Source organism: Homo sapiens, chromosome 13 (genome assembly GCF_000001405.40).
Source record: "Homo sapiens chromosome 13, GRCh38.p14 Primary Assembly".
Lineage (NCBI taxonomy): Eukaryota > Metazoa > Chordata > Mammalia > Primates > Hominidae > Homo > Homo sapiens.
In genome coordinates this window covers 105,384,162-105,522,020 of record NC_000013.11, presented here as the reverse complement: position 1 = coordinate 105,522,020, position 137,859 = coordinate 105,384,162, and the positions used below count along the sequence as shown (strand labels likewise).

Sequence of the window (137,859 nt, the reverse complement as noted above, 5' to 3'; positions counted from 1 at the left end):
CTAACACAGTGAAACCCCGTCTCTACTAAAAAACACAAAAAAATTAGCCGGGCGTGGTGGCAGGCGCCTGTAGTCCCAGCTACGCGGGAGGCTGAGGCAGGAGAATGGCGTGAACCCGGGAGGCGGAGCTTGCAGTGAGCCGAGATCGCGCCACTGCACTCCAGCCTGGGCGACAGAGCGAGACTCCGTCTCAAAAAAAAAAAAAAAAAAAAAAAAAAAAACTTACAAGACAGGAGAAACCCAGAGATTTTGTCCAAGTCAATCCTGATTAAATTAAACCCAAAATAGGAGTAGAGAAATAAGAACTTAGAGAGGACTAAAATGGAAGTGGGGAGTTGAGAGCAAAAATCTGTTTACATGGGTAAATAAAAATCAAAATAATACAAAAATAATCATTTATCTTGGGATAAAACAAAACTAAACAAGATAGACTAAATTATGCCATATCGATACAATATAGCCTGGGGAAAATGTGAAGATAAATTTCCTAAATTCCCTGTATTGTTTAGGGAGAATTACCAGTTTTTAAATTATTTTTAAACTTAGGTAAGTTAACTGTAATAAAAAAATTCCTTGGGTAACCGAGTAGTTTTTAAGGAACTGAATATAATGAAAATACAACATATAATTCCCAAAAAAGTAATCACAAATTAATGAGAAAAATAATCAACCATCTGAATCTATAAGTAAGAACATCATATAAAGGTGGGATAAATAGCAATAAAAACTAATATTCTAAAAATAAGTTTAGTATGTGAATAATTAGAATATGTATAAATTAAATAAATACTCCAGGTAAGAAATCATCGATATACAGCCTCCAGGGTCTTAGAAGGAAACAAACAGCACACTTAACTAGGACAACCTGGTGACAGTACAATAGAGAAAATATTTTTAAAAGTATAGATATACCCTGTTTTATAACAATAAGAAGATTCTCAGGGGAGGGTATACAAAATATACCACATGCACTGCCAATGAAAGTGTAAACTGTGTAAACTTTCTGAAAACAATACACCCCAAGAACCTGAAAAACGTAATACCCTTAGGTCCTAAGAAAAGTGACACTAAGAAAATATGTATCTATAGACATGCTTATTATTCCATGATTTATAATTAGCATAAATGTAGCAACTACTTAAATTTCCAACAACAGGAAAATAGTATTTAAAAAATTCATTAATAGCATGGGGCAATACTCATTTCATAAGGCATATGAATCAAGAATAAAATTCAAAGAACTCCAACTGATTAAATAGACTCCCCTTGGCCAAGAGTATCTCAAGGAAACCCAAAAAACTAGTTCAGACCACAATAGGAAGGGGGGTTAAACATGCCTCCTTATACCCTTCCCTTTGGAGTTCAGGCATACAACTGACTGACATTAATATTAAAATAGAGATCAGAAGACTGACAACACAGACTTTTTGTAACAAGAAGATACCAAATTCTAACCTGAGTCTGGTATAGCATCACATGACAGATAGCAGCAGGCTTTGAAGGAAATCAAGGTATATATAGTATATCAAATGTATTTCTTTGACATATTTTGAAATGACCCTGAAAAGCTGTTTTTTGTAGAGGAAATTTGCAGCCCGTAAATAATCTCCTTCCCTTACTAGATATTTTCTAGAGTCTGATATCCTTTAAGGTATGATAGGAAATACATATGATCTATTGTCTCTGAAGCCTGCTACCTGGAGACTTCATCCACATAACAAGAACCTTGGTTTCCATAATCCCCCTTATCTTAACTCAATTGTTTCTTTCTTTTCTTTTCTTTTTTGAATTTCAGGCTAAGTTTATTTTTTATTTTTTTTTTATTCCAATAGGTTTTTGGGGAACAGCTGGTGTATGGTTACATGAATAAGTTCTTTAGAGGTGATTTCTGAGATTTTGGTACACCTATCACCTGAGCAGTGTACACTGTACCCAGTGTGTAGTCTTTTATCCCTCACCACCCCCTATTCTTTCCCCCAAGTCCCCAAAGTCCAATGTATCATTCTTATGCTTTTGCATCCTCATAGCTTAGCTCTGACACATGAGTGAGAACATATGATATTTGTTTGGTTTTCTATGACTGAATTACTTCACTTAGAATAATAGTCTCAAATTCCATCCAAGTTGTTGTGAATGCCATTATTTCATTCTTTTTTATGGCTGAGTAGTATATATGCCACAAATATATACATATACTAAATATACGTACTATATATGTATATAAATATAGTATATAAATATATCTAAATATAGTATATAAATATATAAATATAATATATAAATACATACTATATATTATATATACAAACATATATACACATATAGTATAATATATATACTATATATATTATATATATACACACATATATATATACACACCACATTTTCTTTATCCACTTGTTCATTGATGGGCATTCGGGCTGGTTCCATATTTTTGCAATTGTGAATTGTGCTGCTAGAAACATGCATGTGCAAGTATCTTTTTTGTATAATGACTTATTTTCTTCTGGGTATATACATAGTAGTGGGATTGCTGGATCAAATGGTAGTTCTACTTTTAGTTGTGTAAGGAATCTCCATAATGGTTGTACTAGTTTACATTCCCACCAACACTGTTCCCTTTTCACTGCATCCACGCCAACATCTATTATGTTTCAATTTTTTGGTTATGGCCATTCTTGCAGGAGTGAGGTGGTATCGCATTGTGGGTTTGATTTGCAGTTCCCTGATAATTAGATGTTGAGCATTTTTCCGTATGCTTGTGGGCCATTTTTATATTTTCTTTAGAGAATTGTCTATACCTCCCCTTAGGCTCCACTTCCAATATTGGGGGTCACATTTCAACATGAAATTTGGAGTTTGGAAACATGAAGTTTGGAAATATCCAAACTATATAAGCAGGATTATATAGATACAATAAAGTTCAATGTATTTTTCAAGGCACTCATTATTTATATATATAATATATATATTATATATATAATAATATATTATATATATAATATATAATATATAATATAATAATAATAAATATTATTTATATATAAATTTATATATATAAATTTAATATGCTATATAAATATAAATATATAAATAAAGTATACTCCACAATTGCCTAATACAGATTTCTTTTACAAATCCATAGGACACCTATAAAATTGACAGATATAAAATGTGTTTCCATGGTATTTAAAAGATTTATGTTATGCAGATAACTGCCTCTGAAAGCAGAAACATTAATTTGCAAATAAATAACAAAAGGACAACTAGTTTACAGATCAATGAATGCCCTCTTAAAAAAGTCTTGGGTCAAAGAAGAACCCAAAATAGATATTAGAAAATATTTTTAAAAAATAGATAATGAAAATATATATTAAGCCTAGTAACTTACAGTCAGACAGAAATGGATTTAATGCAGATATTAGAAAAGAAAATACTAAAATGAATAAGCTTGGCATGTATTGAAGAAGTTATAACAAGACAAGGAAGAAAACCCAAAGACAGAAGTAAATCTCATGGTGAACTGTAGTTCCCATAATCCCCACAACTAGTGGGAGGGACCTGGTGGGAATTGAATCATGGGGGCAATTACCTCCTTGCTGTTCTCATGATAGTGAGTGAGTTCTTGTGGGATCTGATGGTTTTATAACCTTTGCTCTGCACTTCTCTTTGCTGCTGCCATGTGAAGAAGGACATTTTTGTTTCCTCCTCCTCCATGATCGTAAGTTTCCTGAGGCCTCCTCAGTCATGCTGAACTGTGAGTCAGTTAAACCTCAGCCTCAGGAATGCCTTTACTAGCAGCGTGCGAATGCACTAATACATCCCATATCTCCTTAAAATGTACAAAACCAAGCTTTGCGCTGACTACCTTGGGCACATGTCATCAGGACCTCCTGAGGCTGTGTCATGGGTACATCCTTAACCTTTGCAAAATAAACTTTCTAAATTGATTGAGACTTGTCTCAGATTCTTTCTGTTTTACAAATTACCTTTTGTTCTAGACCACTCACAAGAGTGACCATGCAAAATGGAAGTGTGCCACTTACTCAGCTAGAAACGCTCCTTAGCTTTTCCTCTCACTGGGAATGAAAGTCAATATTCTTACCTTGACCTGTCAGGCCCTGTACTTAAGAAAAGAACAGCATGCTTTGACCTAAAATTACCTCTGAATGGTCTTTGTCTGTAAAATGGAAGAGACATGGAGCGGCGCCGGCACCCGAGGTGCTTTCTAAAATAAGGGGTGCCTTAAAAGTCGTGTTGAAGTTTGTCTTCCTGGAATAGGAAGTGGGTGGAATATTTTAATTAGGGAGGTGATGTGATTGAATTTGTTTATAAAATTATTTTTGGTTAAATGTAATAGAGAAGGAATTTGATACAGTGGGTAATAATGGAGAGGAAACAATTTTAGGAATATTAAAATATCCCAGGCTTGAATGAACGTAGAGATGGAGAAATGTGTAAAGACTGAAGAGGCTGTTGAGAGTTAGATGGAAAAGACAAGTGGACGGATTAGTGTTGGGATAAGAAAGGAAGAAAGGAGTCATTGATGGGGCCATGTTTCAGAAGGTTTAGGGGTGAAGGCTGCTGCAATTCATTGAGACCAGAGCCTTTGAAAGATAGATAAGCATGCTTGGGTGCAGTGGTTCACATGTGAAATGTCCTACGAAACATAAAAGTGAAAGGAGGAGACAAATATAATAAAAAATATATATTCTTGATGTCAAAACTAAAATATAAATATTTTGGAGACTTTTGTGTGTATTTAGATGCTATTCTCATGCTCTTTTTTCTGGAAAAAATAATACAAAACAAAAATTGTTTCACGAGTTCTCAATTTTTGTCCTTCTGTTTTTATCAGATAAATGCTAATAACTTTCATATCTTTCTTCTCCTGCAGTTTCCCATGTCTTCCAAATTTATTTCACATCATTATCTTACTTTTCCTCAAGGCCGTTTTTTCTCTTGACTACAGCAATGCAGATTTCAATTCTGCCATTGAATTCCCAGACATATTCGTCATCCCCATTTTCATCCCCCACCACCCTGCCATTTTCTTCGTGTTAACTTGTTTTCCTGACTCACAGAAATCACCTTTTCCTGTATACATTTTTAGGATGTCAGACTTTATTCTAATGATTTCTCCTAGTTGCCCCCCAAAATTGTATTCTACGGTGTGATTTTAAAGCTGAATTTTCAAGATGATATTTCATATCTATATTTTCACAAGCTTTTCTTCTATGAATGTTATTGTCAGCTGTCAGGGTGTGAGATGGTACTTGATACTACATTCTTTCCAAGCTGTTGCCTGAATCGGTTTAAGACAAAGTCATTACTAGGCTGTAAACTGTTGCTCTGCAAAATTGAGCAGCACGTATTTAACCACTCATACTTCTTAGCTCTCCAACACTTTGAGTCAATGGAGTATACAAACACCTGTAATTTCCAGTGAGCACAGCTCCCAGGCTCTCTCTCTGTCTCTCTCTCTCTCTTTTGTTTTTTTTTTTTGCCTCAGCCTCTCGGGCTTTATTTGTGGGATTTGCACCTTCACCTTCTGCATGCAGTGTGCCATGGCTAGTTCCCCTTACATTTTTGTCATGATTTTGGTAGAGGCAATGATTTCCTGGTTGTAGAAAAAAGGGCAGCAATATAGGATTACAAAAGTATTGCTAAGAAATTGCAACAAGCTACTTGCAGTTTATGTATGATTACTCACAGTTTTTGGATGGTGCAACCCTTAATTTCTGAACCAGCAGGTGAAAGATGAGAGAAGAATAAGAGACCTTTCTATAGATCTTCAGGCAGACAGGCTTGTTGGCTTCCTAATATTTCGGTGGGATACTGGGATGGGTTGGAGGCAACATACTGTTTAAATAAGTAGACAGTTTTTTTAAAATAATGAATTGTGTCTCTAAGATATATTTTTACCAGAATGATACTATATAGGAATATGCGTAAACCCCTGGACTTTGATCTCAAGCAAAACCTTTTCCCTATTATCCCTCCCTCTTAAGTGCATGAGTTTGGTAAAGTACTACAGAAATTTGTTCTCTCACAGTTCTGGAAACTAGAAGTCTGCAGTCAATGTGTTGGTGGGGTTGGTTCCCTCTGGAGAATCTGTTCTGTGCTCCTGCCTTAACTTTAGGGCATTGCCGGCAACCCTTGACTTGTAGATGCATCACTTCAATCTCTGCCTGCTCCACAAGGTGTTGTCCACTGTGTCTGTGTCCAGTGTCTTTGTCCAGTGTCTGCTTTTTCTTCTAATAAGGACATTAGCTATATGCACTCACCCTAATTAAGTATGATCTCATTATAACTTGATTGTATCTGCAAACACCCCATTTCCAAATAAAGTCACTTTTCCTAGGGTTAGGATTTTTTTTTTTTTTTTTTTTGGTGGAGGGAGAAAGGAAGGAAGTGGGCACAGTTCAATTCATAATGAACCAACTAAATATAAATGCCACTGTGGTAAGATCAGCTTGACCATGTAGATTTTTAAATGGTGGTTTTCTTTGTTTCTATTGCGTTTTTTGCTCATCTTATCAGAAAATTTGATAACTTTAGATAATAAATATGAAGGAGTAAATCATTAAAAATTTAAAGTGAAGGCCAGGCGCGGCGGCTCACACCTGTATTCACAGCACTTTGGGAGGCCGAGGCGGGCGGATCACCTGAGATCAGGAGTTTGAGACCAGCCTGGCCAACACGATGAAACTCTATCTCTACTAAAAATACAAAAATTAGCCGGGTGTGGTGACAGGCACCTGTAATACCAGCTACTCGGGAGGCTGAGGCAGGAGAATCACTTGAACCTGGGAGATGGAGGTTGCAGTGAGCCGAGATCATGCCACTGTACTTCAGCCTGGACAACAAAGCAAGACTCTGTGTCAAAAAAATAAAAATAAAAATAAAAAAATAAAGTGAATCCCACAGATTTGCTTATATTCTTTATAACTAGATTGAGTGTCTACAACAGGGCTCTTTTTGACTAACTTTATGGGGATATACAACAGGTGCCAACCACTCCACATTCCAAAAGAAGGCAAAGACTTGCTTTGCAGGACTTGCAAAGAGGTGTCCAAAATGTTTTCCTGGCCTTAGGCTCAGCATCCCCCCGAAGGTTATGAAGGAAGAGCTGTGGTCTCCCCTTGGAGAGATTGGATGGATGCTGAGTGCTCATCTTCTTCCCCTTCCCTGACAGACAACTTGATGTGCATCCCTGGACTTACAGGGACAAAGAAGTGTCCGATTTATTCCAGAAAATATTTAAAGGATGAGAGGCTTGCAAAGAGGCCCAGAGCAAAATCAAAGAAGGCTATAGCCTGAAAATAATTTTATTCCCCCGATAGCAGGCCAGATTGCATCTTTCTTATCACTCTCTGGTGGACATTGTGAGACAGAGCTTAGCCAGGGATTATCTTAGATCTTGTCAAAGAAGGCCCTGGCCAATGAGGCGATCTCTGCAGAAAGCAGCTGGAAGTGCATCATCCCAGATCCCAGGTTGAGAGACCAGCCTCAGGAGAACAGCTGAGGTTGAGGGATTCATTCTACCTGGGAAAACTGCATGTGATGGATAACCATTCGTGGGCAGGGATCTCAAAGAACCCCCAAGTATGCCCTGAAGAATTCAGCACCCAACCTCCTATTACTTTCAAAGGAATCAAACAACGGTTTCCAAGGGGGCATGCCAATAACTTTACTAGTGCCGTGCTCTCCCTTTCTCTGTAACACCTCTCACTTCAGTCCTCCGTGAGCCATAGTGTTTCAAGGGTGTGTGATGAAGCGATGGAAGCCTCAGGTCTGGAAATAGGAAGAAAGTTTACTACAAGCGGCCTGCTGATTAAAGTGGGCCCAAACTTGTGAAGAAAACTTGGATCAAAGTTGGCATCTTGATTCTTATGGAGTACACAGAATTGCAACCAATAAAAGAGACAATTCTTGAGAGGAAGGGTGATTAGAGGACATTTTGTTACCTGGGAGTGAACAGATACTTTATGAGAAATGCTCTATATTTGATTAAGTAACAGGGATTTGCCTCTCAAAGTGGGGGTGGTTTTAAGTAGGCAGTCTGTGGGGGCGGGGTAAGAAAATGGATTTCTGATTTTATCTTTGCTCATTTTCCAGGTTACGTAAATATTAAGAACATTGTTAATTTACTTTAATAAAGAAGTTCATAAATAGTCCAATATTAAAAGTTGATTAAATAATACTTTTGGAAATACATGAATTTTACTGAATGCCCTCTAGCCTTACTACAAAAAGAATGCTTTGCAAATAATAAAAGCTAAATAAAAATAAGCCAGCTCCAGCCACTTTAAGTGACGGAACACACTCTGTAACTTGGGGATGGGGACAGGGCAGGAAATGAAGAAATTAAAGGCAAGGGCGCCTCACTGAGGTATATCAAATCCTATTAGACCAGGTCATTTCCTTGGCTGGCAACTGGACAGGGCTCCTATTGTCTTGTCTACTTTGGCTGAAATCTTTTATTTATCCTCCACATTTGTTTCATTTGCAGGTAATTCTATTCCTGTTTCTACATTTACCATGCTGGATCAGTTTTTTCCCTGATTTTATTTTTAAGTTACTATGATATTCGTACTAAATATGTAAATGTTTATTATTGGGTTTTAGCTGTTTCTATAATAAAGAGTTGTAGTTATTGTAAGTTGCATCGCACTAAGCTTTAAAAATGTATTTCTCCACTGTAGAGAAGTATGTTCCATTGAAATTTGATTGCACACAAAGCTTGACATGAGGTTTATTCTCTTTGTGAAATAAACCATTCAATCTGGACTGCATCCACATTCATCTGAAACTTGAAGGAAATAAGTCATCTTTCACTTATGTTTTAATATGCCATATTTCTATTAAATTAATGGAAGGTTAGACCTAAAGCTCAATGATTGGACACTTATTATTAATGATTCTTTGCACATAGAGTGCATGGATAGCTCACAAGAAAATTTCACCAAAGTCATCTTATATATTTCTCATAATAATCCTAAGAGGTAGGGTTGATAGACATTAGCATTCTGACATCAGAATTGGAGACAGATTCTTCTGTCTCATTTAAGGGATTTGCCCCCAATTAATCAGTCCATGGTAAAGCCAGCTCTATAATATTACTCTAAAGAATATTCAAAAGGTCCCGGGCACAGTGGCTCACGCCTGGGAGGCCGAGGCAGGTGGATCATCTGAGGTCAGGAGTTCAAGACCAGCCTAGCCAAAATGGTGAAACCTCGTCTCTACTAAAAATACAAAAAAAAAAAAAAAAATAGCTAGGAGTTGTGGTGGGTGCCTGTAATTCCAGCTACTAGGGAGGCTGAGGCAGGAGAATCGCTTGAACCCGGGAGGCGGAGGTTGCAGCGAGCCAAGATTGCACCACTGCACTCCAGCCTGGGCGACAGAGCGAGACTCTGTATCAAAACAAAAACAAACAAAAAGAATATTCAAAAAGGTGCATGGGGCAAGGAGAGGTCATTTCACATCCTCTTGAGGAACACAGGTGACTCCAGACCACAATTCTCCTAGATGGCCGGGGGCCCCTGCTCCCCTCCTTTTGGTTCTAGGGACTTGATTCCTGAAGAGGGGTCATGCGCCAACATCTAGTTTAGAGTTTTTCTATTACACCACCTGGTCTCTTATTTTAATTTGTTTCCCTGATTTTTTTTTTTAATCTCCTGGATCACAATATAATCGTTTGAATTTTTGTTGTTGTGTATACAAGGGCTCCCAAGAAATGTGTAATAAAAGTGTTTGGTGGGAAAATCTTGCTAACAGAATCCAGTAGATTAATAACTAAGAAAATAAGGCACACACAACAAAAGGTTGTGCATGGCTGCAAGTTCAAGAGTGGGAACTGATTAGAGTGGTAGAATAAATACATGTGCATGTGTTCTGAATCGATTAGACATATAAAAAGATATCTAGATTCTTTGAAAAATTAATAAGAAACTTTTTTTCTAAGCATAAATATGAAGTTCAAGTATAAACTTACCAAACAACAGAGAAGTGATAAAGTGCTAGCATAAAAAATTAGCATCATGATTATTCTGTATTGTTTACATAGATCTATCAAGTCAAATGTTGGGTCAGAGCCATTCTTTATTCAGTTATCAAAATGGTAGAGCCATTTGGATGAGTTCAGAGACTTCTGCTTTATGATAAAAAAGATAATTGTAAATCAAAAAAGAGTTTAAAGGCTATACTAATTAAACAGCTAATTGGAAATTGGAAGATTTGTTTCTCCAAACTTCTACTATTTTTTATTTTCTTTTCTGTTTGTGGAAGTTTTGGAAAGCAACATTTTATTCTGTGATTAGCATCAAAGAGTTTCAGGCATGGGTTATAGGACTGGACCATGCATACTTGAAGTGTACTTCAAACCATAACATTCTATGAGATTTCGTGAGCAACTACCTCTTATTGATAAAAAGAATTGCTGTTTAAACCCTATTTTAAAGTACTTACTTTTTGCTTTCTCAAATATAAGGATGATGTACTATGGATTTGTAATATCATTACCTATGGAAACAAAAGATATAAAAATTTACTGTTCACTCACTTCTCCTTAATTTCCAAGAACATTAATCTTGAATTTAAGCTTAAACTTACTTTAAACATTATCTTTATTATCTTATTTTCTATGAAGAAAATAATCCAACCTATCTACTAGTATGCCACTTTAAAAACATTAAAAGCCAGTGGATAACTGCAAAAGAAGGGCTTTTAATTTTATATAAAATAATAAAATAATTTATTCTATTGATAATTCCAAACTCTCAAATAATATCTTGCTGCAGTGCTAAGGAAATGGACAAAGGAAGAAAAAACAGCTTTTCATGCCTTTCCTGAAACAATTGCAGGAAATTTTTGTCACGCTACAATTATTCTTTGATCATGAAAAATTCTTTTAAAGACACGATAGCCACAACCATTTTATCTTCTGACTTACTAAGCAGTCTGAGGGTGAATAGAGAGTTTCGATTCCAGGTTATGGTTATAATTACTAACTGCAAAAATCCTATTGCCTTTCATTAAGTAGTTAAAATATTTAATTGAGACTACAGTGTGTCTGCACACAGCGTTGTACCATGCATAATTATCCCTACACATACAGGAACACTGAGGGTACTTTTAACAATAAAACAGATCATCAAAAAATTACATTTTTAATTTAAGTTTTGACTTTAATCTTCTCCGTGATTAAATACCTATCTCTGCATTTTTTCTGCAAATGAGGACATTAAGCTAAAACAAATGAACCATAAAGTGACGGGAAAAAAAACTTTGCACTGTTAATATAAATGGATAAATCTTTAATATGTATTAACCATTGCACTATGTCTTTATTTTCTAACAGCTTGTATGAGAAAGAAGAACTGGTGATGCAGAAAGTCAAATACCGCCAGCTTAGCGGGTCAGCATCCTCTCCTCCCACATAAGCAGAGATCGGAGCATGAGATAAAATACCTGGATGCCCTTTGCTCCAGCCTCGTGCTCCCACAACTTTGCTTCTGACAGAGTACTTATCTCTCTGACCACTGGGAAACTGCTAAAAGAGAGAAACTTGAAAAGGATTGGACTTTTCTGTGCAAATCTCTTTGAAAATTGCCACCTCCCAGGTTAGCTTTTAAGAGAAGCCCAATATATTAGGAACCTGAAAATAAAGGAAAGTTTGCACATTGAAACATCACTTGCTAATAGTTCTATTATTGGAAACGGAAATATGGAATTCTAGAAAAAGAAATGTCATTATGGGGTTAGGAATTAACCACTTGCTACTTATGTTAATGTGACGTGGTTTAAAAAAGCTGCAGGAAGTTCCTGAAATTATTGAAACAAAAATAAAGTATTTTCCCCTGGAATCTAAGTAATGTAAGTGAAAGTCTTTAAACATTCTCTTCAACTTTATATTTCAAAATTGCTTCACAGTAATTTCTTATGTTATCCATCACTTGTCTAACTGGAAGGCAAGCATTTTTATTGTTTTAGTTACTATTTAGCTTTATGAACAGCATTCTTGCTTTGTTGCAATTACAAACATTTATTTCCATAGGGATGGAAAGATTATGCTTTGCTCTCTCTGCCAGGTACCAATTGTCAATAGAAAATAGAGCCAACTAGAGTAACTTTAGCTCTTCAATCAACACATCCAGTATTAAGAAAAAAAATACATTGATATTTGAGACGTAAATTCAAATCTTTATTCAATACGCAAGAAGTGTAATTGTGGGAGATTAGGTTGGGAAATAATAAAAAGCTGTATAATTAGAGTGTCAGGATTTACACCCTCCACTGGAAGCTACTATATCAGGTATAACTCCGCAAAATTGTAGATGGTTGGCAACTAATCCTTGCTCACATTTAATGATCTATTACTATGTGCCAGGTGTTCTGTCTGAAACAGCATGGGAAGAGGAATCAGAGACAGAATTGCCACCTATGTGGGGCCTTGCTGGGGTGCAGAAATTTTGTTTCTCACATTTTTGAAATGTAATACTTTGATCTGAATTTTACTCCTGCTTAAGGACACCAAGATGAAAGCGGATGGCACCCTGCCCCCCACCCTGGTGTAGTTTGTTAAGAAATGACTTTAGTTCTATGAAAGTGGATTCTTAGTTATAAACATAAAGAACTATCACCGGCTAGTAAGAAAGGATTTTATTGAAAAGATGTTGGGAGTTCATTTATCTTCAGGGATTCTGCAGATGGGCAGAGAGACTAGAAAACCAAGAGCACGAACCAGGCATAATTCAAACTTCACAACAGTGAGGGTACCAAAACAGCTTCTAGGGAACAACGCCAGGCACGACTGCCTGGAAGTTGCTGGTTACGGGTGCTTGATTGTCACTATTTCCTGGCATTGCCAGCTGCAGAGGCAGCTAACTAACAGAGCCAGGGGTGCATCCGGGGCTCTCTTTATGGGGGCATCCACAGTGGGAGGTAGTGGGTTTTGATGCAGGAAATTACTGTGTTGTATCTTGGGTTTTCTCAATTTATACAACAAATGTATACATACGTTCAGATGGAAGTAAGAAGTACCACATCTGAGAGCGGAAGAGGCACTGTAATCACCCATCCCAAAGAAGATGATTTCTTAGGAAAAGAAGTGAGTTTGGGAAATATATTAGATGTATTCTCCTGTCTCTTCCATATTCTTGGGAATTTGAGCCATCACTTATCTCTGATGTGCCTTGCTTGAGAAGTGGTTTCTATACTATATTTGATGATGTGGATCTGATAACACAATATTCAAATATTTTCCAGCTGTGTTAACTGAGTCTCTAGAGGCAGATCTCCTGAGAATTGTCAGTTGTGTTTATTTTCCAGTTAAGTCTACTTTCAGAGAGCCATTATTGAAAGAGAAAAGTTTCAACAGAAAGATGATTATTGTTAATATTATCGTGGTAAGACCACTTAATGTGAGATCTATCCTGTTAGCACATTTTTACACACCCACTGTTGTGTTGTTAACTATAGGTGCAATGTTGCACAGCAGACTTCAAGAGCTTATTCATCTTCCATAATAAAACTCTGTACCATTACTGTTGAACAGCAACTTGCCATTTCTCCCTCCTTTCACCTCTGCAACAGAATGATAAACCTGGAGAGCATTATGCTAAATAAAATAAGCCAGTTACAGAAGGACACATATTGCATGATTCCACTTATATGAAGTATCTAAAATAATAACGCTTATTCAAATACACGGTGGGATTTTTACTGGGAAAAACGCTCGCTCTTTTTAAAAAAAAATTGAGAGAGATTTGCTTTAGTTGATCAAAATTATAAGCTACCGGAAACTCCCCAAGATGGCATATTGTTGAAGCCATAGTGTGTGCACAGGTGTTGAATAGGCCCTTCAGAGATAAGAAGAGTAAAGTGTGGTATAAAAAAGAGAAAAAGTGCTAGAATGCAGTCATTGCAACATTAAAAGAAATGCTTTATCTTGGGGGAGATCCTTTGGCCAAACTATTTCAACTTGGAAAGATGTAGTAATATAAAAAGATTTCAATACAAGGAAATAAAGAAATTGCATCCGTGCTACTTCTCAAAAGAGTAAGAATTTAACTGATAAGGTTAATTATTATAAAATTAACTTTTACCATCTACATTAAAATTAGGAATTTTCTGAGAATTTGTATTCTTTTTGTCCTTTCAATAAAGGACTCAATATGTTTAACTCTATTTTAAACAGGAATGGCTGCCTATGTCTTGCAGTTTGAATGCAAGACCCTCAAATGCTCAGGAATTATCAAGTAAAGTTTATGTTAAGAAACTAGCATTCTGTTGAATCACTCAATAATGGTTATTATTTAGGATACGCAAAAGTTAATCACAAAAACTTAGACTGAAAGATACTGCTTACAATTATAGGTGGGAAATACCATAAAATACAACCTTTATTTATTTTGGAACTCGTTTTAATGCAGAATAATCCTAGCGCTCTATTTAGTAACAAGAAGAAACCAATTTAAATATCATGCTGATTTAAATAGTATAAATAATAAAAATGACAATTTTTTGTTAATTTTCAGACTCTACATAGCTATTTTTGTCTCTTCTATTCTTATGAAATATTCAGGGAAGATATTATTACTTTCACTTTACAAATGGGATAACTGAGAACTCAATAAATTGTATAATTTATCTCAAGACACAGAGCTGGTTCATGGTAGAGCTATCATCAGAAATCTCACGATTATTAGTTATCCCTTTCCAATTCTGAAGTCCTCTGGGAAGTGTCAGAATTTACACTCCTCACTAGGAACTACTATTGCAGTTGGAACTCTGAGGCTTTATTTGGGAGTTTTTCCTGATTACAGAAAATCTCTTCTTAAGAGAGGTTTTAATAAACAAAATAAGTCGGGGATATTACCAGATAGCCCCTATATCCTCAGAGCTCCCAGCATCACACCTTTTATAAGAACAGTATAGAAAAACAAAGTTCCTTCCCTCCTCCTGCCCTGTGTTATTTTTCCAAAAAACAAACAAACAAAAACCTAACTACACACTAAGTGTGAAAGTGATTGGAGTGGGGGAAGGCAAGCTGGGGCTGTACCAGGTCAAGGGTTGAAAAGAATTAGGGGATTATTACAGTTCTAGTTCGAAGACAAACACTTTTCAATGTATGTCAATGAACTTTATTGAACAGCCGCCATATACTAGTAACCCTCTTAGGTGTGTTGTACACTTACACATCGAAACCAGGGTTTCCCAGATTTCTTATGATGAAACAGATAGAAGGTGATAATGCTGGCACAGCACACATGGACAGTGTGACGGAAGGAGACCAATTAAGGACGAGCGGGTCCGTATTTCTACACACCTGCCACCAGCTGGACGGCTGTGCTGGAAGTCTAAGCCCTGGATGCTTAGCTGTGTGATCTGTGAACCGGCAGCATCAGCGTTCCCAGGGTGCTGGTTAGAAATACACCTCTCAGGCCCACCCAGACCTGCTGAATCAGAATCTGCTGTTTCCAAAATTCCCAAGTGATTCTCATGCACCTTAAAGCTTTAGAAACACTGTTCTAATTAGTGTTCTTAAAATATTGCTATGGGATACAGGCTTTAGTAAATTCTCAGGATATTCTACCATGTACTCAAGTTTGAGAAACAGGAGATTTAATAAATACTGATGTTTGGATCCCATCCATAGAGATTCTGTTTTGATTGGTGTAGGGTGTAATCTGGCATTAACATTTTTAAATTGCCCCTGGTGAGTTTCATGAATGGCAATGTTTGGGAACACCTGCTTTAAGTTAAGCCATGAGCTAATTGTTCTTCATCATATTGCAGATGTGGGAACTGAGACGTTATAAGGAAATCCAATTTGCGAGTGGTAGAGCCAGACTTAAGCTTAGACCCTTAACTCACTTATTCTCAAAACTGGTCTGTGCTGTTTATTATTTTACAGGAGAGTTCTATATTGCTATGTTTAATACATTAGTATCATTTAAATATATTTTAATATATGCCCGTGATGGATAATACTGAGTGTCCACTTGATTGGATTGAAGGATGCAAAGTATTGATGCTGTTGTGTCTTTGAAGGTGTTGCCAAAGGAGATTTGAGTCAGTGGGCTGGAATGGCAGACACACCCTTTATCTGGGTGGGCAGCAACTAAATCAGCTACCAGCTCGGCCGGGATATAAAGAAGGCAGAAAATCATGATGGTTAAGCAAACTAAATATGGCCTGAGAAGGACTCTGTACTTCTATAGGTGAGTCCTTGTGGATGAACTGTAACCTAGCTTAATAGTCAGACAAAATTTAAAACCTAATTTAATAGTATGCACTGTAACAATGGCTGAATGTTGCCCAGTCCCAGTGGGATTCAACCACTCATAGACTGCTTTTGTTCAAACTGCGTTCAAATAAGGCAAACGCCGAGCTGGAACCAATCTCACTGTTTCTGTACCTCGCTTCTAATTCCTGTACGTCACTTTACCTTTTTTGTCTATAAATTTATTCTGACCACAAGGCACCCCTGGAGCCTCTGTGAGTCTGCTGTGGTTCTGGGGACTGCCGGATTCGCGAATCGTTCATTTCTCAGTTAAACTCCTTTAAATTAATTCAGCTGAAGTTTTTCTTTTATCAATGAAAAGACTAGACTGGCTTAGCCTTCCAGCCCGCACCTTTCTCCCATGCTGGATGCTTCCTGCCCTTGAATATCAGACTCCAAGTTCTTCAGTTTTGGGACTCAGACTGGCTTCCTTGCTCCTCAGCTTGCAGATGCCCTATTGTGGGGTCTTGTGTTCGTGTGAGTTAATACTTAATACCCTCTCCTTTATATATACATCCTATTAGTTCTGTCCCTCTAGAGAACCCTGACTAATACAATGTCTCCATTGAAAAGAAAAGAAAATCTATTAATAAACTGATATAGTCAGAGCCCCTCAAGAAAAATACCAAAGAAACTCCAATGTTGTAGAGAATTATTTTATTGCTCTAAAGACATCAAAATAATTACATGCCTTGTTTACGATGCTTTTAAGTTGATCACATTCAAAGATGTGTCCTATCCATTCATGTACATACATTCAATTTCATATTGACTCTTGCCTTTTTCAGCAGTGATCAGTAAAAATTATCTAAAAATCAATCCTGAAGGTTATACTTTATTTTTCCATTTTGAACCTTGCCCTTGAAAGATCATTTATATATTTTAAACACATTTTTAAAAATGAATCTCCAGAAGTCTAATTTCTCATGCTAACCAAATTAGAGAGGTTAATTCGATGACGAACTCTTAGAAACAATCATCATTAGAACTTGGGTATTATTTCAAACGCATCTCTCTTCCAAATCTTAGCAGTTGAAACAATTTCACAGGTTAAACCAGCCAGCTTGACAGCCCGTGAATGGCTACTCACTAAAGGGTCCAAGCAGAGGCAAAATGATGGTCCTATCTCTTAAAGACAGAGCAACAGAATATTTGGAATTAAATAGAACTGGACTTAAATCTCATCCCAGTGGACAACTGGGAAAACTTGGAAACATTAATCCTGCTGAATATTTGTGCATCATTTAATAACTAATACATACTGAATTAAGTAGTTAGCAGGATTTACAACACTGTGTATAAGGAGCCTGGCATGTGTTTCCTGATCTTTGGTGTTTTTAGAGTTAATATTATGACAGTGTGTAAACTTGGTGTCGAGAATTAAAATTTGCTTAACAGTTCTAGTGTTCTGTACACTGTTACCTATGTTCATCGCCTCCAACTCATTGAGGCTCATGATGCTAAGGTGAATTCTGGATTGAAATCTAGGTCTGTCTGCTTATAGGGCCTTTTTCCAACTTCAGGGTTTCCTGCTTTTGCTCAATTGATCCTTTCAAGGCTCCATCACGTTTGAGCTACAGCAAATCATGGTGTCCACTGTTCACTGATGGGCTATGTTCCAGAAGTTGCAAGAAAAGTAAAGGGGGATAAAAGAAGAGAGAGAGAGAAGACCCATAAATATTCTGAAGTATATGACTAATCTAGTATAATGGAAGCTCAGAAAATAAATTGTATTTCCAAATATATATTTCTGAATTTTTTGGTATTTGTTATTGGTATTCTCTGAAGGGCCACTTTCTTTTCTTTCTAATGCTCTATGTCCTTACAAAGGAATGACTATTAATTCACTGGAATAAGAATCACACTAATTGGCACACAGTCCCAATCTGCTTGGCATGTCATTTAATGTGCAGCCATTTACCTGGTCAAGTGAATACTTGAAAATTAAACAGTTTTCTTGCGCTATGATTGATGGCAATGCAGTCTAGGGTTAAGTCTTAAACGTAATCCCTTATAGGATTTCCTAGGTTCTCCCTCAGAGTTTCTAACTCCATAGATTTGGGGGTGGGTCCCAGAATTTCCATTTCTAACACGTTCCCAGGCGATGCTGAAGCTTCTGGTCCAGGTACCACACTTTGAATACTGCTGTTTTAATGCTTACATGGGGTAGCATGAGTTAGTTTTGCCTGGGGCTTTTAATTCCAAGTTCTGCTACTTAACAGCTGTGTTATAATGATTAAGTTATGTGATGTCTCTGTAGCTTGATTTCTTTGTATAATGAGGAAAATAATCATACCCTTTTACATAAGATTATTGTGAGAATTTAATAAACAAGAAATTTCTTATAATGCCTGGTACATAGTAATCACTCAATAAGTTATGTCAATTGTCAAAGCACATGTCTGAATTATAGATGAGAGAGAAATATTGTGAATTCTATGGCACTTTAATGGCCTGTTCTCTCTACCCATCTCTAGCCGTACCTTACACTGGCTTATCCTGTGCTCTTCCTTTCCTGAGGGAACCCAACCACATATACTGCCTAAAGCACTCTTTTGGCACTTCTAACATAGGTGCAAGGAGGAAATTTCAAGAAATTATGACAAACTACAAGACTCAAATCTCCTTTTAAATTTTAAAAATCAAAACATGTATTCATATCCCATGGCACATATGGATGAAGATATTGTTTTTCTCAGTTAATATTTTAGTTTTGCTTTTGTGCCAGAGCCTTCCTTTTTTTTTGTAAATGTCCTTTATCAGGCTACTGCAGAATTGCACAAATACTGAATTGCCCCAAAATATTTGCCTTTAATTTGTTTCTTTAAAGCAAATGTAAAACTACAATGGGTTATATTTACCTAGAGGTTTTATCACCATACGCTTAATTTAAACTCATATAAAAATAGAATTAGTTATATTTAGTCTTATTTTCATCATTCACTTAATTTAATATAATTCTTAGTCCATAACTTAGATATAACAAAAATTTGTATTTTTTCTATCCTCCATTTGCCCTAAATCTCCTTAAACAAAACAAAACCCAAGGAAACATTTTTGCCTGGAAAACGTGAAGTTTGATTAGTTCCACCTACCTTAATGCACTTTAATTTGGGCCCCTTCTCCTCGGTAGTCTAGAATATAAACTTTTTTTTTTTTTTTTTTTAAGAGATCTGTTTGGAAAACCTACCAAAACAAGACAAACTCAATGATTTCCTTACAGAGAGAAGCCTGGGGAAAGAATTAGCAGGAATTTCTCAACGGGTGCCGCTGCTACTAGTTTTTTATGCATGAGTGCTTGTCATTTGGCAGAAATCAATTGTTCTCTTTACACCACAAGAGTGGTGGAAATGGGGGTAAAACTGCAAGTTAAGACTGCTCTGAATGTGGATTCAACACTTCACTGTTGTCCTCCAACATGCGCCCTCAAAGTACCACTTGGCTGGGAATTAAAAAGGGTTGCCTTTAGCAAAGCTTTAATTTAAAATAGTCACAGGTGACAGCGCTATTATTTTTGCACGTTCAGATGCAGCCACAGCTGTTTTTATTGATCTCAGCTGCATACACACCCATTTGTTGTAATTATTAGTTTCTGATGTAGCTGAAGATACATATCTCGAATGCCTATCAAGGCTAAATTAAATTAAGGAAATCGTACTTTTCACCTTCACCCTCTTTGGTCCTGCTTTGCTGCAGGAAATTGCCACAATGTAAAACTTTGAGCCTCATTTCATCTCCCCCCACTAGGAGTGATTTCCAAAGTTGTCCTAGGTTCCTGATCTATTCCAATTTAATAGTTACTGACATTTTTTCCCTGTATATTTAACACACTACAAGCAATTACCATGTGGCAATTATGAATTTAAAAATTAAAAAAAACACAATTATTGCTACTACTGATTAAACATTGTTAGGACTTTGAAGAATAAAAAAGTGAATTCAACCTGCCCTCGGCTTTCTAAAAATTGCCTTTTTGCTCTTAAAAATGCATGTACAGCTTTTTTCATATAAAAATAATTTCGAGTTTCTTCTATACGCATAAAATATTTTCAGCTATTTTTGATTTCAGGAAGTATGAAAAATTAAGTATACACAAAAGAATTGCGGCATGACCCGTTCGAACTCTGTCTCAGTGACAGACAGTTTTGGATTGTAGACCTCACTTTGTTTTGCGTATTTCTGTTTGTTGTTTCACCTGTGGTCCATTCACTGTATTTGATGTGTTGCAAAACAATGGCATAACGGCGTTCCCACCAGTAATGTAAGAAGAAACATGGAGGAAGCAAGTAAGGGTCTAGGAAATTTGGGAGAGAGGAAAAGAGACATAATTAATGAGGAGAGGGATCAAGAAGATTGGCAGGATTTTTAGAAGGGAATTTGATTTGCAAGGTACCCAGAACATGGCACACAAAATTGTAAGAAAAACAAATTTTTCTTGAACATTTATATAAAGATTCCTTTGGGAAAATAGAACAAATTTGGTTGTAGAGTGGTCTGGGGTTGATTTTAAATTGGAAAAACACAGTTTTGTTTTTTTTTAATTTGAAATAAGAGCTGATATGCAATATTGTAGGGGAGTTGGTTGACTTTTTAGTCAGAATAGTGGCTTTTACAACCATGGTGACAACATTAACTGTGGATCCTCTTGACGTCTTCATAAGTTCATTAATGCTGGGGGAAAATATGCATAGCAACTAATCTACCAATATTTGAGAGAATTAGGCAACCTCTCAAGAATGTAGGAAAGAAATGTAAGTCAACAAGCTTATACAATGTAAAAACCATGAATAGGCAGGTAATAAATAATAGAAATTGATTTTTTCTGTCCAGTAAAGACCATGAAAAGAGAAATATTATAATTTTAACTTGAGTGCTCTAGAATACTGGGTTTGTTTTTTTAATTGATTAATATGATTTTAAAAAATTATCATGAATTTAAAAATATTTTCTCCATTACTTTGAGTTATCACTTTAAACATAGGTAATATCAAGATATGTTTCTGAATTATATATTTAATTATGACCACTAAAGAGCACCCATGAAATGGAAGTGTTAACAGCAATGTTCTGTTGTAGGAAGATAATCATATTGGTTATGTCTGCTTTATAGTAAAGTTATTGTTGATTGATTTGCCTTTTCCTAACTTAAGTCTTTTTGGTCTTTTCTTCTATTTGTTCTGAGAGACCCTGTTCAAAGGGACATTTTATTTTCCTTTGTACAACAGTATTTGCCTGACATTTACTCTCCTCTAATAAATAATATTAAACTCTAGTCCTAATACATTTACTTACCTAAGGAAATCGGCCTTCTGATGGACCCCCGGAGGTGAGATACATTTCTGGATGAGGATCTGTTGAGAAGTTGAGCATTTGTTCAGCTACTAAGTCACTGCCACCACCTCGTTAGCTAAACATACTCTGTGCTCATTCCTTCATCAGTAAATTTTGGTTGGGACACATGACAGGTGATAATAGAGGTTATTAGCTGCAATGCTTATTAAAATATTTGAAGATATACTTTAGCACATTTTAATAATTATTGAGACTGTCCCTTAGTAACAGTAGCTCTTCTAAATGAAAGCTTTTAAAATTGCATGTAAGTCAAAACAAAGCATTATTTGTTATTCAACTTTATATAAAAGCTGTCCAGTGATTTCAAATATGTACTAACATTTAATTTCAATTCAAAATAAGTATTTTTATGTTTTTATAAAGTGATTAAATCACTTTATTGAATTCTATCCCTTTATAAATGAATAAAGGAATGAACTCAAGTTGTTTCTATTCTATTAGCCTTTACTTTTCCCTTCCCCCAATTAACCCCAAGCAAAAATGTATTGACTTTGACCTGAGAAGAGATACGTCAATTTTGTTATTTATTTTGCCTCTACTCCTATTTCCCATACATATATGGGACATATATATCAGCACAAATTAGCAGGCCCACCAATTTCTTACTCTTGGATCCAGTCTGATCTTCTAACTCGTGAAATAAACTACCATGCAGCACGGATGATCATTCAAATTACAGCTTAGGGTTGATCATAATGTCTTCATTTTAGTATCCCCTTTAGGTTGACATTATTTATTAAAAAGGTAGTTTTCAATCGGATTTATGGGGCATTATCGATAGTAAGTCTACTTGATACATTGCACATACCTTTCTTCTGCCAAAAAGAAGTGTTTACAAAAATGTATTTGACCAAATACTTTACGGTAAACATCACGGTCTGAAAGGGAACTATCTTCTTTGAAAGGATTAAAGCCTCCAGATAGATACAAATAAGATTTTTTTAAAGTAGACACATGTTAAATCATGGAACAGCAAAGGGGATACTTTATGGAAATGAATTCACAAGATAATAATTTGAATTTGACAAGGTGATAATTAAAGTCCCCAGATAGATTTCTTCCACATCTGTATGCCTTTCAGTAAAGTTGGTTAGCATATTAACTACTGCTGGAGAATACAGAAAATATTCATGGGATGTAAAACTGCAAATTATTATTCATTTCAATTTGTATAATAAGTGTAACAAAATGCAGTGCATACAGTGTTACACAAGAGGTACCAAACTCCATTATAGACATTTTTAGAGCAAACGTGGGATCCTTATATGACAATTTTTGTCTTCAAATATTCAAGACATTTAAGTATGAATTACCACTTTTTGCAATTTAAAAGAAATTTTGTTTATCTTCAATGCTTTCTAGGGCTAACAAATTCTTACTTCAAATGACTAGAATCATTTTTAAATATTATGTACTAGGATATGTGGATATGAACATATATATTTATACACAAATATATGTACACAGCCAAATAAACAAATAATTAGTGTAATCTATATGTATTAATATTGTTATATTTTCCTCCAGAGAAAAATTGAGGTTTGCTGACCAGAGAAGAAGAAAGCATCAATGTGTGATTAAAAAAAAAATGTATATATATATATATATCCACTACATTTCTAATTTGAAATAGTGATCCTGCATACTAATTCTCTTATTCATAATTGAGTTTCATAGTACATTCATTTTAATTTAGACATTTATATGAGAAAGCATGTTTAATATGATGATAAGAAACTGTATGAAATTTTGGGAAAGAACTGTTAAGTGTGCCCACACACTGTAGGCACTGAATGTCACACTTGAGAATGTCCCTGGTCCTAGCTTATCTATAACAGGAATATTTTCCATCATATGGAATTTAAAGATAAGAAATGAATCACCACGCAGAGAGATGTGCTATCACATCCCATCTATGGAAAAAACAAATGAAAAAAAAAAAAAACATGAAGAAAGACTTTTTGAAGTGCAGCATCACCTGCATTTATGATATTTTCAGACATATAAAACAAATATTATTCTCATGGTTTTGAATAAAATTGTCACTTTTAAAATTTGACATGGGATATCACAATGGACAATGCAGGGACCCTTCAGCCCATAGTCAACAGGTGATCAATTGTGAAAACTGATATTCTCTATTAGGAAGGTTAGCTAGAGTAGGAGATAAAAAACAACATGATTACAAAAAGGAGGATCATTTGAGACCAACTTTAATGTGAAATTGTGTAGAAATGGGGGAAAAGATACAGAAAACATCTTCACAAGTCCACTTGAGAAACTAAGTTGGTGCAAAAGTTATTGCACTAATTACTTTTGCACCAACCTAATTGTAAGTTATGCTTGAAGAAACTTAAAAGGAGAGACGGAGAGAGTACACAACTATAAAAGCAAGTGGAACAAGAAGTGAAAATGACCAAAGAACATATTTGTTGAACATGGCCATTTTGACAATCAAGGGAGAATAGTAATTTAAAGTACAATGCCACAATCTGGAGAAGACTGCTCTTGCACACAAGTGAAAGCTCTCATCGGTCCTGTCTGATGCAAATTACAGGTACATTGCTGCACAGGTGTCAGATCGCACATAGCTGGGCTGGCACTGCCTCTCCTCTGGAGAGGAATGCAGCACATTCTCCACAGGCGACTGGAAAGTCTGGATTCTGTCATCTAGAAATACACCTTAGTTATCCCCTTGGCAAATTAATGGGAAAACAACCTCTTCACTTCTGTGTTTTAGAATTTCTGTTTTATGCCTTTTCATTGTTTCATGCAATTTTATTTTTTCACGAGGTCAGGCACAGCTAACTGTTGATTTTCACCAAATTACCTTGTTATTGGCTTGGCTCCATGGAGCAGCCCCTTCCAAGAAAGTTTCCCAAGAAACTATGTACTTCTTCTACTTGGACTCAGCTGTGTACCTATTTCTCTCGTCAGCCATTAGAGTGTTCCACTAATATAGTCAAAGCAGAACATCTGGCCTATTATATAAATGAATATTAGTTTTGAAGAAGATATCTTTGGAGACAGTAGAACAAAATGGATTTTTTTTCCTACACAGGAACTCTTGGTTTTTCCTCACTGCCCATTGTCATTTTTTCTACCTTACTCAGAACATGATTTTCCCTCAACTGCACCTTTCTGTAACTTTGACCTGTGCCATCCTTGTGAAATAAGTGATATGTGATTTATTTTAGTTTCTCCTTCTAAGTGAACATGCAGAGTCCTTCAGAGACCATCTGTGCCTCCTGCTGAGTCTCTGTGTTTTCTACCCGGGCTAGCTTCCTCCAGAGCCCAGTCTCAGGTAGATCTGAACCACACATGGAGGAGATTTTAAGAACAAGTCTTGTGACACTTCCTATGCTTTGGGTCCAAAAACTATTGATTTTCTTATTTCCCTGCAAGTGTGTCAGATTCTGGCAAAACTAGCTTGGAGTTTACTGAGTTTAATGATACTGAATGACATCAGGACTCACTCTTCTCTTTTCATTTTTTTGCTATGAGTGGGAAAAAATATAACTGTATAAGCAATGTACTTTTTTTCTTAACGCAATTTAATCTTTACTAAAATTAATTTTGATAATCATATATGTACAAAGTGTTTAATTTTGTTACTTTTTAATTCTTAGACATTGACTTTTAAAAATCTTAATCGTTGCTATTTTCACCCCTGACTTTATGCCCAGTGTCTATATGCATAAACACAAATCTTTCTACTCCTATCTGTTTAGCAAAATGTAAATAAAATGTCTTTAATTTATTTCAATTTTGTGTATTTTTTTTAAATTTACTTGCCTGGGTTGAGCATCTTTTAGTATATATTTCATTGTGTTTTACTGAAAATTTGACTTAAGACTCAGTGTATTACTGTCAAACTCTCCCGTCATGACTATCTCAGGTAGCTGAGGTATCACTGACAGCATAAGGAGCGACAAACCCTCGGGTAATGCAAATTGGCATATCCGACAACCCCAAGCTAACAAGATCATAACCAGGGACTTGCAAACATGTTTTTAGGACATAAACTCGTCTTAAGGTTTTACTTAAAGTAGCATCCATCTCATCTTTAACCAGCCTCTCCTAATCTTTGCAGAATTGTCCATTCTAATGCAGTCTTTCTTCATTCTTTCACCCGTGGCTCCATTAAATGTTTTTCTGCAGGTAGCCTCTCCACTGGAGTAACTGGACTGAGGATGGACTCCTTTCTTAAGAAATCCAGAAAAGCAACAAAAATCTTTCCAGTTACTACTGGAAAATTTCTGCAGTCATCATACATGTATCATTAGGTTCTCACCTACCATTCCTAGATTCTATCTATCTATTTACCTCTGAGGTTTCTTAGATTAGCCAAACACTTTTGCAGCTCTCGTATTTGCATTGTAGGGCCTTGGCTGAGACTAGATCTCCCAATATTTGGATATATTGAGGACTGGAAGTAAAGAAACACTGCCACTTCACACCTATGGAAATACTACCTTTTTCCATAGAGGCAGCTTGAATACATGATTAGGAATTCACTGTGACTTTGGTTTAGAGGAAAAAAAACAAAATGGGTTATTTGGTTATATAGAGAAGGAAGGAAGGAAGGAAGGAAGAAAGGAAGGAAGGAAGGAAGGAAGAGAAAGATCCTTTCTTTTTCCCCCCAGGAACATGGCAGTTTGAGAAAATCGGGAATAAAACATGTCTTATAATTTGTTAAATATTGTAAAATACTTTCCTTATTGTTAGTAGAATTCCATCTTGGCAGACTATTTCTTCTAGGAAACCATTTACCCTTCTCCCCTTCTCTGGGCACTGCATTTCTCTTTCTGGTAAGAAATCTGTCAAAGGCACTTCACCAGGAATCTGGCTCTTATAAAATGCAATAAAACTGCAGGCAATGGGGAAATGACCATTACTGAAACTCCTTTGGAGAGGGCTTAGCTTATGAAGTTTTTGAGCAGTTCTACCTGATGACCAGCTTACTATGCTCATCTTTACTTCCTCCTGTAACAGGATGACTGACACGTCTCCTCTTTGTCATGTGACCTTGCAGAGCCTTCAGGAATTTATGTCGACTGCACATTTTCCTTGGCCAGTGGCTCTGGTCTTGGCCATTGACTTGCATCAGTCAACAGAAATGTTGCAGACCTAACATGAGCAGAGGCTCTAAGTAAACGTGTGTGATTTGGATTGGCCTCCTGTGCTTCTGCCATTTGTCGGAGCAACATTATTCATGCCGCCACAGGTCCCCAAATGAGAAGATGCATGCAGCTGATCTAGACTTAAGCTATAGCCTAGAATCACATCCAGCCCATCCCAACAGACCCAGAGTGAGCCGAAATCTTCCCAGCAGTTTCAAGAGCAGGGAATGGCTGTTGTTGCAAGCCTTTGGGTTTCCTGGTTATGTATAAAGCAGCATTACTCACTAAAAACTTCATAAATACAAAGCTTTCTGCATGAGTTTCTATTCTGTGCCCTGCAAGCTTTTATTAAAGGCATGTAGAGTGAAAGTCTGATTTTACCTGAATTTTAGGAGGTCAGGGCCAAGGCTGGATGCAGCCTAGCAGTTGTGCTGTGCCATGGGAAGGGACAGCATGTGCCCCCAAAAAAAGTCAGAACAAAAAAACCCACAAAGTTTGAGTGTGGAAAAGTGCTACAGGCTTCTGGAATCAGTTGGCTCACTGAAGTTCAAGCAGCAACTATGAAAAAGTTGTGGGACATATTAGCATTTTATAGGGATTCTTAGAAATACCTAGGGAGAGAAACCCCATAAAAGGCTAGATTTTCTGCCATAATACACAAAGGGACACAGGCTATTGGTATTTAGGCATTAAAGGGAAGTTTGACCCACCCCTGAAGGCTGAATAAGTGTGAGACACCTGGTTTATATTTATATAAATTTTTGCACAGGACAAATTCAACCTTCTAAGCACAATGCAAAGTAGCATATCCAATCTATTAAGCACCATGCCTCTTAACTCATAATAAATAGCATATAGCAATCCTGCCACAGGCGCTAACATTTATTGAGTTTTTCTACTGACTAGGCTGCGCCAAAATATTTTTCAGGTTTTAACTCATTTACTGATTCATGAGATAAATTATTTTACTATCTTGATTAAACAACTAAGTAAAGTTTTGTTTAGAAGAGTTTAGTAGTTACACCAAAATCCAGCAGAAGAAAATGACTGTAATTTCCTATATAACAATCCTTTGATAGTTTTTCTTTATCCCTTCTCCTTACATCTGTGACTAACACATTATACTTCCTTAAAATAAGGTGGGAGCCAGCATTTATAAAATATATGCATATAGAGAAAACTAACACATACATTAAGGAGAGGTGGAGAAAAAAAGAAAGATCATATATAATCATTTATTTTTATGTCCATTTATGTAATTTATCTATGTATATAAATGACTTACAATAAAAATGAGTGTATTCCTAGAAATAATAGACAACAGGGAATTGTATTCTTGGGGTGAAGTCTACAATGGATAGATGGAATAGTTGTATGAATAACATTTTTGAGTATATTAGCTTATCTTCAAAATGTGCTTGGTCTTGTCATTTAGATTATATTATATCCATGTATATAAAGAATAATGATATTAATATACTCTTACTGCTAAATTTATACATTACTAAAAATAAAAAGTGTCATATATTTGAGCCTGAGGACTTATTTGAAAGTCTTACATGAAGAATATTAGAAACATAGGGATTACGTATCTTGAGGATGAAATCTGTATAATTTCTACTTCAGCAAATCTTGAAAAGCACTCTGATATGTCATCTATTGCCTAATAATGCTGATCATACGGAAACTGGATCAACTTGCAAACTGGATCAACTTGCAAACTAATATTACATGTAGTAATATTAGTTTACTTCAATTATCTTTCCTAACTCTCACCTTGAAAGTACTCCACTCATTAAACTATGCATATACATATATATATATATATATATATAGAGAGAGAGAGAGAGAGAGAGACAGGATCTAGCTTTGTCACCCAGGCTGAAGTACAGTGGCACAACCTTGGCTCACTGAAACATCCGCCTCCTGGGTTCAAGCAATTCTTCTGCCTCATCCTCCCCAGTAGCTCAGATTACAGGCATGTGACACCACACCAGGCTAATTTTTTGTATTTTTAGTAGAGACGGGGTTTCACCATGTTGGCCACGCTTGTCTTGAACTATGGAACTCAAGTGAACCGGCCTCCTCGGCCTCCCAAAGTGCTGAGATTACAGGCATGAGCCATGGTGCCCGGACTATTCTTGTATTTTGGGTGTCTTTTTTTTTTTTTTTGAGTAGTCATACAGAATTATAAAGTGATTCACACCCTCTTATTCTAAATGTGTTCAGTCTAAATGCAAAAGTTTTAGTATAAATTAATTCTGTATATTTTTATTTAATTTTAAGAGTGGAGAGATATTAGCTAATAAAATTAGCTTTGGAAATAAAAAGAACAGATACGGTTATAGTTCCTTTCCCCAAATGTTTTAAACTTACAAAAGCAATTAAGAAGCAGTATCACAAGATTTAAAGTTTTTAAGGATATTATTTTGTTCCCTAATAGACTACACACCGTCAATAGTTAAAGTTCACTAAAAATCCAGAAGTTGCCACATTAGGCTGAACTCACATTTATTATTTCTGTTATTAGCTTAACTTATATTTATTATAGGAGGGATGACTTCTTTTTACAATCATTTAATATGACAAATAATATATTACATTTTGATTTAATGACAACTTTGTGCTTTATCTAAAAGGTAGCATTATTTTTGTGTGTGAATTAATCTATGTTCCAATAAAACTTCCAACATAAGTAAGGCTCTGTATGTATGTTATGTTCTTTCTATATCTCTGGATTATATGGATTTACATACTTGTATGCCAGTACATATGTACATATGTTTAAGTATAATATACATGTCTGAGTATAATATATACATTCTTACTGTACAAACTATGCATATGCATATCCATATTGCATGCAGCTATGTAGATAGACTCTGACAGCATAGAAAAATTTTAAACTTAAGCAAAGTTGAATAGCTCTCAAGTACTGATATATGTATGTGTCCAATATTATGATTCCACCATTGCTAATGCACACAAAAAAAACTACCAATTTATTTTTCTTATATAATTATATCTCTGATAAAATTATTGTTTATTCAGAAACCTAATATCGACCATTAATGTTCCAGTTTCAGAAAACAAAAACTCCTAAGAGAATGAATAGAAATTTTCTTAAGGAATTATAAAGAACCATCTCAGAATTTTACTCTGTTACTGCAAAATCTCATGCAAAGATAACCAAGTACGGTATGTGAACGTCTCTTCTTCTAAAGCTCATGAAACTGCTCTCTGATTCCTCTAGCGTTGACAGAGAATCTGGAGTTCAGTACTCCATTTCATTCCTGGACATTTAGCCCATTATTCTTGTATCCATATTTCATATTTTCCTTTCATGGGGGATAATTGTAAGTTAAAGGTGAATTTGTTGACTCAAACCTTATAAGGAATCATAGATCAACCTAAAGATTTCCTAAAAATATACCTACATATTGAATACTTGCTTTGTCTAAGCTGCTTAACAACAACAGAAAAAAACAAGCAAACAAAAACTCAAAAACAAAACCAAACCAAATGAAAACCTGATGGCCCAAACTTGTAAAGTGTATTTTCTTGGTTAATTATTTAAATAACAAATATGAGGAAGAAAGGCATTCTAGTGAATCTGCTTTAAATTACATAGGAGAGAGTCTTATGTAAACTAATGATAATGAATATGTTCGGAGGGTTTGTATGTGGAGGGCTTTGTGTTAAGCACTGTGAATACTTTGTTCCATTTAAACGCCACCTTAGACTCTACAAAGCTGAGAGAGATTATGACAGTTGACCAAGATTACACAATGAGAAAGTAAGAGATAGAAGTGGAACTTGATCACAGGAAGTCACTTCTAAAGACTCAACATTTGACCCTGGTCTCTAACGCATTGATTTTGAGCCCAGCAGCATGTGAATTTATTCCTATCAGGATAAATGAAATGCAAGTAACTTATTTAACTTGAGTCTCAGATACATCCAAATAAAAATAAATGCCCTCATTTATAGCATCACATTCTCAGTACTAAGTAAGCTATCTATAATGATACAATTCCATTGAGGCAGAAGACTTCACTTCATATCTACACGACATTTCATTCTTTCTTTCTATTTGTTTTTTCTAGAAGAATTAACTGAAATTCATCCCAAGATGAGGCATCTTGGCTGAGGTGAGATATGCAAATCATCTGTGTTGTTTGACAGTCACGGGTAGATAAATCATATCACTAACAAAAGTCAGTTGTTAAAACTTGAAGCACATTTAATAAAAAGAGAGATTCTCCCAGTCACACAGGCCAGGTGGGTGCATAGAAATGGCATTTTATCACTTACTGACCAGAGAGTTGCAAATACAATCCCATCACCTAAAAACAAGGAAACAAAACAATAATAAGAAAACTTTTTTTTTTAATTTTTAATAGAAAGTCAGTTTTGCTTCTGAGTAGGTATTTTAAAATAAACTTATGGGTTCTTTTAACTTTTTTTGCTTTACCTTACTAGACACTGAGTTATTATTTTTTGAAGGAAAGTGAATTATAAATCAGAAATTATTTTCTCTTTTTGTTAATAACCTTAGGACATAAGAAATACATATTTCCAGAGGAATTTATAGAAAAAATAAAAGTAATGCTTCCATTATTAGTATTCTCCCTAAAACTATAGTTAGAAATTATAAAAGTAGGGAAGGGTCCATCAATAGTATTGATTGAAAATGTAATGTTACATGTATCAGATACATAAATCCATAAATCCATAACAATGGCAAAGGGAGACATCATTACTATTTGGATAAATTAATATACTTGAATATTTTCCCACATAAATTCACTAACTATTCAAAAAACTTCACAGGACTTTTGAATTTCCGTTGTTTGTTTTACTGATTATGACAGCTCACAAAGCAGTATGTGTAACTTTCAATAATAATTTAGTGATGAAATATTACCAAACAAGAGGAGAGGATTTTGATTACCTATGGTATTAGTTTATATCATTGTGTAACAAATCTTCATAAAAATATAATTCATAAAAATTATATTTCATAAAAATATTCATAAAAATATAATTTTATAAAACATATTACCACGTGTTATCAGCTGGGTCCCAGACACAGAGTCCGTCAGAGTCCAGTGAAGATGTTGGCCAGACTACATTGTCATCAGAAGGATTGGCTGGGAAGAATCTGCTTCCAAACTCATTCAGCTTTGGTAGAAGTTATTTCCTTGTGGTTGCATGACTGGTCTTTTTGCTGGTTGTAGTTGCAGGTCCACATTCGTTCTAGAGGCTGCCTGCGGTCCTTAGAGGCCTCATAGGCAAGGAACTCATAGTTTCTTGCCATGAAGACTTTTCCAACATGGCTGCTTACTTCTTCAAGCCTGTAAGGAGATCCGGTCTCAGTTGGCCAGGTCTTGTGAAAGGTAACCTCATCACCGGAGTCAAGTGTCATCACCTTTCCCATGTTCCATTGGTTAGAAGTCCCAGCTCCTGCCCACATTCAAGGGTAAGGGGTTATACAAATGTGTGACCACCAAGAAGTCAAGATTATGTGGGTCACTTAGGGTCTAACTGCCACAACTACATATTTGGATATAATTTCAAAGAAAGACTGTGAAAAAGCATAAAGAATTGTAGGAATTGCCTGAGAATTGAGGACGTTCATCTGCAATGCCTGTAAGGCTTACATTAAACAAGTCTAGCTTACTGAGAAAGTTTTAAAAAATGGGTTTGTATGACTTTACTTATTGGGAGAAGCCATTTGACTTGTCTTTGAGGGGAAAAATAATTTAAAAATACAGATATACTCTCTCTGCAAAACAATTCCTGGAATATGATCTAACAGAAAAGCCCAGCAGACCTGATTCAAACCTGATGTGAACACAGAATGCTTTGAAATGAGTAAATTTAATTATTAAACCTAATTTTTCAGGTGAGGAAACTGAAACACTGGGGTTAAGTATCTTTTGCAGGGTCACACAGCTAAAGAATTTTGGAGCAGGAATTCAAATTCAGGCAGCTGGCTTCAGACCTCATGCTATTAAACCTGATATTAAACTTGACATCCATCTTACATGCAAATGTTACTCTCTCTATCAGGAAAATAACGCATTTATAAAAGCCAGCTCAGATGTTACTTCCAACCAACAAATTTCCTGGACACACTAAGTAATAGAGTTAATCACACCGTCCTGTAAGTACTACCCACAGTATCCGGGCTCTACCACATTGTAATGCAATAGGTGTGTTCACACTGTTTGTCTCTCCTGGTGAATCGTTAATTCATCAGAGCATGACTGTGTTGTGTGTCCCATTATCCTTAGTAAATAATGTAGTGCCTTGTGCATAGGAAGAAATTAATCTTGATGGCTTTCAAGTTCCACCCCAAACAGTCAAGCCATGTTGATTGAAAAGTATCTTCTCAGTTTGAGAGATTACCATCAGAGTATTTGAAACAAGATTGTATCCTTGGGGACTCCATATTGAGGACATTTTCTTCATAGGATTCTAAGGTCTAATGACTTGGCCTGATCCTAACCTAATCCTTTAGAAGGCTAGAGAATAAAATTAAATATGTTTTTCACTTTTCCAGTGGAGTAAGCAGGGTTTTATTGTGCTTCTTGAATCATTGTCACACTAGTAATCTCTTCAAAAGCGAATTTGTTCTGGAAAATAATGGGTTAGAGGCCTCTGTGGAGGAATACAGTAGTGGAATATTTTGAAATAATTGTAAAGCAAAACAGATAATTGCGTTTTTAAGCTCTTTGAAATATATACGTAAGATGTTATGTGCCTGAGGTTGAACAAAAAGATAAATAGTTACAGTCATTACCCAATAATGTACCAATTACAAATAGCATTGTGTGTACATGTCCTCTATTATAAAATCAGAACGGGATGAAAAAGATTATAATCACGTTAATAATTTGATTTGCTTCATTCATCTTTTGAGTTATCTTTTCATAAAATTAGATACTGTGTTATTTCCTTCTGGAAAGTACAATGGTGCATGTGAGGAGAATGTTTTCATGTTAATCAATGCTGACAAGAATATTACACTTAAAAAACACAGAAGGCAGGCAGGTTGGGGGTTGGAGGACAGACAAATGAAGAAGACCAGATTGAAATTATTAGTTGCCAGAAATATATCTATTGACTTTTTACATTTTTAGAAGTACCTCTGTTAGCTTCCCAAAATACAGCTGTTTACAGTGATTGATAAGTTCCCGTGCTTTTAAGCTTATTCACATCCATTAGTTCTGCCTTTTTCCCCTGTTAAAAATCTGAAGCTGTCACATTGAAGTAGCATGATCAGCTAATGTTCCTGCCAGATTCAAAGCATGTCCCCAGGGGTGGCAAAAGTATTCAAAATCTCAAAGAAATGGCTTTTTAAATGTTGCCTGTTGACATTGGTCACTCCATTTGCTGTATCAGAAATGTTGAAATAAATATCAGGCAATTATAGAAACAGGACTTTGATGATCAATTTTCTATAAATATTTTATGTTTAGCCCAAACAAAAGAAGGCATTTGGAATTCACTATTTTGTATAAAACTTTTATTTTAAAATAGTATGTAGTATATTTTCAAAATTGGTTAATTAATTTTCTAGTTTTCACTTCAAATAATGATTATTTACTCTATTCCCTCTAGCATTAGATTATTTTCTTGCAAACCGTTTTTTTTTTTTCTTTTTTTCTTTTTCCTGTAATAGTTTTAGAGTTTCTGCCTTAACACATTTAGGTATATTTTGTAGGAACAAAGGGAAAAGGTATCAGGGAGAGGAAATGATTTCTAAAATGTAAATTCCAAAGACAGGGAATGTTAAAAGTGTTTGCCAGTCCTGTTTCTTACAGAGCACAGAACTCAGATGCTCTTATAAAGATACAGGATAAATCACATCATTTCCTGCTCCATCATCAGAATATTATTATATGATTTAGATCACTTTTTTAAAAAAGAACATGGACTTAGTACAGAACAACAGCAAAAGCCTGGGGAAGGAGAGGAGTGCACCATGAGGAGTCAATGGGGAGCAGAAGCCAGTCCATTTGACTGATTTGGTTCGTGTGCAAAATAATTGCTAAATAATTGCATATATGTGAGACTCCGGGTATTTTCAAAACCAGCTGGCAAAATTGTGTTATTCTCTACCCTCTGCTGGCTTTCACGGGTTCTCTGTTCTCTCTCCTTTTCCTCCATTCTCCTCTTACCCTAATTCCTGACCACTGTAATCCAATAATCTAAGGTTTTAGGATTTGGATGACTAAGGTTACCCATGGAATTGTTTGGAAATGTAGACCTGTAATGGAGAGGGGAGAAAATGAAGAAATAGAAGCTGTACGAAAATAGTCAATACTGAGGCCAGGTACCGTGGCTCATGCCTGTAATCTCAGCACTATGGGATGCCGAAGTGGGCAGATCACTGGAGGTCAGGAGTTTGAGACCAGCTGGGCCAACATGGTGAAACCTCATCTTTAGTAAAAAATACAAAAATTATCCAGGCTTGGTTGTGGATGCCTGTAATCCCAGCTACTCGGGAGGCTGGGGCAGGAGAATCGCTTGAACCTGGGAGGCAGAGGTTGCAGTGAGCCGAGATTGCGCCATTGCACTCCAGCCTGGGCAACAAGAGTGAAACTCTGTCTCAAAAGAAAAAAAAAGAAAGAAAGAAAGAAAATAGTCGATACTGAGACCTGGAAACTGAGAGCGTTCATGAATGCTGCATCCAAAGAATATTTTGTACTACGTCTTATTCATGATACAAATCAAGCAAATAAGCACACTCTGTTGTTCACATATGACACTATATAGGTCAACGGGGTGAGAGAGCCACCCAGAAACAGACACACAATTTTGTTATCAGATATTCTGGAGAGGTTTCTCTGAGGCAGTGGCATCTGAAGAATATACAGATGTTAACCAAATGAAGCAGGTGGGTTTGGGGAAAAAAGTATTCCAAGGAGAGGGGCAGGGTGTAGGACAACTAAAGAGCAAGGGTGATTAGAATACTTTGATGAAGTGAAAAAAACACTCCAATGAGTGAGCGCGTATGAAGAAAAGGGTGGAGAGCAGATTATTGAGGTCCATTTAGATCATGTTTTAGATCCTGGACAGCATCCTTAAAATAATAAGGAGCCACTAAAAGTTTGAAGAAGGGCAATGACATGTTCCAATTTGCTTTTTTACAAGATCACTCTGACTTCTGCCTGGAGTAGCATATAAAGGGACTAAGCACGATACCAGGTGGCACATAGGAGCTGAAGTGGCTCTTGTCAAAATAAGGTGATGGGGATGGGAGTGGGTTTGTTTCCTAGGCTGCTACAACAGAGAACTGTGAATGGAGTAGCTTAAAATAACAGAAATCTATTCTCTCCCAGTTTGGGATGGAGGTTTCAGCAGGACATGCTCTCTCTAAAGACTTTAGGGGAAAATCTGTTCAATGTCCTTCTCTTAGCTTCCAGTGTTGCTGGCAATCCATGGAGCTCCTTGCTTGTTGGAATATCACTCCATCATCACGGTGTTCTTCCTGTATGTCTTCACCTTCTCTTCTCCGTGTATGTCTGCCTCTGTACCTCTTCTCCTCTTCCAACAAGGACCCCAGTCATAATGGAATAGAGCCACTCTAATGACCTCATTTTAACTGATTACATCTGCAAATATCCTATTTCTAAATAAGGTCATATTCATAGGTATTGCAGATTAAGACTGCAATATATCTTTCTTGGGGATATAGTTTAACCCCAAACAGGGGATTATTGAAAGGAAGTGAGATAAGGGTTAGTGGAAAGAAACCATGTAAAGGTTTTAAAATATATTTTTGGTGGTAGACTCAACAGGACTTCATGATTAAGTCTGAGTTTAGGGATGGAAGCAGAGTCGTGGTTGACTTCCAGGTTTCTTCCAGATGATGATGCCATTTGTTGAGACACAAAATCCAACGGATCAAGTAAGTGGTGGGTTGAGCATGGGTTCATTTTTTTGACATGCCAAGTTTGATCTGTCTGTGAAATTTTTATGTGGAGCTGTAGATTTGGTGGTTAAAAATGCCTTTGGAATTCAAATGAGAGATTTGAGTTGGAGAGATAAGTGTGGGAGTCATTTCTATTCAAATTATCATCAAAGCTATGCAAGTAGATAACTTTCCTCAACCAGATAATGTTTAGTCAGAATAGAAGAAACCTTGACATCAACATTAAACATTTTAAAGAACAATGTGGACTATTTCAGACTAATATGAACAAAAAGGACCAGACTAACCCTGCCATAAGAAAAAACAAACCGTCAAGAAACAGACAGGACATTTGAAACGATGGTTTTAGAGACAAAAAACATCAGGCAGCCAAGGACAGAAAAATAAGCAAATACATTGATCCCAACAATTGCCTGAGATTACCTAAGTTCAGGTAAAAGACAATATTGTCTGCTTTCAATATTTCTATTTAATTTGATATTGAAATTTGAATTCATAGTAGTAAGGCAGCAATAAATAAAAGGCATCCAAATTGTATAGGAGGAAATAAACTGGTTTTATCTGTAGACAATATCATAAACTATATAAATAACTATGAAACATACAAAAAGGTATAAGAGCTAATGCATGATTTTAGTGAGGTTTCAAAATTCAAATTTAATATATAACATTAAAATCACTTGATACAAGAGCAAAGAACAATATGTAATTGAATTTTAAAAAATTGTACTTATAATAGCAAAAAATATAAAATATTTCCAGATAAATCTGACAAAATTTGTGAAAGTTTCACACAGTTAAAAATAGAAAACACTAAGGAAAAATTAATGATTACCTAAATAAATGCAGAAAGATACATTTTTAATGGGTTGGAAGATAATATTCTTAAGATGTCAGTTGTCCCCAAATTCATCTATAGCTTCCCTGTAATCCCAGCAAGCTACATTGTGGAAATTGACAAGCTGAATTTAAAATTCCTATGTAAACGCAAAAGAATTGTTACAGCTGTAACACTTTTCTAAAAGAACAAAACTGGGAATAAGTATATTTTTAAGACAGTTATTAGCATTAAGATAGACAAATCAATAGGATAAAATAGAAAGTAAAAAAAAAATAGACCTATACATATATGGACAACTGATTTTGGCCAAGGGGCAAAGGAAACTTGTTGGGAGAATAGCAATATCATATTTTCAACAAATGACGTTGGAACATCTGGGTATTCATTACAAAACGGTTAATCTTTGATCCATATTTAAAATTTAACTCAAGTTGAATTATAGATGTTGGTGTAAAATCTTTAACTATAAAACTCATGGAAGAAAACATATGAGACTAACAGTGTCAATTAGCGTTAAGTAAAGATGTATTAGATGCAACAGAACAAAACATGATCCATGCAAGAATAAATGTGATAAACTGGACTTCATAAAAATTAAACAATCGCAACAACAAAAAATAACAAAGAAATGAAAAAGAGCTTCTGCTCTTTAAAAATCATTATTAAGAAAATTAAAAGACAATTCTCCATGGTACACAAGAAAAGATTTACAAAGGTTATATCTAATATAAGATTTGTATCCAGAAAGTATAAAGAAACCTCAATGTTCAATAAGAGAAAAAAAATAAAAATGAGCAAAAGCTTTAGCAGACCACTGAAAAAAAATGGGTAGAGAATATGCATATGAAAAGATGCTCAATATCATTAGTCATTAGGAAAATGCAAATGAAAGCATAACAAGATAGCACTGCCCTCTTTTTTAAAAGTCTAAAACTAAAAATGCTGACCATATCAAGTGTTGGTGAGAATATGGAGAAACTAGAACACTCATATCCTGTCTGTAGGAATGCAAAATGGTTAAATTACTTTGAAAAACAATAATGAAGCAGATTCCTTAAATAAAGGGTGATCTATCCAACTACTATTAGATCTATTCAATTGATCTAGGTATTTACCCATGGAAGTAAAAGCATATCTTCATTATAAGACTTCTACACAAATTATCACATCTTTACTTACAGCAGCTGAAACCTGGAAACAACTCTAATGCCCATCAACAGAGGAATGGATGGATAAAGAAACTGTGATGCAGTGGAATACGACTCAACGAAGATGAGACTAAAAATAATTATACTGAGTAAAAGAATCCAAACAAAATAGAGCAAACACTGTGCCATCCTGTTTATACCTTACTCCAGTAAATGCAAACTAATACACAATGAAAAAAATTACTTATTTGAGAACTGGGGAGAGGAAGGAGAGGGAAAGGGGTAGATAAAGAAAAGAGGAGAGATTAAAAGGAGCATAAGAAAACCTCAGAGAATAATAGGTTTGTGGTAAACATTACCGTGGTAATGTTTTTAGGGTATATTCACATGTAAAAACTTATCCAATTATACATTTTAAATATGTACAGTTTAGTGTGTCAGTTATGCCTCTGTAAAGTTGATTTTAAAAAAAGTTCCTATTTCCAAGTTCACAATTTCATTTGAACTCTTAAAAACTGGCCAGGAGCAGTGGCTCATGCCTGTAATCCCAGCACTTTGAGGAGCAGAAGCAGGCAGATCACGAGGTTAGGAGTTTGACACCAGCCTGAACAACATGGTGAAACCCTGTCTCTACTAAAAATACAAAAAGTAGCCAGACGTGGTGGTGGGCACCTGTAATTCCAGTTCCAGGAGGCTGAGGCAGGAGAATTGCTTGTACCTGGGAGGCGGAGGTTGCAGTGAGCCGTGATCGCACCACTGCACTCCAGCTTGGGTGACAGAGTGAGACTCCATCTCAAAGAAAAAAAAAAAAAAAAACTTACACCAAGGTCAAAGCAGAGGAGCTGGCAAAAGAGACTGAGAAAAAGAGCAGAGTGATAGAGAATAAGAAATGAGAGCTCCCACGGAAGCTAAGGGCAGGAACCACACAGTCCTTCCTCATGCTACTTAGAAGTTAAAAAAAAAAATGAGAGTTAAAAAAGGCCATTCGTTTCAGAAGTAACATTATGGACTAATGAAAAGGAATTTAGTTAAATAAGGCATGAGACAAAAGAAAGTAGGTTGACTGAGAAATGATGAAATAGAGGTAGCAAGTAATATGGTTTGGCTGTGTCCCTACCCATATCTCATCTTGAATTGTAGTTTCCACAATCCCACGTATCATGGGAGGGACCCTGGGAGGTAACTGAATCATGGGGGCAGGTCTTTCCTGTGCTGTTCTTGTGATAGTGAATAAGTCTCATGAGATCTAATGGTTTTATAAAGGGGAATTTTTCTACACAGGCTCTCTCTCTTGACTGCTGCCATATAAGTCCCTTTGCTCTTCCTTCATCTTCTGCCATAATTGTAAGGCCTTCTCAGCCATGTGGAAATGTGAGTCAATTAAACCTCTTTCCTTTGTCTCAGGTATGTCTTTATTAGCAGTGTGAGAACAGACTAATACAGCAAGTATAAAAAACATTAAATGTTTGTCTTCTAAGGGAAGAGAGGAGAGTAGAGAGAGAGAGATTGTTAGCTGAAGGGTAAAGTATTCTTGTTATTAAGATATCAGAGCCTAGAACATATTTAAATACTGATGAGAAGGATACAAGGGAGAGAGAAAATTTGAATCAATAGTTTGTTTCCACTACCACAGAAAAGGATGAGATCCAGAGGTTTGATAGAGGAATGAGTTTTCCTCATTGGAGAGATAAGAGCAGATGGGTTTGAATGCTGGATCCTAAGGGTGGGATATTAAGGGAGTCTGTTTTTTATGGCTTTTATTTTCTCTTTGATCTTGGCAGCAAGGATGTCTGCCAAGATTTAAGGGTTTGGACAGGAGGATCATAGTTTTAATGAATAAAAACATATATGAAATAGCCACTTCAGAGAGTGGGGCAGACAGTATGTGTTTTAGTTTAGACCAGAGTCCCTGGAGTTATAGGGGTTTGAATTCAAATCCTAGCTCCTCCATTCACCTGTGGTACTGTGAACAATGACAGAACCAAGTTAAGACCCCAAATCTTCTTTAAAGTGGGATGATAATGGCATGTTCACCATAGACTTCTTGGGAGTAATAAATGAAATACTTTAGTTCAACTATTTTCACAGGTCCTGACACTGGGTTTTGAATAAATTGTGCCCAGGACTATTGCTATTATAAAGCAAAATGAAAAAACACAATGGCCCAATTAATATGTTTCCAAGGAGTTCAATACTAAGAAGAAAAGTATTGTTGGAAATGGAAATCCACATTACTAGATTAACATGTGGAGAACTTGCTCAAAGAGGAGGCTGGTTTAGATGCTGTGATAATTTTAGATGTCAAATGGACTGGATTATGGAAATACCCAGAGAACTGGTAAAGCATCATTTTTGGTGTTTCTGCGAGGATGTTTCCAGAAGACTTTGGCATCTGCGTCAGTGGACTGAGTGAGGAAGATCCCTCCTTACCGTGGGCAGGTGCCGTCTCATCAGCTGATGGCCCAGATGGAATAAGATAGAGGAAGGAATATGTGTTTCTCTCCTTCTTAGGGCTGGAACTTACTCTTCATTCCCTGCTCTTGGACAACAGAACTCCACTTTTTGGACTCTAGGTATTACACTAGCACCCCACTTCCCATAGCCGAGTTCTTACTCCTTAGATCTTGGTCTGAGAGTTACACCATTGGCTTCCAGGGCCACACTACTCCATGCCAGGATCTCCAGCTTGCAGATGGCTTGTCTGGAGGCTTTTCAGTCTCTATAATCACGAGCCAATTCTCCTAACAAATGCTATCTATCTATCTATCTATCTATCTATCTATCTATCTATCTATGTATCTATCCATCCATCCATCCATCTATGTATCTATTATCTATATCTATCCTATTGGTTCTATCTGTCTGGAGAACCCTAATACAGATGCCAGCAAACCAAAACCAAGTGGCAAATGTCTACCATTGACATTCCTCTCCTTCCTTAATGACTCTTAGGAACCAAAAACACATGTAAAATTCCATGTAATACACAAGCCAGAAAAGGTAAAATATTGTATCTGCTAGTTCACACAGCTCATTTCACTACCACAATCTACCATTATTCAAATACTGATTTAGAAAATGACAGCCTCCAAAAGACTAAAATCATCAGTTTTTACTTAGAAGAAAAAGAAATGAAATTTTAATGACAGGGAATTTTAATCTTACTATTTCAATTTATAAGATGTGACTGGCTGAATATTGTTATGTACTAAAATGATAAATACTATGTGTTATTAAATATTTTGTCATTGAAAAATGACCTATTATTCTGACCTATTTTATTTTCAGGGGTACTTTTAGATAAAGGAGTTTATAAAGGCTTCTGCTAAAGAAGACATCAGAGAAAATGTCTTCCAATTGATTTATCTTGCTTTGTTTCTGAGCATCTTGACTCCAACTGTATTGCAATGAAAAATAATTTTTTTAAATGGCAGAGACTCTGATTTGTCCTATGCCCCTTCTTCTAAATTCCAAGAGTCTATGTGAACTCTTTCTATGAGTTTCTTAAAATTCACGAAAGTAGTCTCTACTGGTTTAAATGGTGTCCCCTCAAAATTTATGTCATTTCCAGAACCCCAGAATGTGCCCTTATTTGGAAATAGGGTCATTGTGGATGTACTTAGTTAAGATGAGGTAATACTAGAGTAGAGTGGGCTCTACATCCAATATTGCTGGTGTCTTTCTAGGAAGAGGAGCAGAGCCACAGGGAATGGTGACCATGTGAAGACAGAGGTAGAGATTGACTGATGTGCCTGTCAGCCAAGGAAGGTGGCGCATTGCCGGCCACCATCAGGAAGTCGGAGAGAAGCCTGGCACAGATTCTCTGTCCAGTGGGAACCAGCCTGTGTGTTAATTTCAGACTTCTACCCTCCAGAACTATGAGACAATAAATTGCCTAAAACTGTTTTAAGCCACTCAGTTTGCAATAGTGTATTATGTCAGCCCTAAAAAGCTAATACAAAGCCCTAGAGAATTTCAATAAAGGTGTCAGGAAATATAGATCACAGACAATAATGATAGGACCTTCTAGCATTCTTACACTTCTGTAATGTTTGTTGCTCTTTCGGTCTCTCCTATTTGCTTTTATTGTGATTGGCAAAAATCCCTTGAAAAAACCAAGAAACAATACGAACAGAAACAAAGCTATGTACTTGTTTTGGGAAGCAACCTCAAATGGAAAGATGGGGGCTGTGTTCTAAAAGGTGAGGAGAAATTTATAGCGAAGATAAAGAGATAAAGATAAATGGTCCTGTGCACCACTGAATTCTGAGAACTCTGAACAAAACCTAAGTATATGTTAGTGCCCAGTGAATAGTTGTTGAATGAATGGATGAATCAACAAATAAATGAATTGATGAGATAATCAATCTGTGAGACAAAAAGCAACACAAATGAGTAGACAAGAGTGGGTTAGTTTGGCTAAAAATTGAAGATCACCCATTTTTTCAGCCAAGTAGGCAGGCATCTGCTATTTGCCAGGCATGGGTATTGGTGTTTGGCATAATGAAATAGCAAAACAAAGTCCTACTGTCAGGGAACATAGACTCTTGGAATTTAGAAGAAGGGGCATGGGACAAATCAGAGTCTCCGCCATTAAAATAAAATTATTTTTAATTGCAATACAGTTGGAGTCAAGATGCTCAGAAATAAAGCAAGATAAATCAATTGGTTTAAAATATCTTTCACACTACCCTTCCATGGAAGGTGCAGAGAAGGTTCTAGTCTAAATGTAGGCAACTGGAGACTCCCTTTTCCTATATTCCTTTAAACCCTATGCCCCAAAATGTGTAATCAAGTCTATTCTTGAACAGAAAAGAACACAGTGCCCTTTCTCTTTGGAATTTTATATAAGCCCCTAAGAAAAGCTGCTATTGTCCTAGTTTGTAAAAGTACAAATGGGTGAGTATGCATCTGCTCTGTTCAGTTGGAAAATTAGTACAGGTTTCAGCACTCCTCGATACCAATTGACTATTGAATGCGTACTAAGGGAAGCTTCTGTACAGACCAGTAAACCACACAATTGCAGAAATCCTCTAATTAAAGAAACACACCATAATCTTCCTGGTGAATCTGAAGAAAAGGTTTTTTAGAAAAGTACATCTGTATAAGGTACATTTGTGTAAAAAACAATCATTTTTCATTGAAGTGCAGCTGTATTGTTAGATGTTGTTCTAAGAAAACTCAGCTTAAAATTTCTTATAGGCTGCTTTGGCTTAAAATAATTGCCTAACTGGATGGTCACAAATGACCAAGAAACCAAATATATTTCATAGTATTAACTATCATTACAGAGTGTTAAATAATACTGCACAGTAGAGATCTTTTGAAAAATATTTTAAATGATAGATTCTATTTTGGTTTGAGGCAAAGTCTTAAACATAACAAGTTAAATAAATTTTTAATGAAATTTTACAAGTGAAATAATTAATGTTCAAGACATAGAATCATGCCTTTTGGAAATGACTCTCATGATATTCTATTATTTTAAAAACTATGTGCCTATTTTTAGGAATTAAATTGCTCTGGTAGATACCCGATAAATATCTATCTCACAAATCATGTTTTTCTGTCATATGTAAATTTTTTAAATGTTTTAGTTTATAGGTTGTTTGGCTCTGTCACCCAGGCTGGACTGCAGTGCTGTGATCTCGGCTCACTGAATACTCTCCTTTCTGGGTTCAAGGGATCCTCCCTCCTCAGCTTCCCAAGAAGCTGGGACTACAGGCATGCACCAACATATCTGGCTAATTTTTAAATTCTTTGTAGAGATGGCATCTAGGTTTCCCTGGTTGGTCTTGAACTCCTGGGCTCAAGCAGTTCCCCTACTTTGGCCTTCCAAAGTATGGGATTACAAGCATGAGCCACTATGCCTGGTTAGTTTCTAATTTTTACATTCAGTTTATTTTTATGTGACTGGCATTTGTGTAGGATTATTTTTATAACCAATATGTTTTAGGTATGTAACCCAGAAGTAAATCACTAATTAATCTGCACCGGAGGAAGTATAATTTAGGGAGAGTAGAAACTCTATCTGATAGACTGCACTGCAGGTAAGGTGTCACAGCCTTGAAGCGCCTCAGTGACTTTGGGAAAAACAAGCACCAAGACTGACCTTCCAGATCCAAGGTCTGGTAGCAGGATGGTTTTCATTTCCATCTGTTGGAGGTCTCAGCTTCTGACATAAAGGCCTGCTTTATACAAAATGAGCCTGATTGAAAGATGTAAGCCACCAGGTTAGAGGGAGAACTACAGGAGGCAGACAGGAGAAAGTAAGAGAAGAGTGACGTTGTTCTTCCACTAGCTTGTGGCTACTAACAAATTTCATCAGAAAGTTGCTGAGGATTCCTCAGAACAATTTACAGAGATAACTGTAAGCTGCAGAGGGCTATGAAAACGCTCATGGGTGCTGACAGGAGCCCCTGGTGGCTGGTGGGTTGGGAATACAGGGGCTCTGTAGGGGGTGAAGGAACTGTGCTTGACACCAATCAATGGGAGCCTGGAGAAACTGAGGCAGGGACTGGAATCGTGCTGAGACTCAAACGTTTTGAGTTAGAGTACTCACCAGGTACTCTAACTCAATCATATGCCTTGGGTATAAGGAAATTAGGAATAATTGGAACTGTGGCTGGCCCCAAATTTCATGCCCTATTTATAGCCATTCATCAGATTTAGAATGAGGTAAAGGAAGGATTCTTTTTATTATTTTTTAAAATACCCACCTCATTTTTTACACCCACATCATAAATCACCGAGAGGGAGAATTAGGCCTGTGGACCTCCCTTTTTGTAGTACCTCATATGTAATTTTTTTTTTTTTTTTTACAGATTCATGTTTTTTGGTACAAGTGAACGTTTTATAACGAAAAGGCTTTTTTGTTGTTGTTTTTATTCTCTATAAAAATACCTCTGGGTGAAAATTGTTAAGAAAGCTAATTATTGTATCTTTACATGACTCTAAATTTGGTCTATTTAAAAAGTCAAAACATAGACATTTGGAAATGACTTTCTCCTTTCAGTACTGAAGTTGAGAGGGAGAAGGAAAAAAAGTGAGAAATTCCAGTGCCTGGATGTTCCCAGGCTAATTTCTAGACAAGTGAGTTTTGATAAGTTCAAGTTTCAGATGAGAATTTCTTTTTTCTTCTCTCATTGGTTTTCCCACATCGTGAGTTAAAATGTCTCTGAAAGAGTCTGAAAAAATATATATATTAATGTGGAGAATTATTTACATAAAATTTTAATAAACTAATATGAGAATGAGACCCTCCAATAAATATTGTTTAGAGTTATTTTAATAGTCCTCTCCCCTATCATAACCCATTTAAAAATGTGGGTATATATATATGTGTGTGCATTCATAAAAATTTAGTGTGCAGTTCTTAGTTTTTCTTTATGCAAAACACACAAAATAAATGTGAATAATTGAAGCCATTACACAGACATTTTTCCTGCTAAGTTCTGTAAATAGATATTCCAATAAAGACACTACCAACATCTTACTTTGTCTTAAATATAATTGAGAGTATTTCCATATTAAACTTTTTAAATAAAAATGATTGGATTTCAAATTGCCTTAAAGATTCATAATGTAATATTCTTCACCCTAAATCACCCAGATTATTTCTAATTGTTTCTTTATTTTGCCTTCATAAATACAGCCTTTGATTAATTTAGCGGAATTTATCAATCTGAGATATTTTTACCTTCCCACATTACAGCATGCCATGGAATGAAAACTTACTTTGTTGCTCAAATGTATCAAACACAGTTTCTGTGGTCAAGTTCCTCTCCTTTTCTAAATTTGCTTAGAGGATCTCATAAAACGTAACTCCTCTGACAAGAGAACCATTTTAGCACCAACACTGCAAAAGCTTCTGTGTTCCTAAGGGAAAGATCCTTTCCTGAATTAAATTTAACCTCTTTAGTACTCCCATTTAGCCACCTGATAAATCCACTTGAGCTATCTTTTGGGAAGAGAGAGGTATCTGGGAACAATAACACTTCCTTTTTGAACAGTTTAATAAAGCTTTGTGAGATTTCAAGATGAAAGATAATGTGTAATGCTGATAGTGCCCTCCAAGGCTCTGCATTCATGGATCCAATTACGTTTTTTGTCATGGTAAAAGCCACAGTGGATATATTAAATGAGAGTGTGGTTTAAGAATGAAGGCCCAGGAGTCTGGAGATCTGGTTTCTAAGGCTGACTTCACTTCTGCTTTCTTATCTCACTAGGGGTATGCAGCTTAACATCTTTACCTCAGTGTCTCCTTCCATAAAGTGCCCAGCAAATATCTGAGAAATTCTTTTAAAATGACAGTGCAAATTGCCATTTAGAATCACCTTGGAATGTCTAGAAAAAAATGAGGTGAATGTTCGTTCAGAACGGGAAATACAATCTTCTGCTTAATTTCAGATTTATCATCAAGTTTGTCTTTTACTTTTTAAAAGTCATGAGATTTCCAGAAGAGGAATGACATTTTCAAAGCCTTAAGGACACTTGTGAAAACACTCCTTCAACTATTCTTTATTTCTCACCAAAATTTTGACTCTGGCTTTTCTCCAACTTCCTCTCTTCCCCAATTCCCAATTCCAACTTGAAAAGAGTAATTGCAATCTTAACTTTTTCCATTCTGGAGTATTTTCTTGCAGCCGATTTGTTTCATATAATTGTAAATTTATGCATGTCAGATTTTGTTTTAGATGCACATTTGCTGGCTTTAGTCAGTCAATCCCCAAACCCTTAAACTGATTAATTTCACCGTGAAATAATTGATTACGAATTTGTAGCATTATCTGACTTTATTTTAAAATGCAAGTTGATAGAACATTGTCATTTATTGATTAATCTCTTGCCCTTTGCCTTGAGATAATTTTGAAGAAGCAGAATAGTGCCATTAGTAAGACAATATCTATGTATTACAAATGATCATGTTCTTAAAATACACACGCACACACACACGCGCATGCACACACTCACACTTTCTAGTAATAAGCAGTGTTTTGAGTAAAATCTTTTGAAAGATGTTTAGCAAATCGAAACAATTTCTGTCTTCCTATGTGATGCCTGCAATTATATGGTTTAGATATTTATTGAAGGACTTGGGAAACCTCATAGTCCCATTGGCATTATTCTCAACATATCAAAGATTCATTCAGTATAAATAAATAATTTCATTACTTATAATAATAAAAGTTATCATGGAAAATTTTATAACCTAGTAAATAGGATGTCATAGAAATATTCAACACGGATAAATAAAATATATACATAGTTTAAATTAGAACACCTGTTATAGAATGGTACAGTCTAACTCTCTGGCCAGGTAAGCTTCTAGCATGAAACTTCACACAATCATACCTACAATATGTTCTTGCCTAATTCCTTGTTCCAAAGGAAAGTTTGATAAGGAAGTTGAATAATTTAGCTTCCTTTTAGAGATGGTAGAGCTTATTTAAGTAGCTTTCCTGTAGTACAAAAAGATTAGGCAGCTCTGATTGGAACTCTAGATTGAAAATGAGTAGAAATAACCTCTTATAGAACACGTCTAAATTTAACTTTGCTTCACACCGATAAACTATAGCCTCTACTACTTTATAGACAGATTATAGCTCATCAGTAGGACTAAAAATCACTGTGGAATTACTCTGCAATAGTCCTGTTGCTATGTCTATAAATATAATTTCAGTGAGTGACTTTTCCATTTTCTAGCTGCTTGGCTATACTTTTTTTGCGTGGCAAACTAAAGGGCTTTAGGAATATGGTAAATGACAAATTTAAATAGCCTCAGATAAAACATGAAAGTCAACATTAAATTATTTGGTTAAACATTATTTTCAGAACAATTTTAAAAAATAATATTTTGCAACTGATTTTAACTTAATGTTTATACTATTCTAAAAAGGTAAAAAAAATGCAATGTTGCTTATTCTCGTTAAGCCTAACATGAAAATAAAAGCATTATTTAGGGGAAAAAGTCCCATTTAATTATGTGAACACATAATTAAATAATTATCATAAGAGGCAAAAAAAGATAGATAGCATCAGATATTGTAGCTTGGTAGAGCTTCAGTACTAGGGGGTCAAACAGTGGAAAATAATCTGGGAAACAGTTTTAAGTGTTTTATATTTAAAACACCTACACACACAAACACACACACACACACACACACTCTCACGTAGGCAGTGTGAAATTTACATTGTTCCTTTCCCATGTTATTGTTGTGTATGGGCAGGCTTATTTTTCACATATTTCCCTCTCAATAGCCTTGAGGTTCTAAAGAGAGACACAACATTATCACCCAAGATGCTTGACAAAGATGGGTATTTTGAGGGTGATCCAGATTTACTGATGATATGAGGCCTGGAAATCTGAAAATTTAACAAACTTTCCTAGTAATTTTTATAAAAAACAAAATTCAAGAAAAACTACTGCATGAAAAAATGTGAAGAAGCCAGTGGATACTTTTAAAAAAGTGTTAAAATGGTTCCTATGTAATAGACAAATAATCTCTGAGCTAGATAAAAGTTCAACATGAAGTATAATCTAATATTAAAAAGCCCAGAGAAGTTGCTTTCGTAAGTTCCAACATTAGCATTTAGCTTTCTCCTGGTTAAAAGTTTAAAATGAAGAAGATACATACTCTGCATAGGGCTGAGGAAGGTAAGAGACCCAAGGACATAATGATCTCTGTAAATGCCTCTGTGCCATTTCCAAATAGCCGTCCTCATGCCTTCTCTTCCATCCTTCTTTCCTTGTTACCGTCTCTCTTCCTTCTTCTGTCTCCTTTGCTGCAACAGTATTTAAGTGGATATATAATACATATTAACTCTATCACATCTTTTAACATACATGTTGGTTTAATGACTGTGGAGCGATTGTAGGAATTGTCCATTTTACTTAATTTTTCAGAGGTTTTTGGTTAAGACAAAATTCCCTCAGAGACTCAAATGTCATCTGTTGATTGAAATATACATCTGTGTTTTGAGATTAAGCCCAAACGAAGGGTGGCTTCTCTCTCTGGATCGGACTATACTTTGAGTCATTTAGTTACAGTAAAACAAAAATATCAAAATGGCACGAAAAAATTAACTGTGGTGCCTAATTCTTTGTTCCTCATGAAATGGATTGCCTATACCATACTTAAATAACATGTGCATAGCCTTTCCAAAGCTCCAAACCTCACGATGAAATAGTCCTCTCGTCCCTTCCCTGTGTGACTGTTGGGAAGATTCCTTTTCCCTGTCAAGGGGCCTTTCCTCCGGTGTTGACCACAAGGTAGTTTTTTGAGGGGATCTTAAGTTGTATTAGTATTTTATGAGTTCTTAGATAGGGTTAAATAATTCCTCTTACTTTGGCGTGGAAAGAGAATGGAGTGTGATAGTGAATGTGGGAAAAAGTTGTGAAAGACTGTGAAATGAGCTGTAAAGATTACTAAATCACCTGACTAGCAGAGTCTTCCAAGATTTCTCTGCCTTTCATCATCTTTGAGCTATTTTGCAACTTTGTAAAATTTTAAAAATATGATATAAATGCAATTGACTTTCTTCCAGAAAAATGCAAAGGAGTGTCCAGTGAAAATGCTAAGGATTATTGCTCTGTGAATCGACCAGTTTTACCTGTAGATGATTTTAAATTTGCCTTTGAATTGGTTGTAACATCTTATTGTTTCTCTTATTAATCAAGTAAAATCTTTGATTCATGTTCATGATACATCTGTATGAGCTTACCATGTCTTTAAATGCCTTATCATGTTAACATAACCTACTTTCTAGACAAATAGCACTCCCTTTCTTATTTTCAAGTAAGTAGCAAACACTTATTTGAAATTCTGAGCCCATCAATTTATTTTTTATATGAAAGGATGAACATTTCCTAGAAGCCCTCTTGGTATCATCTAGGTAAACTTCATATCAAATCTGTGCTAATATGTTATTTGTCCTGGAACTGGTTCTTAGTCCAAATTTTATACCATTTATTCGACTCATATCCTTCACCTTGATCAATATAAAGTGCATTTGCCACACATTCGGTTTGACCAATATTATTCTCTGTATAGTGGCTTTAACTCAATTATCAAACTGTATTTTAAAAATTGAATGGCCAGGTGTGGTGGCTCACATCTTCTATAATCCCAGCACTTTGGGAGGCCAAGGGGGGCGGATCACCTGAGGTCAGGAGTTGGAGACCAGCCTGGCCAACATGGTGAAACCCTGTCTCTACTAAGAATACAAAAAAATTGGCCGGGCACGGTGGCTCATGCCTGTAATCCCAGCATTTTGGGAGGCCGAGGCGGGCGGATCACAAGGTCAGGAGATCAAGACCATCATGGCTAACACGATGAAACCCCATCTGTACTAAAAACAAAAAATTAGCCAGGCTTGGTGGTGGGCGCCTGTAGTCCCAGCTACTCGGGAGGTTGAGGCAGGAGAATGGCATGAACCCGGGAGGCGGAGCTTGCAGTGAGCTGAGATCGTGTCACTGCACTCGAGCCTGGGCCACAGAGCGTGACTCCATCAAAAAAGAAAAAAGAAAAAAGAAAAGAAAACAAATTAGCTAGTTGTGGTGGTGTGTGCCTGTAGTCTCAGCTGCTTGGGAGGCTGAGGCAGGAGAATTGCTTGAACCCAGGACGCAGAGGTTGCAGTGAGCCCAGATGGCACCACTGCACTCCAGCCTGGGCAACGGAGCAAGACTCTGTCTCAAAATAATTTAAAATAAACAAATAAATAAAAATAGAATATTTTGGTTGGGTGTACATGGGTGAGCTGCTTTATTTTATGTATGTAGAATTTCTAAAATAATTGTGCTTTTACCGTCTAGCTTCTATAATTTATAAATATGTAATAAATAGTAGATAATGTTAATGAGTGTGTTGTTTGGCATTTTGTTAGTTGGCTTAAAAATGAGAATGATAAAAAAGGCATGGTATCAGGGCATTTTAAAATTATTAGCCATGGGGGTAAAAAAGAAAAAGGAAAGTGAGACAAGTTGCCAGCATGGCTACACAGAGAAATTCCAGTTTCCCCAAAACTGGAAAAGAATAGCATTTTATATGAGGACAGTGTGCTTAATACATAACAAAGATAGCTGCTATATATTAGAAATTATGTTTGTTATTCCTTAAGCAGTTATTTTTAATCTTGATAGTTTATTCTGGTTAGATATATAACAAGAATATAACTCTAGTCTCTTCTTGCAAAAAAAAAAAAAAATTCCAATGAGCAAGATGATTAATCCAGTAAAGAAACATGTCCAGCCTGGGGACAAAAAAAAAGTAGATCAAATTTTGGTTAGGAAGATTAACCAAGTAAAAATCCATTAGCTGGAATTTATTGTAAAAGCCAATAAGAAATCATCCAAGAAATAAAAAACTAAAAATAGCCCTCAATATGGAATAAAAAAAGACATAGAGTGATTCTCTTTGCATTCAATAGAGACTGAGAAAACACAACTGTCAGAATATTAAATATTGCTTTGGAAAGTTTGGAAATATGATGAAAGTAAATTAGACAATTGCTAGAAAAATATCCTTCAGTTGGTTCCCCACACATCACAAAATTCAGCTTGATACCATTTTCTTTTTCTTGACAAATTTAGGGCTTTTATTAGTGCTATGACAGAAAGAAGGAATGCTACCAAAAAGACCATTTGAATTTACTTTAATTATTTCAGAGTAGGGAAACGATAATTGGAAAGTAGTTTATAACCTTGAGTTTGTAAAATCTGTAAACTCTCACAACGATGTGAAGGCAGAGAAAGTATCAAACTCAGTCCCCTATAATAAGCTCATTACTTCATAAAATATATATCCCCTTCATCTATGTGTCAGAAATGTTTAAAATTTTCACCACTGGTACATTATTTTTGGGCCTTACATTTTTGTGGATTTGGTGAATACCTGAAAGAAATAAAATAGGATTGGATAATGTGAATTTCTTTTACACTCATTGTCATTATTAGAAAATAAAGCCCAAATAAAATATGACAGAGCAGAATTAGTTTTAATACAGGAAAAATTTGCAAGTTGAAGAGGAGAAAATGCAGCCAGGAACTAACGGTACACACCTAGGTGGTTAAGACAGTGTGGATGGTGATAAGAGAACATAAGGAAAATTCTGCCCTCCAGCTACTTTGAATTTAGTGTTCTGCCTAGTATGAATATTATTGAACCCTATGGTATGGTACTTAACTATCTAATGAGATGATAACTCTCTCCTACCTGTAGAAAATGTAGATGCCTTGTCTACTTCTGCTTATATACATGCTGAAACATACTGATGTCTGCTGTCTTCTTAATTTTACACTAATTTTTAAAGTAAAGATTGATTTGATAAAAAATATGCACTTGGAAAAATTATTCTGCTATTCCCACATTTCATGTTCATGTCTATTTACAGCTAACAAGACTAGCACGCAAATAGATATATGCTCCAAGATCTCGCTTCTTTTCATGTCTGGCTTCTCCCTGTTTACCCACAATTATTTTCATAATATTTTACTGTGATTCCACAAACCAGAGACAAATCTCTGAAGGGAATAGTGTTCCAAGGCATGGCCATCATTAGAAGACAATAAGCTTGTTTTCCTTCCAACATTCTTAGCTTTGTTGAAGGCTAAGTGGAAGAAATTAACATACTGCATGCCTTTCAATGAAAATTGTTTCTAATTATTTTGCTTCTCAAATTATTCCACCAGGCATTGATTAGACTTTTTAAATTCATTTCATATCTGTCACTCTCAGCTAACATTTGTAATTTTTTAATTGTTGTTAAAGAGAATCTATTAATTGAAATATAATTATCCTCTTTAATAAAAGTAAATAAAATTACTTGGGTAGCCAACATATTCAAGTAATCATCAATCTTGGTCAGAAATTAAAAGTAAGATGAGCATCTAAACTTGGCACTCAAAGACTGACCATCTGCACCTTTGAGGCAAAATAAAATTCAGTTTAGGAAAACCTTATGAAAATCAATGTTTTAATTATGCTATCAAGGGCTGTGGTAGGCAGAAACTTCTTTGCTCCACCCCCCAAAAATGTCCAGTTCTTAATCCTGAAAACCTGTGGAATCTTGTGTAACAAAGGGACTTCATAGATGTAATTAATGTTAACGACCGGGAGGTGGAGAGTGACCTCGGTTATCCTGGTGGGTCCAAGGTAGTCACAGGCATCTTTATAATCAGTGAAGGTCTCCCTGCTGTGCTTAGAGAGGGGGATGCTGGAAGAAGAGTGGTCAGAGAAGCAACATTGCTGACTCTAAAGACAGAGGGCAGGCCACGAGCCAAGGCATGCAGGAGGCCTCCAGAAGCTGGGGCAGGCAAGAGAATGGACTCAGCCCTGGAGCCTCCAGAAGGCATGCAGCCCTGCCCATTCCTTGCTTTTAGCCAGGTAAGATGTCTGTCAGCCTGATGAGAACTATGAAATAATGAATGTGCTTGTTTTTTTCACCACTAAATTTGTGCTTATTTGTTATAGCAGTGATAGAAAACTAAGACAAGGCTATATCTTGGCATGTCAGATTTTAAGTTATCTGCTATAGTGTAGAAAAGCCCAGAGAAGGAGCTGCAATTTGTCTCTTTGAAAAAAAAAAAAAAAAAAGGATCACCTTCTAGGGGATTAAACATTAATGGGCTGGGTGTTGTGGCTGACACCTGTAATCCTAGCACTTGGGGAGGCCGAGGCGCTGCTGCACTCCAGCCTGGGCAACATAGTGAGACCCTGTCTCCAGAAAAAAAAAAAAAAAAGAAAAAGAATTAAACGTTGACAGATTATTAAGTGAGGCACTGTGTGAGACCTAGCTTGGGTTTGCGCCTATAGATATTTAAAAGTTGATCCAGGTTTTCACTTGAAAGCAGAACTACTGCCTTAAATTCCCACTTCACAAAAATAAATCATGGATTGAGGGAAAAATTTACTTGTTTGCTTTATAAAAAGAGATATCGATCTCTTCATAAGTTATATATGTTTTACAAGGTTGCACTGTTTGAACTGTAAGTGTGAATGGTTGCTAACACTCCAGAAACCAAGAGGTACATTTTAACTGGAAAAATTTTCTTCCTGTATCTTACAAATTAATTGAAGTTTGTCTACGCTTGAAAATATGTCAAAAGTATTATGTAGCTTTACCACAGTTTTATCTAACTTCTAGAAGAATTTAAATTCATATAAAGATAAAGAGTAACATACCAATAGAGTTTAGAGAGTTTTCAGATTTGCTCAGAAGAATGCTCCTTTGAAAACCTATGAAGTAGATTTTACCCAATGTATATCTGGATCTAAAAATTAAAGAAAATATCAGTCGTGTTCAGATTCCTTTATACCCTGCAGAAGAGAGAAAGAATAAGCAACATCAATGGAGCATATAACATGTATGGTTTAGCACTTTCATATTTTTAATCTTAACTATTCAGCCAAATACGTCTTATTTTTTTATTTTTATAGATGAAGATATTGAGGTTTGCATTTTTTTTTTATAAATTGCTCAGTCATACAGTTGGTAAATAGCTGACAGGAGAGTTCACTCCAGGTCTTACTGGCTCTCAAACCTTTGCTTTTTAAAAATCTCCAAACTAGCGCCTCTCCCTTTTAACTGCAAAATAAGCACAAAGTTATCCCAGTTCTACACAGTGCTAAACAAATTCCTGTGAGCAAACAATTAGCACAGGCAGATGGAGTGAGGGGGAGGTGGTTTATAACAATGGAAAGCTGTCTGCCTGCTGTGGATTAAAGATTCAAACTCTTTGATCCTCCTCCCAGGGATAGGTGAGGGCCTATGTCTCCTCCTCATTAACATGAGTGATCCTTGGCTAGGTTCTCCTTTGACTGACAGAATATGGGAGAAAGTAAGGCTGAACCATATACTGGGCTCAGGCTTCCAACCCTGACATGTTCCACTTCCTGTCTCCAGGAACATTCACCCTGGGAGCTCTGTGCTGCCATGCAAATGTCACATTGCACTGAGGCCGCCATGCTGTAAAAAACCCCAAGCTACCTACCTGAAAAGCTGGAGAGAATCAGCACCCATCAGCTTTTCCAGCATTTTGGGTCCTCCCAGCTAAATCATCGGCATTGTGAAGCAGAGATGAGACCTCCTGCCATGCCCTTTCCAAATCCTGGACCAACAGAATCATCATATACACTAGTAAGCTTTTACTTTAAGCCACTAATTTGGGGTGTAGCTCTTTTGCAGCAAAAGATCATCAGAACACTGCCATGCAGGAGCTGATAAACTTGCTCACTGTTATGTATGTATCCAATGACTACTCACACACACATTACTTGCTTCACTCTACTTTCTGGCTTTCCATTCAGCAAATTTTAAGAAATGAAAATGTTATTCGTGGGAAATTAACTCAAGATCAATATTGTTGTAGTTAATCTCTTTGTAAATGGTAAAATATTAAATTATTGTGAGTCATTTTTATTTAAAGAAGTTTGGTTCTTTAAATGAAAGAAGTTTGGGTCTTTTGTGGATACTCTGCATATAGACATTCTAGACATGAAAGAATGTTGAAGACAAAGAATGTTGAAGAAATATAGACATGAAAGACTGTTGAAGTTTGGTTTTTTGTGGATACTCTGCATATAGACATTCTAGACTGGAGTGATACATCTTGTTCAGGTTTCTATGTTTTTAAAATGATAACTTGACACGCCTACCAATGCCAATTTTTAGGATATATATTTGTATATCTGTGTGAACTAAGGAAAATTCAGGAATGATTAAACCTACATATTTTGCCAGGAGAGACTGGATAATGTAAGTCTTTATATTTTTCACAACTTCAAGTTTATAGCATCCAAATGAGCAATTGCTGACATACCTAGGGGATTTCTCTGCAGGTTCAAGTCTGATCTGGCCTGAGGGCAACACTCTTACTGAGTGTGTTCCTAGGCACTCCTTGGCAGTTGGCTCCAGGCCACAATAAAGAGCCCTGATGATTCTCTGAGCAGGCCCAACTTCCATTCACATTCATGGGAATATGAGGATGACTTGTGATCTTCAGGACTTAGATAGACTCTTTCAGTTGGTGTAGGGTAAGCTCAGCTCATCTCTAGAGACTTCCCACAGTGGAGCTCATGCATGACTCTGTGCAGGTGGCACAGGACAGCCAGAGACAGGCACCTAAGGAGTGCACTACCAGCAGGTGGACTCTCCACTGAGGGAGGTAGACAAGGGAGAAAGCCAGGTGTCCACATGGAGCAGGCCTTACTCAGGGAGACTGAGATTTTGCTCTACACATCATAAAACGTGGAGGTCATTAATGGAATTTTTCACAGGACATGACTGCCATAGCCATGATAGGGTCCCTGGCTAATCTTTCAATTATGATAGCATCATAAGATAATTTTGAATATGAGGAGAGAAGAATAACTCTAGAACTGCAATATCCAATATGGTAACCCCTAGCAACCTAAGGCTACTTAAACTAATTAAAATTAAAACTTTAGTTCCTCAGTGCCACTAGCCATATTTCAAGTACTCAATAACCACACACACTTGGCTACCATGTTGGACAGCACTGACATAGACCATTTCCATTACTGCAGAAAGTCCTCCTATTTGACAGTCCACCTCTGGAACCAATCCGGAGTCTTTAGGGACCTAAAAGACTGAGGTGCTAAATCTCAGAGCAGTACTCTGCTTAATGCTTAGTTAAAAGACTTGCTAATCTATATAGTTGATCTAGAGAACTTTAAAGGCAGCTAGTTCGTAGCAACTATGTTGCTGGACCTTGAAACTGTATGTCAGGAACTTGGTGTTCTAGTGGTGACTTCTCTTTTATCTACCATGTTCACACTTTTCCTACCACTCATTTATCCATTCAGAAAGTATTTCAGAAGTCCCTATGATTTACCAGGTGCTATTTCAGACACTGAGGCACTGTGGGGAACAAAACAAACAAAGTCTCCTTTCTCAGGGATCTCACATTCCATGTGGTGATGCAGACTGTAAAAATTCACACACAGAAGATACTTTCATACAGTAGGAAGTTTTATGAAGAATATTTCAAAAGGGGTGTGGGGTGGGAGAGGTTGATGTTCAGGTGTTTGCTTGAGAATGAACTGTTCATACAAAGAATCAATAATTCATTTGTTCCACAAATATTTATTGAGTACCTGTTATTAGCAGGCTACTTTATTAGGTTGCCAGAGCAGGGTTTTCTTAGCACAATTAAAACACAATAACATTTGTTAGAAATTCAAAGACCCATGTCCACTCTTGCATAATGAATCAGAGTCTCGAGGTTATGGTCCAGAGACTGGTGTATTTAAAAATCACTGAAGTAATTTTAAGGTATAGCCAGAATAGAGAGGACACCGGCATTCTTCCTGAAACTCAACACACTAGACAATGAGAAATCATTAAAATGAAGTAAATATTTTGATTGAGATTGTTTTGGCTTCAAAATTAATAATAGCTTGGAGAGGAAAGAAGGTAAATTATAAAAGACAATTAAGAATCTCTTAAATGTATTTAGATAATAGTTACAGAGGGACAAAAATGAGTAGGATCTGTGATAACAGAAAGAATAAAAATAAACAAAAGGACTTAAAAAAGTAAGAATAAGAAAGAAGTCAACAGTAACCCAGAAATTTTCAACCTCATGTCTAAGAGAATGATGATGCTATTTAGCAATATATCCAAACCAAAAATACTACGAGAAGTAGGTTGTGTTCACTTGTGATGTTGTAAATTTATAATTACTTTTTCTTTATTTTGGATGCATGCTTTTCCTTTTTCTGAAGTTCTGAGACATACAAAAACAATAAAGAAAAACATGATTTTATGCCAGAAAATAAGATAGGAACAATTCCTCATGCTCAATATAATTTTAGCCTCCCACATAATCCAAAATATATGTGCAGCAAATTGTGGGAGTTTCGAAATTAGATCCAACTTCTTATTACAGTTAAAGATAAAAAGAAAACAAGGCTTTGTCTTTTTTAGGATCTTTTTTGGAACTTGCAGTATAAAAATACTCTTTCAAAAAACATAACTCAACATCAAAGTCCAATAAAACAGTAAACTGGACTAAATATATTCGTATATTAGCTTGACCTAAGTCTGGGAATTGAGCCAGACTTTTCAAATTATACTATCATTATTTACAGAAAAAGGAAATGTTAACTAACATTATTAAATAAAAGCACATATACACATGCATAACAGGAAACAAAATGAATGTTAATGTTAACAAATGTTGAAGATGTGTGTGTGTGTGTGTGTGTATGTGTGTGTATACAAAGCAGATAAGATATTCTCTTGAGCATGATTGGATTGGAAATAGTAGCTATGCCAGGGGAAATTTTATGCAATCCCCTTGGCTGTGGGCTACACATTTATTGTGTTATACAAATATGCCAAAAAAAATGCCATTTACACAGTTGCCTAAAACAAAATTGAAATTATACATTAGTGTTTAAAGTTTTTTTTTTTCTTTCGCCTCCTTTTCTTAATGAATGGCAGATAATGAAATTTAGGAGTTTGCAAAAACAAACGTAGTTTAAATTGTACCTTAGTTGTCTATGAAATACAAATACATTTTATATATTTATGGAAACATTTGTGTGTGTTCAGAAAGTCCATATTTTGCATTCAAGATTGACCCTGTTTTAAGTCATATTTCATTTGCTACACTCAAATTGACTAAAGGCAGATACTTTGGCATTCACTTTTTGATTCATTATTAAGGCATTATTTTGATTGATTCTGCTTAAGGTAGTTTTCCTGATCAGAGTAGACGTTTAGGCCACCTATCTAGACAAATATCCCACTTTCCTATCTGAAATATTTGATCTCTCCTTACCCATTCTAGGGTTTTGTGCATCTCTAAGATGATCATCTTGGTGTGGGGTCCTGATCTTCCCAGTGACTTAGCAGCACAGTAATTTGGCTGAAATGTTGATGAGTTCAGACAAGAAGAAGGTGATGATGACAAGAGAGCGTCACGGGGAAATTCTGCCCTGAGGAAGGAATAGTTTGAGGCTGGAGAGATGTGCTACCCCCGCCACTCTTTCTCAAATGGTATTTATTCTTGAAAGACAGTGTAAAGTGTCTGAAATTGCAGAAGCAAAGTGGTTGCTGTAGAAATACATACCATGACGTGCTTCAACTCGTTTCCTTAAAGGTTAAAGAAAGAAAAATGTGCATCTTGAAGAAAATTCCAAACCCTCATTGTGAGGAGTAATCCAATATTTCAATTTAGAAATTCAGAGGGTTTTAAATAAGAAGCAATTATTCTAGGCAAAAAGCAAATATAAATGCCAGCAGTCAAAAAACCAGTGAAAAGATATGATTAAAACTGAGATGTAAAAAATAGATATTTATCTGAAGTTCTTGACTTTTAAAGTCCACAGGCATTTTCCCTTAAGAAAAGAATAAAAACATTAAATGTTAAAGAAAAACATAAGAAATATTATAAAAAAGATAATTATTCAGAAAATATTAGTATTTTGTTACCAACACCAAAGACAAACAGAGTATTTTTCAATGACTGGAAGCCAGTTTAAGTGAGGAAAAAAAAAACACGTTATTATTACTGCTATTATCCATTATTTTTATTTTTACTTTTGGCAGTGTTATTTGCTAATCAGCTAACGCATGGTAGTGGACTTGATCTTTTATGTATTATAAAGGTTGTATCTTCTCATTTTAAGGGAATATTTTAACTACATTGTCCAATTGTACACTATAAATGCAGCAAGACCAGGTCAAGTGAAACTTCAGTGGGCGAGTCTCTTTCTTTTCTTGTGTGTAGGGCTCTCCCTCCCACCTGCTACCTTGACTTTTTAGATTCCCTGTTCCCCTGGTCTGTGCTTGTATAATATACAAGCTGTCCTTGACATAGCACGTTCCTCTTTTTTCCTTCATTATTTTTAAATGGTTATAATATACTCTTAAAAACAAATTTGAATATTACTAATAGATTCTAATATTATCTTACTCTCTGAAATTAAGTAGTGATGTATATTGTGTTAAACGCTTGTCTATGCTGATGCAACATATGGGCAGGTCTCTCTCTGGGCCTATATGTATTTGTTTCATATCGTTGTACACAGATTCATTCATTTCTTTAAATGGGTATATAATATTTCAGTGTATAAATTAATCACTCGTAAGTGGCTAGTAATTTAATTTGTTGCTACTTCCTCCCAAGATGAACAGTGCTTTAGTGAGCATCTAGCCATTTCTGTATCTGTCTACTTATTGATTTATGCATATATTCACCACCTTCTTCTTCCACAAATAGACTACACATCCTCTTCATGAGAGTCTACACAAAAATGTTACAAATAACATTTTTAACGCAATAGTTCCCTTAAGCTCACACTTGTAATGTTTCTGCCCAGACTTAAGCCAGCCAAATGTGTGGAAATAAATTCCATTTGTGTATTAAATATCAAAGATAGGGAACATTCATAACAAATGTAAACATAGCCAAGGATTCATTGAAACATTTCCACATACCATCTCTCCAAATCTGGTTTTAAAGAGATTGTAACATAATTTCAGGAATAAAGACCTTCTGGAATTGAGATTTATGGAAAAGAGATTATAGCTCCACAAGATTCTAGGGATGCAAAAGGTCTGGAGGAGCCTCCAGGCACAGGCACTTTGTTTCCATGCTGAAGATTCAATGTGGGTTCTGAAAATGCTGCTTTAGCAAGCACACATTTGTTCCACTGGTGTTGGATTTTCTATTGATTAATAGTTACCATTTTTTTCTTCTCTTAGGAAAGACAACCTGTAGGCACAGAAATCATTGCTCTGCTTACACTGAAATCTCCTGCTGACTTTGAGAGCTGAGCATTGGATTTTGATGGGAGAGTGAAACTTAGTGAAGAAATGATTTGAACCTTTGTTGATCTAATACTTCTGTGATACAGTTATCTAAACAGAATGAGTCTAAAGTCAGTATAAAGACCTGTGTCTCTCCATGTTTTGCTGCTTATAATTGCAGAGGAACATTTTGAGATAGAAAATTTTATCCCTCTTTCAAGTGACTTTTTATAAAACATAACCTTTTAAGAGAGGTCATTCTTTTGAAAAATTGTCTGAATACAAAAAAGTAACTGAACAGCAAGGGATTGTAGCCATAATGTTCTTGACCACTTTAGATTGACAAATAGTATCTCAAAATTGATCAGGTTCTGGAGAATCTATTGAGGTTGTATGGAGTAACCAAGTGATGGAAGAGGTTGGAAGTGAATAATTTTATGTGGTATTATGTGATTTTTTTTGGTGGGGGTAGTGTCTGGAGCTGAGCATGATGGAGCCTAGATGGGGCAGCCTTCTAATGCTCCCAGTATTTCGCAAATCATATGTCACGTCAAAATTGTAATGACAAAGCTCACAGCAGCTGCCTACGCCAGGTTTGGTGCCAGCTCTAATTAGAGCATTGATCATTTCTCTCCCCTTCATGAATGCACATGAGTGCACATTTTCATATATAAGGGCAAAGGACATTTCAAAGTTTGGATGGAATCTTTCCTACTTAGAAGTAATAAAAAACAATACTTTGAAATCTTACCAAATGTTAAACAAATAGCAACAATTTTTCCATTTGAAGATGTGTGTCTTAAGGTCTGTTGGATCTTTCAAATTTCTATTTTGGACATGGAAACTACAGATGAAATTTAACTTACTCAAAGTTACACAGAACTCCTGGCTGATCTCTTTTACTTAATTCTTCTAAAATCTAAAGTAAGAATAATTTTGAAATTTTATTGGTAATGCTTAAATAACAAAAGTTACTTTAATATGTTACATGTTTGAAGTTTCATTTATACTTAATATCTAATTTAACGCTTGTGAAAATATTATTCAGTATTTTTTTTTCTTTTCTAAAATGACTTGTTCAGGGCTCCTTTTGGGATTTTAAGTGAGAAAAACTCTATTTCATAATATTGTTACCATGCTCATCCAATAACACTTCATAGATGGTTAGCCATCTCTAAAATTAAATTTTGTAGTTGAGGAGCATTGAAAATATCACCTATATTTGGATTTCTGTTTAACACTTCAAAATGCATTTTATCATAATTTAAAATTTGATTTAAATACAAACCTCTTTATAGAAAACCTGATAAATGTAGTTTTATTTGTTTGCTTGCTTTTTTTTGCAGGGAGGGATATTCCCTTGATACCACTCTGTCTTTATGACTCATCGGTTATTTATAAATGTTATCATCGTTTTTCTGATTTTTAAATAAGTTTCAGAATTAATACATTTAACTGAATAAATCAACCAATAATGTCAAACTTAAAATGTGTTTGTAACAAGAGTCAGCACTTATAATGAAAAATATAATTAATTAAGAGGTTACAAAACTTATAAGCAGAGTTTACTCTGCTTACAGAAGGGCAAACATTTGTTATTTGATACAACATATTAAGTATTTATCCCATGCAATCACTGTCCTAGGCTTTGAGTTTATAGTGATGATCAAAACGATTTACAGGTTTCAAGAACCCTGCTCACATACAGCTTACAATCCTATGTGGGAAAATGATAATAGTGAAATAATTACATTAATTAATATATACTTGATTCAAATGTAAATAATTATTCTGAAGGAAAGACACCTACATCAAGAGAGCTGGCTTAAATTCGGGGATCAAGGAAGCCTTTCCAAATAATTGTTGATGGGATTGAAAGACAATTGTGGGATGAGATGACCACCTGGGCTTGGTATGGGGGAGATACAACTGTCAGTGGGAAAGCCCTGGAGATGGGGAAGAAGAACTTCTTCAATGGAGAGAAGTTCCTGAGTGAGGAGAAGGCAGGTGACCACAGTGTGAAGTGATGCTATAGAAGCCAACCACGTGGCTATGCAAGCAGAAGGAATTTATCCAAAAAGAAAGGGGGAGGCATTAGAGGGATTTAGTGTGGAGAGTGGTGGTGACAAGATCAGATTTGCAACTTGCAACTCTCTCTCAGGTTGCAGCATGGGGGATGATGGGATGAGCCCAGAGTGGACTGACGCATTTCCAGTAGTCCAGGAGAGTGGCATGTGGCATGAACTGTGTGAGGAAGGGGGAGCTGGGGGGAAGAAGTGGGGTAACAACACCCTATTTGTTGTTTTGCTTCTTACACTTTGAAAAATATTTCAAAGCAGGAATGCTATTCCAGACATTTAACACCTGGAACAGGAATAAGTACCAACCAAATATCGTGGGAGACTGACGAATCAGAATGAACATCAGCTCTGCATGGCAGTATGGTTTTAAAACACTTTCATGTCTATGTAAACAAAGTAAAAATGTTAAAAGATTATTTTACGCCTTTGGTTATCAGATAGTCAGACTTTTAGTAGTTTATATTTTATTGCAGTCTGATGAGGTCTGCTTTTAATAGTAGTTTTCTCTTCTTCCCCCAACCCCATTACATTAAAATGGCAAATGATACTTTTCCTTGTTAGTAAGCAAGGCCAAGTTAGGATTATCAGAAAGTCAATACCTAAACACAAAGAATAGTGCAGCCAAACCCGGAAAATATTGTCTGTTTTGCCAAGAGGAAGCATCTCACTGAGTATCTGGAAAGCTCATTGTTTCTCAATTATGGTTATTTTATTAGTTGCCATAACTCAGCTATAGTCATAATGTAACTGACCAGCACCGATGATGAAATCAATAACCACTACAACAGAGTAAATGCTGTTTGGGGTGCAAGAAACATCATTTTTATCTAAGTGAAAGTACATCTCATTTAAATGTATTTCAAGTTGACATTTTGTATATATTGTTAATAAACTTCAATTTTACTAAAATCTCTGCAATATCTAATCAATATACTGAATGATATGCTCTCCCCTTTTGTGCTCAAATAGGATCTGTTTATATTTTAGTTAAGAAATGCTATGCCATTTTATTATATTAGAAAAATATTTACTGGTAGGAATTTGGTTTAAACTCTCCCTGTTATTCAGCTGGGAAGTATATTACAAGTAAGTCTTTAAAGACTACAATTGGAGACCGGGCACGGTGGCTCATGCCTGTAATCCCAGCACTTTGGGAGGCCAAAGTGGGTGGATCAGGAGTTCGATACCAGCCTGGCCAACATGGTGAAAACCCCGTCTCTACTGAAAATACAAAAATTAGCCAGGTGAGGTTGCAGGCGCCTGTAATCCCAGCTACTCAGGAGGCTGAGGCAGGAGAATCCCTTGAACCTGGGAGGCAGAGTTTGCAGTGAGCTGAGATTGCACCATTGCACTCCAGCCTGGAGAACAAGAGCGAGATTTCGTCTCAAAATAAAAAAAAAAAAAAAAAGAAAAAAAAAGACTAAAATTGGAGAGTTTAACGTATCAAATTTAGGAGATAAATGGTAAATAATATGTTTGTATATGAAAATATTTTAATACAATATTTGAAATGAAGAAACTGAGATCACACAACTTTTTGAGCGTTGAGTTTATACATTTATTTTCTTTCTTTCTTTCTCTTTCTTTCTTTCTTTTTTTTTTTTTTTGAGATGGAGTCTCACTCTGTCACCCAGGCTGGAGTGCAGTGGCACAGTCTCAGCTCACTGCAACCTCTGTCTCCTAGGTTCGAGTGATTCTCCTGCCTCAGCCTCCCGAGTAGCTGGGACTACAGGTGTGTGCCACCACGCCTGGCTAGCTTTTTGTATTTTTTTAGTAGAGATAGGGTTTCACTGTGTTAGCCAGGATGGTCTTGATCTCCTGACCTCGTGATCTGCCCATCTCGGCCTCCCAAAGTGCTGGGACGTGAGCCACTGCGCCCAGCCTATTTTCTTTCTTTTACCTATATCATTTCATTTTTTTATTGATACGGAATATTTTACATATTTATGGAGTACATGTGATATTTTGTTACATGCATAGAAGGTGTAATTATCATCACGGTTTTGGGGATATATATCCCCTTCAGTATTTAGCATTTTTATGTTTTAAGAACATTTCACATTCTCTCTTCTCGCTACTTTGAAATATACAATACATTGTTGTTAACTATAGTCACTCTATTCTGCCATTGAACATTAGAACTTAAAATACTTTCCAGCCAGGTGTGGTGGCTCACACCTGTAATCCCAGCACTTTGGGAGGCCGAGGTGGGCGGGTCACCTGAGGTCAGGCGTTCAAAACCAGCCTGGCCAACATGGTGAAATGTTTGTATTTGTAAAACTACAAAAATCAGCTGGGCGTGGTGGTGGGCACCTGTAATCCTAACTACTCAGGAGGCTGAGGCAGGAGAATTGCTTGAACCTGGGAGGTGGATGTTGTAGTGAGCCCAGATTGGGTCATTGCACTCCAGCCTGGGTGACAAGAGCAAAAGTCTGTCTCAAAGAAAAAAAAAAAAAAAAAGAACTTATAGCTTCCAACTAACTCTATGTTTGCACCCATTGATCATCTTTTCTTCATTCCCCACTCTCAGCCATACACACTTCCCAGCCTCTGGCATCTATCATTCTACTGTCTACCTACATGAGATCAACATTTTTAATTCCCATGTATGAGTGATAACATGTGGTGTTTGTCTTTCTGTGTCTGGCTTATTTCACTTAACATAGTGACCTCCAGTTCCATTTATGTTGCTGCAAATGACATAATTTCAATGTTTTTGTGCACAATTAGTATTCCATTTTGCTTATCTATTTGTTAATTGATGGAGATATAGGTTGATGCTATATCTTTGCAATGGTGAATAGTGCTACAGTAAATATGCCAGTGCTGGTCTCCCTTTGGAACACCGATTTATTTTCCTTTGGATAAATACCTGGTAGTCGAATTTCTGGATCATATGGTACTTCTATTTTTAATTTTGCTCAGAAATCTCCATAGTATTTGTTCATAATGGCTGTACTAATTTACATTTCCACCAACAGTGTATAAAAGCTCCTTTTTCCCTGTACCCTCACCAGTATCTGTCATTTTTTTGTTTTTTTTAGTAATAGCCATTCTACTGGGGTAAGGTGATATCACATAGTGGTTTTGATTCACAATTCCCTGATAGTTAGTGATGTTGAGCATCTTTTTTATATACTTGGTGGTTATGCCATTTGTATGCCTTTTTTTGAGAAATGTCTACTCATGTCCTCTCATGTCCTTTGCCTACTTTTTAATAGGATTATTTGTGAGATTTGTGAGGTTGTTTTTTGTTTGTTTGTTTGTTTGTTTGTTTGTTTTCTTACAGTTGAGCTATTTGAGTCCCTTGTATTTTCTGGATATTAGTCACCTGTCAGATGAATAGCTTGCAAATATTTTCTCCCATTCAACAGGTTGTTTGGAGATTCTCTTTAAAATAGCTGCAACAAACAAACAAACAAACAAACCCGGCCAAGCACGGTGGCTCATGCCTGTAATCCCAGTACTTAGGGAGGCTGAGGCGGGCGGATCACGACGTCGGGAGATAGAGACCATCCTAGCTAACACAGTGAAACCCCATATCTACTAAAAATGCAAAAATATTAGCCTGGCGTGGTGGCGGGTGCCTGTAGTCCCAGCTACTCGGGAAGCTGAGGCAGGAGAATGGCGTGAACCCGGGAGGCGGAGCTTGCAGTGAGCCGAGATTGTGCCACTGCACTGCAGCCTGGGTGACAGAGCGAGACTCCATCCAAAAAAAAAAAAAAAAAAAAACCCTAGGAATAAATGTAACTAAGGAGGTAAAATATACCTACAAGTTGCACTAAAACACACTGACAAAAGAAATTGAAGAGGGTGCAAACAAATGGAAAGATATCCTATGCTCATGGATGAAGAGACTTAATATGATTAAAATGATCGTATCATCCGAAGCAATCCACACATTCAATGTAATCCCTATCGAAATAACATTATTTTTTCACAGAAAAAAATTTAAAAATCCTGAAGTTTGTATAGAACCAAAAAAGAGCGCAAATAGCCAAAACTATCCTGAGCAAAAAGGACAAAGCTTTAGGCATCACACTACCTAACTTCAAAATACAAGGCTATAGTAACAAAAATAGCATGGTGTTGGTATAAAAAGACACATAGAGACCAATGGAACAAAACAGAGAATCTAGAAATAAAACCCCATATTTACAGCTAGCTGATTTTTGACAAAAATGCCAAGAACATACATTGGGGAAAGGATATCCTCTTTAAAAAATGTTTGCAGGAAAATTGGATTTCCATATGCAGAAAAATGAAACTGGACCCCTACCTCTCACCATACACACAATTCAACTCAACATGGACTAAAGACTTAAACGTAAGACCTGAAGCTATAAAACCACTAGAAAAAAACAGGGAAGACACTTCAGGACTTTGTTCTAGGCAAACATTTTATGGGGGAGACCTCAAAAGCACAGAGGACAAAAACAAAAATAAATAAATGGGGCTGTATTAAACTACAAAGCTGCAGAGCAAAGGAAAGTATTTTCTTAATCCTTACTGGTTCTTAAAAAGTTTTGGATGTTGACCAACACATCTATTATGATAATTAAATGATTTGGACATGTCAAGCTTGTCAGGATATGCGCAGGTTGCCCCCTTTAGGAAGAGCACAGTGACTCTTTCTAATTCTATTTTTCTATTTCTTAAACATAGCTGACTATAAAATTGCAATGAAATTTGTGTATGAGCTAGGGAAGATGTTGGGTTGGGTTGAGATTCAAGGAAGGAGTTGGACTTTAAAATGGTGGAATCACCAGTAGAGGACAACACCGTGTACCAAAAACGTTCACAGGACAAGCCAGGTTGTACACCATGATATATGAGTTGTGATGCTGATGAAGGACATAGTAAGCTTCCAATAATGGGTCAAAAAAAAAAAAAAGAAAAAAAGAAAAGCATTAATATTAGGCAATGTATTTTGGTGCCTATAATTTATATTCTTATCAATACGGATAGCTCCATATTGATCTGTTTATATATATCTATTTGTTTATATCATTTGATTAAAATATGGCATTGACCATTGGAAAGGTACATCTCAAATTATCCTGGTTAAATGTGAAAGTATGAAGAGGCTGTGATTATAAGCATTTAAGTTTCAATCAAGTAGCAAGTGCTGTCAAGATGGTATATCCAATCAGATATTGTGAGGGACATGTGATTGCTATAGATTATTCTGCTGTCTTAAGAGATAGGCTGTGGATATTCAGATTGTGATTTTGGAGTTTAAGAGGGCAAAGTAAATTGCCTGCTGAACTCACAGTCATGTTTGAGAGAGACTGACAGGAAAAGGTAAAAATGAATCATCATCTACAACTGGCTGGATTGGACCTGACGGAATAAGATCCAGCAGGAAAGGTGTGTGACTACCATTCCTGGAACTGGGTTTTGCTGAATCATTGGACAGTTTTGCTGAATCATTGAGCATACAAGTTTTGAGGGATACATGTGCATTTAGAAAGTAACGAATAAGAATATTCATAATTATCTGCTACTTTTCATAGCCCATGTATTAACACCAAAGCAATTTTAGATGAGCTATCAATAAAAATATTAAAAAAGAAATCACAGTCTATTTATTTAACACACATTGGTTATAGTCAACAAGGTAATGTGTTGTGCTGCAATAATACAAGTAAACATCCGTCTAAGAATCCATTGTTTAGTAGGTATTACTGTACGAATTTTTAACAAAGCTGCTTTAAACACTATACCAACAGTTTTAAATACAAAAGCCCAGTGGTCAAGCTCTAATATAAATGAATAAATGTGGCCTTCTGGAAGACCCTAGAGAGACAACAGGACACAGAGTGGAGCACAGGAAAGAAAGAAGTCCACTTCCTGCATAAATGGCGGCGGCAACTCTGTTTCACCTGACAGACGCCTCCTCGAAATGCAGTCCCATTTAAAACATTTTTTGATTGTTTTAGATAAAACTTATAACATTGTTGAAGAAGCAACTAATTCTAGATATTTTTATAATTTTAAGCTGCCAGAAAAAGTAAGTCCACAATTGGAAATGGCCCAAGGCCCCCAGGATGTACCTTACCTATGCCAATATTGAGAAGATTATTCCAGTGCAAAAGGTCCATGTAACTTTCATTAACACTATGGTTTGTTGGAAACACACTAAACCACTGTTCCATAATTCCTTTTTTTTTCCAGTTACTCAAAGCAAAAATACCAGAATTTTATGTTTACAAATGTGAGTTTTTAATAGAAACATGCACAGTGTATACTTTATATATTGCCGGAATTGACTTATCGAATGATAATTTAACAAGATTGTTCATTTGAAGTTTATGCCCACTTTTATAAATAAAAGAATCATTTTGGTTGTCTTCCTCTCTTTCTCTTTATTTTTCCTTTCTTATTTCAGTCTACAACTACTCCCCCTTCTTCTGGCCCATGTGGAGATATCCCATTTCCCAACCTGCTCCCTGTTCAGTTACAAGGAGGGAGGGAAGACATCTGGCAGAGGAAGATTCCCAGGGAACTATGAAAGGAGATAGTGACTACTGCAGAGCTTGTTACAATAACAGACTATTAAGGCTGGTGCAGTGGCTCACGCCTATAATCCCAGCACTTCAGGAGGCCGAGGAGTGTGGATCACCTGAGGTCAGGAGTTCGAGACCAGCCTGGTCAACATGGTGAAACCCCGTCTCTACTAAAAATACAAAAATTAGCCGGGTGTGGTGGTGAGCATCTGTAATCCCAGCTACTTGGAGGACTGAGGCAGGAGAATCACTTGAATTCAGGAGGCACAGGTTGCAGTGAGCCAAGATTGTGCCACTGCACTCCAGCCTGGGCGACAAGAGGGAAACTCCGTCTCAAAAAAAAAAAAAAAAAAAAACCACAAAAAACAAACAACAACAACAACAAAACAGACTATTAGCACTTTCTCATATCCCTTGTTTGCTTAAGAATAGTATTTGAATAATATAACGGCCTATATTTTATCTACCTACTCTCTGACTTCCTCTGGTTTGGAGGGGGGTGAATCATCAGAGGTGTTGTTGCACAGTATGTGTGTGGGTAAATAGGGTCCCTTTTCTCTACTCATCTTTTCTATGCAAAATAAAGCCATTGGTTATAATGAAGAGGAAATCAGAGGGGAAGAGGTCTATTTTGAATTTTTGTAACCGAAAAAGCTCATGATTTTATGTGAATATTCCATTGGCTGCTTAGCTTGCCTACTTACTTGAATTTGGAGTTTATTCCCAACACTGCAGCTTACATGCACCAAGGTTTGGGAACATTCTGTAAAATTTCCTTGAGGACAAATATCCGCTTTGTTGTATTCTTTGTTATTTATCCATTTTGCCAAATTATCTGCAAGTAGAAATATCGAAATAAGAAGCTCTTTAGCAATTTACTTTGGATATTGGTTTTCTTTTGAAGGACAGTTATTAAAATAGCTTGTAGGATTACTCATTTTCGTTTTTCTTCTTTTTAAATATAAAGCAATGTCATCACTTTTTTCCCTGTATTATATTTCTCCTCAATAATTGATATGCTACATTAAAGGAACACAAAATGGTCTTAATTATGCAATAATGATCAAGGCAAAGAGTGTTTCCTGGGAACTAATGGTTGCCTGAGAGGAGGTGATGGCTTGAGGTCCAGCTGGTTATTAAGCCGCAGGAAATGCTGCAGGCCAAGATTTGTATTATTTCTCTGAGATGAAAATGAACCCAAAAAAAGGCAAAATGGGTTTTTCTCCACTAATGGGTAAAATGAACTCATTTTGGATGCAGAAGACCTTTATGTAGAAGGAATGTATTCCATAAAAGCAAAATCAAAATGTTCAGTGGTCTCTGCTTTTTGTTTAAAATATAGTATAGCACAAATAATAGTCCATTATTGATTTTAAATCTTGATGCAACTAAAAATATCATGCAACACTTGAGTTTTTGTCTAGTTCTAGAACTTCCATAGAATATTATGTCCAACAATTGTTTTGATAGCTTTTGTAAGCTAAGAATATATTTTGTATGCATTTAACATTGAAAATGGTTACTTCTGAAAATATTCAGAAAACAGCTATCTCATAACAAAAGAATACAGGCATTATTTTCTTTTTTTTCTGGAGTTCATTCAAAAAATATTGGGGAAAGGTGTCTCATTAAAAGATGCGTTGAGATTTGTGGTCTCTCTGCATGATTAGAGATGAATCACTTAACCTTCTTAAAGAAACTGCCTAATCAATTTGTAAAGTAGTTAGTATAGCTGCCCCCATCTCTGATTTGTAGTAGGATTATGCAAAGCAGAGTATTTTGTAGATATTAATATTACTAATATAAAAATGTAGTTATTACTATATTTACTTTACCATCTTAACCAAGTGAAACAATATATTTTATCATATTTTGCCATTTTTGCCACCCCTGTGACATGGGGTATGTCACAGGGCATAGTAGACAACTGAAAGAGCTCCTAATAGTCAAAACTGGAAAAGTTTCAGAACAAAATTAACCAGTAGTATTAGATTATAACCCAAAATACAAAATAAATGTTTCTGAATTCATTTTGATTTAAATGAATGACAGAATACATAAGTCAATGGGGGAGAGTTTATTCTTGCATGCAGAAGAATCCAGATAATTTATGTGGATGCCCTGCCTTCAAAGAGGCAGAGCCTAACTCTCATTCCTGGGCAGCACAGAGTGACTTCCTTCCAAAGAGTACAGGACCGAAAGGGGTGACCAAAAGATTGAAGAAAGATCAAGCAGTTATCATGAGTAAAGCAAACCTTGACAAGTTTATCGCAATGTTTAGAATTTTGTTATGTTCAATCGAGGACTTTACAAAATTGTGTTAAACTTTATGATGGATATGGGTGTCCTTCTTAATAGAGAAAGTTCAAAAGCCGGGTGCTTTGGGGGAAACATTATCTTTTGTCTGCCACTATAAATGTGACTAAAATAGTACGTAATAAGCATATGGCCACAAACTTAAATGCATTATGTTGCCAAGAAAATATGTTGGCAGGTGTGTAGCAGGCCTTGCAGAAGATTTGTAGGAAAAATCATAAAACAAAGTACATAGTGTGAGATGTTTGCTATACATGAGGATTTTTTAAAAAGCAGATCTAGTAGAATATGATTTACTTAGAGAAGATTTGTATCTCTTGTGTTCAGCTGAATTATAGCATCTAACACAGCCTGTGCCACACAGTAGGAACTCACTCAATTTTTGTTGAAATTATTCAACGAATATTTTATTTTAGGCTTTTGCAAGATATGACTTTGGTAATAAATGTAGCACACTTAATTCATTGAACACTAAAGGAAACAAATGCTAAAGAAACTAGTTTCCAGGCACAAATGACTTGCTTAATAGCACAAGGCACATGGTGGGGAGGGGAGGTAACTACAAGATGCCACCCTGAAGGAGTCACTGTTTCATCTGGAGCACTAGAGATAGTGGGTGCTATTGATGTTAGCTAGCAAGACTGAGGGGCCAACTTTCTGAGTTCAAACTGTGGTTTTTCCACCTGTAAATGAGGAACAACGATAGGACTGGCCTCAGAGATAACCCATGAGGACTAAGTTGGTTAATGTAGAGTACTTAGATAGCTGCCTAAAACTATGTAATCATTATGTAAAGATAAGCTATTATTAATTTTAATGGTCATAATTTAAATGAACATTCTAGGATATAGTTGCAGACATTGCAATACACCAAAGTCATTTATGTTATAATTTATATGCTATCCAGGAGAGAAATTGCAACACAGATGTGCAGGCACCCCACTATCACCCCAAATTAATATTATGGTTATTAATTCAAGACCTATAAAATAGCATGTGTCATTTATAAAACTCTCAAATGTCCATATTTAAAAACTTGCTTAAAATTCTTAAAAATCAAAAAGTTAATGGGTTTTGAAGTCTCTTGTTAAAAAAATAACAAATCAGTGTAAATGAATGACAGTTTAATATCAAAAAGATGAAAAGTTGATAGCCAAGTAACAAATGAAATTGTTAAGCAGGGTTGAAAAATTACCAAGTGCAATGGAAAAATTAACACAGGGATTTTATATTTGTAATTATTGATTAACTTCTTCTATTAATTCTTATTTTGACAATATTTAAAGCCAAATATTGGCATATATTAAACTGAGAACCGAATCCTTAAATTGCTGTATCTCAGGGTACTAAATCAAAATTTTCTAAAACGTTGAAACAAATTTCACTCACTTGGGCTTTATTGAAGATATTATTGCTTTATCCTTTAGTTAGAATGATGTTATTATAATGTTGTTTCTGAAGAACATACCATAATTAATTAATGTTAATTCCCCATTTCTTTTATCATTTAGATTTCTACTTTTAGTGTATTTCATGAAGGACATGAAACATTACTATTGAATGACATATACAAAAAGTTGAAGATGTGTTAATCTTCTTTTATTAGGCTGATGGAAGTAATCAAACATATTTATTATTTATCTTAGGTGAAGTTTAAATAATAAAGTCTTGTATACTATTAAACTATATATTACTTTTACTTGTCACCATCTTTTCTCTAAGCCTGGTTTAGAGGTAAAAATCTTTTCAAATTGTGTGGCTTCAACTTCCAACTTGCTCACCTTCTCTGGGTAAGAGTTGACCATATTCTATCAAGGACACAAATACTGTATTCCTTCTTCCCAGGGCATTTATATAGTCACAGGGAAGGCCTTAGCCTGCCTTTTGGACTTCCCTATGCTTTAAGATTTTTTTCTTTATGTACGATAAGTAGAAGAGGAAGAAATACATCAAAAGAAGTTTCGCTGCAATTCAACTACCTTATTGACCTTAACTTCCTCAATCAACTAAAAGTATCTTTCTACATCATTCATTTCAGCATTTTTCCTTTTTTCTTATTTATTTGTTTTTCTTTTTTCTTTTCTATCATCCATTTGACTTTTGTCACAGATAGATTTTAACAGCTTGCATTGTATGTTCATTTTCCTAAAATATTAGAGCTTCTATTAAAAGATTGGTGTAAAGAAATTAGGGGTCCAGGCGGCTCATGCCTATAATCCCAGAACTTTGGGAGGCTGAGGTGGGCGGATCACGAGGTCAGAAGATTGAGACCATCCTTGCTAACACGGTGAAACCGCGTCTCTACTAAATATAGAAAAATTTAGCCGGGCGTGGTGGCACGCGCCTGTAGTCCCAGCTATTCCGGAGGCTGAGGCAGGAGAATCGCTTGAACCAGGAGTTGCAGTGAGCTGAGATTGGGCCACTGCACTCCAGCCTGGGCAACAGAGCAAGACTCCATCTCAAAAAAGTAAATAGGATAATTATATTCTTATATTCATTAACATATTTTGATGGATCCCCTGACATGAATAAGGGCAGAGACGGTAGCAAGTTAAGATGGGCCAGTTGGATTTCATGCCTTCAAGGACCTTTCATTCGAGCATAGGAAGAAAAATAAGAGTATACATATTTATAATACAAGGCCAAATGTTTGAAATCGTGAAAGCTTCCTTCTGTATCTCAAAGAGCAATCAACTCTGGCACAAGTGATCTACAGTGACTTTGTGGGAGCAGTTGGCATCTGAAAAACATCTTAAAAAACAGTCTATAACTTGTATTTGTTTCTTTTCACTTACATGTTATGAAAGAAGAGAAATAGAGCCTATGTCTGCTATCTCCTGGACCCTCCCCTAGTACATTTTTCCATTGCTAACTTTAGTCTACAGCCTTTCACTGTAATAAACCATTACTAAGAGTGTGTTAGTGTTTCTAAATTCTTTGAGTCCTTTTAGCTTTCACTGAATCTAATATTTGTGTTAGGACCCCCCCACACACCCCTAAAAAAGAGGCTCTAGAGTTCGTCAGCTGGGACATTCAAGTGGCCAGGCCCAATATATTCAGAAATGCTGACTTCCTTACAAAAACTAAAAGCTTTATAATTTTCAAAAAAAACCCCAAACCTAGTTTGAATAACACATAACAAGTTTTGAGTGAACGCTTAGCACTGTCTCACCATGAGCTCATGGATTGGAGGACAGTGGCAGGGCCACACACGTGCCCTCCCTGTAGCCAAATGTAGGCCAGTTTACAGACATCAGGAAGTTGCCACTGCGATGCAGTCATTCTTGACCTCTGTGAAGAAATTCTTCCAGTTAAAAATTTATTTATGTCTACAAGCATCCTCTTTCAAATGCAACCACCCCGTGGAATATTTTAAGTCTCACAGAAAAGTCACCTTTATTTTAGCATGAAATGGCTTAAAAATCAGATTATTTTTCTTCAAACATCAGATATAATTTCCATTAAGGAAATAGAAGTCTTTATAGTGATTGATGGAGAGAAGTTATTTTGGCATAAAAGGAAAATGTGCTTGGGTGGAATACCAGAGCAGACAGCTATGAGCTGTCAGAGAGAAGAACTTGTGGGGAGCAGAGGAGATGGGACCTTGAAAGCTGGGAGAGAAAGGCACAAAAACAGCAATGCAAGAAGTATATTTTAACCACTTTCAGTTTCACTACTAGCTGCCCCTACAGAGTGATTGTGATTAAAGAAACTCTTACTAACCGATTTTTAACCCACGCTGAGTCTTCCATGTATCTTAGCTTGATTTTTTTTGCCCTCAATCACGTGTCTACACTAGATCAAGTGCACCATCTACCAAATCAAACACTCGTTTTTAAGTAGGGTGTAAACTGTCACTAAGGAATGTTTGGGTCAATGTCCACCTATAGATACTGCTCTCACTGTACTTGAGGCAGTATTGGAGAACTTATGTTTTCTATGGAAGACTTAGAGCATTACTGGAAAAGAGACGGCTTTGTTTCCTTTCATATTAAATGTCAAGGAGAGGCGGTAAAGCCTCTCCTCTGTTTTTCTATAGAACCCAGTTCAGGGCTGTGTCTCATCACTTACTATCCTGTGTATTATTAATGATCAATTCATCTACTCCTCACCAGACTGCAAAGTTTTTGAGGAAAGAACTCCTTCATTCTCCACTATCTACACAGACTACGTATAAATTAACAATGAATAAATGAACAAATGCCTTCTTCATATATCTTGACTAGTCTATATGTTGTTAGCATTATATTTAAATACCACTTTTTCATAAGAGTTGTGGATTAGAAAACTGTGAAGGGATTGTTTGTTTGTTTGTTTTCCTTAAAAAATTAATACTTGCGGCCGGGCGCGGCGGGTCACGCCTGTAATCCCAGCACTTTGGGAGGCTGAGGCGGGCGGATCACGAGGTCAGGAGATCGAGACCATCCTGGCTAACATGGTGAAACCCCGTCTCTACTAAAAATACAAAAAAACATTAGCCGGGCGTGGTGGTGGGCACCTATAGTCCCAGCTACTCGGGAGGCTGAGACAGGAGAATGACGTGAACCCGGGAGGTGGAGGTTGCAGTGAGCCGAGATCACGCCACTGCACTCCACCCTGGGTGACAGACCGAGACTCCGTCTCACAACAACAACAAAAAATAATAATAATACTTGGACAGGAAGACCACAGCTATCACTTCTAGATCTAAACATTCTTCAAGATGAGTGGAGACAGAGGTAGAGTGTGTGCTGGATGGATATAGGAGTGGACTTACTTGGTTGTCATCATACGGTTGTACCATTTCTTTTTAATAATGACTGAAGATGACATTGGGAATAAATAAACATAGACCTTTGAGTTTCATAGCCACTTAACTCCCTAGTTTTGTTTTTCAAATTAGTTGAGAGGTGATACTTATAGCCATAACTTTAATAACATTACCATCATCATCTCAATTGTGGCAGCTACAATGTCAAGAAACTCACAAAGTTAAAATGTGAAGAAACTTTAGAGGTGGTTTGGTGTGGAGAAGATTGATGTTGATACGATTCATGTATCTTTCAGGATTCCATGGGATTGCACTCTGTCATCAATTTGCTCTAAGGACTATGTCTGAAAAAACTTATTGTGTGTCATTACTGAAATACTCAGCAGTGGTTTGGTTTCTGAATACTTTTAAAGCATTCTCTCTCTTCTCCGCATTATACCATAAAATATATCTTAGCATATTATTGTTTTCACTTGCCATTTGTTTAATATATGAGAATATATTAAAGCATATGCCTTGAATCAAATGCTAACCAGATTAAACTATATCTAAGAGAGTGTGTCTTTTCAAAACAGATTGTGAAGTTGTGTTCTGGTTCCCATATTACTGCCATTGTTCAATATTTTGGGACTTCTATTTTGGAAATGCATTCAGTTCCAACTTGTAGCCCCTAAGAAATGCTCCCTACATCTAAAGGCTAAGATGCCCTCCTTTATTATTTTTCTGATCAAATATTTAAGAAATAAGCTTCAAATATTTGTTAAATTTTTCTCAAAAGTAAAATTTTTATGTTTAAAATATGACAATCTAATTGTCATCTTTAATGTATTAAAATCTTTTATATCCAGTTTTTATTTTATTTTATTTACTTATTTATTTATTTGAGATAGGGTCTCACTCTGTCACCCAGGCTGGAATGCAGTGGCACAATCTTGGTTCACTGCAACCTCTGCCTCCTAGGCCCAAGTGATCCTTCCACCTTAGCCTCCCGAGTAACTGGGACTACAGGCCCACATCACTGCGCCTGGCTAATTTTTATATTTTTAGTAGAGACGGGGTTTAGCCATGTTGGCCAAGCTCGTCTTGAACTCCTGACCTCAGTTGATCCACCCTCCTCAGCCTCCCAAAGTGCTGGGATTACAGGTGTGAGCCATATATTCAGTTTTTAGAAGATCATTAGAATTCAAATGTTGCCAGACTTTAAGTGTGGGTCACTATCTGATGGAGGGCTTCTCTTAGAAGATGTCCCCAATGGCAGGGCCTTGTTATAAAGGTTGGAAGAGAGATAATCCTCTGACTAAGAGGCCAGAGAAGCAGAAGATTTTTTTTCATCAGATTTCACGTCAGTAGGAAGACAGAAAGGAGAAGGAAGAGAAGGCATGAACAGCATATGTGTGAAGTAGAATCTTAATAGTGTGCATCTTTTAAGTCAGGATTCCGTCTACTGTTGGCCAAAATAAATCATTATTATCTGGTGGTTGGAAAAAATAAGGACATTCCTTGGTTTTCTCCAAAAACTTATTTTGGTGTTTCTTAATTACCCTTAGGAGACCTTAATGATCAACACTGTATCAACAGAGAAAGTGGAATTTTATTCTCTTATAGAACAGTGATGTTATTATGCAATGTATTCACATAATTATTTACAGTTCTTCAGTTCTAGATGACTGATACTACAGAAACCTGAGATAATCCCTGCTTCCATTAGTTTGGGTGGAACTTTTGTTGAGAGACTTGAGTCATACTGAATACCTTGAATTACTGCCAAGAGCTGGTGATCATCAAGCTTGAGTTAATACCAATGTTATGTTGCTATGGAGAGGATAACTGCAGGAGAACAATCATCATGTGGTAGGTTTTACCACGTGGCCTGCTGAACTCCATGCTCAAACTCCAACTACTTTTAAGTAATGACATTAAAAATCATATTTTCCATTTATCTGTGGAAGCTAGTGAGTAAAGAATAAGATAGAGTCTACTGAACCTATAGAATGTTACTAAGTATTAGGTGTTGTATTTAATTTCCAGTTTGTCTAATGCTGGAGGCAATTTTACCTTCTCCTACCAGTGAAAAAGTTTATGCCAGTAAGACTTGTGATTTTTGTTCTCCCCCAACACATGCTTCTATATAAATTTATTATGGGAAAAGTGATATTAATAAAAACTTTCTGGAACAATTATAGATAGAGTGTGGTCTGGTGTGACAGATATTTTGTTTCTTCACAACATTCATTCTCTGAGTATTCACCATGGATCAGATATTCTGTAGTTTCTGTAGTAGATACAAAAGCTTTACAAGGTGTATTTTTCCACAAAGAGGTTAGCTAGATTAATAGTGAGAGGATACATCAAAGAACATGGAAATGATTTTTAGAGAAATGAGAGCAAATACTAAAGTATTGAATTAAGTAAAACAAGAAAAATAGCTCCTCCCACCTTCAAAAACATTGGTGAGACCAGGATTGTGGAGGGCACCTTGGCAATGGGCCTTGTAGCTCAGTGAATGGATAAAATGTGTACACAGTGAGAAGAGAAGAAAGTGTCTACACAGAAGTTAGTTTTTGTTTAATTTGATATTTTCTCTTTACCTCGTTCTAGTCAAGATGACCTGAAGCCTTCTAGTGAAGAACCAGCCAGGCAAGTTCCACTTCTTAGGGCCGTTAAATCCCTTCTCTTATTAATGATGTTAATTGCATTTGGATCTCCATCCAGATATTTGCCCTACCTTAATTTCATGTTAATGTGCCATGGGCTAAAGAGGCAGTATTTTTTAAACGCATCTGTAAGTTTCATTTATGACAGAATTTCTGTAATAAAAGTGTAGTCAAGAGTGTTGATGGAAAATTAGGGTGACATAAATACGTGAGAACTGGAAAATGTATAATCTTAAACAGTACACATTATTTTTATTATCTCTCTTTCCCACAGGCTGATGAGGCCTGGGATACTAATATAAAAACCAAAATTAGAAACTTCTCCTCTGTGGTGTTTATTGCTTCGCCTGCAGTGCATGAAATCTTAATTCTAAAGCTCTAACTCACAAAATCTGACATCGTTTTACCCTCTGACACGTCAAAATCAGGGCCTAATTGTTCCTGTGGTTGTGAATTATGAACAAATATACTTTCTAAGAAGATGGATTTTTCATTTAATTTTCCTTTTCAGCTTCACAATATGTACATATACAGAGGTTGCCTGCGATTTTAATATGCTCACACCTACAAAAACACACAATACACACAAACTTTCAAACGTAAGCACACAGATCTGTAAACATACACATGAAGATTTGTTGCAACACAATTCATTCTCAAATCTATTTCCTGTTATGCTTATGATTAAGATCTATAACTTCTCAGGGTTGATTTATTTGTTTTGTACGAGACTGAGTAAAGCTAAAGACCACGAATATGATGGGTGTTGCTAAAATAAACTTCTCAAGAGACATCAAGTTTTAATCTGCCATATTTCAAATATTCCCTGTTGAAATATAAACATAAAGGAACCATTAATTATATAAAAATAGAAATACATTTGTGACTTTCAGAGCTGTCACCGAATAGATATTGGAAGGCAGGTTATTTAGAGGACTCATGTAAGACAGAAAAGAACTACGCACAGATCACCGATGATGACACAGTTATGTGGAGAAAGTAATCTGCCACAGGTCACCCAGACAGGGAGTGGGAAAGTGATGGCTCCGTCCTCGATCACTTTTATATCCCTTTCATTCCAAAGCCAAGCATGTTCTATAAAAGCAGAAATCTCTGTACTCTTTTGACATCCTAACTCCTTCTGCTACCCTCATTTACCCTCATACATGTTTTATACAGATGTGGGCTTGTCAGAAAAATCACAAAATTTTAATGTTAGAATGGACCTTATCATGCTATTTTAGTTATCAGCTGCTGAGCTGTTTTCTATGTTTGAGTTCCCTTCTCTCTAAAAAATATACAAAAATCAATAGAACTTTCAGTGCACTTGCAGGTGGGTTTTACCTTTTTTAGGCCTTGATCTCACAGCCTGATCCTTAACTCATCTACTTTCCAATACTGGCTGACAGAGCATCCACCATCCAAAGGCAGCGTAGACAAAGGTTCAATGAGTAGGAACTCTTAATTATGACATAATGACATTAATAACTTTTACCTTATGTTTTATGTTTTTGGAGACAAAATAATTCCAAACTTATTATTATAACCATAAACATAAATATTTGTATCATTAATAACAGTGTAGGACCTTAATTTATAGTTTAACCATTCACATTTGAGTCTTTAATCCCTGCTCAATTCCAAATGTATACATAGTTTTAGGGGTCCATTTTTATTTCTCTCCACATGTAGTGATTTATGTTTCTCTGTACCTTCTACTAAGTAACCTGGCCTTATTCCATTATATATTTAGTTTCCATATATACATACATCTGTCTCTGAGGACTTTTAATTTCATTTCATTGGTCAATGTATCTGTTCTTGCTGTTGTAACAGACTACTGCTACTAATACTACTGCTGAATTACTATTATTATTATTATTACTTTTCAGTATTTCTAAAGAGCTTTTTAAAAATATGTCATTAAGTTACTGTTTTAAGTAAAACATTTTATATAGAGATTCATATACATATTGAACTTATGTTTTTATTTTCTTGCATGTATCTTAAGTGATCTTGAAATCAACATTATAACAACCTGATAAAATAGAGTGAAGGTTTCTGATCTTTGCTCATTTGCAGGAGCACCTTATATAAGATGTAAATTAGGTAAACGTTTAACATTTGGGAGAAATTCACTATACAACAATCTGATTCTGAGACTCCAAAGATCGTTTTTTATGTTTAAAATATCTATTTCTCTATTCAAACTTTCATTTTATTTGCCGCATCTAATATCTGACACATTTCCAAATAAGTAAAAACAAAATTCACCAAATCTTGTATCTTTTAAAATGTATCTTTGTTTCCTGTCTTCTATGTTTTGATTATTTCTTTTAAATTTTTAAAATAAATTTGTGTTTAGTTTTGAACCATAAAAATAACTCATTCAAAGTCATCAAAGTAAAAGTAATCATCTCTTAGGCATATAGTTGTCAGTAATCTGATTTTAACCCAACAGACTATATACATATTTAAGACAGGGTCTCTCTCTGTTGCCCAGGCTGGAGTGCAATGGCACAATCATGGCTCACTACAGCCTTAACTTCCCAGGCTCAAGCGATCGTCCCAAGTAGCTGGGGACTACAGGTGCATGCTTCCACTCCTGGCAAATTTTTGTATTTTTTGTAGATGTGGGGTTTTGCCATAAGACGAATTGTTGAGTCAAGATGTAGATGGCACATTAGTTCACGTTATTTCAGTTAAGGTTTCCTGAGCCTCTACTTTGTGCCATGATATAAGCAAGGTGCTAAGTCTGTGCTGCAAACAGCAGTCATCCTATCCAAACCGTACACTTACAAGTGAGGCAACAAAGGTATATAGGGGTTCGGGAAAAACTACGGAAAGCGTGTGTGTGTGTGTGTGTGTGTGTGTGTGTATCAGGCAGAAAATTATCCTCACATTTTCCTACGAGTATCCTAGTTGATCCTCTGCCACCATGCTCTTTCCATGGGTGCCCTTTGCTGTGTCCTTTCCACCCCACCCTTCCAGAGGGATCTGGATGTGGATGCCTATGCTGAGTGTAATGAAGCCTGAGATGTTGTTAGAATTTAATGAATAAGGCCAAGTATGCTAACATTTTTTCAATCCACAAAACGAAAATTAGATCTTGACCTACACAAAATGTGGCTAGCTCCTCTGTTGAGAAACCCTGACACCAGATCTATTAATACCTTTCCTATGGTCACTTTATGTTTTGAAAGTTTGCTACTATTTGGTGATGACACCACCAACTAGGATGAATATAAATGTTCATTTTCAAAGATGTTAAAGGCATCATTCTCTTATTTCTAATAATTAAATAATAAATGTGGAGATACACACACACACACACACACACGGTTTCCATAGTTTTTTTTTTTCAGGCAAATTCGCTAAAATCTCATAAACATTATAATTATTATTAACTCCTAGGAATAATATCTACATTTAAGGAAAGAGTAATTTTAATTTAAGTAGACACATTTAATGATGCAAGTATGGATACCTCATGCAAACAAATGCCTTTATACTTACTCAGAATAAATAATGGGAATTCCACATGGAAGCTTATGAGAAGGTCTTTAATGATCTTATTTTGCTTTGGTTTTAGCTTTCTGAGTAAACAAGCCCCTACACACTGAGTATTAGATTCACCTGGAGGTCTTATTTCATAATGTATCCAGGGCTTTAGCCCTAGACATGCTGATTAAGACTGGGGTGGGCTCAAGAATTTGCATTTTTCACAAATTCCAAGGTGATATTGATTTTATTCTTAGTAGATCTTCTCATTAAAAATAAGTGTAACCCTCTGCAATTAACAGAATAAAGTCAAAATCTCTATCGCAGGATTCAACAGAGGGATGACAATCTGGCCCAACCACCTTGCATAGCTTTGGGACCTAACATTACTCTTGTTTTACAGCAGTAGTTCTGCCAATCGTAAGTGAAATGTGGTCTGTTCTCTGAATATACCATTCTCTTTGGTATCTTTGCACTTTGATCTTGCTGTATTTTCTGGCCAGAAAGCCCTTCCACCTTTACAGTTTAGAAACTGGCCACTTACCCTTCAAGGCCAAGTTCCAATAAAGTTTCTTCTAAGAAGAGTGCTGCCTATTTCCAAATTTAAGTATATAAAATTGAGGATTGAGGAAATCCCAAAATTCCAGTACATTTGTTTCATAATGCAATCTAAGATCATTCTGTTAATGTTCCACGTGCTTCCAACGGCTCCACGAAGTGGTATGAGACTCAAGTTGAATTTTGAATCACAAAGTGTATTCATTGTCCACCTGACATCTTTTTTTATTTTATACCATGATTTTTATGTAATACATCATTTGTGTCTCTAAGAGTTTTTCACGTGGATTTTAATAATGTGCCAATTCACAAAAGAATTTGACTTAACACTTCTGAGCATTATTCATTGATACACAGTTGAAATACAGATAGTTTAGATAGGAGGAAAAGTCAGTATAAAGGAATGAAATTTTTTTTAAAGCTCAACATTTCCTAGAGATTTTACTTCTCATATCTAATGGTGTAATTCTCTCTTATTAAAAAATGTGTTAATTTAAACTATTATAATTTTATCAGATGCTGATTTCGTGTGTGTGTTCTGTGTGTGTTTGTGTGTGTGTGAGAGAGAGAGATGATCTGATGTGTATTCCTAAGTTTACAAGATTCTAAACCTTTTCACTTATAAATAGATAGTTCAGAGGGTGACATTTTTGGTAGAGAAATCTTAATGAAGCTTAAAATGCAAGTTTCTGTGTAGAGGTACCATCTGGTTAATCTGCTTCAAATGATGGTGGATGCACCATCATTACCCAAATGGGTGAAAGCCTGGCTGCCTATAGTCTCCCTTAAAGGTTAAGGAGTGATATATGGGTGCTAAAGAAAGGCTTATCAGGCTACTGTACATCAGAGCACTGACAAAACTTCCTCAGGAAATCACCAAATGAAACAAGGACCTATTCAGAAATGTTGGTTTATAGATATGCCATTACAATGGAACTCATCTAAATGACAGCATGGCTTAAGTGAGGAATTTTTACTCCCAGGTCAGGAAATTCTAAGGCAGGAACTAATGCCTATCTTAACTCTTGAGATGTGGCCAGAATTCAGGTTGTTTTTCTACTGTGTGCTGGTTTTCTCAGACATGTGAATTTGGGGAGATAAGAACAGAATAGCATATTAGCTGCAACATGTGGCACTTGTCAGATTAACAAAAGGAGTGGGAGGCTTCATACAAGTCTCCATTTTCCCTGATAGAGTTTCAAGTTGAGAACAGTATAATGTTCATATTTTACATCCTGATGGGAAAATGGGTAAGAATAAAAGGTGTGTGAGCCATAGAAACAGAATCTGTTTCTTTTCACTTTTTATAGCAATAGGAGCTAAAGGCACTCTAAAAGCTCACTTGAAGGCCACAAGGCCTTGCTTTTGTCTTTTGTTTTCATTTTAACTTTCTGCTTTTTTACAAAAAAATCTATATTTTGTCCCATTATTTAATGGCAAGTTGCCTTTAAAATGTATCTGGCCTCATCACGGAAATACTAAGGTATGTGATTTTGCATAAATAATCACAGAGAATGGCATTTCTTAAGTTAATTGTGTCTTTCTCACTAATTCCCATCAAGAGCGTGAAAGCTACAATTTAGGTGATCTTTCAGACGATTAGTGTAGTCATCCAGGAAGTCTCTTTTGTTATCTAATCTAAGTCACTCTAGCTATAATTCCCCCTTGTTTTTTTTTTTTTTTTTTTTTTTTTTGAGATGGAGTCTTACTCTGTTGCCTAGGCTGGAGTGCAGTGGTGTAATCTTGGCTCACTGCAACCTCCACCTCCCGGGTTCAAACAATTCTCTTGCCTCAGCCTCTTGAGTAGCTGGATTACATACACGTGCCACCATACTCGGCTACTTTTTTTGTATTTTTAGTAGAGACGGGGTTTCACCATGTTGGTCAGGCTGGTCTCAAACTCCTGACCTCATAATCCACCACCCCCCTCAGCCCCCCAAAGTGCTGCGATTACAGGCATGAGCCGCTGTGCCCAGCCCTTGTTTTGTTAGGTGAGAAAATGAGCCTGTTTCCACATGGAGGGCAGTGGTGGTGAAGTTGTATTATGTTTTGAAAAATACTGAAAGCAAACAGGGAGGGAAGCAGATTAACATGTTTTTAATCATTTATGCACTAATATTGTATACAATGTGTGTGTGTGCCTGTGTAAAGAAAGAATACACTGCATGTAACACAGTAAGGTATTGTATTTATATATTGCTCAGGCAGAAGATATTTAAACAGCCTGGATTAATTCACTCATCTTGTTTGTACTAAGAAACAAAGACTGAATGAGTTACAAATAAACAAGTTCCCCAAATTGTATTATTGTGGTCTCATTTGAGTGTCTCATAATTGTATATGTATTGCATTTATCACAAAAGTTATATTTGAACACAAGGTGGACAGTTATAACGTGCATGAGCAAAACTATAGTGAGCTATATCTAGCGATTTAGCTTTCCAGGTGAAACAGCCACTCTAGTTATGTAAAGTGATAGGAAATAAATCAATCCCATCTTAGCCTAGGACGACATTGACATCAGCATCAGTTATTCCAATAACTGCATAATCAATATTTATGGGCTTAATCAAGAGAGACATGACACCTGGATTCGCTGCATGTGAGAAGGGAGGGCAATGTCAAGGTGGATTTGGTGAAGTCCAGGTGGGGAAAGCAGAGTAAATCAGCAGCAAAGTCAACAAGCAATCTGCTCACAGATCCACAATATTCGGCTGCTTTATAGAACACAGCTTTATTCTTTGTCTGTGATGGAATATCAATGCTTCCATTTTGGGAAAAGTCTAACGAATTCTTTAGCTTTTTAAAATTAAAAAAATATATATATAGCCAGTTTGTATTTTGTATTTTTTATAAAAGGCATATAAAAATGCAAAGCATAGTTTCTGTCTTTGAGAAGTTTTGAATCTTGTTGGTGAGTCAAGAAATGTAGAAGAAGCAATTATAAGCAGGATTTGAATCCTACCTGTATCACTAATTTGTTGTGTTGTACAAATCAATTCTTGTGCCTAGGCCAAAATAAAGCAAAAAAAGACTACACTGGCTCCACATTCCAAGTAAATTTACTAATTCAATGGTACTATAAAATGTCAATGAATATATTCCAGAAAATAAGAGTGAAAAATTTCAAGAATGAAGGAAAAGAAGAGTCAGATGTGGTGAAAGAAGGCTTGGATTAGCAAGCATTTGATTGATATTAAAAGCAAGGATAAGAATTTGCTGAATGGAGAGGTGGGGAGGAGTGAGGGTTATTATAGAAAAAAAATGAAGAGAATAGGAAAACAAACACAGGTGAAAAATGAGCATGAGGGGATCACCTGGGATTGAGAAGATGACATCAACTGCTGGAAATGGAAGTTTTGCATGGAGAGCATCAGGTCAGTTTACAGAACGCCATGGACACTGAAATAACAGGGCTGGGTTTGAAGCTGTTGAAAATTTCAATCAGGAATCCTTTCCTATCTGACTCAGAGAAAAGGGGTGTTTGGAAAATGTTCATCTGAAGCAGGGGGGGCGGGGCGGGGAGCAAGATTAAACTGGTAGCTATCATTTCCAGATATGACCCAGTCCGTAGAATGTTTGATTATTAAACAAAACCAAATGCTAACATCAGCAGGTCCACAACAAACAGAAGATTTACAATCTCCTGAAATTGCAAAGATCTGGTAGAATAGATTTCACATGGCAATAGTTGGCAGAAGCTAAGTTGCTTCTGCTTTCCATGGCTCTCCTTATCTCCACATTGTTGTGACTGAAGCTGGCCTGCTCCCCATTGTGAGCCTGGAACAGAAAGGTGTTTGCATCAGAGATCACTACTGTAGGGACCATAGATGGACAAGTGCTTTAGGAAACTACTACCGAGGTCTCATCCTGAGATGAGAAGGCTCTCATTTAGAACAAACATGGAAAGGAAGGATTGTATGTGAGTTTTGTTTTGAAAGCAGAATCAATATACTAATAATTGAGACTGAGTGAACTAGTCTAGGAGGCAAAGGAGAGGAACTAGCTTACACACGAGGAAGCTTAAAAATATTGTTTGTGTATATTAAAAATAAAATAAATGCCTAGGCATGGTGGCTCACACCTGTAATTTCAGCATTGTGGGAGGCCAAGGCGGGAGAATCGCTTGAGGCCAGGAGTTTGAGACCAACGTGGGTAACATGGAGAGACTCCATCTCTACAAAAAATTTAAAAGTTAGCCCAATGTGGTGGTACTTACCTATAATTCTAGCCTACTAGAGAGTCTAAGATGGGAATCACTTTTTTCCTGGAGTCTAAGACTCCAGTGAGCTGTGACTCTGCCACTGTACTCCAGCCTGGATGACAAAGTGAAACCCTGTCTTACTCCAAGGAAGAAAATGAAAATAATACTTTTGAAAGTCCTCAGATAGAAGACTCTTACCTGCTTCATTTTATTAGTATAATATATGACAAATTAAAAATATTAAATTTAAGTGTTTATTTGCCACTTACTCAAAATTTTAGGTATACACAGGTTGACCCAGAAAAGAAACAAATGCTAAATCCAAAAATATTGTCGTGCTTCATGCCTACATTACTTTTGAGTACACATATTTCTTCTGTAACCCATTATAAGGAGTTTTCAAAATATAATATGTTCTTAATAACTTACATTAAATAATTCAGTGGTAAATACAAGTTATAATATATTGAATGTTGACTGGTCAAGAGTTCCCTTTTTTCATAAAACAGATTTCAATTCTCATGTTAGTTTGGCCAACTGAAAGTAAATATGCTTGGTAGAAAACAGTCTAAGTGAGACATTATTAATGAAATAATATGTCTGAAGGTCTGGTACTAATGCTGGATCACGAATATAATTTTTGAACATGAAGAGCTACTAAATGTAACTGAGTTTAGACTGGGAAACTTTTCCAGTGATCCACTAGGTACTAGTTTAGTTGCATGGCTGAATGACCCAGCTATTTGCCAGAGGAGAGGGAAATGATATGTAGCTGACTGTCAAATCATATGCTATTTATTATAGTTATATTTTGTTTGTTTTAACTCTTAAGTGAATTGTGAGTTTCTGCAAATCAGAAAATTGTTTATTAATGTTTGTTTGTACTGCTGTGCTTAATTCAAAACCACCTAATGAGTGATTTTTGAAATCAACCCAATTCATACATGATGGGTAGATTTAAAAAATAGTTTTACATTGTTTCTTATTTCGTTTAGAACTGCAATCCCGAGATAGGAAGATTGCTTCAAAAACTATAACAGATTTCTGAAATTGAGTAAATTTGCTTCAATTGTCTATTAAAAGTTTTGAAGTATAATAAACAAAAAAATATATTAAGTAAAGCAAGGTTCAAAATCACGTTTCCAGTAAACTTTGCATTTGCAGTACATTTATGTAGACAAAACAAGTCCACAATAGTTTAAACAGACATTCACAGCAGGTGATTCCAAGACCATGGGAAGGATTTGGTTCCTGTTTATTTTCTGAGTTGTCTTGGATGCTCTCCTTCCAGTTATGTATTCTTCTCTTTCTCATGTATCATGTCTTATTTCAACTATTCTGACAGCATGTCAAGCATTAGCAGCAGAATAATCTGTATGCACAGTGGGAGAGAGAGGCAGACCAAATACACATTGAATAAGGAAAAAGAAGTTTCCAGCGGTTGATACATTATTCTCCCTAGCAAAGGGCTAGATTTGCTAAGCATATGGAGACATGCTTAAGGATCAATAGGGAGAACTTTGAAATATATGCCCATCCTGTGAAAATTTATATCTTGACTGAGGATATGTTTTGATAGTATAAGTAATATTCTCATAAAATTTTTGGAGTGACACATGAGAAATGGAGGAAACCATAATGTAAAAAGCACATGTTAAGTCCTTGCCAATGATTAAGCCATCCTTTTGCCTTATAAAGACATTGATTTTCATTCTATCCTGATCTTTTAGAGTAGTTGGGTTCTATATATCTTGAGAATTCCTATGAGAATAAAACACAGCTAAAATTAGTGTAATGAGCTTAAGTTAGAGGAAAGCAAGATACCCTGGATCTTGGATAAATATACTTGGTTTAACGAATTTCTTAAGATATATCCATGAGGATATCATTTTCCTTACCAAAATATAATGCATATCTTTATTTATTTGTTTTTTTAACCTCAGAGCTTCTAGGGTAGACTCAAAAAAGACATTCTGCTAGCCTTATGTTTTACTATGTTTCCATAAATGCTAACATTTCTTTCAAATATTTACCCCCAAGGCTTATTTTAGATGTATCAGCTAAGGGAGAGGAGTCAGAAAGATACCTTATAATGAAGTTTCCTCTTCTTTTTCTTATATTCGTAACAATCCGATAAATGGTTTCTGAATTATCGAGTAGACCTCTGAGAACTCAGCAGGTGATTCCAAATCAAATTCACAACCTTCCAAGATGACATTTTCCTTAGAAAATCCCAGTATCTAACCTTACCAACTGGATTAAAATCAAACTTCTTTATGAAAAAATATACATCATTAAATTGTGAAATCAAATATAGCTCTATTAATTAAAATGTAATGGTAGGAATAGGAAAAAGTGTTAGTGTGCGTTGTAATAGAAAGAGATGACAAGTGCGCACAGCTGAGGAACGTTCCTTATATTTCCAAGGTCTCTGTGTCAGAAGTTCGATATCACCATAACCTTTTGATGGGTCTTAGTTAATAAATAGTTCGTTATTATATTTTATTCATACTGTAATATTGCTTTTAAATTCGTCCTCTTCATTCATGGCTGTCTTTAAATCAATAGAATCAGTTAAAATATACAGAATATAAAGTAGAAAATACAGCGTATTTTCTGGTTAGAATATTATGTTGATTTAAGACTTAATTGCATTCTGTGAAATTTAGGTTTAATCATTCCACAAAAAAACACTTTTAGAAGCAAAAGTGATGATTAAAGTATTCAACAAACATAATTTAATAATATTGGTTTAGTTGACAAAATAAAATGTTGTTGTGAAAGCCTTTCTTACCCTTGCTCTAAAAACGGAAAATAAGGCTGGGCATGGTGGCTCACTCCTGTAATCCCAGAACTTTGGGAGGTTGAGGTGGGTGGAGGATCCCTTGAGGTCAGGAGTTTGAGACCAGCGTGGCCAATATGGCGAAACTCCATCTCTACTAAAAATACAAAAAAATTAGCCAGGTGTAGTGGTGTGTGCCTGTAGTTCCAGCTGCTTTGGAGGCTGAGGCATGAGAATCACTTGAACCCAGGAGGCAGATGTTGCAGTGAGCCGAGATTGTGCCACTGCACTCCAGCCTGGGCAACAGGGAAAATAAGAACAAATGTAATCACATAATTTTTTTAGTTGCCATAGTGGGTTTATTACACAAGCATGTGGTGATTTATATTTAATCATAATTTATTGATTATATTAAAAAATAGAGACACAATGGTCTCACAGAGAGGGAATGAACATATATTATTTTGGCTAACTATATTTTATGAGTAACTGCATTTACATTTCCTTGGTTTTGAACTTAGCCATGCTATGAACAACTGAATAATCTTTATTGTTATAGTTTCAAAATATTTGAAATTATCTAATGGCTCTTAGATTATACAATAAAAATTATAAAACATTATATTGAAAAAATGTATTAATATTACAAAACCTTACAATAAAACATAATAATACAGTGTTGTTTTGGCATGTGTCTCTTTTATATAAAAATCAGAAGGAGAAAATCCAGTTATTTGTTCTTTTTTTGAGATTTTACTAAATTACAATGCCCTCAATAATATGAAGACATACAATTTACCAACAAGTGGCCGGGCGCTCTGTCTCACGCCTGTAATCCCAGAACTTTGGGAGCCGAGGTGCGTGGATCACGAGGTAAAGAAGTGAAGACCATCCTGGCCAACATGGTGAAACCTTGTCTCTACTAAAAATACAAAAAATTAGCCGGGCGTGGTGGCGGGCGCCTGTAGTCCCAGCTACTCGGGAGGCTGAGGCAGGAGAATCACTTGAACCTGGGAGGCGGAAGTTGCAGTGAGCCGAGATCGCACCACTCACTGCACTCCAGCCTGGGAGACAGAGCGAGACTCCGTTTCAAAAAAAAAAAAAAAAAAAATTACCAACAAGTTGATAATTTCCTACAGAATTAACGTCACCCTGAAGTTTACCCCTTTGGTATTACAGCTGTTTATCATGTACATAACTCCCTTTTTATTTTGAGAGGGGTTAAAGTTAATTCGTATCTATAATTTATAGAGTAAAATTATATTTGTTAACAAAATAAAAACTTTTTATAATACTTTAATGAAAGGCTTATTCACCAAAGAAAATAATAAAAATTACAGTATCTCATCAATAATTTGGCAGATATCTCAACTCTTATTTTTTCTCGTATTTTAAGACTATAAATTATATAAAAGTAACAGTATTCATTGCTAAACAGTAAAACAATTTTTTTCTGTGTTTACATCTAGCTTACTGTTTTAGTAATAAAAATGTTCTCAATTTTCATGCATTGCAGTCACATCCTTAAAAAATCTGAGATTTCTTGATTTTCTGTAAATTTGGCATTTTAGTCTGAATTATTAAACTTAAGTAACCAGGATGTAAACTTTTATCGCTTTTTTTTCATTTAAAATTAAGAATGACATCTCTCTGAGTTTTTATGTCCAAAATTCTGGATACTTCTAAAAGGATGTGAGCATTACTGCAGGGTAGATGGTAATCCTAGACTTTGGAATACAAATTAAATGAGCTGTTCTATCTGACCATTCTCTGTAACACAGTTTCAGGGACTTGAACGACCTGATTTGAAAAACAAGTATGAACAGTTAGACATAATGTGATCTAAAGGTAGAGTATTTATGTATAATCTTAAGTTACAAAATTATTTGCTGAAAACTTTAAAGTCATATCGTATCTTAATATATATAACCTTATTTATATATTTATTATTTAGTCATCTGCCTTTCTTTCCAAAAATGCTGAAAAATAAGTCAGTTATCTTTTCCTTCATTTGGGGACCATGAGAATTTTCTCTTTGAGAAATATGTGTTTTTTTTTTTTGTTTTGTTTTGTTTTTTTTTTTTTGTGGCAGCTCTGTGAGCTCAAATTTCTTAGGTTTAATCTAAGAAATTCCAGGAGCGTTACTCTCAACCATGAAAGCTTTTTGATAGGAGTGAACTGCAGATGATCTGGCTTTGGAACATTACCAGTAACTTTCAAAGAATTTTCTTCATGAAAGTCAGAATGTCAGTGCTGTTGCTAAAATTTCTGGTTTAAACATGTTTCTTTTTCTTTTTTTTTTTCCCCAGCTGAAAATACAAGGCAAACACTGCCGTTCAAAAACATTAAAAATCCTTGCTTTTATTCTCATATTAGGGTTCAATATCAGTGGATGGAAGTAAAATAGTGTACACATCACTCAAAATAATCAATATACTGAGAGCTGGTAGCCTTACTTTGAGTTCTCACTTCTGCTTTTATGTAAGCCTTGTTGCCTATTTGGAATGTTTTTCTACCTGATACAGGAAATGAGAAGGTGATATTCCTTCCAGTTGTAATCATCCACGTTTCTATGGTGTAAAGTCACTGTATTCCTTTTACCCCCAACTTTTACTACGCATCAACTGCATGCCAGTTACTGGCTGAGTTCTTCACATTAACAATGACATTAAAATTTCAAAATACGCATTTGAGATAGGGATAAAAATGGCAGAGAAATCAAGCAAGTTCCCAAAGGTCACAGAGCCCAATAAGAAACACAAACAGAATAACATAGGAGTCAGATCAGTAGCCAAGATTTGATTTGTGTGATCACCATAATATAGATCTTAAACCAAAACTGATGGCTACTTAACTTAATTTTGTGAAAAGAATGAACACAGAGAGAAAGATGGGCCTCATACACACACACACGCACACGCACACACACAGCATATTTAACTGCATTCTACTAAACAGATACTCTTTCAGGTGACAATTGGCTAGCCTTTTTAAAATTACTTAATTAATTATTATTTCTTTTTAAGCAGAGTCTTTCTCTGAAACCCAGGCTGGAGTGCGGTGGCGGGATCCGGACTCACTGCAACCTCCACCCCCGGGGTTCAAGCGATTCTCATACCTCAGCCTCCCAGGTAACTGGGAATACAGGCATGTGCCACCATACGTGGCTAATTTTTTCAGTAAAGAAGAGGTTTCACCATCTTGGCCAGGCTGGTTTCAAACTCCTGGCCTCAAGTAATCCGCTTGCCTTGGCCTCCCGAAGTACTGGGATTAAAGCCTTGAGCCACCACTCCAGGACTGGCTGGCCTTTCTTGATAGAACAGTTAAGTTTTAAAAGCAAATGAGAAATACTCTCTTTTTAAAACTTTCCCTTTGGGATGAAATTGTGAAATTATAGCTAACTACCATTGACTAGACAAAACTCCAACTGTGTTTTTGGCTTTGCATTTGTTATATTTAATACTTGACTCAAGAAAACCTTGTAAAGTGTCTTTTGTTATTACAGAATCTAGAAGCCCTAAGCAAATATATCACTCTTTTTCTATATATTAGGAGAATTGCCATTTGCCCTATCTGTATTTTCAAACTTTGGGGCTTCAAATGTTTGAAGTAAATTAATATTTGTATTTTAATATTTACCTAGTCAATTTTCTAAGAAATTCAACTTACTAAATGCTTAATGTCAATGTCATTCAAACACAAAGTATATATACTACACTTGATTAAGGATTCATTTACAGAGAGTCATGGAAAATATAACTCATAATTTATAATTTACAAGTCTCAACATTTTGCATATTTTTCAAAAGGGAAATATATATACATGTATACATACATACACACACATTTAGATATGAGGTACTAAAATAAATATAATGTAACTTACTAATAAAATCAATGTATTGCATGAATTGTCAAAATTCTATATTTTTGCTATACTAATTCAACTCTTTTGTGCCACATTATGTTAGAGTCACTTATTTCTTTATGGAGCTGTCAGAGCTAGTTTACTCAGTAAAATACTCTGTATGTTTACAGCCTTTATATGATATTATACTTAAATCATATGCAATATAATTCATATTATGTGCAATGTAATCCAAACGTATTCTTTGAAACATTTGTAATGTGTATTCAGTAAAAATATACTGAAATAAAAGGTAGGCACCTGGCACAATCCATCTCTTAGCCCTTCTCACGTTGTATTGAAATGATTTCTATCCAAGTTTCATTGACCTTTAGTCTAAGCTCCTATGGGGAATTTCATACCATGCTTCTACAACTAAAATTTAACCCCATACTGATAAATAATTGGTGGTCAATAAATATTTGTTTCAGCTGGCTGAAGAAGTAAGCCTTTCCAATTAATAATAAAAATTAAAATTTTATGGGATTTTCCAAATAATTAGAATCAGAGGAAGAGCGAGAGAGAGAGAGAGAGACTGAGATCTCAGGCATATCAACCTTGTGGATAAATAGAGGGTTATAGAAATGAATTGACAAACGTGCTGTAAATTGCTTAGCTCTGCGAATCTGCTAATTCTCAGGAGAGTAGAAAAGACTTGACATTTATCAAGTGTGTGTCATGTGAAACACTTCGTGCAAGGTAATTTTCACTCTTTATTCCTTTTAGTACCAATAGGTATCAGATATCACTGCACAGTTAGCTGCACCTAATTATCCAGCTAATTTTTCTACTTATACTTTGAAATACGTCACTATATGACAATGGTAAACTGTAGCATTTTCAAATTTTACCGTATGACGGTTGTAAAAATGAAGTTTACTACTTTTAAACATTCCATTTTAATTTATATATATATATTTGTTTTCTGATATTTATTATCGCATATGAATGATTTTATATGTGATTAATTTATATAACAAAGTACACCATTGAACTTCATGAATATGAAATCATAATCTGGTATACATAGACTTTTAGTAATATAACAGCATTTTAGGAGGAATTATATTATGAGCTGAGTGGCAAGGATAACAAATTCTGTCCTGTTTTAATTATTTAAGTCACAGTTTTACTAGTAGTAGAAACAATTCTGAAAAAAAAAAAAAGAAAAAGAAAAAGAAAAAGAAAAACAAAAGATCTGGTCAGATGTGATGGTTCATGCCTGCAATTCTAATACCCTGGGAAGCTAAGGTTGGAGGTTGTAGAATTGCTGAAGACCAGGAGTTGGACCTGGGCGACTTAGTGAGACCCCGTCTCTACAAAAAATAAAAATAAATTTTAATTTGAAGCAATGGTCTGAGAAAGTGAGAAATTGTCGACTTGTACCCTGGATAATTTTATGCCTGATTTTGATTTTTCTAACATTTCTTACTTTAAAAATTATCCTTGAAAATTTCAGAAGTGGCTTCACACTTAATTTTCATGATCATTTTCAATGTTTCTTCCAAAAAATGATCTACATGGTAATTATTTTATGTGGCATAATTCTCTAGTTGAGGAGACACGATGCTTTTACTCCCCAAATAAAATATGGATATATAGCTCTTTGTCATATGAGCACATGTTGCAAGAATCATTTGATATGTTTATGCTGAAATAGAACCTTAATGACTCATTTATATTTCCTTACATCCAATTTTATTCTGCATTACGAAGTGTTTAAATAATATGGTATAATATATTGTTTGAGTCTAGCCTCTAACATCCTGCAAACTGGCATCAGAATAATTTACTTTTCCTAAGATTTAATAGTCACAAAAATATTCATTAAAATTAAAAACATTACATCTGGAAATACAACTTTGCTGTTTAAACTGATCATTGTACTCTACTTTCCTTTTTTGTAATCCGAATGGTAAGGTATAATTTACAAGTTATATTTTATAAGTTCATAAATGAGGAGTAAATTTTGTTTTATAAAAACAAACAATAATTGTTAAGTTAGTATTTATCACAGGGGGAAAGGCCTTGATTCAACAATCCCTGCCAAGTTGCAAGTCTCAAATCCTACTTAGATATATATTACTTGTTTGCGTACTTTTAAATGTGCCTTCCTTCACTACAGAGTATATATGCTGATGGCTTTATTTTTTAGCACTTACATTCATAGATTCCTGCCATATGATTGCATTTTACAGTATAATACGAACATGTTCATAAAGATTTCATTTGAATCTATTCACAGTTTTTATATATACTCCATGAAAATGTTATACTTTTAATATCAATTATGTGATATTCTCAAATTGTCATTGATTATTCTGGTCCATTGTTGAGAGATGTTCCTCACTCTTAGTAACAGTTTCTACATCCTGGAATTCATAATAATAACAAGAGACATTTAGATAGTGTGATGGTTAATAGTGTCAACTTGATTGAAGTATGCAAAGTATTGTTCCTGGGTGTGTCTGTGAGGGTGTTGCCAAAGGAGATTAACATTTGCATCAGTGGGCTGGGAAAGGCAGACCCACCCTTAATCTGGGTGGGCACCATCTAATCAGCTGCCAGCACAGCCAGGACATTAAGCAGGTCGAAAAAAATGTGAAAAGGCTAGACTGGCCTAGCCTCCCAGCTTACATCTTTCTCCCGGGCTGGATGCTTCCTGCACTCGAACATCGGACTCCAAGTTCTTCAGCTTTGGGACTTGGACTGGCTTCCTTGCTCCTCAGCTTGCAGACAATCTAAAGCGGGACCCTGTGATCATGTGAGTTAATATTCTCTAATAAACTCTCCTATTATCTATCTATCTATCTATCTATCTATCTATCTATCTATCTATATTCTATTACTTCTGTCCCTCTAGAGAACCCTGACTAAAACACATAGTAACCCACAGTATTATTTACCCACATATAGTAACCATTAGCTTATTTAAGCCATACCACAAACCTATGATGCAGTTGTTATTTTCCCTCATATAAACGAGAAATCTGAGGATGACAGAAGTTAAGCCATTTGCTTGAGAGTTTTTAGCTAATAAGTGACCAGGACAGAAATTAACTTATCTCTATAAAATGTTATTTTTGTTAATATTGAATCTCAGCTATAGTAAACAGGATATTTTATGTACAGACTGGGATATATGTGAAATGATTTACCCTTATTTATATTCCAGGAAAGAAGAAAAATGATTACGTTCTTCTCAGGTTGTTACTTCATAAACGGTATAACTTTTTATTTTGGGATATTATGACAAGAATATTTGGGCTTTGGCTGAAGTGGAAGGACTTGGGACTACATGTCAAATTTTATTTTGATAGTAAATATTGTGTCCAAGGGTGCCCATCCTTTAAAGTATGTAAATTCAGGGTTACCCCTCTGTGATTATAGAAGACTTATATCCTGTACTTGATAATGGGAAATTAACTAAATGATTTTCCATATAATGACCATTAGCTTCTCAAAGGAACTAAAAAAGTGTTAATGAGAAAACACACATTTTTATTGACTACAAACCATAATTTTTGATGGTCTCATAATCAATTTAAATATAGAGGCATATTTATAAATATCATTTGCATTTGTTGTTGGATTTTTATTTGATATATTATTTATTTTAATTTTTTTATTTCAATAGCTTTTGGGATACAGGTGTTTGTTGGTTACATGCATGAATTGTATAGTAGTGAAGTCTGAGATTTTAACACACCAGTCACTCAAATACTGTACATTGTATCCAATATGTCATTTTTTATCCCTCACCAAACCTCCCTCTTCTGAGTCTCCAAAGTCCATTATATTACTCTACATTTTGCATACCCAGAGTTCCCACTTACAAGTGACAACATACAGTATTTAATTTTCCATTCCTGAGTTACCTCACTTAGAATAATGGCCTCCAGCTCCGTCCAAGTTGCTGCAAAAGACATTATGTTTATGGCTGATTAGTATTCCATGGTGTATCTATACCACATTTTCTTTTCTTTTCTTTTTTTTTTTTTTTTGAGACAGAGTCTCACTCTGTCACCCAGGCTGGAGTGCACTGGCACAATCTCAGCTCACTGCAACCTCTGCCCCCCGAGGTCAAGAGATTCTCCTGTCTCAGCCTCCCAAGTAGCTGGGACTACAGGCACCTGCCACCTCACCTGGCTAATTTTTGTATTTTTAGTAGAGACAGGGTTTCACCGTCTTGCCCAGGCTGGTCTTGAACTCCTAACCTCGTGATCCACCTCCCTCCCTCGGCCTCCCAAAGTGTTGAGATTACAGGCATAAGCCACCGCGCCCAGCCTATACCACATTTTCTTTATCTACTCACTGGTGGATGGGGACTTAGAACGGTTCCATATTTGCAATTGTGAATTGTGCTGCAATAAACATACACCTGTAGATGTCTTTTTAATATAATGACTTCTTTTTATTTGGGTAGACACCCAGTAGTGGGATTGATGGATTGAATAGTAGATCCCCTTTTATTTCTTGACTAAATCTCTACACTGTTTCCCATCGAGATTGTACTAATGTACATTCCCACCAGCAATGTTTAAGCATTGCCTTTTCACCATATTCACAGAAACGGCTATTGTTTGTTGACTTTTTAATGATTGCATTTCTGCAGGAGTGAGATGGTATCTCATTGTTGTCTTAATTTGCATTTTCCTGATAACTCATATGTTTGTTAGCCATTTGTATTTCTTTTTTTGAGAAATGTCTGTTCATGTCATTTGCACACTTTTGATGGTTTTTTTTTCTTGCTGATTTGTTTGAGTTATTTGTAGATTCTAGATATTAATATTTTGTCTGATGCACAGTTTGCAAATATTTTCTCTTATTCTGGAGATCGTCTATTTGTTCTGATAACTATTTCTTTGCTGTGCAGCAGTTTTTTAGTTTAATGTGGGCCAATTAATTTATTTTGTTTACGTTTGCATTTGCTTTTGAGGTCTTATTCATTAATTCTTTGCCTAGGCCTATGTCCAGAAGAGTTTTTTCTAGGTTAACTTCTAGAAATTTATAGTTTCAGGTCTTAGATTTCAGTCTTTGATCCATCTTTAATGGATGTATGTATAAGTTGAGAGATCCAGTTTCTTTCTTCTACATGTGGCTAGCCAGTTTTCCCAGCACCATTTATTAAACAGTGGGTACTTTCCCCAATTTATGATTTTGTACGTTTTGTCAAAATTAAGTCAGTTGTAAGTATTTGGATTTATTCCTGGGTTCTCTATACTGTTCCTTTGGTGTATGTGTCTACTGTATACTGGTACCACGTTGTTTTGGAAACTATAGCCTTGTAGTATAGTTTCAAGTCCAGTAACGTGATGGCTCCAGATTTGTTCTTATTGCATAGAATTGCTCTTTTTCGGGCTCTTATTTTGGTTCCATATGAATTTTACGTTTTTAAAAAGTATTGTAAAAATGATATTGGTATTTTGATAGCAATTGCATTCAATTTGTAGATTGTTTTGGTCAGTATGGTCATTTTCATGATATTCATTCTTCCAACCCATGAGCATGGGATGTGATTCCATTTGTTTGTTTCATCTACAATTTTGTTCAGCAATATTTTGTAGTTCTCCTTGTATAGATCTTTCACCTCCTTGGTTAACTATATTACCAGGCATTTTATTTTTTTATTTTTGTATGTTTGCAGCTGTTGTGAAAGGGGTTGAGTTCTTAATTTGATTCTCAGCTTGGTTGTTGTTGGTGCATAGCAATGCTAATGATTTGTGTACAATGATTTTGTAAATTGAGAATTCACTAAATTTGGTTATCAAATCTAGGAGTCTTTCTTTATGATGTAAAAGAGAAGCAAAGGCCAATGGAGTGTCACCCTCTAAGCCTACCCTTACATCCCAGTTACGTTGCTAACTCAGAAAAATCAGCTGAAGGGCACTTGGAAATTCCCTACTCTGACCCAGATAGTCTTTTGATTAAAATCATATGGTTATTAGTTTTTATTTTCCAGATGGAATAAATGAAGACCAAAAGAATGTTTATGTGGAAACTGTGTTTCCCCAAACCCTTCTGCAGTAGTCTTTTCACTGCTGAAATCGTTGATATACTACCATTATAAACAAACACACTCTTTATTTGTTCACCTAACCTGCATGCCTTTATTCCTTAGAAGATTTTCAATATTTTATTTTAAAGCATACTGGAAAGAACAGAAGCATTAAAGAAAAAAAATAAATAAAGGGACTCCCCCCACCTCCACCAACACACACAGGTATCCTCTTTCTCAATTCATCAGTGAGGACGCTTGGTCAGTAAAGGAATTTCTCATGATCCCTCCTCCTTTCTCTACAGGGCATAGATTTGCACACGTGAAGCCAGGCTTCACATGACTGTATTCCATAATAGCACACCAAAAACACTGTCAAAATCAATGAAAACTTCACAATATAAAGAATATAGCTAGAATCATGGTAATGATCAGTTGATTGATATAATATTAGATAAGTGCAGGATGGTAACTTTTATAAACTAACTTTTCAAATGGCTCAGTGAATTGTCTAACATTCCATGGCAAATTTGTATGAAGACTACCTGGAACTCAGCTATCTACAATTTGGTTGGCAGGGGAACTAGGTTTGTGAGTTTGTTTCCCCCCTCTATGTTCTAATGCTCAGCAAACTGTGAAATTTTCCATGAAATATAATAGTTACGTAAATATAAAAAAGCAAAACTTTTTGGTATGTTAATTATTGCACCAACTTGTGTTGTTTGACTACTATTAACAATAAACTAAAACAATTCTACCTGCTTGATTGAAGCAAAAATGTCAATGTGTAAGGATGATGGGTAGATCACAAAATCAAAGAAACAGCTACATAGTCTGACTCAGACAGGACATGTCAAACAGCATCCCTGTAAGGAACTTAGTCTACAGACTCACATAGGCCCTGCCTCAGGAATAAATAAGCTGCACGTGTGTTTTGCTTCCTTGTATTCTTTGATGTCAGGGTCAGATACTGGGAAAGAGACTCAGGGCAAAAAAAGAGTATATTGATTGACAGCTTCCTCAAGACAGCCCACAATAGAAAAGACATTTCTTTTCAAAGAAACTGAGTATAATTGTCAAAAAAGAAAATAGATACTGGTCATCAAAGCAAGACCTTATACTTTGTCAAAGTTTACTTTAAATGTCACCTCCTCCAAAAAGCCATTTTCTCATTCCCCTAAATCATTCTCAGTATATCTCAGCTTTCATTAAACAAGCATGGGCCATGTATTTAAGAAAACAGAATTTACGGGAGGACAAGACAGACCAGACCTTAATTTCAGGGAACATAAATTTTGCCAAAGATGATATTGCCATACTACTATTTCTGTGATTCTCTTAGGATCCTGATGCCTTGTGTCTTAGTTATGTTTTTTCTTAATCAGAAGTTTAAAAAGTATATTATATTTTATTTTAAGTTCTGTGATACATGTGCAGGACATGAAGGTTTGTTACATAGGTAAGCATTTGCCATGGTGGTTTGCCACACTTATCAATCCATCACCTAGGTATTAAGCCCAGCATGCATTAGCTATTTATCCTGATGCTCTCCCTCCCCACAACCCCGAAATAGACCCCAGTGTGTTGTTTCCCTCCCTGTGTCCATATGTTTTTATTGTTCTGCTCCCACTTATAAGTGACAACATGTAGTATTTGGTTTTCTGTTTTTGTGTTAGTTTGCTGAGGATAATGGCTTCCAGTTCCATCCATGTCCCTGCAAAGGACATGATATCATTCCTTTTTATGGGTGCATAGTATTCCATGATGTATATGTACCACATTTTCTTTATCCAGTCTATCATTGATGGGTATCTGAGTTGATTCCATGTATTTGCTATGGTGAATAGTGCTGCAATGAACATATGTGTGCATATCTTAAACAAATTTGTAAGAAAAAAACAAACAACCCCATCAAAAAGTAGGCAAAGGACATGAACAGATACTTCTCAGAAGAAGACATTCATGCAGCCAACAAACAAGAAAAAAATCTCAATATCACTGGTTATTAGAGAAAAGCAAATCTAAACCACAAGATACCACTTCACACCAGTCAGAATGGTGATTATTAAAAAGTCAAGAAACAACAGATGCTGGCGAGGCTGTGGAGAAATAGGAACACTTTTACACTGTTGGTGGCAATATCAATTAGTTCAACCATTGTGGAAGGTAGTGGGGCAATTCCTCAAAGACATAGAACCAGAAATACCATTTTACTCAGCAATCACATTACTGGGTATATGTCCAAAGGAATATAAATCATTCTGTTATCAGGAAATTTTAAAGCTTCTTTGTGATGTGTTTTATTAGTTAAAACAATAATTTATTAGTTAAAATGTTGTGTCTTTCCTAACACTTACCACATGGTGTATCATGCAATGCACACTAATGAACGCTTCAAAATTAGCCTTAAATGCACAGTCTCCTCACTTGCACTCTTTGCTTATCTTGTGTCTGATGGCTCTTCTGCATGAACAGGAAAATCTGAATTCTCACAATTATTTCTAAAGCTTTTATTACCTTCCCTTAACCCAAGCCCAGTTTTATTACCTGTATGACACTTAGACAGTTTACATTGTAATCCCACCCTCTAATGGATTTAAACTCATTTTCCACTTTGGTATCCCCATATTTAGTCATTATTTGTACTTCTGTTATTGCAGACCCACTCCACCTTGTGTTGCAGTGTGTGTATCTGTGATCCCCTGTAGAGTGTGAGTTCCTAGAGTCAGAGTATCCAGGGATAGCTCTCTTTAAACATCTAATGGGATTCTATGAACATAATGAAATAACATTTATGTTAGCTAAATGTATAAAGAGAAAATATATACTTGCCCCTTTATTAAAGTTGTTGTTTCATATTATTATATGCCAACACCATACTAGTCCTATTGACAGAGAGTTATATGTGGTATTTGTATTACCTTTAAAGATATTAGAGCATAAAATAATTGGAATAAACTGTTAGGACAAAATAAAGAGGTACAATACAGACACTGAAATGGGAATGGCCAATTCTACTTAGCTGGACAGAAAAGCTTTCTAGAATAGATGAATCTCAAAGGATAAACGGAGGCATAATCCTTGCAGACAAGAAGAAAAGTGCTTTCCAGGTGAAAGAAGCAGTGGTACAACGAACAAATATACAAAGGATGAGGAAGGTGGAGCATCCAATTTAAGGATCAAAATAACAAATAATTAAATTAGGTTATTTAGAAGGTAAGATCATAGATAAACACACACATGCATGTGTGTAATGGAATTTAAAATCATTTTTTAGGTAAGAAAGATTCGTTGGAATGTTTTAGAGGGAAGAATTAAGTAATTCTATACACATTTTAGAAAGCTCATTCTGATATCCTATAAAGAATGTGTCAAGTGTGAAAATTAGTAAGATGAAGAGTCAGTAATAGTGAATCTAAAAATGTGAATGAGCACAAGAGATTATTACATATATATGTGTGTGTGTGTGTGTGTATACATATATATATATTTTTAATCCAAAGCATATGGTAACTGATAACAGGCGGGAGTATTAGAAAGGGTCATCCAGGTTGAATCCAGGATTTCATGGGAGATAGAAGGAATGAACAGTGTTTCCAGACACTGAGATTAAGAATGTGAGAAAAGAAGCAGTTGTAAGTGTGTTGAACTTTTGACGTCTATACAAGGAGTCTACTGGTTACTAGAAGGTTTACAAAGAGACCTAGGTGGATATTACTAGTCTTTGTGACATTATAGTGTACTGGTATAACTCTTGGTGCTATTTGGGGTTGCTAAAAATGAAATAAGGAAGGGAAGGGGACAGAAGATAAAAATGGAGGGAGGATAAAGGGGAGAACATGAGAGTGGCAAGTTAAAAGTAGGGCACTAGAGCAGAAGACAGAAGGAAAGCGAGGCATACAAGGTAAGGGAAAGGTAAGAAGGAGGCGAGAAGAGAACCTGTGTGATTTCCAACATCTAAGTGTGGACAGGAGAGATTGTCTGTAAAAGGGAGAAGACATGGTCACGAGGAAAGGGGGTGCTAGCAAATTTTCATCATGGAAGCCTAAGGTAAAATTTTCAGAGAAGGATGTTTAATGTAAGTGATATCTAAAATGGCCAAGATCAATCATGATGATAAGTGAACATTCAGATAAAGTTTCAGAACAGATAAAACTCTGTAATGGTGACAGCAGCCATCGGAGTGGTTACATGGTATGGCCTGGGGAGGGATGTGGGGAATCCTGGGGTGTTGAACATGGCCTATGTCTCAAAGTGGTGACCAATCACATTACCGCACTTCATGTGCTTTGCTATAAGCAGGTCATCCCTCGATTCAAAATGTGTTAAAATGTAATACGAAATTAATATAACACCTAAGAGGGTAAAAAATATTAGTGGCTTTCTCGGATTACCTGGGTACCATCAGCTGAAGGATTCAAACCAAACTCTGTTAGACTCAGATGCCTTAGCTGCTGACCGCTGTACTACTCTGCTGTCAAATCCAATCCTTGCCAAGCCTCTCCATTGGCATGTTAAATGGACTTAGTCTCTGTTGTCCCTTTTAGTCTTATTTTGAAGGCACCTACCTATTCTACCAACTGATAAATTGAATTGTTATTACTGTTTTACAGTAAGATTTGGTCAGAAGCTTTGGTTAGACCATAATTTTTTGTCAGATCTGTTGTTCTGAACTCTCCATTAAGGAACTGTTTAGATATTACATATACTTTTGCTGAAATTCAGAGGTACTCATAAATTTGACGACTTTTAAAAAAATGTACTATCAGCAGTGGTAAATGATAACTAAAATGGTATAATTTATCTTAACAGTATCTTGAGCTTAACAAAGCTTCAGATAAAAACAAGATTGCATTGAATATCATGCAATAAAAGGAAATACTTAAAGCAAAGGTATTTATATGTTCTTATGTGTATGTTCTTACAGGGATGGAAAAGTCTATTTTCATAAAATCTAATTTTTTAATTTACAATATAGAGCCCTTTGCTTCTTTTCCTGTTTAGGTTAAGATCTTTTCTTCTCTTGAAAGATTATGTATATTTTAATATGATTAATCTTATTTTACCTTTACAGAAGTACTGTGAATTAGCAGGGCAGATATTATGACATCTCCTTAACATATGAATTAATTGTGGGCTGCCAAATAGTACATGATCTTTTACTGGAACGTAGATCCAGGTGGCTCAAATAGATATTTAAGGGCAGAGCACCTAAACTGACCAGCCAATGTAAGCAGTTCATCTTCCGAGCAGATTTATTTTTCACTGTAACCAAATGTATTTACATGCTCCTGGAAAAAGTGTTCTCCCGTGAGCTTTGTTAGTGTGTTTTCACCAAGGAACTGCTATCTGGGTTGCCCACACTGTGTAGAGTTTTTGTCCTGAAAAGCTAAAGTCCATATATTGAAGAAAACCTACCACATAAAGATGTTTCCTAGAATACCCGTCATGATCAAAGGTTTGCAGCTGTAGTGGAACTAACTAATGGATGCTTCATTTTAGTAAGGGCCTCTTTTCTTCCATTGATCATAGTTGAATATTGTGGTGTCAGTTTAAGATGAGTCCATGTGTGACATGGATTTAAATACCCAAATTTCAGTGGTTTGATAAAAATTATAAGAAATACTGCAATTATCTCAAACTAAAACTTGTCAAGATTTGTGTAATATCATAGAATGTGGACAAAGTGATTAAAAAATATATTCTATTGACACTGTGACATAATTTTAGCAGATACATCTTTATATTGGCCAACCTTTCTTTGAATTAATCTTGACTTACGAGTTTAGAATAGTGTCATGTCTGGAGAGAAAAAGACTTCATGTGAAATATAAACACTCTATGTACTATTTTAGTATTAATTTTAGAAAGATATTTGGCACACCTTGAAACGTGATCTAATATCACTTTCAATTCTAAGTCTATTGCATCATCAAGCAGAATTATATAAACTATTTTTAAAAGTTTATCAACTGGATTTTATGTTATTAGCAATACATGAGATGTCATGGCTTTAAAAGGATGGCTATTTTATTATGTAGTATCCTTCAAATATTATTTTAGTAGTTTTTTGTACTAACCATAGGCCAATTAATGATTCAGAAATATATTTAATTTCTATTTTATAAATCTTATATTCATGGCAATATACTACCCCTCACTGATTTTTGCTTGGCTTTATTAAACTGAGTTTCTGTTTTATCTCTGCAAAATATAATAAAAAATAAAAATATGCTCAAATATTAAGCACCCCATAAATATTAGGTGGATAAATAAATATAACCAAACTGCTCTTGCAAAAGTGAAAAAGTTTTAAATATAGAGATTTCATTCCATTCCCTTTAATTTTTCAAAATATTAGATGATACAAAAATCATGTGCACAATTCAGACTCATAGCTATTTTTAGAAACTATAATTTTTGATTCAAAAGAAATCTGCAATCTTGCAAAAATGAGACTCAGTTTAACAGTGTATTTCCAAAGAAATTGTAGCTGTTATTCTTGCCTTTCTTCTTAGACAAGAGACTTGTGATGGTATCTCTTAATATTCCATACGTAACAAGAAAAAGAGCAGAAAAAGCCATGGGAACTATAAATATAGGCAGTGATATTGTGGTATTGTGGTTGAAAACATTATCTGGAAGTGAGACCACAACAGGTTCTCGTTCTAGCTCTCCATCTAACTTCCATCTCTAGAGATGTGCCCTTGACAAAATGATTTTTTCCTCTGGACTTTAATTTCTTTATCTGGACCAGGTAAGCTCAAAGATCTCAGTTTAGTATTTGATTTTTCCAGATTAAAATCTAAGATGTGGTATCAGATACACTTTTCTATTTTTCTTTTATTTGTCAGACAAACAAGGTGAAAATGTGTTTAAAAACTAGGTTTATCCATTTTTTTCCTGTACAGTGTTCCTAATTCAACACTACATTTTTCTATATACTTTTAGTAGAAAGTGAATCATAAGTTACTTCAGTAGGATATATCTGTTGTTTTGCTCTTGTACTCTTCCTTTACTATTACTATTATTTCATAACATAAATAATGTTAAGAGATCTGGGTCTAAATGTAGGATTTAATTTTTCAAGTTTTTACAAATTCTATGAATTCCCTACAGTTTCTTTGGCCGTCACTATTTGTCTGGTTGTTTATAGAAGCCGAGAAGCAGAACCCCTATGGCTGAAGACTGGTCCTGATAGAGATTCTTCTTCTAATCTTCTCAAACCAGGAAGGTGTTCAGGTCACTCTGTAAATGATTCAAAGACAGATACTATGTAAAGTTACATTTTTCCTTTAAAATCCAGTCTGTAAGCAAATTTTATGCCTTATTTTAAATAACAAGATATGTAGCTTTGGCAACATGTCATCTTATTTGGATAGGCTATGCCAACAGGACCCAACCAGAGCAAGCCAAAAAAGATCTTTGAATGACAGACAGCTTAAGAAGAACAGAATCTGTTAGAGAAAATAAGAGAAAAGGAGAAATGTACTGAGCAGACCAAAAAAATAAAATAAAATAGAATAAAAGGAGCTTCCACACAAGGCTGTTGGGTTCATTCACCACATACCAAGGGAACACTACCAAGTAAATATTATAAATAAAATACTTGCTGGAGAAACTGAATATCCACCTGTAAAATAATGAATCAGAACACCTACTTCACTTCATGCCATATACAAAAACTAACCCAAAATAGATCAAAGATCTAAATTTAATAAGTATAAATATAAAACTCCTAGAAAGAAACATAGGTGAAAATATGCAAAAGTTTTTATTAGGGAATGAGTTCTTATATATGATGCCAAAAGCACAAGCAACCAAAGGAAAATCGATAAATTAGATTTTATCAAAATTAAAAACTTTTATGCATTAAAGGATACTATCAAGAAAATGAAAAGCAAGTAACAGAATAGGAGAAAATATTTGCAAACATATGTCTGACAAGTATTAAGTATCTAGAATGCTTCAAGAACTCTTACAAATCAGCAGTAAAAACACAATTCAATTAAAAGATGAACAAAGTTCAATATTAAGCTATTCCCCAGAGAAGATACACAAATGGCCAATAAGCAGTGAAAAGATACTAGCATTAGTCATTAGAGAATGCAAATCAAACCTACAATGAAATAGCACTTTGCACCTACTAGGTGGCTATAATTAAAAAATAAGCAAACAGAAACAAAACAACTATTGGTGTGGATGTAGAGTAATCGGAATCCTCATACATTGCTAGTAGGAATGAAACATGGTACAGCCACTATGAAAAAAGAAATGTTTTCAGTTCCTCAACAAGTTAAACATAGAATTACCATATGACCCAGCAATTCCGCAGCTAGGTAAATGCCTGAGAGAAGTGTGTTAGTCCATTTTCACACTGCTGATAAACACATCCCCGGGGCTGGGTAATTTATAACATAAAAGAGGTTTAATGGACTCCCAGTTCCACGTGGCTGAGGAGGCCTCACTCACAATCACAGCAGAAGGTGAAAGACATGTCTTACATGGCAGCCAGCAAGAGAGGATGAGAGCCAAGTGAAAGGGGCTTTGCCCTTATAAAACCATTGAGATCTCATCAGACTTATTCACTACCATGAGAACAGTATGGAGAAAACCACCCCCATGATTCAATTATCTCCCACCATGTCCTTTCCACATGTGGGAAGTATGGTAACCACAATTCAAGATGAAATTTGGGTGGGGACACAACAAAGCCATATCTGAAGTAAGACAAATTATCTCACAAAACTATACACCAATATTCCTAGCAGCATATTCATTATAGGTAAAAGAAGAAAAAAGGCACATGTCCATTATATTCATACAATAGAATATTATTCCATCATAAAAAGGAATGCGGTAGTGTTACATACTACATGATGAACCTTGAAAATATTATGCTAAGTGAAACAAGTCTGACACGAAAGACCACATAATGTATGATTCCATACAGAAGAAATGTTCAGAACAAGTAAAGGCACAGAGGCATAAAATAGATTAGTGGTTGCCAGTGGCTGGCGGGAGATTTCCATTAACAGCTAACATGTACAGGGTTTCTTTTTGGGTTATCAGAAAATTCTGGATTTCATATTTATTGTTGCAGAGCATAGTGAATATACTAAAACAAACAAACAAAACACTAACATATACTCTTGTAACTGGTGAATTTTGCTTATGTGAAAAATATGTCAGTAAAAATGCTAAAGTAAAACAACCTGAAGAGTTGACTATATATATTTGTAGATATACACAAGTATGCATTTAGCTTTTATAAACAATGTCTTGTTAAATTATTACTAGCAATTTTATAGTCAGTTAAGATTGAATACATGTTTAATTCCTGCCTTTATTGAATATTCATTCTGCAACTACTTGTGCTGGGCACTGTCCTAGGTTCAAATAATTTAACAATAATTAAGAGAGACATGCTTCTTCTAGAAAAGATCAATGATTTGAAAACATTTTTATTTCAGGACACTTTTATACTCTTGAAAATTATTGAGGACCCCAAAGAACTATTTTTTATATAGGATACATCCATCAATATTCACTTTATTAGATATTAAACTGAGAAAAATATTTTAAGCATGTGTTGAAATAATAAACTATTTTAATATAAATAATGCATGTATTAAAATATTTTCTATTAGAAACATTTTAGAGAAGAGTAAAATTATTTCATATTTTTGCAAATATTTTGACATCTGACTGAAGAGAAGATTTTCAGATTTTTACATCTGCTCCAGCATTTAGTCTATTGCAGGCTCTTGTTTTGGTTAAAATGTATGAAGGAAATTTTGCCTTGCACGGATATGGAAAAGAGAGGAGTATTTCAATTACCTTTTCAGAAAATTGTGAATATATATGTATATATATGTGTGTGTATATATATGTGTACAGATAGATAGATAGATGATAGATAGATAACTACATCAGCACTAAACAAGTGGTAATTTCTTACATGTTTGTTGCAATGTGTAATCCGGAACTGTATCAGTGAAATTCTTATAACCTGTTACATTAAAATTGATTGGTCGTTCTTTCACTTTGAAGAGATCTTTTAATCAAAAGTGATTTTGCAGAATTTTGCATTGGTCATTTGGAAAAGGTTTGTTCATGAAGCTTTGCAGATTTTCCAATTGTTGATACATTTTATGATACAAATAACACTTGTTAATACCACCACTGTTCTCAAAAGGAGTTTTAAGTGTGGAAGCCGTAAGCTGCCAAGCTAATGGTGGCACACACACGTTTTCCGAAATTCTGCTTTTCACTTGAAAGCTAGAATTTTATAATGAATAACAAGTACTGTCAGATGTTTCCCTTAGGGTCACTTTGTTCATGTTTGAAAAAGAAAAGTCTGCCAAATGCCTACTTATGAATTACCATGGTTTGTCAGTCATTCTCTCAATTAGAAGCGAAGAGCTACCAAAAAGTAGGCAGCGAACTCTCACTCCAACGACCGCATGAGCGCCCCCTGCCGTCAACTGTCACGCTGCCGTGCAGCAGAAGTGCTGGATTTCATCTGAGGATGTGAAAAAGGCATGTACTCAGGATGGAAATTCCACATAATGAACACTTTTCGCTGCTTCATCAAGGACGTGCTTAACTAAAAGCAGCATCGTTTTTGGTTGTTTGTTTACACTGGGTGTGTAGCAGTGAAGACTTCAGTGGCACCTAGTGCGGTAGCTCCTCGATTCTTCATCTGCACTTTCGCCATTGATGCGCCACTAGTTTTGCTCCCCTTATGCAATGTTAGCACAGTGAAAAAGACAAATACATTTCGTTTTGTTTTGTTTTTTTTGAGATGGAGTCTCTCTCTGGCGCCAAGGCTGGAGTGCAGTGGCGTGATCTCGGCTCACCACAAGCTCCGCCTCCCGGGTTCCCGCCATTCTCCTGCTTCAGCCTCCCTCCCGAGTAGTGTAGCTGGGACTACAGGCGCCCGCCGCCACGCCCGGCTAATTTTTGTATTTTTAGTAGAGACAGGGTTTCACCATGTTGGACAGGATGGTCTGCATCTCTTTACCTCGTGATCCGCCCAATTCGGCCTCTCAAAGTGTTGGGATTACAGGCGTAAACGTTTCTTAATATTATGGCAATAAATATAGTTTTGGCTCCAGAGTCCCCCTAAAAGTGTATTGGGACACCCAGAGACCTGCCTGAGCACCATAACTGGATAACTGCTGCTCTAGATTCTAAAACTTTCTCTGAGTTGCTTTATCAATTGTCCTTTTCTTGTTTTCTTACACATGGGAGATTCTTCCTCATTGTCTCTGAAAATCCTCATGTTTCTTATGGTTATTTTATATGGCTTCATGATGCACACACACATCCTTATATATATTTTCTTCCGAATCTTCTCTAACATGCCCTCTTCTTGCCTATAGATCATGACAGTATTCTACGTACATATTTTGAGGAGTTTTTATTATGTTCACTCTGGGAGAGCTTTCGCTCCTCAGGGTACAGGAGACTTGTGAACCCCAGAGTCAGTGGCAGTGCCTGCACTCCCTAGCTTGCTGCTCACATCGGTAGCTGAAATGCCTTAGTCTTGCTTCAGTTATTTCCTTTAAATAGATGCTAGGTCGAATAGGTGTTGTGGCCTCTTAGTAACTGAGTGATGGGAGAGGTCATTTCTTTGCTTATAAGAACACACTGCTTTCTAAGTGAGAAGAGCCCAGCTTCCTGACAGAGCACCATTAGAAGAACCCTCCACTGTCCTTGTTAGGTTATAGTGCTTATCAATTTCTCTCCTTTACAGGGCCCAATCCAATGAGTGACCTGTTTTGGGAAGCAAACATGTTAAAAGAAACCCTACTTGAAAGTTAAAGACTACAATTGCATTTTAGAATATAGACTAGTGCTACCAATTGTGATTGTCCTCCTGAACGCTATGCTTTTGTGACAGTTAATGGAATTTAAAAAGGAAAAGTAAACGTATCTATAACCTAACTTTTGTAATGGAAAGGATTGGATTGGAATGGAATCCTAATACATTATTTCTCTCAGAATTAAGTCCATTGTTCTTAACCTGTTATTCTTCAGTGACCTCGCAGGACTGCAAGCTACCTAAAACTGAATGTAAGATTTTGTGAGTTTTTTTTTTTTTTCCCTGCATGATATATAGACATATATACACTGGGGAAAGAATATCAAAAGGTACATTTGTTTTATTCATTCAAATATTAAATATCCAAATATTTCTTATATACATAGGTATAGGTATTTAGTTATTGGATGGTAAAATATATATATTTTTATATGTATGTTTTGGTCATTTCACTTGGTAAAATAGAGCATCAGTGTGCACTATGGACAGAAGCAGTACCATAGTTTTTTCCTCTTATATCAACTTTTCTTCTCATTCCCTCTTTTTTCTTCTGATCCATCTCCTTCCCCTCCCTCAATTCCAGTTTGTTTTTCTCTTTTAAAGTTGGCTACGGACAGCAAAGACAAGTGAAATGTAATTTAAAATACGCACATTTAACATATTCTATATTATAAATCATGCTGCTATAAAGACACCTGCACACTTATGTTTATTGCGGCACTATTCACAATAGCAAAGACTTGGAACCAATCCAAATGTCCAACAATGATAGACTGGATTAAGAAAATGTGTCACATATACACCATGGAATACTATGCAGCCATAAAAAAATGATGAGTTCATGTCCTTTGTAGGGACATGGATGAAATTGGAAGTCATCATTCTCAGTAAACTATCGCAAGGAGAAAAAAACAAACACCGCATGTTCTCACTCATAGGTGGGAATTGAACAATGAGAACACATGGACACAGGAAGGGGAACATCACACTCTGGGGACTGTTGTGGGGTAGGGGGAGGGGGGAGGGATAGCATTAGGCGATATACCTAATGCTAAATGACGAGTTAATGGGTGCAGCACACCAGCATGGCACATGTATACATATGTAACTAACCTGCACATTGTGCACATGTACCCTAAAACTTTAAGTATAATAATAAAAAAAAATTCTTCATTGACTTACATGCAATGAATAATTTATAATTAGCCTATGTTACTATTCATTTTCCTTTTATTTTTTTCTTGCAAAATTATGTTAGAACTGTGACTGAAATGTATGAGTTTCTCAATAGATGCTATTGATTGAGTTATTTTGAAGCACAAAAATAAATTGAATTGGTTAATATACACTTTGTAGGTCAAAACCGGCCCTGGGAATTATTTTTTAGAGCTATTCCACATTATTCAACTTCGTAAGCTTACTGTTGGTTATTTATATATTTTTAATTTTTGAATTATAATAGAAGCAGTTTAGGACTTAAATATAAAAATATGTAAAATGTAAATACACTCATTTTTCATTTTAAACACATGCTTTCATGTCATAATGGATCCCAAAATACCAAAGATATTAGGGGAAAAAATAAACTGTTGTTGTCTTAAAATACATTCCTTTGTTGAATTCATCCTGCTAACCCTTTAGGGTATTGACAGCCTATTATTTTTCATATGTGCCATCTTTATCTAGAAAACTGAGAGAACAACTAATTATATCCTTTTGCAAATGAGTGCAACAGAATGGCTTTTGTTCAACACAATTTTTAAGTCTGTTGAACAGGACTGTTGAATGGCTTAAAAATTTGCCATGGGGTGTGTGTGTGCACATATGAGAATATGTATGTTAATATTCAGCCACCTTAGTGTCATGGAAAGCGTGGCCTGGGGATTTGATTATACATTGTGCTTTGTCATAAATTTAATGGTTTCTTTGCAACATTATTGGAGGGAGTATGCCTCTATGTCTTTCATTTAGCTTGTATATTTTTGGTATGATAGACATGGTAATTACTGCTCTTAAAGTTTGTGCAAATGCCACTGGGAAAGGGGATAGGAGTAAAGAATTAAAGTGAAGGTCATGAAATAAACCTATTAACAAAAGCAGAGTGATTTCTTGAATAATCCCTTCATCTCTCCCCATGTCATAATCCTTTCTCATAAATAATTATACAAGCAAGCCTAGACACACACTAGTGTTGAAGAATTGTGCTGCAAAATGCATTTAGCTGCATTAAATACCAAGAGAAGCCTTGAGTTCCAAAACCTCCTTAAAGTGGAATTCTCAGTTGTTTCCAGAGAAGAGGCAAGTTATAGTACATATTATCTATTATGAACGTATCTGAGTAGAACACCATGCAATAAGGCGCTATTGAATTGGGAGGGAGGTATCAGAGCTAAAGAGCACAAAGACGGGCCATCGAGATATTAGAGGAGATTTCTCTTCATATGTAATTCTGCTTTACATGTTTCCTCAATCTTATTTCCTTTCTCCCTACCGCCTCTTTTTTTTTTAGCCACAAATCATTGCGTTTGTACAGATTACAGGAAAACACTCAAATATTGCTCGAAGAAGCATAATCTTTCTTCTGCAGTTGGTAATAAATGAGATCTACTTGTAAAAATTAGTGTCATTGTCTACAACACTTTCAGATGACTCTCATGCCACCAGGTCAATATTCCTGCTAGGGATGAGTTAGTTCTTACACTTGGGTGATCACCAAGAATGTGGGACTCATAAGGGCAATGGATGATGCAGGCGCATAGTGTCCTTTGATGTTACTGGAGGTGTAAAATGAAGGTTTTTTTTCATTCTAAATCAAAGTTTAATGGTATAGTAAGTATTTATTATCTTTATCCTGGAAGGGATTTTATTGCTTTTGACATTTTTAAAAATGTCAAATTTTAATTTTAATTTAATTGTTTAAAACAATTTTTAAACTTTTATATGGTTTTACAATTCAGTGGAATTCTCTCTTCTTTATATTATTGTACTTGCATTAATAATATTTTAGATGTTTTCAATCATGAGTTATTGTCACTATGTTTTATTAGAAATATCCTTCTCACTATGAGATAAAGGGACGAAATGAGTGCTAATGTAATTCTACAGGGGTCAGATAGCATTTCCATGGTTACATTGATTCACTAGCAGCATGTCCTGAATAACTCCTGCTGTATTGCAAACCCCTTGCGGGCAGGGTCTAGTATATTTTTAATGTTTCTGCATATAGCTCCAATTTAGCTCCAATTTTCTTCCTACATTGTAGTACTAGATCAAAAAATACTTATTGGTTGAACCTATAATGTATGCTACTTAGGCAGCTCTGGCATGAGGCATGACATTATATTTTAAATAAAGAAACACATTCCAGCATTCCAAAATTCTCAAAGCATAACCCTGTGTAAAACCATAGTTAAAGTTTCAAAATTTGAAACACGAAAACTGACTTTTTAAAATGTTAACCATACAATGACTAATGCAGTGTGCTCTTTGCACGTGCATAAACAATAAGAAACATTATTAAAATAAAATATTTATATTTTAAAGTAAACATACACTATTTAAAATACTGAGCAAACATTTATATAAGTAGGGGATTTATATAAAATCTGAATGATGAAAGTACTTAAAAAGTACTAATAGTAACTAATTTATTGAATCTTTGTGGCAGTCTTCATATGAATAATTTAACCACCAGAATAGTTACGGAAGGTAGGTACAAATGAATAACCCATTTGTATAGGAGTAAACTGATGCCTAGAAAGAGAAAGTCACTAATTCAAGCTCATACAACGTACAAGTAGAAAAGTGAGGATTTTAGCACAGGTAATCTTGATACAGAATGATTTCCATTATTTTTAAATAAGAGTAATACATGTATGTATATGAATTCAAATAATACAGAATGATAAAAATGGCAGAATACGGAGCCCCCTTTTCCACCCCTCGAGTTCCTTCTCCCCAACCAATATTTATATTAATAGCTTATTTTATTTATCTTAAAATATTATATTTTACACTCATTATTTCTATCTATATCTCTATATAGATATATATCTTCATCATTATAAAATAAGATATACAGTGATAAACCTTTCTCTTAATATGAATGGATGAACTGATCTACCATATATTATTAGTAGCTATATTGAATTCCGATGTATGGATGGGCCTAATTATCTTTTTTATTAATAAAATTTTAGTTTGTTTATATCATTAATATTCTCATATTTTGCTATTTGCAAAATATGCTGGAATAAACAAGAGTTAATTTTATTTCTATTTACTGTAAATTGTGTCATTATTACTGAAGTAAAAGGATTGAGATGACATAATGCCTATCAGTGCCTTTAAAATATTTCAATAACAACAAAAAAGAAACCTCTTTCAAGTGTGCAACATCCTGATAATTAACTTATCTGGGTAATGAGTGTATGAAAGTTCATTATAAATGATATTTCTATGTGTGTGTGTATTTAGAATTTTTACAATAGTTTTGTCAAAAGTTATTTTTTAATGAAGCATCTGATTTTTAGGGAGGGATCTAAGCTTTCCACACATGCTTCTATTCTCCATAGTAGTGTAAGAATTTCAAATGTGGACACGTTAAAGTATTTCTAGAGGAGGATTAAGTGATATGAATGAAACTGTTGGGGACCTTACATTTTATGTGGAATGAGAGCTGAAAGGGGGTTCTACAAAGAAGTGTGATAATAGAGGACAGATTTTTGGAATGAGGTAATGTCATTCCAATAAGGACTATATTTATCTAGGGATATTTTGAAAGAAACTGGTGATGAGGAGAATGAAGAGAAATAGTCATTAGTGCAAACATGTCAAGAAAGAAAACATATTACTTCTTTGGAGATATTTTCTCTCTCTCTCTCTCTCCCCCTGCCTTCCCCTGTCCCTCTCTCCATAAGGCTCTATTTATCTATCCATCATCTCTGCATATGTCTTTATCCATACTTATATCTCCATACTCATATCTATACCGATATCTATATTTATATCTGTAAGCTGATCTTAGCCTACTCATCATGGTAACATATGGCAGATTTGTGTATACCTGTTATCAGTTCCCAAATCTTTACACACACTTCTCTGTCATCATGATTAAGGGGAGTAATGTGCTCTTACGTTTTTGAGTATTGGGCCCAATGGGGACAGCTATTTTTCTCTGTTATAAGATTCCATAGATTGTGGCAACAATGGCACCATGATGACTTCTAAACTCTTGATGGGAGACTTGCTTCTGTGACTTAATGGATTATTAGCCCTGCAATGGGAACTACACACCCAAAGGCCAAGAGGAACATGCAAAGGCAAACAGAGAGACAAGAGAGCCCATCAATCACGAGAAGATGGCAGGAAGTTGTGCCGTTCCCATTGCAGTTATTCGGACAGCTTAAGATTGAAATATAATAGAAAGTTATATGACGTACTCTACAGACAAGTTTATATTTTATTATTATTATTGTTTTGTAATGTAGAAAACATCTACCCCTAAAAATCTGTGGATAATAGGTTACTAGATTTTGTAACTAAATAAGATAATAGACAAAATATAATAGATATAGAAAAAGTCAGAAATGATCCTCATCCATTTTAGAAACCCAATCAATTTCAATTTAATCCAAATCTCTTCCTTCTTCAACAAGGCACTACGTTATCCTCATCCTTCCAGCTTTCCTTCCCACAGCTTTGATCACTCAGGGTTAGTCTTCATTGCCCATACTTGTTCCTATTTGTTTTAAATAAAGTCTTAATAAATTCTTCCTATTGGGTGGTAATAAGATATATTCAATAAGGTGAAATGTCTAACTTTAATTACTGAACAATGAAGCATGGTAGAGGTTTATACTTTAATAATATAATTTATTAATTATACATCATGGTCCAAGGGCTCTACTTTAATTAATATTTTCCACTAGCAAAAAATAACTATCGGTGTACAAAGTCCCACAGATTAGACACCAGAACCTTAGGCAGGTAGTAAGCCCCCAGTAGTTCAGTGGCTAAAGTGGGCTTTAAGTACCTAAGGTTTATCTTTATTCATGTGAAAGTTTTCTGGCTAGAGAGTTAACAGCTGAGTGCATTTTTAGTAAAATACTGCAGGAAATGGCTGATAAAAGTATCAATGTTGTATATCTGCTTAAAGGAGATGCATATCTGTTCTTTCTCAAACCACTGTTAAGCTGTCACCCATAGACTTATTGTAGAAACAATTATCTCACAGTAGTTTTATCTCCAGACATTTTTCTGCCCAGACAAAAGAATCTATGGAAGTAGTCATTTCTCTAGTTTGTTTTAGGGAGGATTGTGTTGGTTCTCCTATGAGAAATCACTTGCACATTATGTTCAGGTATACAAACACGTGAATGTATTTGCTATACAGAGTCCATTTCTTACACACAGCAAGGTATAGTTTCAAATTGCTGAAGCCAAATAAACCAAATGGGAAGAAATTGATGGTAAACTTTGTCAGAATGTTGGTTCTCTCTCATATTTATGAATCTGTCAAAGGATAGACTTTTTGTAAACTAATAGGTTTTTATATGTTCTAATTATGCAAGGAAATCTATCCTGTCTTAGCAATCAAGTGGTAAGAGAGAAACATATGGTTAGAGATCAGGGAAGAATATGTTAAGTGAATAGGACACTGAAAAAGTCTGCTGTGAATACAGTGGTGGGCAGCCATTGTGAGATTAAGTAGTAAATGCCCATGCAAACAGAAAAAAAAATGGAATTGTAATATAAAGTCACAAATATAATTTGTTGATTGACTTACACGGATTACAAATTTGGTATATTGAGCTTTCCGGGCTTAGTGAATAACATCACTCTTTGCATTTTTTTGCTACATCATCTGGCCACAAAATTTTAAAGACTATTTATGAAAGTCAAGTTAATATTTAAAGTCACAAAGAGTCCTAGAAATTTTGAACATCACACTGACTTCGTACCTGTTGTACTATGGCATATGTCTTTAGTCAACTAATTATTTTTCTCGTTAACAAAAAAAAAGGAAATAAAAAATCCCAAAAAACAAATAACCCAATAAAAATAATGAGTAAAATATCAGGGTTGATATTCCTCAAAAGAAGACATACAAATGAAGAGCAAGTATATGAAAAAATGTTCAACATCACTAATCAAAAATCAAAACCACAGTGAGATAACAGCTCACCCCAGTTAGAATGGCAATTCTCCAAAAGACAAAAGATAACGTGTTTGCGAGGACGTGGAGAAAAGAGAATCATTGAACATTGTTGGTGGGAATGTGAATTAGTATAGCCTTTACGAAAAACAGTATGGAGATTCCTCATGAAAACAAAAATAGAAGTATCATTTGATCCAACAGTCCTACTACTGGGTAGATATCCAAAGAAAATGAAATCGGTATGTCAAAGAAGTGTCTGCGCTTCCATGTTTATGACAGCATTATTCACAATAGCCAAGGTATGAAATCAACCTAAGTGGACATCAATGGAAAAATGGATAAAGAAAATGTGGTATGTATACACAATGCAATACTATTCAACCATAAAAAGAATGAAATCATGCGACAACACCAATGAACCTGGAAAGCATTATGTTAAGTAAAAGAAACCAAACATAGGAAAACAAACACCGCATGTTTCACTCATGTGGAATTCAAATACATTGGTCACATGAAGGTAGAGTACAATGGTAGCTGTCAGAGGCTGGGTGTTTAGGGGAGAAATGGGATGGAGAGATGTCGGTCAGAGCATACATTTACATTTGATAGAAGAAATGAATTTCAAGAGATCTATTATATAGCAAGGTGACTCTAATTAATGAAAATATGATTCTTTTCTTGAAAAATGTAGAATGAATGTAATATGCCATCACCACAGAAATTGTAACAGTGCAAGGTAATGCATTTGTGAATTAGCTAGATTTAACAAGTCAACAATGAATATACACTTTATAACATCATGTTGTTCATGATAAAAAACATACAATGTTATCTGTCAATTAAAAAAATATCTAGGAAGAATCTGTACAGAAGATTGTGGGTATTTATAAAATGCATATTTACTTTGTAAGTCACCAAATTTGTGAATAACATTATTGGATTTATTTTGCTTAATAGAATAGAATAAATAATAGAATAAATTATAATTAAATATTTAAAGTGATCCCTTTAGACCTTGATGATTTTATAAATATAGGTGAGGTGCTAGTTTGCTTACCCTAAATATCTATTTTCTGCCCCAGAAACAATCCTTTAATAGAACACTTTACCTTTCCTTAACTTCCATCACCAAAATTGGCAATTAAGAATATTTTCACACAGAAAAAACCACTATTGATATGTGTGTATTTTTAGCAAGAAAGCCAGTTTTTTGAGCTGTATGATGGAGCCTTTTCACTCATTAGTGATGCAACTGACTTCTGCACACCATCCTACAGAAGAAGAAACTCATGTTCGTATATAAGCAAAATGACATATCATTACACATAATAACTCATTGTGGTGGGTTCTAAGCAAGTGAAGCAGTACTGGCTAAATCCATCAGTGTAGTATTGGCTCTCTATTCTACCTGTTCTTAAAACCAGTAAGGTAGAGTTCCCGCTCCTTGATATAAGAATAAGGATTCCACCTTCTCCTGCCCCTCCCAACTAGAATTCTCAAATGTGTTTGTCGGTGGCTCATCCAATATTGCCCAAGGAAAGTGTGTTTTATTAGCTTGGGATTCCATCTGTGAAGACTGGCATTTCTATCTTACTAACAGATACAGAACATATGAAGAATCCCTGAGTTCCTACATAGCTGTCAAGAAGTAAATGAACTGATTTGACTGTTATTCCCTTCACTCACTGGAAAAATAGCTCTTCCCAGAATCAAGTATTGTTGACTCTGTTCCAATCCTCAGAGCAATTCTTGCCAAACTTCTTTTGAGAGGTGCTGCCTTGAGAAAGCATGACCTATGAAAATGAGTTGAAGCTCCAAACCAGCCCATACCACGTGATTTGCATAGTACAAGCCTCACTGATGATCACTATCCACCATATCTTAGAGATGGGATTTAGAAGTTACTCATCTCTGGAGATTGTATCCCAGGGTCTAGCACAAGTCTCTACACAAGTGGTACTCAAAGCTAGCACTTGCATTAGTATTAGCTGAGAATTTTTTAAAAAAAAATCGGAGAACGAAGCAATGAAGTAATAGTAGAAAATTCCTCTTCATGTGAAATTCCTGCTAATATGTTGTACAGCATGTTAGGATGGGGACCACACCTCCTTTTTACTCACCCATTATAGCCCAACGATGGAACACAGTGCCTGACAATAAGTATGTGTTGAGTAAATGAACCGCTGTGATCCTCCCACTGCATCACCGCAAGTACCTTTAGACCCCAAAGAGCATAATACAGATATGGTTTGGCTATGTCCTCACCCAAATCTCATCTTGAATTGTAATCCCCAGTTTTCTTACTGGGTTCAGAAAGAGAAGTATTTTTCCCCACATGTGGAAGAAGGGACCTAATGGGTAACTGAATAATGAGGGCAGTTTCCCCCATGCCGTTCTCGTGATAGTGAGTTCTTACAAGATCTGATGGTTTTGTTTGTTATTTGTTAGTTTGTTTTGAGACACAGTCTTGCTCTGTCACCCAGGTTGGAGGGCAGTGGTGTGATCTCGGCTCACTGCAACCTCTGCCTCCCGAGTTCAAGCGATTCTCCTGTCTCAGCCTCCCGAGTAGCTGAGACTACAGGTGTGTGCCACCACGCCCAGCTAATTTTATGTATTCTTAATAGAGATCGGGTTTCACCGTGTTAGCCAAGGCGGTGTCGATCTCCTGTCCTCGTGATCCGCCCACCTCAGCCTCTCAAAGTGCTGAGATGACAGGTGTGAGCCACCATGCCCGGCTGATCTGATCTGATGGTTTTATAAGCATCTGTCATTTCCCCTGCTTGCACTTCTCTCTCCTGTCGCTGTGTTAAGAAGGTTCTTGCTTCCCCTTTATCTTTTGCCATGATTATAAGTTTCTTGTGGCCTCCCCAGCCACGTGGAACTGTGAGTCAATTAAACCTCTTTTCTTTATAAAATAACCAGTCTTGAGGGTATTTCTTTATAGCAGTGTGAAAACGGACTAATAGACAAAGAAAGCCTCAAGGAAAGAAAGGTACATTGTAGAATATCAAAATATCTCAGTAATTCTTTTTCATAGGAAACGTGGCTTGATCATGTTTGTTCATTGAGAACCCACTCTATTGGCTTTGTATCTTGCTTCAAGTTGTTCTAGAAATTCCAACTATTATTGAGGCATTTGCGTATTAAATTACTTTTTAGAAATCTTTACAGTGAAGGTGAATCTGGTAATAATACGTAACAACATTATGCTAACCACTTTAATGTTCTAGATGTATTTGATAAGAACCTTATTCTCAGTATTCTGAGTAAACTCGGGGCCTGGAAAACATTTAGCCTGTACAAAGATGTATATTTGTTATATTTTTCTTAATTGAAAGACGATATATATTTTGAAAAAAACATTTAGTCTCCTAAAATTATAAAAAAATCATTGTTTAGAGAATGCAACTAATCTCAAAATTTTAAATAAATAACCAGTGCTTATAGTGTAGTTGTATTATCCATTCATAAAATTGATTGCAATATGTTAGTGCTGGCAGCTTAGTATAACACATTTTCCCCCGAACCACAAAAATGTGTTTATTTATTTATTCATTTTAAAACTACTTTATAGTAATATACAGATTAAGTAAACATTTTAGTAATGAGCTTACAGATTTTATACGATCATGCGGTTTTGGTTTTCTTACTGGGTTCAGAAAGAGAAGTATTTTTCAGTGGGGATTGCCTAGCTGCAACCTTGACATTTTCACTGTCTTGCTGCAGGGAGTTCAGGAGCATGTATAAGACTATTCTATTTAATTTAGTTTTACAATCTCATTGTATCTGGCAATTTAAGACATAGAAAAGTAACTTTTCCTTAATTAAAATAAACTTTTGGTATTTGGATAGCAGGATAATGAATACCCAGACAGGCAGTATGTGGTGATGAGTAGTGCATGAACTTTGGAATTCACAGACCTTGGCTTAGATTTCAGATTCTCCAATTATTAGCTATGTCAGTTAGGGCAAATTGCCTTAATTCTTTAAACTCAATGTATTGATGTGGAAAAAGGGGCAATAAATCCTATCATTCAAAGTTGTAATGAGCAGTAAAGTATATGAATATGTAAAAATGACTAGGCTAGTCCCTGACTATGGGACATAGCATTTATTTCCATGTGCACTTTGTGTGAGGGAGTGTAATATCCAATTTCTGTATTATCATACTGCAACTATGAATATGGACACAAATACAGATACATCTTTACCATTTACAGACTACTTTTCCATGTACACACACATAGCCCTTTGCTAAAATGTGATCATGGAATTAGGATTTCATAAAATTGAATTATAACATTGGAAGGCCATGTAGCTTAAGATTAAAAACATAGAATTTGCAGACAGACACAATGAGCTGGAATTCTATTCTACTTGTTTCCTGTCCTATCTTGAGCAAGCCACTCAACATTTTCAGTCTCTTTCTTTTTCATGTAAATGTACATATCCATGTCATAGATTTGTGATGTCTATTAAGGAAGATGTATGAAAGCACTGTCACAATGACCAATAAAAGGAGAGGATTCAATAAATGGTCATTGTCCCTTAACAGATGTCTTTAAAAATATATTAAATTTGAAACATTGTTTCAGAGTGTCTTATTGGATGAAATGATAATAACTGTACACATGGGTGAAGATTAGTGATTGGAAGTCAAGAATTTTTGCTTCAGCTCCTTGACCTTGAGGTTGAAATTTAAGCCTCCTCATCTAGTTTTTTTAAAAAACGTTTCTAACAGAAATATACTTTGTGGATCATTATACCTCATTCTAATCCAGCTCCCTCAAGCTTAATCTGTATGAACTTTGGGGAAAAGATAAGCACTGTGAATAAGTTGGCATGCTTGAACATTCTTTGAATAAGTAGAAAATATTGCTCTTTCATTTTATTGACAGAAAGATTATCTTGATAGCTTATACTTCTGTTTTTAATGTAAATAATAGGTATCAAATTCTAAAATTGAATAATGTTGACCAATTTAATGAGTGTCTGTAATAAGGGGAATTTATAAATGTTTTGCACTAATTGCAGTTTGTAAAGTTATTGAACTTCCTTTTATACTTAGATGATAATTTATTATTTATTTATTTATTTTTGAGATGGAGTCCCACTCTGCTGCCCAGAGTGGAGTGCAGTGGCCCGATCTCAGCTCACTGCAACCTCTGCCTCCCAGGTTCAAGTGATCCTTCTGCTTCAGTCTCCTGAGTATCCGGGATTACAGGCACGTGCCAACACGCCCAGCTACTTTTTTGTATTTTTAGTAGAGATGAGGTTTCACTATGTTAGCCAGGATGGTCTCCATCTCTTGACCTCATGATCTGCCCACCTCGGCCTCCCAAAGTGCTGGGATTACAGGCGTGAGTCACTGCGCCCGGACCAATTTTTTATTTTTATTGACAATGCTGCTTTGGATAAAGAAAGTTACTGAACGCCTTGGTCAATGCAACTGTGGTAAAGAGAACAGAAATGATCATGCACAATAGCAAGATTTCAGTTAAGGTTCTTGGTTGCAAGTGATAAAAATTTAAAGCAGGAAAATAATCTATTAGAAGGCTATGGAATAGATGTCAGAGACAAATGTTAAGGTTCTGAAATTGGGCAATAAGCAAGGAAGGAAAGACCTCAAAGGCATTAACCTGCAGTGCTTCTGAACGTGGGCTCTGGAGCTGAAGTTCCAAATCTTCGCTCCACCACTTAATAGAACTTTGTGACTTCGGGCAAGTGACTTAACCTTTGTATGTCCCAGTATTCAGATCTTCAAAATTAGACTACCCTTACAGCTAACTGAGTTAACACGTGAAAGACACATAATAGATCTTCAAAAATGTCCAGAAAAAAATAAATGTGGCCAGAACAATGGCCATCACATTATACACCATGGACTCCACTGGACGTGGTTATGGAAAACTAATCTCGCTGTCCTTTTGAATTTGCATACCTCCACAAAGTTCCTGACCTATATTGGATTTTGCCTTGGTTGAGAGGAGAACAGAAGGGATGAAATTTCTTTACTTTTTCTCTAAGTGAAAGGTATAATTCCCTGAAACTAAGAAGAGGAGGGATTTGGATGTTAAACAGCCACACATTTTGAAAATGTCCACTACAGTTAGAATAACCATATATCCTAGCTACCTTGAGAAAGTCCCAGTTTACAACTGATATCCCACATGGTTAAACACACCTTCGTGGCAGAAGTGTCACAATTTGGATGATAAATTATGGTCACTGTGATTGTCATTCACTCCCTTTTGCTGCTAAAATGTGCATATATTCTTCTTCTTATACTTACTGGTCCAGTGAAAAAAGACCTTAATAACAAAATTAAATTTTCATTTATAAAAACAATAATGCATTTATTCTTTTCAGCAAACAAAACAAAAACACAACAACAACAACAACAAAAAACCAGAAAGTCCAAAATACTATTATTCTGCTATCTCTAAGTCTTGGATATCTGTGGACTATTTTTTGACTCTAATTTTTTCTAATCCTATCTCAGTATTTCATCACCTACAGAGTAAATTAGCATCGTCCCCACAACAATACCCTACATACGGTATCTATATCTATTTATATACATGTATACAAATATATACATAAATATATATATGCATATATACATATCTATATGTATATAGATAGATGTAGATATATGAAAGGTATATCTATATACAGTAGGCCTCCATTACCTCAGAGACACATCTCAAGACCCTCAGTGGATGCCTGAAAACGTGGATAGTGCCGAACCCTATATATACTATGTATAATTTTTTTCTTTGTCACCATTTCACAGATAAAAGATTCATTTTGCTGTATATCTTAGCAACCTCAGCATATGATTTTTTTCCCTTTCTTTATTAAGTCAAGAACTTGCATCATTTTCCTTAATGGAAGCACTTTACAGCTTCTGTTTGGCATAGCCAAATGGCCAGTATCACTGCTTTTGTGCTTTGAGGCCATTATTAAGTCAAATAAGGATGACTTGGACACAAGCACTGAAATAGTCAATCTGATAGCTGAGGTGGCTAGTGAGTGACTAATGGGTGGGGAGCAGAGACAGCCTGGAGACCCTGAACAAAGGAATGATTCATCCCGAGTTTGATGGAGAAAGAGCACAAAACTTCATCACCATACTCAGAACAGCACACAATTTAAAACTTATGAATTGTTTATTCCTGGAATTTTCCACTTAATATTTTTGGACCATGGTTTACTGCAGGTCATTGAAACCTGAAAAAGCAAAACTTTGAATAAGGAGAAACTACTCTGTGTGTCTACATGCATATGTATAAGTAGTCTCTCTTTCACACACATATACACATACAGGAAAGGAAGAGAAGACATGTGGATTCTAGTTTCCTCATTTCCATACTTGATTATGAGGCCAAATTGAGTATTTATGACTTGCCTCCTTCATGACCCAGTACATACTCCCTCTACTTTCGGGGAACACTTCTGTAATATGCTAGAATTTTCATGCCTAAAGATTCTAAGGGTTTTTCTTTTTACATATAGAATGAAAAGAGTCTTTCATTAACTTCCAATTAATGAACATGCTGGTTCTGTACACCATCTACCACCCAGAACGCTGATCTTTCAAGATGTTGTTTCCCATCTGGCACTATAGTGAGTTTTCCATGAATCATCCAGTATTCCACAAGGGCTACACAGTAAGAACCTTGAATCCTATGGGAATAAGCCCAATGCCTAACATCGTTTGCATTATATTCTTTGTTTAGTAGCAATGATATATAAAAGTTGTGGTTATAGAGTTTGTTGAAAATATCTGAAGAAGGTACAGACAGCAAAGGCAGACACAGAAGAAAAATATATCAATTTTTTAACAGCAGCTGTTCTACTGAAGGCAAATCACTGCACTCTCCATGATTCAAGAAATCAACTACCACCCCCCCAACCCCCCCCTCACCACACACACACGCAGTACTATTTGCTAGCATCAGTCTTGCTCCTCTATCAGGGCCTCTAGGTTGTGCTCAGTATGAATGAATTAGACACTCAGGGGTGCCATTAGCTTGGCAACCTGTCCATTTTACCATGTCCTAGGCATGTTTCTATCCATAAGACCTTTGTCACTTGACTTAATAAGGAGACACACAGTGGCCAGGAGAAGAGATATTTCATCACAGAACCTGCTGCCATGTTGCTTAGAAGGAGAAGGAGCTAGATATGTGACTATGTGTCCATTCTTGAGCCCTGGCACTTGGGTTGTCTTGATGGTCAGGAACTTGGAAGGCAGACAATTGAAATATTGATGACAAGAAAATTTGGGGAAGAGACATGTGGCTGTAACTCTCAGAATGAACCAAAACTTGAAGATATTTTTGGATGTTTAAAAAAGGATGACCTCAGAATAGGAGGATTTTAACAATTAAAAGAATAGGATGACTTGTTTTGTGGGTGCCAGTCAGCCTCTTTACTCAGTCCTCCCTGTCACCTCCCATTGGGCTCATGACTAAAATAGCCATTGTGTCAGGGATGGAGGCTACGCATGGGCTCAGCTACATGGACTTACACTCACCAAGGCTGCCTTCCTACTATCAGTCTACCAGCTGTAGAGACCAACACTGTGCACCCAATGTGACACTATTCCCCAGGGGATCAGGCATCTACCTGGTGGCAGGCAGATCACAGTGGACAGCCTCCATCATGGAAAGGGAAGTATTTTGTTTCTACTGGATAAGATTTTGGATGTGGATGTGTCTGTCCTGAACACAATGCTTCTGCCAAACACGGACTTACAGACTGCCTTATGCACTGTTGCAGTATTCCTCACAGCATGGCTTCTGATCAAGGAACTCACTTCACAGAAAAAGAAGAGTGTCAATGGGCCATGCTCATGGGATTCACCGGTTTTATCATGTTCCCCACCGTCCTGAAGCAGCTGGCTTGATAGAATGGTAAAATGACCTTTTGAAGACAGCTCTAGCCCCAGCTAGGTAACTTCACAGGGCGGGGGCGAGGGTCTCTAGATGGCTGTAAATGCTCTAAACTAACTATCCGATATATGGTGTCATTAATTTTTATCCAAATTCATCTTCTTCACCTGTGTATTATCAATAGAAAATAGCTTAATTTGTCAATCTATCTTGGGTCAAAGTTTACCATAAAGCTTTTCATGAATTTTAGTTTCAAAAATTTACATCTTATGTAATAGTGTGTATACATTTATATAGTAAGAAATAATATAGTAAAGAAAATCTTAAACACATGGCTAAGTTTGGCAGAATGTCATAAAGATCACATTGTACAACAAATGCCAGAAATTATAGTGCTGTCCATAATTTTGTTTCTTTGAGACTGATTCCACTGGTTTTCAAATATTGCTACAGTTGAAACAAAATTAAAAGAATAAAAACTCAGAATGATCACATAGAGTGGCTAAATTAATGATATTCAAGTTCTGTTTCTTCATCTTTATAATCACGGTGTTATAATTGTTTATTTCAAATCAACCGCTCAAACACAGGAATCCATAGCACCAAAAATTTTTGATACAGAAACTTCACTGAGGGCAAGCCTAAATGATCCCAAATCTCTATGAACCTTTTCTTGAAATGAATGCATGTAACTGAGTCCGTGTTTGTCAAGGCCATTTGTAAAACTGGAAGTTCTCTAATTTAACATCCATGTAAAATACAATATTTATAAAACAACTTGTAATAAATGTATGTTAATTTGATGTTACATATATATGTATATATACAATTACATATATATATATATATATATATATATATATATATAATTAAATTCAAGAGAAACCAAGTGATTGTTTAGGACTGAGACCAATAAAATATTTAATAAAATATTTTTGGAGGGAGGACTTGTAATCACGAACTGGGGGGAATATCCACGGGCAAACCATGAACCAGATTCAGGACAACGTCGTTGTCCTCTGAATCCCAGGTAAGTCCACTTTGACTCTTAAATGGCAGAAGGACTCTGGGTTTTCAAAACCCATAAGCCTGTTATCTAACGTATTTTCGTTTCACCAGTGCACAGCTCCTCTTGTTTATGGATGCAGATGCCTTTCCAGAAGGCTAGAAATTATAGAAATAACATTTGGTATTTTCAGAGTCTGTATATGGAAGTACCTACCTACCATGTTTTTATTTAAAGAATTTTGAATATGTGATTTGACTCAAATTTGGGAATTGTGTGAGGAACAAAACTATTTTGGTGGCTTCAATTAGGTCTATATGCAATAGAACGTGAATACTTTTCAAAAACAGAAATAGAACAGTGCCTACGTGAGCTAGCACCAATTATGGTCCTTGGTACTCCATGGCCTATTTACAGCTACATTAATCCATGAGTCTTATAATTCAAATGGCTCCAGTGGCTTTGATGTTCATTAGGGACACAACAGCCCTTTGCCTTCCCTGGAGAAGTGCTGTGTTTTGGGTTCTAACAACATAAATACTCCCCAGTCCCAGTGTTTTTATGGAGCCCAATTCAATGTACGATCTCCCCGTGGCATCACCTACCTATAATGATTAAGGATTTGGGAGATTCATTTAGTGAATTTTATCAAGATAACAATCTTAACAAACACTGTAGCATATGCACACTCCAAAGGCTTTCCCTCTTTCTACGTTAAATCCAATGGATTCCTGGGACTGTGTCTCTTATAGGCTTTTACTGGGCCTAAATTTTAGCCAATAAGCTTGTCAAACAGCTAGAAACACATTAAACTCTTCAAGCTTACCTACTCTATCCATGCTCTTCGGGTAAGTGTCCACTTTGAAATTCACCCCAATGCAATCTTTTATCTTGGTTGGATGCACACCTTCAGAACCTATTCCTAAGAAATTCTTGCATATATTGTTGGCATAAATGTCTTGCAATTCTGTTGTTATATCATTTTTTTTCTGAGTATATTTGACCCCTATTTAATGCTTAGCTCTTGCTCAAGTTCTAGGACTGCAGGCAATGAAGACTGGGTAAGTAGGGGTTAGGATGAGAATTATCTTCTCAGTCTGAGGTAACTTCCTCATATGTAAAGGCTACTAAGGCAGGTTTGGAAATGGGTTTATATATGCATTTCCGAATATCCTAATAATATTTGGCTGCTTACATTAGTAAAAATCATTAAAGTTGCTTTCACTCAAAGACTGTAAGATATAAAGAAAAGTTATTTAAAATGTAAAGCATTGAACAGAAAACAATCGGAAACTAATCAATGAAATGGGTATATATAGGAGGATTCCAAAAATTCGGAGACTCTAACCAGTGAATCCAGCCTTGCTAGTACATCCCTGCAGCCAGATACAGTTGCACTTGCTGGACCACTACAACATCGGGTGCCAATCTAACCACTGAATCCAACCTCCTTGTACATCACTGCAACCAGATGCAGTTGCACTTGCTGGACCACTACAACATCGGGTGCCAATTTAATACTTTCTTCTTTTCACTCTCTACCCCAGTTTCAGTATCCTTGGCAGTATGCTATGTTCAACTGACTTTGAGATGTATGATTCTATTTTGACACCAACAGGCTTAGAAAAAAGTAAACTGAACACTCTGGCTTTTGTAGGGAGAAGTAGAACTCCGTGTAGCACGAAGTCTTATGCAAAAGTAGGAAGCAGTGTAGGAGGATTGGCAGACCAAAAAATGAAAAGTGACAAATATTTATATACAGCCAGATAATTTTGTTATAAGTCAATACTCTAGATTTTTTAAATCTCCCATCTCCAAGGCAATTTAGGCAACAGCAAGTATCTTATAAAATTCTCTTTTTTTAGAAAATATAGATGAATTATTTAAGATGGATTATCATTATTTATTGTGTATTTAGTATAGGTTTATTTATCTCACACTTCTTTGTCTTTTTCCATTATTTTCAGCTGTTCAAAAATTCTGCATTTGTAACAACTTCCTCAATATGTAAATTTAAAAATCCCTCAATATTTGCCATCTTATTCTGAAGTGTTTACCATCTTACTCTAAAGTAATCTGAACACCACATGCATTATTGTTGGAGTTTTAAAACATTAGTATTTATCTGATCCTAATGTTTTATTGTAATTGTATAGATTTTTTCACTAATTTTGGAAGGGTAAACTATTGTTTCATAGATGCAATAAATCCTGGAAACTTGTTTGCAATACTTTTAAAAGCAGTTTTCAAAATTTCTCCTCTATCACACAGGAGACACACTGTAATGACTACTATTTCCTCTGATTTCTTTTAGGTGCGTTTCTTTTGACTGTATTTTCATCAGTCTCATCATTTTTCTGTGTCATCCATTTGCGCTGGGACTTGTGCCTACTGATGGTTTTCAAGTGTGGCTGCAATTTGGTTCCCTTGAAGGTATTTTAAAATATGCTGATGCACTAGTACCATTCCCAAACCAACTGAAACACATTCTTCAATGGCAAGGTCATGGTGCTGGTATTTAAAACAAAAATCTTCCTAAGTTATTTTAATATACAACTACAACATATTCACTGGTATAGATAATATTGAATACAAAAAAAACCTATATGATGACTCGTTCCTTCTGTGAGAGAGCAAAGTCCACAATTTAAAAAAATTAATAATACTGTTAACTCAGAGGGATCAGACCAGGTGGAAAGCACGAATATGCACTCTGCATAATGAAGCTTATTTCCAGTGTACAAATCTACAGCAAGCAAAAAAGGATACTTGGTGCAGTTTGCTCTAGATACACAGCTAACACAGCGAGCCATGCAGTGGGGCCTCCACCTAGAGGAACTGATTACAGGAAGAGGAAGTTTTGATTTCAACCTTGTTAGGCTTTCCTTCCAGTTAGTAATGGTTTCAAGCTGAATGGATGACACAACATGAAAAATTCAACTACTTAAGAATAGCATGCACCAAGTATATTCTATAACTTTCTGTTAAGATTCATTTCACTTAATAATTTTCTATATAAATCTCTATTAATTTAAGTTTCTGAATAACTGTAGGGTCAACAACATATTTGGTACTCTCCTACTTTGAGCTTGGTTGAACCACATAATTTGAAAGAGGATATTTTATAAAGTTAAAATCCTGATAACTTTAAAGACTGATAAATTTCTGTTTGCATTCAGAATATAGTGGCAGAAAAAAATATTCCTTTCTAAATTATAATGATTAAATTGTTTTGATGGTATTATGTTGCTATAAATAATTTCCTAGAGATATTAAGGTATACTTACATAAGATTTATTCACATTTATGATATTTTAGGCTGACCTTAAAAATTATTTATGAATTTAATTGCTTATGCATATGTGATAAATGCTAATTATAATATTTACTTGGCTTTAATAAATATTTCCAGTTGCAATTTGATAGGCTAACTGTATGTAAAAATTTCATAATATTGTCTAGAATAGTTTTTCTTTATTCTGATCCTTTTTAGTTATAGTCTTATAGATATGGCCTTAGTTCAAAAGCACTATACACTCGTGAAACATTTCTAAGTCAATGTAAAATATTGTAATGTGATGTCAGAATAAAATCTTTTTGAAGATAGAGATTTTCATGGTTTTTTTCCAAATCAGAGTTTAAAGTAGTCAATCTCATGATTTGTCAGACTTGAAAAGTTATAGAATGAATATTTTAACATAAAAATAACTTAAATGAATATCCTTAGAATACAAATCAACTGTATATTCACTCAAGGCACTTAAAATATTCTATATGCCAAAAACTGCATATCTCTTTCCAATTTTTAATACTGCTTTCTCTCTCTCTCTCTTAGTTTACAAATATTTCTCAATATTTAAACTTTTAGAACTGAATCATGTTGGGGAAATGAAGTCTTTGGGGAAATAATTTATTATGAAAAATTTTTATGTAGTTATTAAAAAAATTCTAACTCAGTTAAACAATATTATATGGAAATGCCATAGTTTGAAAAATTGTCAAGGTTAAGATAAAACAAAAAAATATTTTTGACTTTTTTTTTCTTTTCTTTTATTATTATACTTTAAGTTTTAGGGTACATGTGCACATTGTGCAGGTTATTTACATATGTATACATGTGCCATGCTGGTGTCCTGCACCCATTAACTTGTCATTTAGCATTAGGTATATCTCCCAATGCTATCCCTCCCCCCTCCCCCCACCCCACAACAGTCCCCAGAGTGTGATGTTCCCCTTCCTGTGTCCACGTGATCTCATTGTTCAATTCCCACCTATGAGTGAGAATATGCGGTGTTTGGTTTTTTGTTCTTGTGATAGTTTACTGAGAATGATGATTTCCAATTTCATCCATGTCCCTACAAAGGACATGAACTCATCATTTTTTATGGCTGCATAGTATTCCATAGTGTATATGTGCCACATTTTCTTAATCCAGTCTATCATTGTTGGACATTTGGGTTGGTTCCAAGTCTTTGCTATTGTGAATAATGCCACAATAAACATACGTGTGCATGTGTCTTTACAACAACATGATTTATAGTCCTTTGGGTATATACCCAGTAATGGGATGGCTGGGTCAAATGGTATTTCTAGTTCTAGATCCCTGAGGAATCGCCACACTGACTTCCACAATGGTTGAACTAGTTTACAGTCCCACCAACAGTGTAAAAGTGTTCCTATTTCTCCACATCCTCTCCAGCACCTGTTGTTTCCTGACTTTTTAATGATTGCCATTCTAACTGGTGTGAGATGGTATCTCATTGTGGTTTTGATTTGCATTTCTCTGATGGCCAGTGATGATGAGCATTTTTTCATGTGTCTTTTGGCTGCATAAATGTCTTCTTTTGAGAAGTGTCTGTTCATATCCTTTGCCCACTTTTTCATGGGGTTGTCTGTTTTTTTCTTGTAAATTTGTTTGAGTTCATTGTAGATTCTGGATATTAGCCCTTTGTCAGATGAGTAGGTTGCGAAAATTTTCTCCCATTTTGTAGGTTCCATGTTCACTCTGATGGTAGTTTCTTTTGCTGTGCAGAAGCTCTTTAATTTAGTTAGATCCCATTTGTCAATTTTGTCTTTTGTTGCCATTGCTTTTGGTGTTTTAGACGTGAAGTCCTTGCCCATGCCTATGTCCTGAATGGTATTGCCTAGGTTTTCTTCTAGGGTTTTTATGGTTTTAGGTCTAACATTTAAGTCTTTAATCCATCTTGAATTGATTTTTGTATAAGGTGTAAGGAAGGGATCCAGTTTCAGCTTTCTACATACAGCTAGCCAGTTTTCCCAGCACCATTTATTAAATAGGGAATCCTTTCCCCATTGCTTGTTTTTCTCAGGTTTGTCAAAGATCAGATGGTTGTAGATATGCGGCATTATTTCTGAGGGCTCTGTTCTGTTCCATTGATCTATATCTCTGTTTTGGTACCAGTACCATGCTGTTTTGGTTACTGTAGCCTTGTAGTATAGTTTGAAGTCAGGTAGTGTGATGCCTCCAGCTTTGTTCTTTTGGCTTAGGATTGACTTGGCGATGCGGGCTCTTTTTTGGTTCCATATGAACTTTAAAGTAGTTTTTTCCAATTCTGTGAAGAAAGGCATTGGTAGCTTTATGGGGATGGCATTGAATCTGTAAATTACCTTGGGCAGTATGGCCATTTTCACGATATTGATTCTTCCTACCCATGAGCATGGAATGTTCTTCCATTTGTTTGTATCCTCTTTTATTTCCTTGAGCAGTGGTTTGTAGTTCTCCTTGAAGAGGTCCTTCACATCCCTTGTAAGTTGGATTCCTAGGTATTTTATTCTCTTTGAAGCAATTGTGAATGGGAGTTCACTCATGATTTGGCTCTCTGTTTGTCTGTTGTTGGTGTATAAGAATGCTTGTGATTTTTGCACATTGATTTTGTATCCTGAGACTTTGCTGAAGTTGCTTATCAGCTTAAGGAGATTTTGGGCTGAGACAATGGGGTTTTCTAGACATACAATCATGTCGTCTGCAAAGAGGGACAATTTGACTTCCTCTTTTCCTAAATGAATACCCTTTATTTCCTTCTCCTGCCTAATTGCCCTGGCCAGAACTTCCAACACTATGTTGAATAGGAGTGGTGAGAGAGGGCATCCATGTCTTGTTCCAGTTTTCAAAGGGAATGCTTCCAGTTTTTGCCCATTCAGTATGGCTGTGGATTTGTCATAGATAGCTCTTATTATTTTGAAATACATCCCATCAATACCTAATTTATTGAGAGTTTTTAGCAAGAAGGGTTGTTGAATTTTGTCAAAGGCCTTTTCTGCATCTATTGAGATAATCATGTGGTTTTTGTCTTTGGCTCTGTTTATATGCTGGATTACATTTATTGATTTGCGTATATTGAACCAGCCTTGCATCCCAGGGATGAAGCCCACTTGATCATGGTGGATAAGCTTTTTGATGTGCTGCTGGATTCGTTTTGCCAGTATTTTATTGAGGATTTTTGCATCAATGTTCATCAAGGATATTGGTCTAAAATTCTCTTTTTTGGTTGCGTCTCTGCCCGGCTTTGGTATCAGCATGATGCTGGCCTCATAAAATGAGTTAGGGAGGATTCCCTCTTTTTCTATTGATTGGAATGGTTTCAGAAGGAATGGTACCAGTTCCTCCTTGTACCTCTGGTAGAATTCGGCTGTGAATCCATCTGGTCCTGGACTGTTTTTGATTGGTAGGCTATTGATTATTGCCACAATTTCAGATCCTGTTATTGGTCTATTCAGAGATTCAACTTCTTCCTGGTTTAGTCTTGGGAGAGTGTATGTGTCGAGGAATTTATCCATTTCTTCTAGATTTTCTAGTTTATTTGCATAGAGGTGTTTGTAGTATTCTCTGATGGTAGTTTGTATTTCTGTGGGATCAGTGGTGATATCCCCTTTATCATTTTTTATTGCATCTATTTGATTCTTCTCTCTTTTTTTCTTTATTAGTCTTGCTAGCCGTCTATCTATTTTGTTGATCCTTTCAAAAAACCAGCTCCTGGATTCATTAATTTTTTGAAGGGTTTTTTGTGTCTCTATTTCCTTCAGTTCTGCTCTGATTTTAGTTATTTCTTGCCTTCTGCTAGCTTTTGAATGTGTTTGCTCTTGCTTTTCTAGTTCTTTTAATTGTGATGTTAGGGTGTCAATTTTGGATCTTTCCTGCTTTCTCTTGTGGGCATTTAGTGCTATAAATTTCCCTCTACACACTGCTTTGAATGCTTCCCAGAGATTCTGGTATGTTGTGTCTTTGTTCTCGTTGGTTTCAAAGAACATCTTTATTTCTGCCTTCATTTTGTTATGTACCCAGTAGTCATTCAGGAGCAGGTTGTTCAGTTTCCATGTAGTTGAGCGGTTTTGAGTGAGTTTCTTAATCCTGAGTTCTAGTTTGATTGCACTGTGGTCTGAGAGATAGTTTGTTATAATTTCTGTTCTTTTACATTTGCTGAGGAGAGCTTTACTTCCAACTATGTGGTCAATTTTGGAATAGGTGTGGTGTGGTGCTGAAAAAAATGTATATTCTGTTGATTTGGGGTGGAGAGTTCTGTAGATGTCTATTAGGTCCACTTGGTGCAGAGCTGAGTTCAATTCCTGGGTATCCTTGTTGACTTTCTGTCGCGTTGATCTGTCTAATGTTGACAGTGGGGTGTTAAAGTCTCCCATTATTAATGTGTGGGAGTCTAAGTCTCTTTGTAGGTCACTCAGGACTTGCTTTATAAATCTGGGTGCTCCTGTATTGGGTGCATATATATTTAGGATAGTTAGCTCTTCTTGTTGAATTGATCCCTTTACCATTATGTAATGGCCTTGTCTCTTTTGATCTTTGTTGGTTTAAAGTCTGTTTTATCAGAGACTAGGATTGCAACTGCTGCCTTTTTTTGTTTTCCATTTGCTTGGTAGATCTTCCTCCATCCTTTTATTTTGAGCCTATGTGTGTCTCTGCACGTGAGATGGGTTTCCTGAATACAGCACACTAATGGGTCTTGACTCTTTATCCAATTTGCCAGTCTGTCTTTTAATTGGAGCATTTAGTCCATTTACATTTAAAGTTAATATTATTATGTATGAATTTGATCCTGTCATGATGATGTTAGCTGGTTATTTTCTTCGTTAGTTGATTCAGTTTCTTCCTAGTCTCGATGGTCTTTACATTTTGGCATGATTTTGCAGCGGCTGGTACTGGTTGTTCCTTTCCATGTTTAGCGCTTCCTTCAGGAGCTCTTTTAGGTCAGGC

General features: G+C 35.7%; 1 protein-coding gene and 2 long non-coding RNA genes across 8 annotated transcripts, besides 1 other annotated feature; 1 reads left to right on the top strand and 2 right to left on the bottom strand.

Annotated features, from left to right (window-relative positions):
• Window positions 1-16,339: 16,339 nt before the first annotated feature.
• DAOA-AS1 (DAOA antisense RNA 1) lies at window positions 16,340-62,966 on the top strand. The gene is made up of 7 exons (NR_040247.1): window positions 16,340-16,439; window positions 29,844-29,961; window positions 30,870-30,914; window positions 32,004-32,245; window positions 55,601-55,834; window positions 59,514-59,722; window positions 61,433-62,966. It is a non-coding gene; the product is annotated as a DAOA antisense RNA 1 (long non-coding RNA).
• DAOA (D-amino acid oxidase activator) lies at window positions 30,987-56,154 on the bottom strand. 6 transcript variants are annotated; one of them, NM_001384645.1, is made up of 7 exons: window positions 55,961-55,976; window positions 55,689-55,805; window positions 54,880-55,014; window positions 49,336-49,483; window positions 46,951-47,044; window positions 31,829-32,120; window positions 30,987-31,109 (listed from the first exon to the last, which is right to left on the bottom strand). In NM_001384645.1, exons 5-6 carry the CDS (start codon window positions 47,022-47,024, stop codon window positions 31,940-31,942), a joined length of 255 nt encoding a protein of 84 aa, NP_001371574.1. In that variant the 5' UTR covers window positions 47,025-47,044; window positions 49,336-49,483; window positions 54,880-55,014; window positions 55,689-55,805; window positions 55,961-55,976; the 3' UTR covers window positions 30,987-31,109; window positions 31,829-31,939. The 6 variants fall into 6 exon arrangements, with proteins under 6 accessions (NP_001371574.1, NP_001155286.1, NP_001371573.1 ...); NM_001161814.1 differs by lacking the exon at window positions 46,951-47,044 and having other exon boundaries at window positions 55,961-56,154; NM_001384644.1 differs by having other exon boundaries at window positions 54,880-54,968; window positions 55,689-55,976.
• Window positions 67,633-67,802: an enhancer, noted in NCBI's record as "experimental_31616 CRE fragment used in MPRA reporter constructs". NCBI's record gives its function as "activates a minimal promoter by MPRAs in K562 erythroleukemia cells, with activity observed for both the introgressed and non-introgressed 13:106106653 variant alleles {active_cell/tissue: K562}" and the evidence as "EXISTENCE:reporter gene assay evidence [ECO:0000049][PMID:34662402]".
• LOC105370344 (uncharacterized) lies at window positions 107,797-111,205 on the bottom strand. Its single transcript, XR_931697.2, has 2 exons — window positions 111,124-111,205; window positions 107,797-107,985 (listed from the first exon to the last, which is right to left on the bottom strand). It is a non-coding gene; the product is annotated as an uncharacterized LOC105370344 (long non-coding RNA).
• Window positions 111,206-137,859: the final 26,654 nt, after the last annotated feature.

Bases quoted from the DNA above. Each gene is read 5' to 3' on its own strand.
- DAOA (NM_172370.5), bottom strand. From the start codon at position 55,732: ATGCTGGAAAAGCTGATGGGTGCTGATTCTCTCCAGCTTTTCAG. The intron at 54,969-55,688 runs GTAGGTAGCTTG...TTTAATTTTTAG, and splicing joins GATTCTCTCCAGCTTTTCAG to ATCCAGATATACATTGGGTA. The intron at 32,121-49,335 runs GTATGTATCTTC...ATCTCCTTACAG, and splicing joins CTTCCTCAGCCCTATGCAGA to GCTTGAAGAAGTAAGCAGCC.